At 41.5% G+C, this 144,179-nt stretch overlaps 2 protein-coding genes and 1 long non-coding RNA gene across 3 annotated transcripts in view; 2 read left to right on the forward strand and 1 right to left on the reverse strand.

Moving 5' to 3' along the window:
* Positions 1-38,475: 38,475 nt before the first annotated feature.
* On the forward strand, positions 38,476-93,825 carry LOC117531458 (disintegrin and metalloproteinase domain-containing protein 9-like). Its single transcript, XM_034194565.1, is given in 23 exon segments — positions 38,476-38,588; positions 38,783-38,880; positions 39,129-39,174; positions 39,177-39,207; positions 42,754-42,811; positions 42,897-42,973; positions 48,457-48,649; positions 49,163-49,225; positions 51,035-51,106; positions 55,321-55,490; positions 56,962-57,049; positions 65,279-65,406; positions 70,032-70,197; positions 71,572-71,661; positions 71,815-72,010; positions 73,138-73,246; positions 73,811-73,991; positions 76,307-76,393; positions 89,365-89,470; positions 91,707-91,839; positions 91,941-92,028; positions 93,437-93,474; positions 93,565-93,825. Coding segments are annotated over 23 exon segments (2,427 nt in total). The 5' UTR covers positions 38,476-38,512; the 3' UTR covers positions 93,698-93,825.
* A 40,467-nt stretch (positions 93,826-134,292) lies between these two features.
* The window catches only part of LOC117531083, a 15,235-nt gene continuing 5,348 nt past the window's right edge, over positions 134,293-144,179 (forward strand). Inside the window, exons 1-2 of the long non-coding RNA XR_004566516.1 lie at positions 134,293-134,305; positions 143,024-143,030. This is a non-coding gene — a long non-coding RNA (uncharacterized LOC117531083). The remainder of the gene's footprint in view (positions 134,306-143,023; positions 143,031-144,179) is intronic.
* LOC117531082 (disintegrin and metalloproteinase domain-containing protein 9-like) overlaps positions 143,232-144,179 on the reverse strand; it is a 48,987-nt gene continuing 48,039 nt past the window's right edge. Inside the window, 2 exon segments of the mRNA XM_034194120.1 lie at positions 143,232-143,524; positions 143,603-143,640. Of these exon segments, the coding sequence (XP_034050011.1) occupies positions 143,371-143,524; positions 143,603-143,640 (192 nt within the window). The 3' untranslated portion in view covers positions 143,232-143,370.

Consider the following 144,179-nt stretch of genomic DNA (forward strand, 5'->3'; position numbering starts at 1 on the left):
GATTATTAAGAGAAGCTGAAATAAAACAGGAAGGTTACATATATTTTTGAGACATTTGAGAGACATTTGAAGTGTATGCTGCGAAAAAAACTGAAGACTGAATGTAATATCCAGAGCTTGTAAAGGGTTTCTGTTGGTTGGTGTTTGTGGTGTGTATTTACCGGAGGCTGCTGGGATGTTTGAGTGACAGCTGGTTTTTCTGGGGCTCGCTCTGCTCCGTCTGAAATTCAAACATGAGAACAGCGTCAAGTCAACTTTACAGTCATAGAAACTTTTACAACCAATGAAAAGAGGAACTGATCAAAGAATCATCGCATGGTGAGAAGTCGACATAAAACCCAGAATAAAACAATAAAAAGTTATACTGACCAAACCAAAGCTTCCTGGAACTGCTTCACAGTAAAAGCCCTTCATTAAAAGCACAGTGCAGTTTTTAACCCAAACAATCCCGCAAAATTCCCTCTATTGCAGCTCAGCAATGAATTCAATGTGCAGAGTGCAGATCAGGGCCGCCCTCCAGGACAGGTGACGTTATTATAATTAAGCGCAAACGCAGCGATCAGTGTTACAAATTATGAGAAGGATAAACCCACTGACCACGACAGGCTATGAGATACAAACTGACACAACCTGACAGCTGTTGCTGCACATGTGATCACAAACACTCAGGAGCACCTGTCACTGACACCACTGTTCAATTTAATAACTGTTACTCATATTATTAATATGCACATGTCGCAGATATGAATGAGCGAACCTCGTCAGCATCTCATCATGTCATTTAGGTCCTTCAGACTTTATTTTTGAGTAAATGCTTCAGGAGAGCATTAGCATAGCAAAAATCTTTCAGCTTCCCCCTGAGACCCCACCTTTTTAAAGTAGACCTGCATTGAAATAAATGTGGTCAGATCTCAGAAAGAAAAAGCTGATATGTATTTATAAGACCCTTATGAATGCAGTAAAGTAAATCTGCAAGCCCAAATTTGTAATTCAGCGGAGAAATCTTAGTTTAAAAAAGACAAATTTGCAGCTAAAATTTGGCCCTCAGTGAAAACTGTTTGTACATCCGGGTCATTGCAGTGGCGTTTGGCAGAAGACGGAGCGCTCCCGCCTTCAGTCTGATCCCGCATTGAAATTGATTTTATCTGTTAGTAATGTTACTTTTATACACGTCCTGGTTTCAGCATCCAAAAGTAAGCTGCAATGAATGTGAGATACAGCTCTGCATGCTCAGATCAGCGGCGAGTGACATCGACAGCGGGCGCCGTTCTTCCCCGACGCCTCACTCTCACTGCCTCCTCTGCGCTTACCGAGTCGTGCTCGGTAACCGCCGAAGCGGGCCACTCACACCACCCCCGTGTCTGCTTTGCAGCCGGCATCACCTCTCTGTGTACTGAATGGAGGTGCAGCCAACTTGGCACAAGTCCAGAGACTACGCTCGCTGTTTTGATGCGGAGCGGCCGGTAACACCTGTTGCTGCAAGGACAGACTTTCCACAGCGCCGCACATCTCGGTAATCGGAGCCGCAGTGCTCCGTGGCTGCTGAGAGAGGTTTATATCTTTTTAATGACTTGAATTCTTTGCGGGTCCCACCTCCATACTCCGCGACGGTACCGGAGGTGAAAGACAGTAGATTTTCAATGCGACACCACTCAATCAAACAGGTGTATAAAAGAGTCCCCCAAAATAATTTTCAAGAAATGTGTACTCACCAAAACGTGCCGCAAGACAGTATGAAGTTTTAAAAAAAAGTAGATCCTTCCGTATAAGACAAGAAAAAGGTGCAGATGCAAACTGATGTAAATCCACAAATTACAGTTGGCATGCACAATGCATGCTGGGAGAGGGTCTTTTCCCTGACGTCTCAGCAGCGTCCCGGATGTGATGACAGTTTTGCAGAGGGCTAAATTTTAGCTGTAAATTTGTCATTTTTAAATGAAGATTTCTCTGTTGAATGACAGATCTGGGCTTGCAGATTTACTTTACTACATTCAGAAGGATCTTATGTGCAAATATAAGTCATTTGTTGGTCCAAAGATCTGACTGCATTTATTTCAGTGCAGGTCTACTTTAAGTATTTTTCTTTTTTCTTTTCAGCTGACCCCCCTAATTACAGCACTCTTAACCCCCTGCCACTTTAAGCATTTTTTTTTAATGTAGATGTAAATTAATATTATCAAAGTTCATATATCAAAGTTTTCAGCTGGTTGACAGTAGGGCTGTAAAATATGGCCAAATTATTGTATTTCAATATTGTCATATAAATTGTCATGTAAATGTCACTTATATACATGCTGTCCATATTCTTGAGCCGCTTAGGTGGGTAGGGAGAGTTCCCATGGGATAAAAAAGCTTTTCAACCTACCATCCCTGGTTCTCAAGACCAGACACCTAAGTGGCTCTACTCTTTATCTTTTTTTTCTTTTTTTAAAGATATTTCAGTGTACCTTAGTAAACACTAGTGGAGTTCCACCTTAGATTTTTAGTGTATAATAGAAGATATACCTTACTGAATTTTCACATCAATATGATATATGATAAGATGTGACACAAAGTAATAATGATGTGACACAAAGTAATAATGATGTGACACAAAGTGTAGCAACAGTGAAAATGAAACATTCTTAAACAAAACAGTAATAATATCACACTCATTTTGCACTCATGATAAGGTTAGGACACTGTGCCCTCCAAAAGTATTGGAACACTTCGAATTTCATACATTTTAATTTGTTTATGCCATTTTAAATACAAGTAATACAAAAAAATAAAGAATAAAATTTTCTAAAATTATCTGCCTTAAACTCAAACTGAAAGCAAATCTCTAAAACTTGATAAAAACCTGTCAATAATAATCAGTTTTATTGCCAGTTTTCTTAGACAAGTCAGGGGATGGAAACACGAACATTTCCAAGTCATTGAATATGTCTTGGACTTATTTACATGATTTATGAAGAAATACAAAAGTTTCTTTCACCAAAACAACAAATCTAGGCTTTCATCTCAGATGTACTTTCTGTCAAATTGTAGCTGAACTTTCAGGTGTTCTTTTTAAGAAAACCCTCCTCTACACCACTTCCCCAAGAAGCTGGATTTTATATTTTTAATTAATTTATATCAAATTGTAGAGGTTTGCTTTCAGTTTGAGTTAAGAAAGATAAAAACCTGGACCTCATTTCTGGCATAAAATACGGTTGTTTACTCACCGATATAAGTTTGGTGTGATTAGAATTCCATAGTTCAAACAACATGTTCAGTTCAAATCTGGAGCAAACATTTTTCTTTTTCTTCTAAGGTGGATTAGAACTTTTTGTGGTCCACAGCACAAACTACTGGACAGGAGGAACCTAGCAGTCAATGTGACACTGATTTGAAAATGCAGCTCTTTCAACCAGACGTGTGTTGCCGTGACATGTCAATCATCTGTCTCCAATCAGATTTCAGGGTGTCCAGTGAAACCCCGGCCTCTGCTCTAGCTCCAACGATGCCAGGAAGTGTTCAACAATGGATATTTTCTGTTTCACTGTGACTGAGAATTCAGCGCTTCTGTTTGAGTGTGAGCTTGCCACTGAGTTGCGCGAGATTCCATGGGATCTCATCTGTCAATCCAGGAAGTGTTTGACATTTGAACATTTCCTATTTTACTGTGGATTAGAATTTTGGCACTTCCTGTTTAGGACGCCCTGTACCATGAGTGAGCTTTGCGCCGCTGCGTGACGCTTCGCTCATAATATTATTTGGATAATCCAGTCTTCAAATCATTCAGCAATTTTAAAAACAGGTCTGGTTTCTCACCTGGTTTCTGGCACAAAATTAATGCAGACCAGAAATTTTGAACATATCAAAATTTTGCGCACTGGCACGCAGTCACACAAAATTTACAACAGTTTACGACAAGTTTACTCATTGACACGCCAGATTGTGTGCCAGTGCAGGGATCAAATTTGTGCAAGTGTCAAGATGCCTTTAGTCTTGATTACTGACCTTCACAAACCCAGACACTCTGATTCCTCATTCAGCTTCTAAAGTGCTGCAATCCACTGATTCCACAAATTACTGTTCCAGATGTTGTGTTAAACATTAGACAGGCTGAGAGACACAGTGTGTTTTTGAGTGTAAAACTGAAAAAGCTGGCTCACCTGTGGGCCTGTGATGGGCCTCATGCTGAACCAGTGAGCGCTGCAGAAACAAATCAACACAACCACTTTAAGTTCCATGATTCTGCACGTGTGAATTTTCCTGCATCACCCTCTGAAAGAGTTTCCTGCCCATTCTTTAGTGTGTTGCAGGTGAGGAACCTTTAACCCACAGCTGCTCCATTTGGGGTCCACAGACCGTACGTGACCCACAATCCTGTTGTTTTGGCAAAACACAGAAACTGACAAATTCTATGCAAATTAATAAATTATTGTTCAACACATTAAAATAGTCGTCTTTTATTATTGTCAAACTTTGTTTTATATTTATAATGTGAAATTTCTTTATCAATTATAATGAATAAAGAGTAATTAATGGGCTCACAGACGACCTCAGTCTGTGTCTGTGATCATCACAGACTCACAGCTGCACTGAAATGATCACTGAGCTCCAAATTAATGGATATTTGCTGTTATTTTCACTGGTGTCATTAAAACAATATTTCTGTCCTGACAGGAGTTCTGTAATATTATCAGGGGAAAACTGATTCATCACGATGTTACACAATCCACATCACGGTGCACAATCACACCGGTGATGACTATGACACTGGTGCCCCGCCCACCACATCACAGCTGGATGGAAAGTGTTTTTCTGAGTCATTTTCTGAGGCTGATTTCTGTGTTTGTGTCAAAAGTCTGAAACAGAATTCATCACACATCTGGAAAAACAAACAACGAATCATGAAGTGACGTCAGCCACACTTACGATTGATTGACAGGAACAAAGAGGAAGTCTTTGCTGAAAATGTCAATATTTCGGGTCCACGTCTTCACCCCCTGATGTCTCATATGAGGATCACTGCAAAACAAACAAACAAGTAAACAAATGAATAAAATAAAAGTCAGTGAGGTTGAGCTGCGATGACTTTCAGAAAAAACCTCTTTCCTGAAACAAATTTTAAAGTCTTTATCCAACTAAATTTGGTGTTTTAAATGATGAGCAGAAAGTAAACGAATGCTTGTTTTACTAAATTATAGAAATCAGTGTAGAAATGAAAATTTATTTTTCAAGAAAAATGTATGAATATCCAACAAAAAGTTTTAAATAAAAACAATAAAAAAACAAGGAATCAGGCCATGTAAGCTATATTTTATTCTTTATCTAAGATTAGAGCATACTCATAAACAAAAATAGCTCAGCATGTCATACTGTATTTCCATTAAAGGCAGACAAGCTGATTTGGATGAGGCACTAGAGGACTATGTTGTGCAAGATGCACAACCGTTTAGTATAGTGGAGAGCAAAGCCTTCAGGGCTTTACTACAAAGGTTTGACCCAACATATGCCTTGCCTTCTCGACAAACTTTAAAATGTATGGTGGAGAAGAAATACTAAGAGGACAAAAAGAAGGCCATGGCTGAGCTGGAAAAGGCAGAGTCAGTAAGTCTGACTGCTGATATGTGGACATCAATGAACATGGATGCCTATCTTGGGGTCACCTGCCACTACATAAAAGAAAACAACACTGAGCTAGCAAGTGTTCTGCTAGGGGTGGGACATTTCATCCTGTCACACACTGCAGAGCATTTAAGGGATGCCATGGAGCTGCAACTTGAACAATGGGGCTTGAGACAGAAAGTCCACTGTATAATCACAGACAATGCTGCAAATATGATTTGATGTGCTCAATTGCTAAACGTGTGCAATGTGCCATGCTTTGCACACAGTTTCAACCTTGTTGTCAAGAAAGCTCTGGATTCAACTTCAGTTCTTGCAGACATAAGACTAAAAGCTCGTCGAATTGTGACATATTTTAAAACCAGTGTCAAAGCAAAAGAGAAACTCTGTGACACTCAAAAACAGCTACAGATGCCACAACACAAACTAATACAAGAAGTGGACACACGCTGGAATTCAACATTTTCCATGCTCCAGAGGTTGTATGAGCAGCGTGAACCAGTCGGAGCAGCCCTTGCATCCCTCACCACAGATATACCTCCCCTCTCATTCAATGAGTATGACACCATAAGTGATTGCCTGGATGTACTGGCACCATTTAATATGGCCACAACCGAGCTGTCGGCGGAAAAAACTGTATCAGCTTCAAAGGTTATCCCTCTCATCCGAATGGTTCAACATAAACTGGCAACAAAGGCTGCAGGACTGGTTAACTGCACCGCTACTGAACTCACTCATCACTTGCAACATCTCTTGGCTGCCAGATGCAATGTGGAAACAGTGAGGGTCCTTGCATTTTCAACAATTCTCGATCCGCGTTTCAAAACGTTGGCATTTGGAAACCAATCACATGCCCAGGATGCAGTAAACAGACTAACAGCTGAATGTGTTTCTGCAGTTCGACATGACAGGATGCCATCTACATCACAGGTAGACTGTCATTTGATAAACTCTATTATTTGTTATGTATACTTCCATCTAACATATGATCAACTTTATCAGGCTGCACCATACGAGGAGCAAAGGCAGGAGAGCGGAGACAGCCTGTGGGAACTACTGGACAGCAGAGTTGGTTTGTATCATTCAATGATAGAAACATGTCAAGAAATGTTCAAAGGATAATTTATTGTTCCTTTTTATTGTAGGCGCAACCCAAAGAACACAGAGCGCGACCGCAGATGCCACAGTGGAGGTTCAACGCTTCTTGTCGGAGCCCTACCTCTCCAGAGGAGAGGACCCGCTCAAGTACTGGGCGACACGAGCCACGGTCTATCCCAATTTACATAGAATGGCAAAAAAATATTTGTCGATGCCAGCAACATCACTGCCTTGTGAGCGGGTCTTCTCCAAAGGTGGAGAGGTGGTGAGGCAGAAGAGGAGCTGATTAAAGCCCAGCACTGTTGAAATGATTCTTTTTTTGAATAAAAATTGTTGATAGTTGCACAATCACTGTCTCCTATCCCCTCTATTCTAATTTACAAATTACAGTATCATAAGCACAAGTTGCAGAAGCACATGCCTTTCTCACTTTTCCCGTCACATTCCATCCAAATATTGTTTGAGGACTGATGAATCTACATATAGTCTACAATAAAGGCTTTCATAACCAGTATGTGTGCATCTGTAGGGACTATTTATTACATTAAGAAAGACACAATAATGAAGATGACATTTTTTATTAGTATTTTTCAAGGACAAACCACATCAGTCATGAATTACTGCAAACATTTGTCACAGCACTCGCTCGGGGTAATTCTCAAAACAATCCAGCAGATGTCACCCTTCAAACTGTATCAAACGCCTCAAAGCAGTGTGTTGATTTTCAGCCAGTTGTGTTAAAGTGGCTCATTAGGCCTCGAAATTGCTATCACTATTTCAGAGGCAAAGACAAGTTCAAAGTCAAGGGGAAAACAAGGTAAAACACTAGCTGGCAAAACAAGACGAGGAACGGCTAGAAAGTGAATAACATTCAACAATCGGGCTATAAGACTGTGAGGGCTTAAATAACTGGTGGTGTAATTAGTGGAACAAGATGCAGGTGTCACTGAAAGTTCTGGAAGGGGGTGTGACTAGTGAACAAAGATTAAGCATGGGCAAGATAATGGGGAAGGGAGTGCACAAAGTGCAGTGATGTCAGATACAAAGATGCGTGAGCAGGTGCAAGAGCGGGAGTGAATGAAAATGCAAAACAGACAAAGTGTGGGAGACAGACGAGGCGGGTGCAGGATATGGAGTGAAACAGAAATAAGCACAAAGCTACAACTGAATATAATATTACTGTGAACAGGAACCAACATGAACATGAGAACTAAACTAAACATGAACTGGCAACACAGACTTGAACAGGAGACATGGAGCAAAATACTAATATGACATTAAACACAAACTGACTTAAGAAAACAAGGCAGTAAGACAAACCATAAGAAAAAGCAGTGACCAAACAATAACCAAAACAAATCCTGACATAACAGTACAACAAATATTATAACCAAGACGAACAAGTGATAACTTAATAAACAATGACTGAAAACTACTAGAACAGAACGAAAGGCCAAAGAAAAAATTGACAAAGAAAACAAAGTGACAAATCAAAACAGAACAGAGAATAACCATATGATGAAAATGAAATAACTAGTGAATCATAACAAAAAGAACAAAGTGACAAGAAAAACATGACAGAATAAATCCTGATGAAAATAAATATTAATAAATCAAAGCTGAAGCAGACAGGAAACAACAAAAAGGGGGAAAACACGGGCTCAGCGCCCTGACCTGGCCAAATCCCTGACAGGTACAAATGTTGGGGCTCGAACCAGAGTTGAACAAGGTCAGTGATCAGGATCCAAGTTGAAGGATCTGCATTAAAGTTCGGGGGGGGTCCTCCTCTTAACTTAGTGGTTTTGGACGTGGGCCCAAGCGTTCAGTGAGGAGGATCAATGATCAGTGATAAGGTCAAAGGTCAGGGTAAACAGCAAAGATATATCTTTATAAAAAGTAGGGAAGCACCGGTACCACTTTTTTCCAGACTGAGTACAAGTACGAGTACATACATTTGGGTACTCGTCGATACAGAGTACCAATACAAATACTTACCATTACAGTTTTATGATGACTTTGAAAACATGTTTTATTCATCAGCTGTTCCTTAGTTTTTGAATGTAACTGCTACCAATATCATTAGTTTTGTTTTTATTTACAAAGATTTTACTTAAATCATGTAACTTCACTTTTTGACTACAACAAAATGTCCTTTAACATTAACTGTGTGTTTCTTAAACATGACATTTCACTTAAATGTAACCTGTAGACTTCACCATGACAAAATATGCAACACCAGGAACAGAAGTGAAACTGGCCATCACTAACTTTATGTCTGTGAAGATGAAAAGCCTTTTTTGAAAATGTAAGGGCAGATTCTTTTTGATGAAAAGAAGCTTCTCTGCGTTATTTCTGTTTCTGTTTTTATCTACAGTGTGTGACATTGAGCTAAAAAGCCTTTTACTCTCTACAATATTTTTTAAAAACTTTCATTAAAGTGCGGGGCGTGGGGAGGAGAGGAGGCTCTGCTCGCAGCGCCACAGACACCCAACAAACGGATTACACCTGTGGCAGACTGAACAGGTCTCACATCAGTCTTGGACAGCCACACCAGGTGCTGCAACTCAGCCACCTGATGGACAAACTCCTCCGCTGAAACCATGATCTGATGGAGGAACTGTGGTGCAACGTGCAATGTCACAGAAGAACTTTTTTCAGCCAAGACAAGGAATTAAAATATTTTCAGAAATTGTTTTCCAAAATCAGGAGGCTTTATGGGCTCATTTTTCTTCAGGAATCCCACTGAATCCCACTGAAACGAACAGGTAAGACTTCATATTTACTCTGTGTGAATTTACTCCACATGAGGACTGCAGCTTTGAGATTATCACGGCAGTATTACGGGTGTATTATGAATGCATCGCGCACGTGTTGCGCGTGCACGGCATCTGCATTGCGGTCATAAAAGAAGCTCACTCGGGTCGTCGGCATCACTATTCACACCAACAATACAGCCTCTGGAGCATTTGCTGGACTTGGACAAGTTGATCACAGAGTCAATGTTCATTTTGTCATGCGAGGGTTAACTGTTCGTGAGTCTGGGGAGCAGGAGGGGGGAAGCCGCTTGGGGTGTGAGACAGTGTTTTTTTTTGTTTTTTTTGAGAGTGTCACAGAAAACGGACTTCAGCGTGAGTTGTGGCTAAACAGCAACTCTTCCTTTTGTTGGTGTTAAATAAAAGTCCTGGATTGCAGCAGCTATTACTTCTTTGTGGATTTACACAACCGGACCGGCACTGACTGGCAGCTATGTCGCTTTCTGCCACATATAATACTTTGGGTTTACGTGACGTGTTTGTTATGCATTCACAGATTGTCCGCAAATCAGCTGCAAAGCAGATGTAATAAAAACGCTTTATTCGTGGCCAATTTATATGCATTCGCTACAACATATTTTAGTTTGTGATGTGGACATGATGGGCATGATATATATCTGTTTTACACACTGTCCCGGTCCACTGCCAAGCCGCAAATCCCCGTCAGTTGTGGATATCAGCGGTTAACGGCAGATATGCAGCACATAGAGTGAGTATGTGTTGTGTATGAATTGAATATACAACCCCTGGCAAAAATTATGGAATCACCGGCCTCAGAGGATGTTCATTCAGTTGTTTAATTTTGTAGAAAAAAAGCAGATCACAGACATGACACAAAACTAAAGTCATTTCAAATGGCAACTTTCTGGCTTAAGAAACACTATAAGAAATCAAGAAAAAAGATTGTGGCAGTCAGTAACGGTTACTTTTTAGACCAAGCAGAGGAAAAAAATATGGAATCACTCAATTCTGAGGAAAAAATTATGGAATCACCCTGTAAATTTTCATCCCCAAAACTAACACCTGCATCATATCAGATCTGCTCGTTAGTCTGCATCTAAAAAGGAGTGATCACACCTTGGAGAGCTGTTGCACCAAGTGGACTGACATGAATCATGGCTCCAACACGAGAGATGTCAACTGAAACAAAGGAAAGGATTATCAAACTCTTAAAAGAGAGTAAATCATCACGCAATGTTGCAAAAGATGTTGGTTGTTCACAGTCAGCTGTGTCTAAACTCTGGACCAAATACAAACAACATGGGAAGGTTGTTAAAGGCAAACATACTGGTAGACCAAGGAAGACATCAAAGCGTCAAGACAGAAAACTTAAAGCAATATGTCTCAAAAATCGAAAAATGTACAACAAAACAAATGAGGAACGAATGGGAGGAAACTGGAGTCAACGTCTGTGACCGAACTGTAAGAAACTGCCTAAAGGAAATGGGATTTACATACAGAAAAGCTAAACGAAAGGCATCATTAACACCTAAACAGAAAAAAACAAGGTTACAATGGGTTAAGGAAAAGCAATTGTGGACTGTGGATGACTGGATGAAAGTCATATTCAGTGATGAATCTCGAATCTGCATTGGGCAAGGTGATGATGCTGGAACTTTTGTTTGGTGCCGTTCCAATGAGATTTATAAAGATGACTGCCTGAAGAGAACATGTAAATTTCCACAGTCATTGATGATATGGGGCTGCATGTCAGGTAAAGGCACTGGGGAGATGGCTGTCATTACATCATCAATAAATGCACAAGTTTATGTTGATATTTTGGACAATTGAAAGGATGTTTGGGGATGATGAAATCATTTTTCAAGAGGATAATGCATCTTGCCATAGAGCAAAAACTGCAAAAACATTCCTTGCAAAAAGACACATAGGGTCAATGTCAATGAGCAGGTCTGATTTGATGCAGGTGTTAATTTGGGGGATGAAAATTTACAGGGTGATTCCATAATTTTTTCCTCAGAATTGAGTGATTCCATATTTTTTTCCTCTGCTTGGTCTAAAAAAGTAACCGTTACTGACTGCCACAATCTTTTTTTCTTGATTTCTTATAGTGTTTCTTAAAGCCAGAAAGTTGCCATTTGAAATGACTTTAGTTTTGTGTCATGTCTGTGATCTGCTTTTTTTCTACAAAATTAAACAACTGAATGAACATCCTCTGAGGCCGGTGATTTCATAATTTTTGCCAGGGGTTGTATATGGAGTATGTAAGGCGGATATTATCCGCACCCAGATTTTTGAACAGCTCAAAAATCCTGGCTGCGGACATGCGTGTCTCTGTAGATGATCACAGGCGTGTTCGGATGACGGCCAACTCATACAGGCATGTTACACGGATATTGCGGATGTTTGGCGAATATGGGCCAATTTTGAGTGCAATCCATAGGCAAATCCTCCTAAACGCCAGTGGGACAGGGCTCTAAAGGAGAAATGCTGCTTTTAACAACCTGGACCTAATTTCTGTCATAAAATACAGTCGTTACCCACCAATATAAGTTTGGTGTGATTAGAATTCCACAGTTCAAACGATGTGTTCAGTTCAAAGCTGGAGCAAACATTTTTCTTCTTCTAAGGTAGATTAGAACTTTTTGTGGTCCACAGCACAGACTACAGGAGGAACCTCACAGTCAATGTGACTCACTGATCTGAAAATGCAGCTCTTTCAACCAGACATGCGGTGCTGTGACATGTCAATCATCTGTGTCCAATCAGATTTCAGGAAAGCCCAGTGAAACCCCGGCCTCTGCTCGAGCTCCACCCATGCCAGGAAGTGCTTGACATTTGAACATTTCCTGTTTCACTGTGAATGAGAATTCGGCACTTCCTGTTTGGATGGATGGATGAGATTTATTGTCATTGTCATTACAAGTGCAACAACAACACGATTACTTCTACACTCACATTTTCACAGACAAACAGCAATTAATCCACAATTATTACTTGTTTACCGTAATAATGGCACACATCAGAATTAAGACAACACGTATACATTTGACATTGTTTATGTGCACTAAAATTGAACAGTCCATTTTCCAAATTGAGGTGATGTGAGTGTGTGGTAGCCGCTGCAACTGGAGCATTCCCCGTTCCCCCCAAGCCGCTAGCTTGGGAGGAACGGGGACCTGCTGCAGCTAAAGCCGCGCAGCCCCCCAGAGGGTAAAGGGGTGGCTTGAGCGGTGACCGGGATGGGGTGTGTGATGGGGGACAGGAGGTGAGGTAGAAGGGAAAGTGGGGCATGCTTCTGTCTTTGTCCATGTGTGAGTCTGTCTGTCCTTATGTACTGGAGTAAGAAAGTTAAGGAGGCAGCCAATCTTCCCAAGGCCATAGACATTCTTCTGGAGGATAAACAATGGGAATTTTATCCTTGAGAGGCTGATAAGCCTGCCATGTTTGTGGTTGAGCAGTGAAAAACACTTTTCTAGCTTCACATGAACAAACCAAAACCCAGTTATGAAAAATTCCCCGGCCTCTGAAATCTTCTCCTGCAAGGCACGCATTTGCTCCAAGATGTTGTCCAATTTGCGTCTGAGTTCAAGGGTTAACACAGTCTGAGAATGCATCACCTTGCCCCATTCATTAATCATGACGGACAAGCGAGGGGTCGTGGTTCTTGATGCCGTTGTCTTGCCAATCTTCCGGTAGGTCAGGGCAGCACATAAGTACCAGCCCTCCTACTATGAATCCAAATATGAATAAATCTTCGACGTCCTCCACAGAGAAAGGCGGAAAGCATGCAACCCGCCAAGTCTCCCAAGTGTCGAGGACATAGCCCGCAGGGTAAGATCCATCCGGGCACGCAGGGTCCCCCGGCCCTGATCTTCTTGTAAAAAAAATGGTGTCAGTAGCGTTCAGAGACCAGCTGATTAATTCCATGGTTAATCCAATATAGTTTGAAGAATTCACAGCTTGGTGAAGTAGGGACTTTGAAGGTTGGAGCAGAGATAGAGGAGAGAGGAGGAGATGCGACCGCCCTCGTCGGAGTCCCAAGCTGATATAAGTTTTGAGTGTGAGCTCGCCAGTCAGTTCCTGCGAGATTCCATGGGATCTCATCTGTTAATCCAGGAAGTGTTTGACATTTGAACATTTCCTGTTTTACTGTGGATTTGAAAATTGGCACTTCCTGTTTAGGACGCCCCGTACCATGAGCGAGCTTCATGCCGCTGCGTGGCGCTTCGCTCATAATATAATGCAGCTCCACTTGAGTCAAGACTCCAGGAACACGAGTGTTGCTATTGGCTAAGATTATTACCGGACTCATGAGATCATCAGCATTTGTAAATCAGGTCAGTCTGAGTTTACAAGTAGGAACCTGTCATCAAATTCTGCCTTTTCTGATGAAACAGGAAATAAAAAAAAAATAGCTTGTGTTCTGTGTGGAAATTAAGGTCATACTCCCCGCAGGCCCGGCTGCTTTGGATCGTGCCCGACTTTCTTGCGCTCACACTGCACTCCACATTCAGGCTGAGCACATCTACATCAACACAACATGACCTTTGTTCTGAGAAAGAGCACTCTCCCACACATCACAATAATGGAGTTCAACCCCAACATCAGAAAACATTGAGGTAAGATGGAATATGACCCCCCCCCCCTCCCCCCCATAAAAAAAATGCTGGAAGGAGACTCCAAGACAGCGCTGAAGGTGTTATAAGCTTCTGTTTTAGGGTTGTACATACCTGAGTATAGTATTATAACAACATGAGACTACGTTCATGCAAAGCTTCACTCAAATCATCACGACCCCCCCCCCCACAATAACAGACTCTCAGTATACAGTCATTTGGCGCTTGAGCAGACAATGAATTAAACGATACCTGCTCATTACCATTAAGGGTTACCGGGGTGCTGGAGCCTGTCCCACCAGTCTCTGGGTGGGAGGCGGTGCACAACCTGAACAGAAAGCAGAGCTCCTGTGTAGTGATTACATGAGGCTGTTCAGATCTGGTCAACACGATGAGTCATTAACGTTCACAAGAAATTTAGCAACTCATATTTGGTCATGCTTGGTTAATTCTAACAACAGAGCCAAATATATGAAGTCATCTCAAATGGCCGTGGGTGGATGACTTTCCGGTGACAGCAATACATATGTACAGCAATACACCAATTCTAAAATTAATTACTGACTATTTTTACAATCAAGTAATTGTTTAGAGCAGAAAGGGCCGAGAGGGTGCAAGTTTTCTTTGCAGCCACAAACTCCAACAGGTGATTTTACTGATGAATTCATCCGACCTGCTCAAAGTGATATTAATCAGTGAAATCACTTGCTGGAGTCAGTGGCTGCAAAGAAAACCTGCACCCTCTCAGCTGTTTTTGGAATAGTTTGGACACTGGTTTAGAGCTTTTTATTGTTTGTTTTTTGTTCTTTTAACAAATGTCCAGATTGTCTGATTTCAGCTTCTTCACACAGCAAAACAAAAACAAAAAAAGTTTTTGTTTTGTTTAAAAAAGGAGCTTATATGAAGTTCATTGTTGAGTTTCCAAATTAACAATTCAGAAGGCTTCTCTTTGATTACCTTGATGTGTTCAATCCCTATGAACCTTTATTTATTTGCAGAATAGGTGCAGTTCAAGCCAAGGGCGTAGGTTTGGTCTCAGCTTTGGTAGGGACAATACCACCCCCCCCCCCCGGCCCCCCTGCTCACCACCATCACCCCCTAACCCACTCATACCATTAGACGCACAAGTACAGCATAATACATAACATATGACGACATAATGCTGAATAATTTAACACTTTATTTACAATATTAAGTGTGTAGGCAAACAAACAAAAGCTTAAATAACAAAATTGCACCCAAAATCACAAATCTATTCTATAGGCCTACACCTGAGAGAACTAGCGTTTGGGAACTAAGGCAACTAATTGTTGAAGCTTTGTAGGTGGAATTCTTTCCCATTCTTGCTTGATGTACGACTTCAGTTGCTCAACAGTCCAGGGTCTCCGTTGTCATATTTTGCGCTTCATAATGTGCCACACATTTTCAATGGGCAACAGGTCTGGACTGCAGGCAGGCCAGTCTAGTACCTGCACACTTTTACTACGAAGCCACGCTGTTGTAACACGTGCAGAATGTGGCTTGGCATTGTCTTGCTGAAATAAGCAGGGACGTCCCTGACAAAGACATTGCATAGATGGCAGCATGTGTTGCTCCAAAACCTGGATGTACGAGGTCTATTAGATAATAAACCGACACTTTTATTTTTTTTTTTAACTATATGGATTTGAATGACGAGCGATTACACCAATCATGTTTGAACCCTCGTGCGCATGCGTGAGTTTTTTCACGCGTCGGTGACGTCATTTCCCTGTGGGCAGGCCTTGAGTGAGATGTGGTCCCGCCCTCTCGGCTGAATTCCTTTGTTTCACACGCTGCTTGAGACGGCGCGCATTGCTTTATCAAAATTTTTTCTGGACCTGTGATTAATATCCGATTGGACACTATTCGAGAAATTAAGATGGTTTTCGGTGAAAAGTTTAACAGCTGATGAGAGAGTATGGGGTGTTTTTTTGGGTGTAAGGACTTCCCATGGAGCGGGACGTCACGCAGCGCTTCCAGGCACCGTCATCGGCCTGTTTCGACCTGAAAACATCCTAATTTAAGGCTTAATTCACCCAGGATGTCGTGAGAGAACAGAGAAGATTCAGAAGAGGCCGGCATGAGGAGTAATCCAAATGTACATACATTTGGATTACTTGTAATCTGATTACTTTTGGATTATTACATACATGTAATCCACATGTATTCTTTCAAAGTAATCCTACCCAACCTTGTGTATATATATATATATATATATATATATATATATATATATATATATATATATATATATATATATATATATATATATATAAATGTATGTATGTATGTATGTATGTGCGTGTGTGTTTATGTATTTAGCTCGCAGCCAGTGGTAACACTGCTGTTTTCTTTTTTGAACTGCTTCAGAGTTTCCATGGAGGTGAAACTGTTTCATATGCACTGACTATAAACAACAGAAAACACATCCTTCATCTCAAAAGGAACAGGTGAGCCCACTGCTATCTTATTTACATGTTATTTCTTTAGCTTGAGGTGTCTGGTTTACGTTTTTCCATGTATGAGTCTGTACAACATGAGTCAAGCGTCACTCATTTAACCAGAAGTGTGAAATCTTGCGTAATCTTCCTTGAAAATATTACAAATTTCAAATGCAACTAAAAGGAGAACATGTTTCAGCAAGAACCGTCAAGCCACATCTACATTCCAAAGAATCAGATATGAAGAAAAAAGTAGTATTGGCTTTTAAACTGTCAGTTTCATAAACACATCAACACTGTATGTTATCATGACCATAACCTCAGACCATAATGGACTAATCCTAACCAGTTTCTTCTCATCCAAAAGGCCCAATGTACCTGCAAAGATCGATCAAAATCAGATTATGTTTTCGGAAGATGTCTGATTAAAATTTGTACATGTATACAAGCAGTGTTGCTTGTATTTACATTACAGTTTACAGTTACAGTTTACATTCTTCAATATTCTTTGGACACAAAAGAAATATTCAATAAAGATGGTTTGAGTTGAAGGTTTTAATTTTTCATTACTTTTCCCAGAATTGAAAAGTAAATTGAATTCTTAAAAATTATGAAATTAAATGTCTTTACAAATGTTTTTCATTGTCATTCATTCAAATGAATACATAATACACATTTAAATCTAGTAAACCTGAGGTCCACTCTGTTAAACTGTGGTCTGCTGACAAGATAGAGGAGCTGAAAGGATGTTTCTTGTGTACAGATTGGGACATTTTTTTCCAAAACGCGGATATCAATAATGCCACAGAGGCAATTACTGGTTACATCTCTTTCTGTGTGGACTCAATCATTCCCCAAAAGATTATTAAGAAATACCCAAATAATAAATCGTATGTCACACGGGAACTACGGGAATGTATTAATAGCAAGAAAGCAGCTTTTAAATCAAGGGACTTTGCTGGGGTTAGGGTCGCACAAAAAGACCTGAACCAGAAGATGAGAGATGCTCGACGGCAGCATAAGGAGCGCACAGAACGGGACCTTTCCAGAGCGAACAATAAGAGACTGTGGGATTCTATTCGGGGCATGACAAACATGGACACAAAAAGGAAACCTGTAATTGACAATAATGAATTTGCAAAAGCCAATGAGCTAAATGATTTTTATTTGCGTTTTGAGAGTGATAATCAGGAAGAGTGCAAGGAAATTTTAAAAGAGATTAGGTGTAATTTGCATGAGGACAGAATTTTAATTGACTCACAATCAGTTACTCAAGTTTTTAAATCAATGTACACTAATAAAGCTACAGGGCCAGACAATATGTCTGCTTTTCTTTTAAAAACATTTGCAGAGGAGCTCACTCCAGCTTGGCATCAACTCTTCCAGCTCTCTATTGATACTTATTCAGTACCTGAGCTTTGGAAGAGATCAGTTATTATTCCAGTTTCCAAGAAATCATGCCCCCAAGTGAATAATGATTTTCGGCCAGTGGCCCTAACCTCTAATGTAATGAAAGCATTGGAGAAACTGTTAATTCAGGAGCTTACTGTAGAGGTGGAGCCACACTTGGATCAGTATCAGTTTGCATACAAAAGGAAGCGGAGTACGAGTGATGCCATTTTAACTATAATGAACTTGGTTTTAAAGCATCTTGAGAGTTCCTCTGCATATGCCAAATTAGTTTTTATTGATTTTAGTTCTGCTTTTAACTGTATCCGGTCACATATCCTTCTTCAAAAAATGACTCCGTTGAATGTGAACCCTTTTTTAATTAAGTGGTATCATTCTTTTTTGACAAACAGGTCACAGCAGGTGAAGGTCAATTCTGTCTGCTCTGATATTGCATTAAGTAGCACTGGTGCCCCTCAGGACTGTGTTAGTTCACCTTTTTTATTTACACTGTATACAAATGACTGTATCAGCTATCAGCCAAACCAGTATGTTGTTAAATTTTCAGATGACACTGTAATACTCAGTCTGCTGAACACTAGTACTAATTCAAGTTGTCACAAATCTGGAGTGGACAGGTTTGTGAACTGGTGTGATGTCCATCAATTGCAGATTAATGTTAATAAAACAGTGGAGATGTTGGTGGACCCTCGAGCTGTTGGAGACCGTAGTGTGGTCACCATACATGGACGTAACATTGAACAGGTGGATTCATATAAATATCTGGGGGTTTATATCGATAATAACTTAAGCTGGCACATGCAAGTGTCAAGTGTTTGTGCCCGAATCCACCAGCATTTGCACTTTCTCCATAGACTCCGACTGTTTGGTGTATGTAGGAATATTATGCTGATTTTCTACAGAGCAACGATTGAGTCCGTGTTACGGTATGGTATTATTAGCTGGTTTTGTAATTTAACGGTTAAATCAAAAACTCAGATATTAAATCTGATTAAGATAGCTGGCAAAATCATGGGTATGGTGGTACCTGTAACTCCCCAAGAGTTGTTTGAACAGGCAGTTCTCAGATGTGCTGACAATATTTTAACAGATGAGTCTCATGTTCTGCACTCTGAATATACTTTACTTAACTCAGGGAGGTGGTACAGGGTTCCTCTTTGTAAATATAATCGATATAAATATTCATTTATTCCATTATCAGTGAAGCTCATAAATCAGCAGATAGTTCAGGGAAGATAGCTTAAGGGTATGAATTGCGGAATTTGCACAAAGATGTTAATAATGTTGTGTATTTATATTTTATCCTTTGACTTACTGTGTTGTTTTTAATGTATGGGTGCTATGTACTGGATGTGTTGTTGTGTAGCAGACTCTGTCCAAGGCAAATTTCTCCTTAGGGAGACAAATAAAGACACTTTGACTTTGACGTATATAGACCTGTGATGTTTCCATGTAAAATATGATTTTTTTCATTCCATTTACTCATATTCTCAGTCACATTAATTTGCTTAAATTGTTCAAATGTTTATTATTACAATAATATCATGGCAGTACATTGTGCAGCATAGTCTTTTTCCTGCAAGAAAAAAAAACTTTCTGATATTTTTTCAATGGATTGAGTCACTTCCCTGTATGAAGCAAGATTGAGCAATGAAGCAATGAAACAAGAGTTCATTTAAACATTTCTTGTAACAGTAATGACCAGATTAAAGACATTATTTCATTTATCAAACAGATCTTCCTCCTATAATGCTATTACCAGCAAAGACATTATTCAACACTAACTGAAGAACTGAAAAATGTATGCATGAGTGCACAATAACAAACAACTTCAAAAATTTGTTCAAAGTTGCTACTTTTCATCGTATTATGAAGCAGCCCATTGGCTGTTCCGGTACTATCTGACTGGGCTGTGACTGTCGGAGAGTAGTTGGATCCGACTGAAGTGCTCCATGACACACTGAAACTTGTTTTTTTCCCCTCAGGGTCACCACAGCAGATTCGAGGTAGATCTGCATGTTGATTTGGTACAGATAGTGCATGACATCCTCTTCCGCTGTCCTCCTGCGTTCATGGTGGGGTGGAACCAGGAAGCAGCATCTAACTTCCGTTGTGCTCCTTAATTAATAGAAGTTTAAATACATAAGTCCAGATCTGCGTGCACGGACAGGCCGGCAACAAAGTTCCTCAGCCATTTCCAGAAGCACTGTTCCTCTCCGGTCATCTCAGCTATTTTGGTGTGGCTCCTACATGTCTGGCACTCGGAATGTCAGATCTTTATTTTTTCTTAATTCACTCCCATTGTGGGTTCATGGCTCGCCCACCGCTTTCACAGTTCTCTTACGAATCTCACATGTTAGGAGTTGCAGGGTCACACAACCACAGAGACAGCTCTGGGAGCATATTGGGAGGACTCTTGTCACCTCGCCAACTTTCAAACTTTTTGGAATATGTGATCTCTAAAGTACTATTCAAGTGAGGGAACTGCGACATCCAATGAATGTCGAATGATGAAATCGGGCGAATTCCCTCACAATTGCCGTTCGCACACTGTTACAGCCCACTGAGATACTACATTTACTGGAGGAGACCAAAATAAGTACAATCAATCCATGAAGTCTTCTCCAAATTTAAAAAAAAAAGCTGTTAACGAACATCATCAAAGTACATGCCTCTCATTAACATATGGGTAAGGAAATACAGGAATAAACAAATGTGGGAATAAAAGAAAATAAAAAAAATAAACGTTGAAGGAAATAAATTTTTGCAAAAAAAATAATAAGGAAACTAATAAATAAGGCAAGGAATAAAGGAGGAAAAATAATAGAAATTAATGTTAACAGAAAAGAATAATTTAATTTGCTTGATCTATTTTTCACTTCCTGTGCATATTTCTTAACTTTCAAATGAACTTGCAGATTTAGTTGATAAATGATGGTTTAATTCTGGCATGTATCTTTACTACGACATTCACTCATTCATTCATTCATTTCCATTAATGGCAGGTTGTATCAAATAAATTAATTCTCATATTTATCTATTTTTCAATTCCTGTGCATATTTAGTTATTTTCAAATAAACAAACAAATTTATTTGATAATTGAGGATTTAATTCCTGCATTTAATTATTTATTAATTCATTTATAAATTTACCATTTTGCAGGTTTGGGTTTTCATGTCTGTGTCTGTCTTTGTCCTCTGCTTCCCTCTTGAGTCCATCCTGGGTTTGGTTTTATTATTTATTGCAGTTTTGTTCCCTTATGTGTGTAATTTATAAATTATTTCCCTTGTGCCCACTCAACTACTTGTTTGCTTTGCCTTTACGTATTTTATTACTCCCAGTGCTTTCTTCCTGTGTCTCTTCCCCAGCTGTTTCCAATTAATGTTTCCCCTCACCTGTTTTCCATTCGTGTGATTACTTCAGTGTCTATTTACACCCCTGTGTTCCTCCTGTGCATTGCTTGAATGTTTGTACTTTGTTGCCTTCTTCCTGCCACCCCCCGCCCCCACACCCAGTGTTTTCCAGTGATTGTCTTCTTGATTCTGACATTGATTTGCATCTTGTGAATGTTTGACCTTGCTTGCTCTTTGGACACTTTTTTCTGTAAATTGCCTCTTGTGTTTTTGGATCTTTTATTGTCTTTCTGACCACCCTCCTGCTTATCCCCCCACGGATATTGTTGCCAATTGTGGACTGCTGTCCTGTGTACTGACCTTTGACCCTTTCCACGCGAGTCATTAAAGGCTCTGTTTTTTAAGTTACTGGTGTTCTCGCTACATTGGGGTGTGAACCATCCTTCCACTCATGACACTTGTGAAGAATGTGTTTTGATTTTTTTCCTGGTCACACAACGGTGTGATCAGGGTCAAAGGTCAGGGTAAACAGCAAAGATATATCTTTATAAAAAGGTCAGTTCAATGTATCAATTAAACTAAAAAGTTAAGTCAGACTAATTTGATATAGGTGACTCTCAATATTCTGCAATAAAGATCCAAGTTTAACAAACAGGATTAACAAAATCATGGTCTTGAAAGAGACTCTTGTTGTGTCCAGTTTGAACCCTGCCTCACACCCTGTGACTGCTGGGTTAGGCTCCAGCCCCCCTGTTACCACTGACTGGAGTAAGTGTGTTATGAAAATGAATGAATGAATGAATGAAGATTAACAACACTGGGATAAAGTTCAAAGAACTGTTATCAGGATGAAAATTAAAAACGATCAGTGATCAGGATGAAATATCAAAGAGAATAAATGATGAGTGACCAATGTCAAAGGTCACAAATTATGATCAAAGATGAGTGATTAGGAAACAAGTACAAATGTCAAAGGGTGAGTGATCAGGTGAAACTTCAGGAACAGGAACAAAGCTCAGCAATCAGGATCAAACATGAGTATTGAACTCTCTCAGAGATTAAGAATTATAACTTCAGCTCTCAGGAACAAAGTGCAGGAACAGCATCAAAGAAGAGTGATCAGGATCAAAGTTCAGTAATCAGGATAATCAGAGCAATGATCAATATCAAAGATAAATGATCGACTTTAAATATGAACAATTAAGTTCAGAGGTCAGTGTTCAGGATCAAAGGACAGCTCTGGAGGCTTTTATTTCCTCTCCCCCTCTGACTTTGGATAATGTTCCAAAATTCTCTGGAAACATGCTGTCTAAGCAAAGTTTCTAATTGCAGCCCTTCAAAATGCCATCAGGGGTTCGGGTTCTGAACTCTGTGGTGTGCTTGCTGTGGGCTCAAGAGTCCAACTCTGACCTTGTGCCATAAAACAAAAACCACAAGACTGAACGTTTTCACCAATTGTTGTCTTTGTAATTCAAATGATATCAGGATGAAGCACTCAGAGGTCACAAAAATGGACATAGAGAGGACTTGTGACCTTGCCAGAAAGATGTGTCGGCATCGATTAATAGTCTCTGGTCCCCTCCCGGGGTACTGATGAGGCGTTTAGCAGGCTGACATCATTAAATATGTGGCTGGCACAGTTTTGTAGACAGCAAGGCTTTAGCTTTATTGATAACTGGCCTTTGTTCTGGGGCCGCCGTGGCCTGCTGATGCCAGATGGCCTCCACCCTACTGGGGAAGGCTCCGCCATCTTGTGTGCAAACATAGATAGAGCTCTACAGGGAGGGTAACATTAGGAATCTACAGCAGGGCATGGAGCAGGTGATTAGAGACCGTGCAAGGCTTATGACAAATGTGGGTGTGGAATCCATTAGCTTAGCAGGGAAATTAGTGTAGAAAATCCACTATGGTGATAGTGCAGTTTATCTGCCAGGGAGGGAATTTCAACAAGTTGAGACTGTGGCCTGCTTCCGTAGACATATCCATAAAAATCTTAGAGGGATATGCTTTGTAAACCTAATACCCATTACTATATTGGATGATGCTGAAATTGTGGATGGCCCAGTGACTGTTCCAGCAATAGCAAAGATTTTGTGTCTGCTACCTACAACACGTGTGGAATGTCTCAAACATAAACCTACTTCGAGGCAGCTTATATGTGCTACTCTGGAACCACCCCTAAACCCAAACAGTTCAACTGTCAACCCCACTGAGGTCTTAGACTGGGTCTCATTAACATAAGATCACTGTCCTCAAAATCATTTTTGATTAATGATTTAATTATTGATCATAACTTAGATATGATTGGGTTATGTGAAACCTGGCTTAAACCTACAGCTGTCCTCCCCTTAAATGAAGCCTGCCCACCAGCATATACATTTAGTCAAGTCCCTCGTGATGCAAAGCAAGGCGGGGGTGTTGCTCTTATTTATAAATCTAGGTTTAGCTTATTAGCTGTTAGGGGTCACAAATATAACTTGTTTGAGCATCTGATTCTCCGCTCTGCTCAGGATATTACGCATTGCCAAGGTCAGAAGAATAAAAATTAGCCGTATTACTTTGTCACTGTATACAGGCCTCCTGGCCCATATTCTGAATTCTTAGATGAATTTGGTGAGTTCATCTCTAACTTGTCAACTAGTGCAGATAACATTCCGATCATTGGTGACTTTAATGTTCATATAAATAAGCCTTCTGATCCCCTCTGCAAATCATTTATGGAAATTGTGGATGCATTAGGATTTCGGCAATGGGATTTCAACGCACATTAGTGGAAATACCCTGGATCTGGTTCTCGCACGTGGTATTGCTGTCACGAATATTGACATCATGCCACTTACATCAGTGGTCTCTGATCACTCACTTATTAAGTTTTCAGTTTCGCTGCCGTGTTTAGTGGAACAACAACCTTATTTATCACTGCAGCGATGCATCAACTCCTCAACTAAGACTGAACTAAAAGCTAGCCTGCCCGATGTCTTAGCCTCACTTTTGACAAATACCCAGTCAGTAGACAGACTTGTGGATAGTTTAAACTCAGTGCTCAAAACTACACTCGACATTATTGCACCACCTGTGTTGAAACCGCACCCCCCAAATCACAGTCACCTTGGTTCAATGATTACCTGCGTGACCTCAAGCATAAAGCAAGAGGTCTAGAACGGAAATGGCGTCATTCAAAATTAGAAGTATTCCACCTTGCATGGCGTGATGCTATCTTAAACTATAAGCATGCATTATTGGCTACAAACCGGACCTACTACTCTGATTTGATCAACAAAAACAAGCATAACTCAAAGTTCTTGTTCGACACGGTGGCAACACTTATTCATGGACAACCACCTGTAGCTCGCTCTCCTTTTACATCACAAGATTTCCTGGATTACTTTGAGAAGAAAATAGATGACATTAGTTTGAACATATCCCAGCATACCTTAACCCAGCCACTACACCCTGCTATTGAGGTGGGCGCCACTACTGAGGTATTACCTAGATTTACAGAATTTGATAGTATCTCTCTAGGCATGCTGACAAAACTCGTAACAGCAACAAAAAGCACAACCTGTTTATTTGATGCTATACCAACAAAACTGTTTAAGGACCTGTGGCCCACTCTTGGGCCGATTGTGCTCGAAATTATTACTCTTTCTTTAACTTCTGGATCTGTTCCTAAATGTTTCAAATCTGCAGTGATTAAACCATTACTTAAGAAACCTAATCTTGACCCTAGTGTATTGAAAAACTATACTCGTAAAGTGGTGAATGATCTTCTGCTTACAATGGATTCGGACACTACTACGGTTCTGTTAGATCTCAGTGCTGCATTTGATACAGTGGATCATCATATTCTACTTGATAGGCTGGAAAATCATTTTGGGATTACTGGGAGTGCCCTTGCATGGCTGACATCATACTTGACCAGTTGTTCTGACTGTGTTTTGTACAGTAACACTACCTCTAACCTTAGTGACATGAAATTTGGGGTTCCACAGGGGTCTGTCTTAGGCCCCCTGCTTTTCTCCCTTTATATAGCACCCCTTGGGTACATATTGCGGCGTTTTGGGATTATCTTTCGCTGCTATGCAGATGATACTCGTATATGCTGATAACTGCTGGTAATCTAGTTCACATAAAATCCTTGGAAGATTGCCTTGCAGCAGTGAGAAGATGGATGTCTAGAAACTTCCTACTTTTAAACTCTGATAAGACTGAAATGATGGTTCTTGGTCCACTGAGACATCGGCATCAATTTGGCCAGTTAACACTCAGCCTAGGCTTGTGTGTCATACATCACACTGACAAAGTGAGGAACCTTGGGGTAATTTTTGATCCTTCGTTGTCCTTTGGCCTCCATATTAGAAATATTAAGAGGACTGCTTTCTTCCACCTGCGAAATATAGCGAAGATTCATCCCATCCTGTCTATGGCTGATGCTGAGACCCTGATCCATGCGTTCATCTCTTATAGATTGGACTACTGCAATGTTCTATTTTCTGGTTTACCGCAGTCTAGCATTAGGGCTCTCCAACTGGTTCAAAATGCTGCAGCTAGACTTTTGACACAAAGCAGAAAGTTTGACCACATTACACTGACTTCCTGTCCCAGTGAGATCAGATTTTAAGGTTCTGCTACTAACCTATAAAATTATTCATAGACTGGCACCTCCCTACCTAGCTGACCTAATTAAACCTTACGTACCAGCCCGGGCTTTACGTTCTCAGGGTACAGGACTACTTTGTGTCCCTAGGGTGAATAAGAAGTCTGTGGGTCACAGAGCTTTCTCTTATCGTGCCCCTGTTCTGTGGAATGATCTCCCTGCGTCAATAAAACAATCAGATTCTGTGGAGACTTTCAAGTGCAGACTTAAGACGCACTTCTTTTCCTTTTCATATGGCTAGCATACTGGCGCAGTTTTGTTTTACGCTTTTTACTCTTTTAATTCATGTTATTAGTAATTGGAGCGGGCTGCGGCCTCAACTTTACCTAAATTCTGGGTCTTTTAGTGAAGCTTAGGGCTAGCGGCCGGCGATCACCTTAGTACTTCTTCTGTTTTTCTTGTTGATTAATGCTGGCAAATTATACAGTATTTTTTGTCTTTCTGATGCCTGATTCTGTTTTTTCTCTGTTTAAGGTGCAGCTCCATCCAGAGATGGGAGTTGTATTTGTGTTGGCGAATTTATTTAGTTTATATAGCGCCAAATCGCATCAAAACTGCCTCAGTTGTTGGGGAAAGTGTAGTGACACGGACCCACAACAGGGGGCGCAAATGAACGGTCAATAGATGAGCCAAAAAGTAACAATTTAATGTTGTGAATGTGCACAACGAATATACAGACAATCTCAGAATCTGATAACAGTCAATCCACAAAGGTGACGTGTGGGCAGGCTCAAGGATAGAAGACGTCTGTCCTGAGAAGAGCCGGAACCACGCGATTTTCACCGCCACAGAACCCGGTGAATACTGGAGCCGCCAAGTCCCGAATTCCCAGGTGATCACCATCCCCGACTGTCGGATCTGGTACTGCTGGTGAGGAGCACAAACAGTGAGACGTGGGTGTGTGCACACCCAGTAACAAAAACAGTCAGATGGTGGAAAGTCACCTCCACCTCTAATCACACACTCATGCAGCTCCTGTTAAATCGCTTATCTGGAAGGAGTGAGAGGCGAAGACGTCGGCACTCTCACAAACCGCCAATCCAGCTGACAAGGTACCACAGGACAACGGCTGCTAACAGAACACACGTAAGTCACAATTACTTAATACAGCAGAGAATATTACCTTCACAGGTAGATGTTATCTCAGCAACGAGGTGGAGATGACGTCCGGTCTTTATGGAGTGAGATGATGTAGTGTAGATGGGTGACAGCTGTCAAGAGATAATGAGTGACAGCTGTCACCCCTGGCTGTGTCTGTGGTGGCAGCGTCCTCTCCTGCCTGAAGCACGCACTTCAGGCAGGGCGCCCTCTGGTGGTGGGCCAGCAGTACCTCCTCTTCTGGCGGCCCACACAACAGGACCCCCCCCTCAACGGGCGCCTCCTGGCGCCCGACCAGGCTTGTCCGGGTGACGGCGGTAGAAATCGGCCAGGAGGGCCGGATCCAGGATGAAGCTCCTCTTCACCCAGGAGCGTTCTTCGGGTCCATACCCCTCCCAGTCCACCAAATACTGGAACCCTCGGCCCATCCGACGGACGTCCAGGAGCCTGCGTACCGTCCAAGCCGGCTCCCCGTCGATGATCCGGGCAGGAGGCGGCGCCGGTCCGGGAGCACAGAGGGGTGAGGTGTGGTGTGGTTTGATCCATGACACATGAAAGACCGGGTGGATCCGCAGTGAAGCCGGGAGTTGGAGCTTCACTGCGGCAGGACTGAGGATTTTGAGGATCTTGTATGGCCCAATATACCTGTCCATGAGTTTCGAGGAGTCCACCTGGAGGGGGATGTCCTTCGTGGATAGCCACACCTTCTGCCCGGGCTGGTAAGCAGGGGCCGGGGATTGCCGGCGGTCTGCATGGGTCTTCGCCCTCGTCCGGGCCTTCAACAAGACAGAACGGGCGGAGCGCCACACTCGACGGCACTTCCGCAGGTGGGCCTGGACCGAGGGCACACCGCCCTCTCCCTCCACCACGGGAAACAATGGGGGCTGATACCCCAAACACACCTCAAATGGGGAGAGGCCGGTGGCAGAGGACACCTGGCTGTTATGCGCATACTCGATCCAGGCCAGATGTTCACTCCAGGCCGTCGGGTGTGCGGACGTCACACAGCGCAGGGCTTGCTCCAATTCCTGATTGGCCCGTTCTGCCTGTCCATTGGTCTGCGGGTGATACCCGGATGTGAGGCTCACAGTGGCCCCCAGTTCCCTGCAGAAGCTCCTCCAGATGTGTGAGGAGAACTGGGGACCACAATCAGAGACGATGTCGGTCAGTATCCCATGCAGCCGGACGACGTGGTGGACCAGGAGGTCTGCAGTCTCCTGGGCCGTGGGGAGCTTTGGGAGGGCCACGAAGTGGGCCGCCTTGGAGAACCGGTCCACTATCGTGAAGAGGGTCATCATGCCCTGGGACGGCGGGAGGCCCATGACAAAATCCAGACCAATGTGGGACTAGGGGTGATGAGGCACAGGAAGTGGCTGAAGAAGTCCCTGTGCCTTCTGATGGTCTGCCTTGCCCCTGGCACAGGTAGTGCAGGCCTGGATATACTCCCGGACGTCAGCCTCCAGGGACGCCCACCAGAAGCGCTGCCGGACCACTGCCACGGTCCTTCGCACCCCCGGATGACAGGAGAGCTTAGAACCGTGACAGAAATCCAAGACAGCAGCTCTTGCCTCCGGTGGGACGTAGAGTCTGTTCTTCAGCCCTGTTCCGGGGTCCGGGCTCTGTGCCAGGGCCTCCCAGACGGTCTTCTCCACGTCCCAGGTGAGGGTGGTCATGATAGTGGACTCCGGAATGATGGGCTCCGGTGGATCCGACAGGTCAGTCTTGACTTCATCTTCATGCACCTGGGACAATGCATCCGATCTCTGGTTCTTGGTCCCGGGGCGGTAGGTGATTCGGAAGTCAAAACGCCCGAAGAACAGTGACCAGCGGGCTTGCCTGGGGTTCAGCCGCTTGGCGGTCCTGATATACTCCAGGTTCCGATGGTCAGTGAAAACCATGAAAGGCACAGACGCTCCCTCCAACAGGTGTCTCCACTCCTCAAGAGCCTCTTTCACCGCAAGGAGTTCTCGATTGCTAACATCATAGTTCCGTTCAGCTGGGGTCAACCTGCGAGAAAAGTAGGCACACGGGTGAAGAAGCTTATCGGTCTCTCCGCTCTGGGATAGCACGGCTCCTATCCCTGAGTCAGAGGCGTCCACTTCAACCACAAACTGGCGGCTAGGGTCAGGCTGCACCAGAACTGGTGCAGACGAGAACCGGCGTTTCAACTCCTTGAACGCGGCTTCGCACCGATCCGACCAGGTGAAGGGGACTTTTGGAGAGGTCAGGGCTGTCAGGGGGCTAACTACCTGACTGTAGCCCTTAATGAACATCCTGTAGAAATTTGCAAAGCTGAGGAACTGTTGCAGCTTCCTACGGCTTGTTGGTTGGGGCCAATCTCTCACCTCCGCAACCTTGGCCGGATCAGGGGCGACGGAGTTGGAGGAGATGATGAACCCCAGGAAGGACAAAGAGGTGCGGTGAAACTCACACTTCTCGCCCTTCACAAACAGCCGGTTCTCCAACAACCGCTGCAGGACCTGACGTACATGCTGGACATGAGTCTCAGGGTCCGGGGAAAAGATGAGTATGTCATCCAGATATATGAAGACGAATCGGTGCAGGAAGTCCCGCAAGATGTCATTTACCAATGCTTGGAACATCGCGGGGGCGTTAGTGAGGCCGAACGGCATGACCAGGTACTCAAAATGACCTAATGGGGTGTTGAATGCCGTCTTCCATTCGTCTCCCTCCCGGATCCGAACCAGGTGGTACGCATTCCTAAGGTCCAGTTTGGTGAAAATTTGGGCTCCATGCAGAGGCGTGAACACTGAATCCAACAGGGGTAAAGGGTATCGATTACGAACCGTTATGTCGTTCAGCCCCCTGTAATCAATGCATGGACGGAGTCCGCCATCTTTCTTGCCCACAAAAAAGAAACCTGCACCCATTGGGGAGGTGGAATTCCGGATCAACCCGGCAGCTAATGAGTCCCGGATGTAGGTCTCCATTGATTCGCGCTCGGGACGTGAGAGATTGTACAGCCTGCTGGACGGGAACTCAACGCCCGGGACCAAATCAATGGCACAATCGTACGGACGGTGTGGGGGAAGGGTGAGCGCCAGATCCTTGCTGAAGACGTCAGCAAGATCGTGGTACTCAACCGGCACCGCCGTCAGATTGGGAGGGACTTTAAACTCCTCCTTAGCGTTTACACCGGGAGGAACCGAGAATCCTAAACAATTCTGGTGGCAGGTTTCGCTCCACTGAGCCACAACCCCAGACGGCCAATCAATCCGGGGATTGTGTTTAATCATCCATGGGAAGCCCAAAATCACACGGGAGGTAGAAGGAGTTACAAAAAACTCAATCTCCTCCCGGTGAGTCCCAGACACTACCAGGGTTACAGGTAGTGTCTTGTGTGTGATAAAAGGGAGAAGAGTGCCATCTAGTGCTCGCACCTTCACTAGGGAAGAAAGCGCCACTAGAGGGAGCCCTACCTCCCTTGACCATCTGCTATCCAGCAGATTCCCTTCTGACCCCGTGTCCACCAGTGCTGGGGCTTGAAGGGTTAAATCCCCACTCAGGATTGTAACTGGGAGTCGTGTTGAAAGATGAGTATGACCCACGTGAATGTTTTGACCCCCCCTCAGCCCAGTCTCTAAGGGCGGGCGTTTGTGTTTTGGCCGTTTGGGGCAGTCTCTCTGCTGATGCTCACTCGAGCCGCAGAGAAAGCACTCCCCGCGGACCAGCCTCCTTTGTCTGAATGTGGCCCTGCTTGTGTCCCTAGCATCGTCAGCAGGGGGAGCTGTAGCCACACGGAGCACTGTGGCTGTGGAGCGTGGGGAAGACGGCTTCCTTTCGGACCCGGGAGGAAGAGGGACGGCTTGTGCCTGACCGCGCCCTTCGCCTCGCTCCCGTCGGCGTTCTTCTAACCGATTGTCCAATCGTATAACCAAATCAATAAGCTCAGCCAAATCCCGCGGTTCCTCCTTAGCCACCAGGTGCTCCTTCAGGACCGACGACAGTCCGTTTATGAAGGCGGCGCGGAGCGCAGTCATATTCCAGCCGGATCTCGCAGCCGTGATGCGGAAGTCGACTGCATATTCGGCTGCGCTTCGGCGCCCCTGTCTCATTGACAGCAGCACGGTAGACGCGGTTTCGCCTCTGTTAGGGTGATCAAAAACAGTTCTGAGCTCCCTCACAAACCCAGTATAAGAGGCAAGGAGCCGTGAACTTTGTTCCCAGAGCTCTGTAGCCCAAGCACGTGCCTCACCTTGAAGCAAATTAATCACGTAAGCCACCTTACTGGCATCAGACGCGTACATCACGGGACGCTGTGCAAAGACGAGCGAACACTGCATAAGAAAGTCCGCGCACGTCTCCACACAACCTCCGTACGGCTCTGGGGGGCTCATGTATGCTTCAGGGGATGGTGGGGAGGGTCGTTGAATGACCAGTGGAATGTCTGTATGCGGCACCGGGTCGGCAGGAGGAGGAGCTGCAGCAGCGTCCTGAGCGCGCGCTTCCACCTGTGCGGTGAGAGCCTCCATCCTGCGATTAAGGATGATGTGTTGCTCGGTCATCAGGTCCATCCGAGCGGTAAAGGCGGTGAGGATGTGCTGCAACCCACCAATCACGCCTCCAGCCGATGCCTGTGCACCCTGCTCTTCCATTGGCTGTCAAACAGATGGTTGACGCCCCTCGGGATCCATGACGTGGGCCGAGATATCCTGTTGGGGAAAGTGTAGTGACACGGACCCACAACAGGGGGCGCAAATGAACGGTCAATAGATGAGCCAAAAAGTAAGATCACCGTCCCCGACTGTCGGATCTGGTACTGCTGGTGAGGAGCACAAACAGTGAGACGTGGGTGTGTGCACACCCAGTAACAAAAACAGTCAGATGGTGGAAAGTCACCTCCACCTCTAATCACACACTCATGCAGCTCCTGTTAAATCGCTTATCTGGAAGGAGTGAGAGGTGAAGACGTCGGCACTCTCACAAACCGCCAATCCAGCTGACAAGGCACCACAGGACAATGGCCGCTAACAGAACACACGTAAGTCACAATTACTTAATACAGCAGAGAATATTACCTTCACAGGTAGATGTTATCTCGGCAACGAGGTGGAGATGACGTCCGGTCTTTATGGAGTGAGATGATGTAGTGTAGATGGGTGACAGCTGTCAAGAGATAATGAGTGACAGCTGTCACCCCCGGCTGTGTCTGTGGCGGCAGCGCCCTCTCGTGCCTGAAGCCCGCACTTCAGGCAGGGCGCCCTCTGGTGGTGGGCCAGCAGTACCTCCTCTTCTGGCGGCCCACACAACATCAGTGTTATGGTAGAGGTCCAGACGGGACTGAACCATTACAGGTGTTGAACTCAAATTCTTTGCACATGGAACAGAACTGGTTGTGAACAAACAGAGATTCCTTTATTTATTGCCCTCATAACAACAAGCAGTTCACTGAAGGCTTAAAACACGAATGTTCACAGTTCTGGAAATAAGGTTCACAGTCTAGGAAATAAGGTTCACTGTTCAGAAATCATTCACAGTTCATGAGTTATCTTCAGAGGTCAGGTGCTGCTCGTCTTGTGATGCTGTTCCAATTAAGCAGGTCTTGACTTTTTAAATGACTTGGAAAGTTCTTAATGGTTCAGTATCAGAGTTCATTCAGTTCTTGGAAATAGTTTTTGAGCATAGTTCTTGGAAACAGTTCTTGGACATGCACAGACACAATCAGAAGCAGCGTGACAATGGGATTTCACCGATACCCCCCCCCCCCCGCCTTGATTAATGCACCTGTTGATTATTAGTCTGTTTATTTAAGCCACTCCCGTTTGTCTTTTCTTTGTGGGTCTATTGTATGTTACATGTTTCCAGTTGTACTGGTTATCTCGTGTAGTTATTGCATTTTTACACACCTTTTTGTCAACTGTTGTCTGAGTTTTCTCCTCACCGTCTCACCTCTCGGAATTCCCCACCCTGAGTTGGGTTTCTCTTCACCAGCTAATCTTGTTTGTTTGTCTGTAAAGGTTAAAGCACCTTGGGTTTTTTGCACCTTACTCTTGTGTCCTGGCTGACCTGCTTTTGGGGTTCGACTCTGCACAGTTCCTGGCTCCGAAATGAAACACCAGCAACCCCCCTTTTTTAAAGCCTCCATATTTCAAGAAAGGAAAAATGATACAAACCAAAAATTTTGTACACTAGCTGGTAGGTACAGTGATGTCAGTTACATGAAGTATGAAGCAAATCCAAGACGGTCAGTAAAGAAAATATTTTAAAATCTGTTGATTTAGCATGGAATTACCCAATAAAATGATGCAGCTCCACATGAGTCAAGACTCCCAGAACATGAGTGTTGCTATTGGCTAAAATTATTGCCGGACTCATAAGATCATCAACATTTGTAAATCAGCTCAATCCGAGTTCACAAGTAGGAACCTGTCATCAAATTCTGCAGTTTCTGACAAAACAGGAAATAAAACAAGAATAGCTTGTCTTCTGTGTGGAAATTAAGGTCATACTCCCCGTAGGCCCGGCTGCCTTGGATCGTGCCCGACTTTCTTGCGCTCACACTACAGTCCACATTCAGGCTGAGCACATCTACGTCAACACAACATGACCTTTGTTCTGAGAAAAAGCGCTCTCCCACACAGGAGCTGTTATCTAAAGTGGTTATGTTTGGTTCATCACACCCGGGGAGCAGTGTCAAACTAACACCATCTTACAGCCAACAAGCAGCATTTTGTTCAAAAACTTTTTTGTTGTTATTAACAGGCTTCCCTTCAAAATGCTTATGAAGTTTGTCTGTTTTCATCCATTGTGGTGTTTTCGCAGTAATTAAAGACGGCGCCATTAAATGTGTCAAACATACGCCGCAATAGAGCCTTAAAAAGTGGTTAAACAAATGTAGTTTAGATGCACAAAACATGTCAAATACATGATCACGGCTGGGCGAATAAGATAAGACATTATATTTATCTGCCCAACGGTTGTGCATGTAACGTTCAATGTATGACTTATCTGCCCAACTGTTGGGCGAATAAGGTAAGACATTATATTTATCTGCCCAACGGTTCGGCGTATAGCCTTTGCCTTATTTCTATTTATGTCCAGAGATCAAGGATCCACCATGTAGAATTTATTATATCCAAAGTTTAAGGATCCAGTGACCACTTTCATATTTATTTACTTTAAGACTCAATAAAATGTTCAATTCAATTTAATCGGCTTATAAAGCGCCAAATCACACCAAAAGCCATCTCAAGGCACCTCACATAGAACTGTTCAACATTATAAAAAATGAAAATAAATATTAAAAAAAACATAATTAAAAACAGAAGTAAAAGAATAAAACAGATACAAATTAAAAACTATTCATAAGAAAGAGAATAAAACAAGGCTTAAAGGGTTGACTTAAAAATGTCCACAGACTCCAACTGCCTCACGGTCGCAGGAAGACCGTTCCACAGAGCGGGTGCACGATAAGAAAAAGCTCTTTGACCTGCTGACATAGAAAACCTGTAAAGCCTACTTTTAGTACACAAAACAATTCACAAGAGGTATCGATAAGGGAATCGATAAGCAATCGGATCGATAAGCGGAATCCATAATGGTATCAATAAAATCTTATCGATACCCATCCCTAATAAACACACGGGGCAAAGTCAAGGATCATCAACATGCCCGTCTGCAACATTGGCACTGGCGAGGCAATTTTCAGTACACTTGAAGTTCTGAGGAATGTTTTATTTTGTTCATTATATTCAATTTATTTTTCATGATTTTATTAATGTATTTCCACTAGTGACACACAGTTCTTCTTTCTGTAAAAAAATAACTAAATTTGACACATTCAGTTCTATAAAATTCAGCTTGACGCATGGATACTAGATCTCTATTGTTTGAAATTCAACTGTGGAGGAAATACTAATGATCCTGACTTTAATGTCATTGTGGCAACTCACAATATGTGGACAAAAACCCAGTTGCGTGATACCACTACGCGGTTGTGTGTAATGTAATAAAACTGATTTTGGTGCGATTTGGAGGTTATAAGGATTTTGTGCTGATTTTATGGATTTTCACACTTGGTTATACAGGTGGACCCTCAAAGGGGTTGACATGTATGCAGATCTGGTCAACACGATGAGTCATTAACGTTCACAAGAAATTTAGCAACTCATATTTGGTCATGCTTGGTTAATTCTAACAATAGAGCCAAATATATGAAGTCATCTCAAATGGCCGTGGGTGGATGACTTTCCGGCCACAGCAATGACAATACACCAATTCTAAAATTAATTACTGACTATTTTTACAATCAAGTAATTGTTTAGAGCAGTGAACTGATTAATATGAATTTGAGCAGGTGGGATGAGTTCATCAGTGAAATCACCTGCTGGAGTCACTGGCTGCAAAGAAAACCTGCACCCTCTTGGCCATTTCTGGAGTAGTTTGGACACTGGTTTAGAGTTTTTTATTGTTTGTTTTTTGTTCTTTTAACAAATGTCCAGATTGTCTGATTTCAGCTTCTTCAGTGTACACAGATACAAAGAAAAACATGTTTTTGTTTTGTTTATAAAAGGAGCTTATATGAAGTTCATTGTTGAGTTTCCAAATTAACAATTCAGAAGGCTTCTCTTTGATTACCTTTGATGTGTTCAATCCCTATGAACCTGTATCAAACAGGATTTCAGTAAGTTGTTATTGTTGCTGCTGTTGTCCATTCGGCTGCTCCTGTTTTTTGGGTCGTCACACCGGATATAGCCAGAACTCCGCATGTGCCATTGTAAAATCATCATTTTGTAAATATAAATTCAATGCAGCACATGCAGCACGTGCTGCCCCGTTGGGATTATAATTAAAGTCCACCCTAGCCAGCCTCTACTATGTAGTAACAAAAATTGTAATGCTTCCTACCTGACCTGAGTACCACATGAACTGCAAAAATAAGAGCTCCAGTGAGTAGGTCGTGATCTATAAATGTAAAAGGCAACCTATGTATGTATGTATGTATTATAAAAGGCAACCTATGTATGTATGTATTATAAAAGGCAATCTATGTATGTATGTATGTATTATAAAATGCAACCTATGTATGTATGTATTATAAAAGGCAATCTATGTATGTATGTATGTATTATAAAAGGCAATCTATGTATGTATGTATGTATTATAAAATGCAACCTATGTATGTATGTATTATAAAAGGCAATCAATGTATGTATGTGGCACAGATTGTGTTTGCTATGCACAGTCACAGTAATTAAGCAATCAACACCAAACTTATTGTGACTTATTGTGGTATTGTGACTGGGGGCAACAAGGAGAAGGTCACTGGGGCCCTTAGGTTGAAAGCACATGTGCGCGAACACACACATGCGCACACACACACACACGCGCACACACACACACACACACACACACACACACACACACACACACACACACACACAGTCAGCCTTTTATATTACAACGCCAGTTCCAGTGAAGTTGGGACGTGGTGTAAAATGTAAATAAAAACAGAATACAATGATTTGCAAATCCTCTTCAACCTGTATTCAGTTGAATATGCCACAAAAACAAGATATTTAATGTTCAAACATAAACATTATTGTTTTTGTGCAAATATTTGAAATGAAATGAAATGAAATGAATGCCTGCAACAAGTTTCAGAAAAGCTGGGACAGTGGTATGTTTACCACTGTGTTACATCACCTTTCCTTCTAACAACACTCAGTAAGAGTTTGGGAACTGAGGACACTAATTCTTGAATCTTTGTAGGTGGAATTTTTTCCCATTCTTGCTTTATGAACGACTTCAGTTGTTCAGCAGTCCGGAGTCTCTTGTCATATTTTGCAATTCATAACGCTCCACTCATTTTCAATGGGCGACAGGTCTGGACTGCAGGCAGGCCAGTCTAGTACTTTTACTAGTCTTTTACTACGAAGCCACGCTGTTATAACACCTGCAGAATGTGGCTTGGCATTGTCTTGCTAAAATAAGCAGAGACATCCGTGAAAAAGACGTTGCTTGGATGGCAGCATGTGTTGCTCCAAAACCTGGATGTACCTTTCAGCATTGATGGTGCCATCACAGTGTAAGTTGTCCATGCCATGAGCACTAACACACCCCCATACCATCACAGATGCTGGCTTTTGAACTTTGCGCTGGTAACAATCTGGATAGTCTTTGTCCTCTTTTGTCCGGAGGACACGACATCCATGATTTCCAAAAACAATTTGAAATGTGGACTCATCAGACCACAGCACACTTTCCCACTTTGCATCTGTCCATTTCAAATGAGCTCAGGCCCAGAGAAGGTGGCAGCATTTCTGGATGTTGTTGATGTATGACTTTCACTTTGCATGGTAGAGTTTTAACTTGCACTTGTAGATGTAGCGACGAACTGTGTTAACTGACAATGGTTTTCTGAAGTGCTCCTGAGCCCATGCGGTAAGATCCTTTACACAATGATGCCGGTTTTTAATGCAGTTGCCGCCTGAGGGATCGAAGGTCACGGGCATTTAGTGTTGGTTTTCGGCCTTGCTGCTTATGTGTAGAAAGTTCTCCAGCTTTCTGAATCTTCTGATTATATTATGGACTGTGGATTTCCTGCAATTGAACATTGAGAAACATTGTTCTTAAACTGTTGTACTATTTTTTCCACGCAGTTGTTCACAAAGTGGTGATCCTCATCCCATCTTTGCTTGTGAATGGCTGAGCCTTTTGGGGATGCTTTTGGGGATGCTGTTTCCAATTACTTGTTCACCTGTGAAATGTTCCAAACAGGTGTTCTTTGAGCATTCATCAACGTTCCCAGTCTTTTGTTGCCCCTCTCCCAGCTTTTGTGAAATGTGTTGCTGACTGTGTGTGTGTGTGTTTGAGGGCTCCAGTGACCTCCCCCTTGGAGCCCTCAGTCACCATAGCAAATTTGGTGTTGATTGCTTAATTACTGTGGCTGTGCATAGCGAACACACATGCGCACGCACACACAGTTAGCTTTATATATTCAATAAATAAATATATATAAACAAACAATACATTTTATTTCATCTGCTGTAAAGAAGGCAAAGAGTGCACGTCAGTTCAGGGAAGCAACCATGAGGAGAAAGGACTGTCCTTCCCTTTATGGATGTTCAGCAGTTCTGTGCTCAGCACTCAGGATCTGAAATGATGCTTCACACATCCTGTTCTCTGAATTTCACTGTGTACCTTCAGTCAGAAGTTAGATGCCTCATACTCTCATTTTTTCCCCACATCGATGTCACAATTTAATAATCCTGTTGATTAAACTGTGCAAACTTACCCAATATCCTTTGTTTGGTATATTTTGCAATATGGGAACAACAAAGTATAGTTGATTTGAAGCTGAAGCAGCAGAGGTCACCTGTTAGTCACACTGTTTGGCCACGCCCACCAAGGATCTGTCCAGCCTTAAAGAAGCGAACTCACGTCTGTCACTATCAGTAACATCACAGCTACTGGGATCTTTTAATGTGTACCATGATTACAAAAATTAGCTTTTTTGCTGGCTTATTGCTGTGTTACATTTCTGAAATTGACACCACAGGTGAGGAAAAAAGTTTTATTATTATTATTATTATTATTATTATTATTATTATTATTAAATGTTTTGAGTAAAATTGGTGTTCCAACAAAATCGAATAGTGCTCCTTTTATCAGCTTGTGCAAACACTGATTATGTGCAGAACCTTTTAACATGAACAATTTTCTGTGTATATTCTACGTATTATTCCCCCGTAGATATTTTAAATGGATTGAAGCTATCGAAGTATTCCATCGTAAATCCCCAGGTGGTTCATAGAATAACAAGAAGCATCAACAGACCAGAGTCAGAGCAGGTCGGTAACATCATGATTTTATGTGTGTGTGTATATATATATATATATATATATATATATATATATATATATATATATATATATATATATATATATATATATATATATATATATATATATATATATATATATATATGTATGTATATATATATATATGTATGTATGTATGTATGTATGTGCGTGTGTGTTTATGTATTTAGCTCGCAGCCAGTGGTAACACTGCTGTTTTCTTTTTTTAACTGCTTCAGAGTTTCCATGGAGGTGAAACTGTTTCATATGCACTGACTATAAACAACAGAAACACATCCTTCATCTCAAAAGGAACAGGTGAGCCCACTGCTATCTTATTTACATGTGTTATTTCTTTAGCTTGAGGTGTCTGGTTTACGTTTTTCCATGTATGAGTCTGTACAACATGAGTCAAGCGTCACTCATTTAACCAGAAGTGTGAAATCTTGCGTAATCTTCCTTGAAAATATTACACATTTCAAATGCAACTAAAAGGAGAACATGTTTCATCAAGAACTGTCAAGCCACGTCTACATTCCAAAGAATCAGATATGAAAAAAAAAAGTAATATTGGCTTTTAAACTGTCAGTTTCATAAACACATCAACACTGTATGTTATCATGACCATAACCTCAGACCATAATGGACTAATCCTAACCAGTTTCTTCTCATCCAAAAGGCCCAATGTACCTGCAAAGATCGATCAAAATCAGATTATGTTTTCGGAAGAATTCTGATTAAAATTTGTACATGTATACAAGCAGTGTTGCTTGTATTTACATTACAGTTTACAGTCTTCAATATTCTTTGGACACGAAAGAAATATTCAAATAAAGATGGTTTGAGTTGAAGGTTTTATTTCTTTCATTACTTTTCCCAGAAGTGAAAAGTAAATTGAATATTTAAAAATTATGAAACCAAATGTCTTTAAAAATATTTTTCATTGTCATTCATTCAAATGAATACATAATACGTATACAGACCTGTGATGTCTCTGTGTAAAATATGATTTTTTTCCTTGCATTGCATTTACTCATATTTTCATATTCTTTGCTTAAATTGTTCAAATGTTTAGTATTACAATAATATTATTGTAGTACATTGTGCAGCATAGTCGTTTTCCTGCAAGAAAAAACGTTCTGATATTTTTTCGATGGATTGAGTCACTTACCTGTATGAAGCAAGAGTTCATTTAAACATTTCTTGTAACAGTAATGACCAGATTAAGGAAATTATTTCATTTTTCAAACAGATCTTCCTTCTACAATGCTATTTACCAGCAAAGACATTATTCAACACTAACTGAAGAACTGAAAAATGTATGCATGAGTGCACAATAACAAACAATTTCAAAAATTCCTTCAAAGCTGCTACCTTTCATCGCGTTATGAAGCAGCCCATTGGCTGTTCCGGTACTATCTGACTGGGCTGTGACTGTCGGAGAGTAGTTGGACCCGACTGAAGTGCTCCTTTCAAATGAACTTGCAGATTTAGTTGATAAATGATGGTTTAATTCTGGCATTTATCTATTTACTACGACATTCATTCATTCATTCATTTCCAATAATGGCAGGTTGTGACAAATAAATTAATTCTCATATTTATCTATTTTTCAATTCCTGTGCATATTTAGTTATTTTCAAATAAACGAGCAAATTTATTTCATAATTGAGGATTTAATTCCTGCATTTAATTATTTATTCATTCATTTATATATTTATCATTATTGCAGGTTTGGTCTTTCATGATACTTTTAAGTTATCCTTTTTAAATCTGCAATGTAGAATTACATTTTTTTTTTTTGGCTAAAAATTTTACAGATGCGGATAAGGCGTGAAGCTTATTGTCATAATCTCTGACGGGTCCCGGTGTTATTTTTTGGAGCTCTCTGTGGGTTTTCATGTCTGTGTCTGTCTTTGTCCTCTGCTTCCCTCTTGAGTCCATCCTGGGATTGGTTTTATTATTTATTGCAGTTTTCTTCCCTTATGTGTATAATTTATAAATTATTTCCCTTGTGCCCACTCAACTACTTGTTTTCTTTGCCTTTATGGATTTTATTACTCCCAGTGTCTTTGGTGCACTTCCTGTCTTATTTTGGTGGTCACAGTTTCCTTGTGCGTTTTGGTTAACTTTCTTCCTGTGTCCCTTCCCCAACTGTTTCCAATTAATGTTTCCCCCTCACCTGTTTTCCATTTGTGTGATTACTTCAGTGTCTATTTACACCCCTGTGTTCCTCCTGTGCATTGCTTGAATGTTTGTACTTTGTTGCCGTCTTCCTGCCATCTTCCCCCCAAGTGTTTCCCAGTGATTGTCTTCTTGTTGCTGATATGGATTTGCATCTTGTGAATGTTTGACCTTGCTTGCTGTTTGGACACTTTTTCTGTAAATTGCCTCTTGTGTTTTTGGATCTTTTATTGTCTCCCTGACCACTCTGCTGCGTATCCCCCTCCCATGGACACTGTTGCCAGTTGTGGACAGCTCTCCTGTGAATTGACCTTTGGCCCTTTCCACACGAGTCATTAAAGACTGTTTTTGAAGTTACTGGTGTTCTCTCTGCGTTGGGGTGTGAACCATCCTTCCACTCATGACACTTGTGAAGAATGTGTTTTGATTTTTCTTGGTATCTGTGTAGGCTCTCAGTTGTCCAGGTGGTTTCCATAGTAGAGAAGGTTGAATCTTCGACTGGACTGGGTTGCTTGATGCGAGGACGTTTTGCTTCAAATTGCAGAAGCTTCCTCAGCTAAAATTCTTGCTCTGGTAGTCTGACTTCTGTCTTGACTCTTGTAGAGAATAAACAGAAGCCACAAAAGCTGGAGTTTTAAACTTAACCAGACCCCTCCTACCGAGAGGCAGACTGCTATAGGCTAGTGACTAAACAATAGCTCTAATTAGCATTTATTGTGCTCTAGTTAGCACCCTCCTAATGACAGGGCAGCTGTCCCTCCTAATGATAGGACGGACGCCTCTCCTGATGGCTCCCTTGACAACGCTCCTGATGACGTGAATGACTCATTACCATGAACAAAAGACTGAAACTGCTTTGACCTGAGTACCCCATTGTAAACAAGGGACAAAGTGTGTCTCAGACCCCCTCCCCGGTTAAGGCTGGGTTTCAACTGTTTCACATAGAATGCCTCCTTGACACCTCTCTCAAACCATTTCTTCTCTCTGGCTAAGATTTTAACTTCCTTGTCCTCAAACGTGTGGTTAGTGTCTTTAAGGTGGAGATGAACTGCAGACTGAGGTCCACTGGCGCCCTCTCTGCGGTGCTGGTATAGCCTTTTGTGTACCACCTTAACTTGCCAGGTGCATATTTGTGTCTATAACTGGCTGAATTATCTTATTGATCTTGTGCGTCCTACATTTTAATCAGTTTATCCTTGTTATATGTGCCCTTAATTTGGAGCCATAGAAATTGGTAGCATTTTGCAGGGGTTCATTTCGTCTTTCACAACACTACTGCACTTGTTTCCAGTGCAGAAGGTTCCCGGTTCGAACCCCACCACTGCCCATTCTACATGTAATGTGGAGTTGTGTCAGGAAGGGCATCCGGCATAAAGCTTGTGCCAATTTATCATGCAAACCCACCTCAGATTTGCTGTGGTGACCACGAGTGAAAACAAGGGAGAAGCCGACGGGACTTTCTAGAAGTTGGTAGCACTTGTTGTTTTTGAGACATTGTGTCAACAAACTTAAGATGATGGACTAATCTGATTATCGATCTGCACACTAACTGCATTTACTGGCTGAGACTTTTGCCAATGCCTCGGAAATATTTAGAAAATAGATTATTTTAAAATGAAACATAATGATTTTGTGTTAATGGTTAGTGTGCAGTTTCAGATTTCTCTTTTTTCATCACAGGGACTTCTTATCTCCAGACTTTGTCCAACATCTTCACAAAAGAACACATCCAAAACATGTAAGTTGATGCATTTTATTGTCTTGTATTAAAGATATTTTTTAAAACTTTAATAAAGCTTTAACATGGAGCTGTTTGACCTCAGAATCACTGCTATTACCATGGAGAGGTGGAAGGTTACCAGGACTCTGTGGTAGCACTCAGCACCTGCTCTGGACTCAGGTTTGTCCACCTGTATGGTGTCTTTTTCTTCTCAATTTTCAGACAATCAGATCTTGAGTGGAGCGTGATTAAAATGAAAATTAATTTTGGTCTGTCATATCACTGGAAAACAATTCAAGCAAAAGTTAAACTTGTATATTTTTACTCAAGATGAATTCAATGTATTATACAAAACAAATTCAGGTTAAAAAAAAAATAAAATTTTTTTTAAAAAATTATTAGTGCAACGTAATTTATATATATATATAAAAAAAAAAAAAAAATCCTACCACCAATTGAATGGCCATGAGTGGGTCCTCGATGTCCTTTTGTTGGTCTTTGTAATTTGTAAATGAAAGTTTACCTGCTGTCTTGGAAACACAAATTAACTCAACTTGAAGAATACTGTTGGGAAGGTGTAGTGACACGGACCCACAACAGGGGGCGTTAATGAACGGACAATGGATGAGCCAAAAAGTAACAATTTAATGTTGTGAATTGCACAACGGAATACAGACAATTACAATAGAGGGGGACAGTCAATCGTATACAAGGTGACGTGTGGGCAGGCTCAAGGATAGAAGACGTCTGTCCAGAGAAGAGCCGGATCCCACACAGCTTCCACCGCCAGCGGATCTGAAGAACACCGGAGCCGCCAAGTTCCCGAGTCCCAGGTGGCCACCGTCTCCAGCTGTCAGACTAGGTACTGCTGGCAGAAACAGAAACAGTTAATGGTGGGTGTGTGAAGACACACCCAGTAATCGTCCCTTGATTAGTTCCTGGAGGGAGAACCTCCACCTCCAGAAACAGTTTCACCCGTGCTGCTCCTGTCAGTCTCTTCCCTGGAAGGAGTGAGAGGTGAAAAACGTTGCACTCCCACTATCTGCCAATCCAGCTTCAGACTGAGTCCACAGGAACACGGCTGCACACAGAACAATGTTTAGTTACAACAATAATTACCACAGCGAAGGTTACCTCGAGTGGTAGCTGATTTCTCTGCGAGGAGGTGGAGTTGCAGTCCGGCCTTTATAGTGATGGTGATGAGTGACAGCTGGTGCTGATAAGTGACAGCTGTCACTCCCAGCGGCTCCGACGCCCTCTCGTGCTTGAAGCCCGCACTCCAAGCAGGGCGCCATTTGGTGGTGGTGGGCCAGCAGTACCTCCTCTTCAGTGGTCCACACAACAAATACCTCTGTTTCAAATCAAAAATGAAACATGATAAAGTTGATTTAAGTATGATGGTGCTATAGTTTCTGCATTGCTTTATTTTTTAGTTATTAAAGTTGATTTGAACTGTTAATTCCATGTTATGTAAACCAAATAGAGTTAAAACAAAATTATTATACTTTAAGTTAAGAAAACAGCTGACCCAGTTGAACAAACACATTTCTGCATCACTGCAACTCAACGTAGGGCCCTGTCGCACCTTGATGATTAAGCCAATGTATGCTGACGTACTATGAAAAAGGCAGCAAATACGCTGGATACGTCAAATAAGTTAGGCAGCTGTCGCAACATGATGATTTAGCCAGTGTATGCTGACAGCCCTGTTTCCACCGGGTGGTCCGGGTCGGTATGGTACGGGTCTGGCTTGGTTTGCATTTCGACCACTGGCAGAACCCTTTTTTTGGCAGGCAGAGGACGTATATATTGAGCACGGATACGTTGTCACACTCTTCTCCACATGGAGGCAAAATAGATTAAGTAAACATTTGTTAAACTTTATTTTATTTTTGTCTTGGTGGATCATGGGATTTATTTTCATTGTGTGCAGAATGCTGAAAAACACTGACGGAAATGAATGAGGCACTGTGACTCTTTCAACTTTTAATATGTTAATTTTCTTGTTATGGCACAAAGCACTGAAGTTCTCTGGTTCAGGCTGAGAGAAAAAACACAGATGGGCTTCTTTAAAAATGCTATGTTTCTTCAGCCATGACAAGGAACTAAAGTATTTTCAGATGTCATTTTTCAAAATCAGGATGCTTTATGTGGAAAAGTTTTTGTCAGGCTGTGATGATGATTCCAACTGAAATGAACAGGTAAGATTAAGACTTTATATTTACTCCGTGTGTGAATGGTTTTAATATTTGTAACAGTCTGAACTGTTCGCATGAGGACTGTAGCTTTCAGCCAATCAATGGACAGAATCAATGGACATAGTTCGACTTATGAATAACTTACAAAAAACATGTCAACAATTGCACAACTTACAACTTATGGCCTGCAATGCCTCACCGTATTACAAGATATACAGTGAGGAAAATAAGTATTTGAACACCCTGCAGTTTTGCAAGTTCTCCTACTTAGAAATCATGGAGAGGTCTGAAATTTTCATCTTAGGTGCATGTCCACTGTGAGAGACATAATCTAAAAAAAAAATCTGGAAATCACAATGTATGATTTTTTTTAATAATTTATTTGTATGTTACTGCTGCAAATAAGTATTTGAACACCTATGAAAATCAATGTTAATATTTGGTACAGTAGCCTTTGTTTGCAATTACAGAGGTCGGACGTTTCCTGTAGTTTTTCACCAGGTTTGCACACACAGCAGCAGAATTTTGGTCCACTCCTCCATACAGATCTTCTCTAGATCTTTCAGGTTTAGAGTTTCAGCTCCCTCCAAAGATGTTCTATTGAGTTCAGGTCTGGAGACTGGCCAGGCCACTCCAGGACCTTGAAATGCTTCTTACGGAGGCCCTCTTTAGTTGCCCTGGCTGTATGTTTTGGGTCATTGTCATGCTGTAAGACCCAGCCATGACCCATATTCAATGCTCTTACTGAGGGAACGAGGTTGTTTGCCAAAATCTCGCAATACATGACCTCATCCATCCTCCCTTCAATACGGTGCAGTCGTCCTGTCCCCTTTGCAGAAGAGCCCTCCCAGAGTATGATGTTTCCACCCCCATGCTTCATGGTTGGGATGGTTTTCTTGGGGTTGTTCTCATACTCTAAACATGGTAAGTGGAGTTGATTCCAAAAAGCTCTATTTTGGTCTCATCTGACCACATGACCTTCTCCCATGCCTCCTCTGGATCATCCAGATGGTCACTGGTGAACTTCAATTGGGCCTGGACATGTGCTGGCTTGAGCAGGGGGACCTTGCTGCCTTGCAGGATTTTAAACCATGACAGCATCATGTGTTACTAATGTAATCTTTGTGACTGTGGTCCCAGCTCTCTTCAGGTCATTGACCAGGTCCTCCTGTGTAGTTCTGAGCTTTCTCAGAATCATCCTTACCCCACAAAGTGAGATCTTGCATGGAATCCCAGACCAAGGGAGATTGACAGTCATCTTGTGTTTCTTCCACTTTCTAATAAATAATCATAACAGCTGTTGTCTTCTACCAAGCTGCTTTCCTGTTGTCTTGTAGTCCATCCCAGCCTTGTGCAGGTCTACAGTTTTGTCCCTGGTGTCCTTAGACAGCTCTTTGGTCTTGGCTATGGTGGACAGGCTGGAGTGTGATTGATTGAGTGTGTGAACAGGTGTCTTTTATACAGGTAACAAGTTCAAACAGGTGAAATTAATACAGGTAAAGAGTGCAGAATAAGAGGGCTTCTTAAAGAAAAATTAACAGGTCTATGAGAACCAGAATTCTTGCTGGTTGGTAGGTGTTCAAATACATATTTGCAGCAGTAACATACAAATAAATTATTAAAAAATCATACATTGTGATTTCCGATTTCTTTTTTTTTTTTTAGATTATGTCTCTCACAGTGGACATGCACCTAAGATGAAAATTTCAGACCCCTCCATGATTTCTAAGTGGGAGAACTTGCAAAATCGCAGGGTGTTCAAATACTTATTTTCCTCACTGTATCAATGTGCTTCAATGTGCTCTTAACCATAGCGTATTAGATGTATGCCACTTTTTAATACGGTTTGCATACTCTGGCAAAATCATCAGTGACTGGGTTGTTAAGTTTGTCTATACCATTAACCATTACAAGTAAATAGGATTTAAGTTGACACAGTTAGCTTATTTAAATATGTGCATTAGTTGCACATGATCAGATTGTGTCCAAATAACATTTTCTTGTGGTTCTACATTTCAACCATAACAAAATTATGTTGTTTGGACCATCATGTGGATCACATTAAAGAATCCCAAAGTTTTTTATCTTTTGTTTTTTGTGACACTTTCCTTCAGCAACACAGCTGTCTGGTAAGTAAGTAAGTAAGTAAGTAAGTAAGTAAGTAAATTTTATTTATATAGCACCTTTCACAGACAAGAGCCACAAGGTGCTTCACAACATAAAAGCAGAGTACACCACACAAAACATCAGACAACGGCCGAGACATAAAAACATAAAACATAACATAGGATCACAGAGCAGCCTAAAAGCTAAGCAAACGCTTGAGTAAAAAAGAAAGTTTTAAGTTGGCTTTTAAAAGTATCGACAGAGTCCAGTGAGCGCAGAGAGAGCGGGAGACCATTCCAAAGCCTGGGAGCAACAGCCTGGAAGGATCGCTCTCCTCTGGTTGCAAAATGGGTGCGAGGAACCATCAACAGATTTTGGTCCACAGACCTCAAAGCCCTGGCAGGGGCATAAGGCTGGATGAGGTCACAGATATAGGGAGGCGCCTGGCCATGTAGAGCTCTAAAAGTTAAACCCAAAATTTTAAAATTGGTCCTGAAGGACACTGGCAGCCAATGAAGTTCCTTTAAAATTGGGGAAATATGAGTCCTTCTGTTAGCTTGTGTCAGAATTCTTGCTGCAGAGTTCTGTACCAACTGCAGTCAACGCAACTCCTTCTTGTTTAGACATGAAAACAAACTGTTACAATAGTCTAAACGTGTTGACACAAAAGCATGAATAATAAGCTCTAAATCATTTCGAGACACCACTTTCCTGAGCTTAGAGATGTTTCTTAATTGAAAGAAGCAATTCCTCGTCAGCTGTTTACAATGCTGTACCAACGACACGTCTTTGTCAAAAATGACACCCAGGTTTCGAAGACAACTGGTGTGAAAAGATACCTTATATCCCAAAAATGAGGGAGCGTTTCATGAAAAAGCTGCCTGCAGCACAAAATATATTCCAGGAGGGAGGACCTGGGGAGGCACACCGGAGGTCATAAGACCAGAGGATTCACAGAGAATCATTAACAGCCCTTAGGGAAGGTCTAAGTTGCTTTGGAGGTGTAGCTGAGTGACTTGCATTGCAGTACGCTGACATTTTTGGGCGAATGTGAGGCACCTTGAGTGCTATTTAAATACAGTTCACTGACCATCTATAGCTGGTTATTGACTAACAGAGTAGAAATGCTGCGTCACTTGCTGCATGATTATAATGTGAACAGTCATTCAGTGAGGACACATTTGAATCAGATATGCAATAATTAAAAAAAAAAAAAGCATGAAAACACGCTTCCCACCTATAGCCATTGGTAACAGGCAAACGTTACCTTATCAGTCTGTTAGTCGGTATTTGGATTATGTCAGAAGATGCCCTGACTTCATCACATTCATTTCTGTGGCGTTCACTGGTTCTCTGCAGGGGTGTGATCCTTCTCGGCACTGACACCTACGGGCTTGAGCCAGTGCCATATTCGGCAACCAGCGACCACATTTTGTACCTGCTGAAGGATGTTCAGTCAGAGCCAACCACCTGTGGGGTCGTGGATGAGGCCACATCAACGCCCAGACCGTCACACTTTGAACCTGTCCTGTCAATGACATCACTGCTGCGGGTCAGCTTCACCTGATTTCACTCAACATACACAGTCATACACAAAAAATTCTAAACATCTGCATGGCAATTTTTCATATAGTAAAATGTAAAAATACATTATTTCATTTTGTTAAAATGCTTTTGATTTTTAAGAATATCACATTGGATTTAATGTGGATTTATAATAATTTTATCACTGAGTGATAATCGGTAACTGTCTGTGTTGTCGTGTTTTGGGCAGCACATCTACAGGGAATTCAAACTGTTTTTGCAAGTGAGATTTGAAACACAATAATTGGTGAATATCTGAAATATAATTTAAATTCTCTTCGGATTTCTATACCAAAAAAAAAAAAAAAAAAAAGTAATCAAAGATTTCCTGTAAATCAAATGAGGAAAAACAAATACACTTGCATCAAAACTGTAAGGTGTCCAGAACTTTTGCACAGTGTTGTCTTTGCAGTGTGAATGGATTTAAAAAAAGAGAAAATTGTTTTAACACCCCGACCTTCACCGTTTCTCATTTCAACAGAAAAAGCGCACTTTACCTGAAACCAGTTATGTGGAGTTGGTGCTTGTTGTCGATAATCTCAGGGTGAGTGTGTATGTCTGTTTGTTGGTGTCATTTTTTTAATTAAACAGCTGCTGTATTATTATGACACAGTATAGAGTGCATCCAGAAAGTATTCAGTGCTTCACTTTTTCCACATTTTGTTGTTACAGCCTTATTCAAGATGAAATAAATTTTTTCCCTCAAAATTCTGCACACAATACCCCATAATGACAATGTAAAAAGGTTTTTTCTTTGAGATTTTTTGCAAATTTATTAACAAAAAAGAAATGTACATACATATTCACAGCCTTTGCCATGAAGCTGAAATTTGAGTTTGGGTGCATCCTGTTTCCACCGATCATCCTTGAGATGTTTCTACAGCTTTATTGGAGTCCACCTGGGGTAAATGTAGTTGATTGGACATGATTTGTGAAGGCACATACCTGTCTACATATAAGGTCCAACAGTTGACAGTGCATGTCAAAGCACAAACCAAGCATGAAGTCAAAGGAATTGTCTGTAGACCTCTGAGACAAGATTGTCTCAAGGCACAAATCTGGGGAATGGTACAGAAACATTTCTCCTGCTTTGAAGGTCCCAATGAGCTCAGTGGCCTCATCATCTGTAAATGTAAGATGTTCAGACCCACTAGGACTCTTCCCAGAGCTGGCCACCCATCTAAACTGAGCGATTGTGGGAGAAGGGCCTTAGTCAGGGAGGTGACCAAGAACCCAATGGTCACTGTCAGAGCTCCAGCATTCCTCTGTGAAGAGAGGAGAACCTTCCAGAAGGATCGACCATCTCTGCAGCAATCCACCAATCGGTCTGTATGGTTGAGTGGTCAGACAGAAGCCACTCCTTAGTAAAAGGCACATGGCAGCCTGCCTGGAGTTTGTCAAAAGGCACCTGAAGGACTTCTCTGGTCTGATGAGACAAAGATTTGGTGCAAATGCCAGACATCATGTTTGAAAGAATCCAGACACCATCCCTACAGTGAAGCATGGTGATGGTAGCATCATGCTGTGGGGATGTTTTTCAGCAGCAGGAACTGGGAGACTAGTCAGGATTGAGGGAAAGATGAATGCATCAATGTACAGAGACATCCTGGATGAAAACCTGCTCCAGAGCGCTCTTGACCTCAGACTGGGGCGACGGTTCATCTTTCTGCAGACAATGATCCTAAGCACACAGCCAAGATATCAAAGGAGCGCTTTCAGGACAACTCTGTAAATGCCCTTGAGTGACAAAGCCAGAGCCCAGAACTGAATCCGATTGTTCATCTCTGGAGAGATCTGAAAATGGCACAGACGCTCCCCATTCAACCTAATGGAACATGAGAGGTGCTGCAAAGAGGAATGGACAAAACTGCCTAAAGATAGATGCACCAAGCATGTGGCATCATATTTAAGAAGACTTGAGTATGTAATTGCTGTCAAAGGTGCATCAACAAAGTATTGAGCAAAGGGTGTGAATACTTATGTACACTTTTTATTATCATTATTTTTAATAATCTTACAAAACATTCAAAATCTTTTTTCATGGTGTCATTATGGGGTGTTGTGAGTCGAATTTTGAGGGGCGGAAAATGAATTTATTCAATATTGGAATAAGGCTGTAACATAAAATGTGGAAAAAGTGAAGCACTGTGAATACTTTCCGGATGCACCGTAACTGGAGACGTGTTACACTGTTCTTTGAGTCACCTGCACTACAGTAACATGTTGAATCTTGTTCTATATTTTCCACAGATATGGTACTGTTTATCTTCTGTGTTATGATGGATAACACAAGAATTTGAGACAATAACTGATTGTAAGTGATAATTTGTCTGTGATGTTCTTCTGATTCCAGTATAACTTCAAGAAACAAAATGAAACAGCGGTACGAGAGGAAATGGTTGAGTTGGCTAATATACTGGATGGGGTGAGTTGGTTAAGGTGTTGGCTGATTATATGTATATATATTACAATAGCTAAGTGGCTTCTGCGTGCGTGTGTATGGCTTTAATCAAGCAAAAACCGGGGAGAGCCACTTTTTCCGGTTGGGCCTCCATATGTATTTTGGGTCAAGGATGAACGCTGCAAGAACGGAAAGTTGATAGGACAAATATTTAAAGTTGTAGTCTGTTTGATGTCTTCCGCAACCATCTGTGTTTCTGCCTCTCTAAAATTAGAAGCACCTGTTTGCCGCAGATGGCAGAAAAGGCCGTACGTGAGCGTTTGCGTTTGTCTGTGGAGAGCTAGAATTTCCCATTGGTATTTTGAGATAAGGATGAACGCTGTCAAAAATGGAAAGCTGATAGAAGGACTAATATTTTTGAACATGCTATGGACATTATCTAACAACACTAAAAGCGTGAGTGCAGTGAGTGATTTTATGAAGTAAGTTCAATGTACATATGTAATATAATTGTAAATATGTTAAATACATGGATGACACAAGATGTGGTCCATTTAAAAATTAAACGACGAAACAGAAGTCAAAATAATAATAATAGAGTATATATGATAGTATGATGTATATGATAACAAGAACTGAAACAATTTTTAAATACATTAAGACTGTTATGGTACAAAAACACCCAAAAGCAGAAGTTAGGACTCAGATACAGAAAACAGACTTTAAGTTCCAAAAATATAACAGTTCATTATGTTATTAGTTGAAATGAGTAAGCAGAATGATCGGATGAACCAAACACTAGAGGAGGGAGAGACGAGCCAGAGCGGTGTTGCCAAAAGCGGATTCCCAGACCAGGTAGCAGCAGCAGCATTGACTGAGTCCAAAGGCTGAAACATGGAGACAAACGTCAGTAGAGCAAAAAACAGAGACAAGAGACAAAGGCGCTGAGGCAGATACACCAAAGGCAAACTGAGTTTCCGGTGTCTGAGTGGGTGAAGAGCCGAGGTATAAACACAGGTGAGGCTGATTGCAGGCAGGTGTGACCAATCAGCTCCGTGAAGCAACCCAAAGAAAGGGGATTGTAGGGAGAGTGAGGCAGACAGCTGAAGCACAACAAAGACAGTAAATTAACAGGAAATAAAAGGGTGGAGTTTTCTTCTAAAAATTGCTGAGGTCTAACCCCTCGTTCACACTGCCTCCGGTGTTACCATTGCGGGGTACGGATGCGGGACAGGCAGAGAATCCAAGTTATTAAAAAGATACAAACCTCTCTCAGTGGCCACGGAGCTCTGCGGCTGCGGTTACCAAGACCCTGTGGCGCTGCGGATTTTTCCGCAAGAAGTCTATCCTTGCAGGCTGCCGGAGCGCTCCGCAACAAAACAGCGAGCGTAGTCTCTGGACCTGTTGGCTGCAGCTCCACACAGCAGACAGTGGGCCACTCACACTGCTGGTAAACATACCACTGTCCCAGCTTTTTTGAAACATATTGCAGGCATCCATTTCAAAATGAGCAAATATTTGCACAAAAACAATAAAGTTTATCAGTTTTAACATTATATATCTTGTCTTTGTGGTGTATTCAATTGAATATAGGTTGAAGAGGATTTGCAAATCATTGTATTCTGTTTCTATTTACATTTCACACAACGTTCCAACTTGATTGGAATTGGGGTTGTTTGTATTACTTGATTTGCTGTAGATCAGTGGCCTCCTTTTTCTGATACCTTTCTTTTTGATTGTATGTATGTATGTATGTACGAGGTCTGGTATAAAAGTATCCGACCTTTTTATTCTTTCCAAAAACCATATGGATTTGAATCACGTGTGATTGCATCAGCCAAGCTTGAACCTTCGTGCGCATGCGTGAGTTTTTTCACGCCTGTCGGTTGCGTCATTCGCCTGTGAGCAGGCTTTGAGTGAGGAGTGGTCCACCCCTGTCGTCTTTTTTTTTATTGTTTAGGAATGGCTCCGAGACTGGACATGCCAGAACATGTCCCGTGAGGCTTCATCACGGCATTGCTTTGCACCATGCGGCACCGCCGCGACGTGCTGAATTCCTCCGCACGTCTGTCTCAATGTGCCGAAAAAGTGCTTATGTCCCACGTCTTTTCACAATTCCTGTGGTAGTCAGACAACATCCCGGATAAAACACAGCACCCAGTTTGGAAATGAACGGCACATTCCACTGTTACAGGAGTTTTTGTCATGGAAAGAGGAGCAGAGGCTTTGCGCGTCGCGGCGGTGCCGCATGGCGCAAAGCAACGCCGTGATGAAGCCTCACAGGACATGTTCTGGCATGTCCAGGCTCATCCACAATTTCTCAGATAATCACATGACTGAAAAACCGCCATCTCAAAGCCGTCCTGTGAGACCAAAACGGAGGTGGTTTTGTCTCACTCCATCAGCGAATCCGTCATGACGCGCGAAGCCTCCGTGCGGCTTTACATGACAAATTCTCTTGTTAAAAGTGAAATCTGCCCGAAAATGGTTGATGTCCAGCTCTTGTGATAACCAGAGAAATTGCACATGATGGTCACGGATCCATACAGCGATCCGTTTAGAAATGAAATGGTCGTTCAGCCTGTTGATCGCGGCTCGGAGCGCGGCGCGACATCAGCCGCTGTGGGCCATCCTTAAAGCGATAGTAACACTCCTTAATCTCTCTGAAGCCCATAAAATTTTCACCAAAAACCATCTGAATTTCTCGAATGTGTCCACCTGGATGTGCCTCACAGTTTCTGAAAAAATTTTGATCAAGCAAAGCGGCAGTCTCTGAGCCATTCCTAAACAATGAAAAAAAAGACGAGAGGGGTGGACCACTCCTCACTCCAAGCCTGCTCACAGGCGAATGACGCAACCGACAGGTGTGAAAAAACTCATGCATGCGCACGAAGGTTCAAGCTTGGCTGATGCAATCACACATGATTCAAATCCATATGGTTTTTGAAAAAAATAAAAAGGTCGGATACTTTTCTAACAGACCTCGTATAATGAAAACCACTTACCACTTGGTAACTACTCTTCACCTGGGTTTAGTCTTCACCTCTGTTAGTTTGTCTAATTTGTCTTTTTATGTTTTGTTTTTTTTATCTAGTATGTGATGCACTTTGTGCCATGTTTTTGAAACGTGTTATATTAATAGATTACTTACTTACTTCCTGTCTTAGAAGGTCAGCACTCGGGAACAAAATAGATTTTGTTGTTATTGTTATGTGTCGGACGCAGCCCGGAGAACCGACCAGCGTTTGAAGGACCCAGTATAAAATAAGCAGAGCACGGTACAAAGGATAACAGAGTTTAATGAACATAACAGTGCTGTGAAAAAATACAAACAAATAAGTGCGCGGTCTGGCGTGGCGGATTTGCGGTGTGCTCCCAGCAGCACAAAACGGTCCGGAGCCAGAACCAGTTCGGACCCAAGGACCCCGCCGACACCCCCCAGGTGGCCGCGACAAACCGAGTCTGTGAAAGAAGGAATCCTTATGTGAGTCCACACTCAACACACAGAGAGACCACTCAAAGGTGTACAAACAGCAAACACTTCCTGGCTTAATTGCAAATCAGCTTCCCACCCTGCAGGCATAGAACACCCTGTTCACAAAACTCCACTGCAGTGGAAGCTGATTTAAACGACCAGCATGCAGCTCAATATAATAAAGGTGTGAGGGACACCACATTTACTGACTGTGTAAATGTTAGTCACAAAATCTAACGTACCTCAGGAAGTGTGCTGACGAGCGTGAGACCTCACCCCCTCCTCTTTCACAGACCATGCATCAAACCTGGACGTTCTCTGCATCCACTGATGATGAGATGGCTCTTGAGACGACGATCTCACCCGTCTGGTCACAAGGTCGAGTCTCTGGCAAATACACACTGTGTACTCCAGTCTTAAATGCCACCATGTTCCAATCCATGTAGATGCACCACAGCTGTGAGTCCTGACGAGCCGCAGGTGATCAGCCTCAGGTGATCAGGGTGAGGTCCTGATAAACTCAGCTACACAGCCACTCAGTCCCAAATGCAAGCCACCTGGAAGGAAAAACAAAAGACAGAAACAAAAAGGCAGCCAGGCCCCCCCAGCCATACAACAGTTATTTTGGTTTTTAACATTACATTTATAGTTGAAAATGTGTATCAGGGCTACAAATTTAAAAATGCATAATTTTTTAACATTGCACGGGTTGTTTCTGATCTTGTCTGAGTGTGGATGAGTTATTTATTTTGTGTGTTGCCAGTATTTCAAGCCGCTGAATATCCGTGTGGTGCTTGTGGGTGTGGAGATTTTTAAAACGGAGAACCCCTTTAATGTGGAAGGATCTGCTGGAGATGCGTTAGGGGGCTTTGTGAAGTGGAGACAGGACACACTGTTACCAAATATCAGGAATGACAACGCTCAGCTGGTTATGTAAGTACTTTTCTTACTGTGTACCATTTTTATGGAAACATCTGCAGGTTGAGATGAAGCCATCTGATTCTGTTGAGTCTTTTAAATGCAGACTGAAGGTTCATCTCTCCTCTTTGACATATGAGTTGGGCATCTTTTGTTTTTTGTATGTATTTGACCGGCGCTGTACTGTGCTGTAGTTTTTTTGTTGTTATGAATTGACATTTTTTTAAGTTTTACTGTTTTCTACTGTTTGTCTAATTTAGATTGTTTTAAATTATTGTAAATATATATGTTAAAGGGGCAGCACGGTGGCTTAGTGGTTAGCACTGTTGCCTCACAGCAGTGTTGTCAAAGTAACTTGAAAAGTTACTTTTTTAGTTGCTTTATACAGTTACTTTATGCAGTTACTTCATTAGCATCCTTATGCAATTACTTTATTAGAAGCTGCCGAAAACGTGCAACTAATAAGTAATGTAACTAATAAGGTAACTTGTAATCTAACTTTGTTACTCTTAAGATTGAGTACTAAATCTTAAAAATAACCAAGTTAGATGAGTTACTTTATTAATTACATCCAGCAACTGCTGACAAGTTGTAGCAAGCTGCTAATGAATTAACTGTATAAAGTAACTAATGAAGTAACTTTGAAAAGTTACTTTTTTAGTTGCTTTATACAATTACTTTATGCAGTTACTTCATTAGAAACTTTATGCAATTACTTTATTAGAAGCTGCTGAAAACTTGCAACTAATAAGTAATGTAACTAATAAGGTAACTAGTAATCTAACTTTGTTACTCTTAAGATTGAGCACTATTAAGATTGAACACTAAATCTTAAAAATAACCAAGTTAGATTATGAGTTACTTTATTAATTACATTCAGTAACTGCCGACAAGTTGTCTGCAGCTGCTAATTAATTAACTGTATAAAGTAACAGTAAAATATAACTGTATAAAGTAACTAATGAAGTAACTTTTCAAAATTACTTTGGCGATACTGCCTCACAGCAAGAAGGTCATGGGATTGATGCCCACCTGTGGCCCTCCTGTATGGAGTTTGCATCTTCTCCTGTGGTTGTGTGGGTTTCCTCCAGGTGCTCCGGCTTCCTCCCACATCCAAAGACATGCAGGTTAGGTGGACTGGAAACTCTAAATTGTCCGTAGGTGTGCATATGTTTGTTTGTCTATATGTGGCCCTGTGACACACTGGCGTCGTGTCCAGGGTGTACCCCACCTCACGCCCCATGACTGCTGAGTTAGGCTCCAGCCCCCCGTGACCCCTAATTAAAGTAAGCAGCTGAAGATTAGTGAGTGTAGGTTAAAGCACTTTGAACTGCAACTTGGTCCTAAAAAGTGCAATATAAATAGTTGTTGTTGTTGTTGTTGTTGTATTATATGTTAACAACTGTGTTTAATTACCTGAGCAACATAACGTGTTGTGGTATGAAATTTGACATAATTGTCTTTTTGGTTGTCCTTGTTTTGTCAGCGGTCGGCCGCACCCTTATGGAGCTGTGGTGGGTTTGGCTTTTGTGAGCACCATCTGTTCTGCGGCCCATTCAGGGGCAATCAACGTGGTGAGTTCAAGTTCCTTTTAACATTTAGTGATCCCTGACACCCCTGGTGCTTTTGTTTATCCGATACCATGATGTGCGTCATTCACGATTTTGTAACTGCCATGAGAGACAAAAAGGTCAGACAAAGTAGGGAGAGGAGTGGGAGAAGGGGATTTATATATTTTATTCTGGAGCTGTGTTCAGTTCCGCAGAAAGTGATCAATCGGTATGATTCACACAAAGCAGTCCAGGGACAGCGGCTGTGTGAGCCTGTCGGTGCCACATTGGTGCTGGTTCACTGAAGTATCAATTGAGTAGTAAATCAGTACACTTCTTAATACGTCCTACATTATGATCATAGACTGGACAAAGAATGTGTGACATCATCAAAACCCCATAAAAATATGTCAGGTAGGTAGGGCTTGGGTTTGTTTGTTTCTTTTTTTTGTTGGGGGGCGTTTAATGTGTAGGTGGGAGTGCTGCCCACGCTGAATCTCAGACTTTATTTCAGTTGATTTCTGTTTACATATTTTGAGATTGATCTAGTGCACATCAATATACTTTACAGAAATGGTTATTAAACTTACCAGTTAAATTCACATCTTTCTAGTGACAAAACGTATGGTGATGGCAGTTCTTGATAGCTTGCTACATCCTTGAACTGGGTTGACTTGCCTAGTCTGGGTCACATTGCCCTGTAAAGAGAGAAATGTTCTTGACAAACCTCTCATTTCACCTCTTGAATAAAAATTTTATCTGACTAAAACTGGAAGCCAGCTGGCTCGGGGTTAATTGAAGCATTACATGACTTGGAAATAGTCTTATGTTTTCAGAGTTCTTCCTCGTGGTGAAATTTCAGTGGTGAAAAAATGAAAGCATCCCATGGGTCAGTATGGTTTGTTTGTTTGTTTGGTTTGAGATAATAAAAAAATCTTGTGATTGAACATGTTAATGAACAAGGGTGAATTGGCCATTGGGGTACCAGAATTTTCCCGACGGGGCGATCAAAATGGGCCGATGGCTGCGTTTTTTTTTTTGGGGGGGGGGGGGGGGGGGGGGGGTTGCTGCACCTTACCATGGTAACTCGCCCAACCCAGGGAGAGAGACATGCACCAGCCCACAGAGCTCAGCTGCAGCCTGCAGACACAAAACATAGGCTCAGTGGCTTGTCTGTCAAAAGAATACCTGACCCAATTGTGGCCCTTTGATAGGCTACAGAGGCCCAGGAATCCCACGCACGTATGTTCTAGACCTCTCTTGTCCAATCAACTTTTCATGATGAGAGAGAGAGGAAAACAACACAGCAGAACATGAAAATCAAAGCAAGTCACAAAATGGAGAAAAAAGAGAAAAGCACTGCAGAAAAACTGAGGGGGAAAAAGCTCTTATGACTGATGCTCCTAAGAGCAGAAAAATTTCACAGATGTTTGATACGGGGGCCAGTCTGGCAGGGGTGCCTGCAGTTCCCTCTCAGCAGCAGCAGATGGAGTCTGAGTCAGACAGTGAGTTTAGATAACTCAATCTAATTATCTAAAGCATTGGGAAAAATATCATATTCATATGCTGGTTTACTGATTAGTTGCATTTATTAATAACCACTGAACCACTATTTTATACTTTCATCAAAGAATGCCACACATAATTGCAGAGCTGCAAGCTTATAACTCACAGTGTGATGTGTTTTGAGCATATAGATCTGCTATTTTCACAATTTTTATAATTTATGTTGTTCTAGGCCAGAATATTAAATGATAATTAACGAACTGCAAGGTCTGTACGGGGAAATATCAGGCCGATGCGTTGTCAGTACGGATCAAGCATTAGCGAGGCCATTGCGAAAAACACGGAGGTCTGACATCCCCGTACAGACCAAGCAAGTGAGGTTAGTAATTCATTCATCATATGGCTATTTTATTTATATGTAAGTCCCTTCGGCTGCTCCCTTGTTTGCACTCGGGGTCGCCACAGCAAATCCAAGGTGGATCTGCATGTTGAATTGGCACAGGTTTTACGTTGGATGCCCTTCCTGACGCAACTCCATATTACATGCAGAAATGTGGCAGGGGTGGGACTTGAACCCAGAGCCTTCTAGAATGAAACCAAGTGCATTAACCACTTGGCCACCACCCCTGCTATTGGCCACCACCCCTGCTTATTTAATTTATATACAGTGAGGAAAATAAGTATTTGAGCACCCTGCGATTTTGCAAGTTCTCCCATTTAGAAATCATGGAGGGGTCTGAAATTTTCATCTTAGGTGCATGTCCACTGTGAGAGACATAATCTAAAAAAAAATCCTGAAATCACAATGTATAATTTTTTAAATAATTTGTTTGTATGTTACTGCTACAAAATGTTACTGTTACAAAATAAGTATTTGAACACCTGTGAACACAAGTGGGAGAACTTGCAAAACCGCAGGGTGTTCAAATACTTATTTTCCTCACTGTATTTATGTGTATATATATATATATATATATATCAACACACAAACCTACAGTATCACCTGGCTGTGAAAGCTGCTGACAGCTCGTAGTCCGACTTGTTCGCTTCACCTCCATGAAGAACTTAACAGATGGTCCTGACGTTAGCTGCTAAACTTTCAATCCGTGTGTTTTTTCAGATGCTGTTTAGACATTTATGGAGTATCTTTGTCTGACTTCATTTTTCTAATCGTGTTTTTAGCTTCCTGGTTTGTAATGAAAACACGCGTTGCAGACCGATTGTCATGATAACCAGTCCAGATATGGGAAATGTCTAACCAGTAACCAGCCAATCAGAGTGCGCGTAGCATCGCAGCCATTTAATAAAAAGGGATATTGTTCAGTATAGTAGTGTTATTAAGATGTGTGTTTGTGGTATTACATGTACTTAAACTGGGGGTTAGTTGGCACAGTATCTGCACACAGATTATAGTGGTGGGCCAATCTGGACCAAAACCGAATCTGGACCAAAGGCCAAATTTTTGTCCTCGTCCAGCCCTGTTAATGACATCGAGGAAAAAAGCGACATTCAGTTTAAAGTATAAAACAACAAGACTAATTAAATTCCTTTACTTGTTTCATTTGTATTTTTGGTGTCTGTCTTTCACTGCCTGCCACTTGGAAAGGCCTTGGCGCGTTTCTATACTGACCACAAAGTACATTTTAGTTGTGACTGAGGGACTCTACGCTCCGGGTAAAGCATGTCCACATTAAAGGAAGCCGGACCAAACGTGGCCAACAGGACGGTGCATCAGGCGCTGCACGGAGTTGTTGCTGCTGCTTTCTGAGAAACATCGCTCAGATCATCATGTTTTATTTATAAATTTATTATTTAAAAATATATTAAATGGCTGTGGATTTCACAGCACAGATGTATGATATGAAGAGAATTTACTCAGAGGTTTTCCACAGTTAAACAACACCCCCCACTGGCAAATGCTGCTTTGGTACAAATGCTTGTTACAGTAGTGTTCAGAATAATAGTAGTGCTATGTGACTGAAAAGATTAATCCAGGTTTTGAGTATATTTCTTACTGTTACATGGGAAACAAGGTACCAGTAAATTCTCAAAAATCCAACAAGACCAAGCATTCATGATATGCACACTCTTAAGGCTATGAAATTGGGCTATTAGTATAAAAAAAGTAGAAAAGGGGGTGTTCACAATAACAGTAGCATCTGCTGTTGACGCTACAAACTCAAAACTATTATGTTCAAACTTCAAAGTTAGCTTTTTTAGCAAACTTGTGAATCACTAAACTCGTATTTAGTTGTATAACCACAGTTTTTCATGATTTCTTCACATCTGCGAGGCATGGAGTCAGCCAACTTGTGGCACCTTTCAGCTGTTATTCCACTCCAAGATTCTTTAACAACATTCCACAATTCACTCACATTTCTTGGTTTTGCTTCAGAAACAGCTTTTTTGATGTCACCCCACAAGTTCTCAATAGTATTTAGGTCCGGGATTGGGCAGGCCACTCCAAAACATTAATTTTGTTGGTTTGGAACCAAGATTTTGCTTGTTTACTAGGGTGCTTGGGGTCATTGTCTTGTTGAAACACCCATTTCAAGGGCATGTCCTCTTCAGCATAAGGCAACATGACCTCTTCAAGTATTTTGACATATCCAAACTGATCCATGATACCTGGTATGTGATATATAGGCCCAACACCATAGTAGGAGAAACATGCCCATATCATGATGCTTGCACCACCATGCTTCACTGTCTTCACTGTGAACTGTGGCTTGAATTCATAGTTTGGGGGTCGTCTCACAAACTGTCTGCGGCCCTTGGACCCAAAAATTTTACTCTCCTCAGTCCACAAAATATTCCTCCATTTCTCTTTAGGCCAGTTGATGTGTTCTTTGGCAAATTGTAACCTCTTCTGCACATGTCTTTTATTTAACAGAGGGACTTTGCGGGGGATTCTTGCAAATAAATTAGCTTCACACAGGCGTCTTCTAACTGTCACAGCACTTACAGGTAACTCCAGACTGTCTGTGATCATCCTGGAGCTGATCAATGGGTGAGCCTTTGCCATTCTGGTTATTCTTCTATCCATTTTGATGGTTGTTTTCTGTTTTCTTCCTCGCGTCTCTGTTTTTTTTGTTTTGTTTTTTTTTTGTCCTGTTTAAAGCATTGGAGATCATTGTAGATGAACAGCCTATAATTTTTTGCACCTGCGTATAGGTTTTCCCCTCTCCAATCAACTTTTTAATCAAACTATGCTGTTCTTCTGAACAATGTCTTGAACGTGCCATTTTCCTCAGGCTTTCAAAGAGAAAAGCATGTTCAACAGGTGCTGGCTTCATCCTTAAATAGGGGACACCTGATTCACACCCGTTTGTTCCACAAAACTGACAAACTCACTGACTGAATGCCACACTACTATTATTGTGAACACCCCTTTTTATGCTTTTTTTTACTAATAGCCCAATTTCATAGCCTTAATAGTGTGCATATCATGAATGCTTGGTCTTGTTGGATTTGTGAGAATCTACTGAATCTACTGGTACCTTGTTTCCCATGTAACAATAAGAAATATACTCAAAACCTGGATAAGTCTTTTTAGTCACATAGCACTACTATTATTCTGAACACTACTGTACATTCTGATAATATTTCAAGGTCATGAAACTGACAGAGTCTAGATTTGTGAATCACAAGCCATACGTCTGGTAAAATGGGCCCAACTCAAACAATATGATAATATGCATATTACCAACCTATAACAAGAACTTGTACCAAGTTTCACAAAATTCCTCCTAAAAATGTGAGAGGAGCTGATTTCTGAATGCTTATACCCTTTATGGAACAGACGGGCAGACAGATGGAAATCACCACAACATAATCTCCGTTCGGGCATACAGCCACCGGGGGTAAAATGTGAATCAAGTATTAACACCACCTCCAGGTCCCTCAAACAGAAAGTGTTTTATGAACATCTGTAGATGCAGACAGCAGCAGGAGTTTGAGTGACGTCACTGACTTCATAGCCCTGTCACACCTTGACAATTTAGCCAGCGTATGTCGTCTTGTGAAGAATTTGGCAAATACGCTGGCTGTGTCGAAAGAGAAATGGCAAGACATTTAATTTAATGCGCTTGGTGTGGACAAAGTGAAGCAAATATACTTTATTTATTTATTTATTGGTGGCAAAATAGCTTGGGTCACGCATGTGGAATAGTCAGTCGGGTAACAGAAATAAGAATTTTTTTTCAAATTTGCCGAAGTGGTATTCTGCAATATTTAATGTCAAAGCCTATTTTTGCACATATTTTGATAAAAGTTACACTGTCGGTATGCATGTGACCTGTATATTTGTTTTTTTGACTGATTTGACTGTCAATCTATGTGAACAGTATATATACATTTGGCAAGAAAAAAAAAAGCTAAAAAGTGTCAGTTTGGAATAATGACCATTCAGCTGTGAATTTTGTCCTGCCAGTTTTTTTTTTAAATCTCATATCAACTTTACAGGTGACATGTCCTTTTTCGAGGTGCAGATATGTGTAAAATATCACTGATTGTGATTGTGTTTTATGGCGAAAGCACCAAATTTGGCAGACATTTTTAATTATATATATATATATATATATATGGTGCGGTGCGGCGGCACAGGAAAAACACCTCCGTGTTGATAACCATTTGTAAAATCCAGGCGGCTTTTGATGGCTTTCAGTGGAGTGAGTATATGAGAAATTGTTTAACAGCTGGACATGTTCCAACTTGTCCTTAAGGCTTCCAACAGAGGTGTTTTTCCTGTGGCGGAGCATCGCAGCAGCTGCGAGCCGACGCTGCAATCCGTCCGCACGTCTTTCATTAAAAAAATCTCCTTTAACAGTGGAATATCCAGATAAAATGCTGAAACCGACTTCTTCTGAAACTTCTCTGTTCTCTCACGACGTCCTGGATCAATAGAGCCTGAAATGTGGAGGTTTTCAGCTTGAAACAGGCTGACGACGGCGCCTGAGAGTGCTGCACGACGTCTCGCACCGTGGGAAGTCCTTAAAGCGACAGTATCACCTCAAAATCTCTCATCAGCCGTTAAAATTTTCACCGAAAACCAGCTTAATTTTTCGAACCGTGTCCACTTCGATGTGTCTCACAGGTTTAGAAAACATTTTGATCAAACAAAGCGCCAGTCTCTCAGCAACTTCTCAGACAAAGGAATTCCGACGAGGGGCTGGACGACTCCTCCCACAAGGAGTGCTCACAGGCGAATGACGTCACCGACAGGCGTGGAAAAACTCACGCATGCGCACGAGGGTTCAAGTATGTCTGACGTAAAAACATATGATTGAAATCCATATAGGTTTTTGAAAAAAAATAAAAAGGACCTATACTTTATGGACAGCCCTCGTATGTATATATATATATATATATATACACACGAGATCTGTCAATAAAGTAACGGTCCGTTTTATTTTTTTCAAAAACTTATCTGGCTTTGTCTATCTCGGCTTTCAATGCTTACCAGTCCAGTAAGTATCAGTGAAATTGTGGAGAGCTGGACATGTCCAAACGTATCCTCTGACATGCCGAAACGGAGGTGTTTGTCTCACTTCCAAAGCGAATCGTATAGATATATATATATATATATATAATATATATATATATATATATATATATATATATATATATATATATATATATATATATATATATATAATTTAAAAAAAGAAAAGAAATTCGATATCAAGATTTTTTTTAATCAATGTAATTGTGGTTGGAATGGATTCAGTGTGGAACAAAACAGAATTCAAGCTGTTTTCTGTGTTTTTATCAGTGGTGGGCACAGTTCCGCTAATCCACTAACAGCAAATTATCAAAGCTAATGTAAGGGTCTGAGCGTCTGAGTGCCAGTAGATGGCAGTGTTCTATGCATTCTGACCCAGTTACATCAGACGGTTTTCAAATCACAACTTGACTTAGTTATGGCTTTAACAAATCGCTTTTTTTTACATATAATTAAAATGGCATATTTTACAAAAGCACATTTAAATACCAATGCACATCATGTCACATTAACGTGTTGGTTTTTACATAGAATGAATGAGTCAACCAATCAGTGTTACTGGAGGCTCATTTTCCCATAATCCCTTTGGCATCTGTCTGTTTGTTACAAAACTTCGGAGACAATACTGAAAGTTATTGATTATCTGTAGCTTCCGATAAATTTTTGTGTGGTTTATCTGTTTAGCTTTATAAAAGATAACTTTTCAGTTAGCTGATCATCTGTTATCAAAGATAACTTTTTGGCTAGCTGTGTCCACCCCTGGTTTTCATAAGGTGTGATGATAAACATGGACGTACAACCAACATGCAAAACATCTTCCACACTCAGTTCATTCCAACCACAGTTATTGTACTGACTGAAAAAATGAGCTCAGCTTGATGCTGAAATTTTCTCAGTATATTCAATATTTGTGAAAATGTGGTGCTTTTACTATAAAACACACACAGTTGTTTCTATCTGCTCTGCTTTTTAATGTAATTTGATGCATTGTTTCATGTCCTGAGTCCATAAAATTAAGATTTGTTTAAACGTATGTATGTATTTCAGTCACTAACATGTTTCTGTGAATAGACAACACAGGATATTACCTGTGTGTGTGTGTGTGTGTGTGTGTGTGTGTGTGTGTGTGTGTGTGTGTGTGTGTGTGTGTGTGTGTGTGTGTGTGTGTGTGTGTGTGTGTGTGTGTGTGTGTGTGTGTGTGTGTGTGTGTGTGTGTGTGTGTGTGTGTGTGTCACTCTCCATAGTTCAGTGGCAACAATCTGGTCTATTTCTCCACTGTGGTGGCCCATGAGATGGGTCATAACCTGGGTATGAAACACGACGGTTCAAACTGTGTCTGTGGAACATCAAAAGGCTGCATCATGTCACACGGGTAAAGAAACTCACCCAATTCTTCTCGACTTAAATCTGTTTCTATGACTCTTTCAATGAATGCTTTTGTAAATTTACATTTTCACTTGCATGTGAAAATGGGGGGGGGTGTTTGATTTTTTTTTTTTTTTAACTGGGTTTGAGTTTTATTCACAGTTTTGTAGTTGTTAAAGGAAATTTGAATGTAAGATTTTCTTTACTTGTATTTTTAAGTCTCACCACTATTTACAATGCACTAGTATGCAGGATATGGTTCGGTTTCATTGTTGATGCCATAACTCAATAATAGCACATGATGGGCACTTGATACTTACACCACAGGTACCACCTGGAGTGTGGATACGTTGATCAAATTTTCAAGTTGTTTAGTAGATATATTTGCATATTAATGATGGTGAAGTGATTTTTCTTTCAATCAATCAATCAATCAACTTTTTTCTTATATAGCGCCAAATCACAACAAACAGTTGCCCCAAGGTGCTCCATATTGTAAGGCAAGGCCATACAATAATTATGAAAAACCCCAACGGTCAAAACGACCCCCTATGAGCAAGCACTTGGCAACAGTGGGAAGGAAAAACTCCCTTTTAACAGGAAGAAACCTCCAGCAGAACCAGGCTCAGGGAGGGGCAGTCTTCTGCTGAGACTGGTTGGGGCTGAGGGAAAAAAACAGGAAAAAGACATGCCGTGAAGGGGGGCAGAGATCGATCACTAATGATTAAATGCAGAGTGATGCATACGGAGCAAAAGAGAAAGAAACAGTGCATCATGGGAAGCCCCCCACAATCTACGTCTAAAGCAGCATAACTAAGGGATGGTCCAGGGTCACCCGATCCAGCCCTAACTATAAGCCTTAGCGAAAAGGAAAGTTTTAAGCCTAATCTTAAAAGTAGAGAGGGTATCTGTCTCCCTGATCTGAATTGGGAGCTGGTTCCACAGGAGAGGAGCCTGAAAGCTGAAGGCTCTGCCTCCCATTCTACTCTTACAAATCCTAGGAACTACAAGTAAGCCCGCAGTCTGAGAGCGAAGCGCTCTAATGAGGTAATATGGTACTACGAGGTCCCTAAGATAAGATGGGACCTGATTATTCAAAACCTTATAAGTAAGAAGAAGAATTTTAAATTCTATTCTAGAATTAACAGGAAGCCAATGAAGAGAGGCCAACACGGGTGAGATATGCTCTCTCCTGCTAGTCCCCGTCAGTACTCTAGCTGCAGCATTCTGAACCAACTGAAGGCTTTTTAGGGAACTTTTAGGACAACCTGATAATAATGAATTACAATAGTCCAGCCTAGAGGAAATAAATGCATGAATTAGTTTTTCAGCATCACTCTGAGACAAGACCTTTCTGATTTTAGAGATATTGCGTAAATGCAAAAAGGCAGTCCTACATATTTGTTTAATATGCGCTTTGAATGACATATCCTGATCAAAAATGACTCCAAGATTTCTCACAGTATTACCAGAGATCAGGGAAATGCCATCCAGAGTAACGATCTGGTTAGACACCATGCCAATCCTTTACTTGAGAAAACTATAAGATGGTCTCCATATCCACAATGTGTGCATATTATGAAGAGATTATCCCAGCAGTCATAGGGCATGAGGCGGGGTGCAGCCTGGACAGGACGCCAGTCTGTCGTGGGGCCTCATATAGACACGCAAACACAGTCACACCCGCACGCACACCTACGGACAATTTTAAGTTTCCATCAACCTAACCTGCATGTCTTTGGATGTGGGAGGAAGCCGGAGCACCTGGAGGAAACCCACGCTAACACAGGGAGAACATGCAAACTCCCACACAGAAAGGCCACGGGTGGGAATCGATCACATGGTCTTCTCGCTGTGAGTAAACAGTGCTAACCACTAAGCCAACGTGCTGCTCCATTTAAATGTATTCTAAGATATAATTTTCCCAGCTGATTACCTGCCCCAGGGTGGGTTGAATTCAGACTGAAATTAACCAACAAAGCTGTCCCCTACAATTATCCCAGATTCCAGAGAACTGTTAGGGCGTGACTAAAGCTGCTACAACTACCGCTACTTACAAAAATGAAGGGGTATAAAGTTCAAAGGAAAAAGAAGAGAATAGAAAAATATGACACCAACCTTTTTGCGATGATGATGCAGCAGCACAAAAATATCTCTCCCATTAACTACTACTATTCTAAGGCACCCTCAGTGCAAGAAGGAATGATACCACAGGTTCCTCCCTGCTGCTGTCAGACTGTACAATAACACTGTGAAATAACCAGGGTTGGGTAGGATTACTTTGAAATGTAATCCAAAAGTAATCAGATTACAAGTAATCCAAATGTATGTACGTACATACATGTAAACCACATGTATTCTTTCAAAGTAATCCTACCCAACCGTGGAAATAACCACATGCAATAATATGTCCACAAATCACGTGCAGTATTAATATGTCCACAAATCATGTGCAGTATTAATATGTCCACAAATCATGTGCAATAACAACTCGTTTACAAATCCCTGCACTAATGTCACCTTATCACATCTAAATTCCACTAAGATGCTCCTGTCTTTTTCAGTCATGTTTATGTATGCATATGTACTTGTGCATGTACATATATAGATTCTATTTCTACCTCATTTTCTTATTTTATTGTATTGTTACAAGTATTATTATTATTGCTTATCCTTGCACACGCTGTTTAATGCACATCTTCCTCTACTCGCACCCGTCTTGTGTGTTTTTTTAAGAGCTGACATAACGTGAATTTCTCAACTGTGAGATCAATAAAGTCTTATCTTATCTTATCTATTACTACTGCTACTGCTAAAGTGATCAATAGCCTATGCCACTCCCCCTATGTCAAAGTATATGTGTGCCAAGTTTGGCTCAATTCTGAGGTGCCATTTGGACCAGAGAACTACTACAACCCCAATTCCAAAGAAGTTGGGACATTGTATGAAATGTAAATAAAAACAGAATACAATGATTTACAAATCCTCTTTAACCTATATTCAATTGAATACACCACAAAGACAAGATACGTAATGTTCAAACTGATAAACGTTATTGTTTTTGTGCAAATATTTGCTCATTTCAAAATGGATGCCTGCAACACGTCTCAAAAAACCTGGGACAGTGGTATGTTTACCACTGTGTTACATCACCTTTCCTTTTAACAACACTCAGTAAGCATTTGGGAACTGAGGACACTAACTGTGATAGTCATGACTGGGTATAAAAGGAGCATCCCCAAAAGGCTCAGCCGTTCACAAGCAAAGATGGGGCGAGGATCACCACTTTGTGAACAACTGCATGAAAATAGTCCAACAGTTTAAGAACAATGTTTCTCAGTGTTCAGTTGCAAGGAATTTAGGGATTCCATCATCTACAGTCCATAGTATAACCAGAAGATTCAGGGCATCTGGAGAACTTTCTACACATAAGCGGCAAGGCTGAAAACCAACATTGAATGCCCGTGACCTTTGATCCCTCAGGTGGCACTGCATTAAAAACCGACATCATTGTGTAAATGATCTTACTGGGTGGGCTCAGGAACACTTCAGAAAACCATTGTCAGTTAACACAGTTCATCGCTACATCTACAAGTGCAAGTTAAAACTCTACCATGCAAAGCGAAAGCCATACATCCAACAACATCCAGAAACACCGCCGCCTTCTCTGGACCCAAGCTCATTTGAAATGGACAGACACAAAGTGGAAAAGTGTGCTGTGGTCTGATGAGTCCACATTTCAAATTGTTTTTGGAAATCATGGATGTTGTGTCCTCTGGACATAAGAGGATAAAGACCATCCAGATTGTTGCCAGCATCTGTGATGGTATGGGGGTGTGTTAGTGCCCATGACATGGACAAATTACACATCTGTGATGGCACCATCAATGATGAAAGGTTACATCCAAGTTTTGGAGCAGCACATGCTGCCATCCAAGCAACGTCTTTTTCAGGGACGTCCCTGCTTATTTAAACAAGACAATGCCAAGCCACATTCTGCACATGTTACAACAGCATGGCTTCCTCGTAAAAGAGTGTGGGTACTAGACTGGCCTGCCTGCAGTCCAGACCTGTCGCCCATTGAAAATGTGTGGTGCATTATGAAATGAAAAATACGGCAATGGAGACCCCGTACTGTTGAACAACTGAAGTCATACATCAATCAAGAATGTGAAAGAATTCCACCAACAAAACTTCAACAATTAGTGTCCTCAGTTCCCAAACACTTATTGAGTGTTGTTAGAAGGAAAGGTGATGTAACACAGTGGTAAACATACCACTGTCCCAGCTTTTATGAAACATGTTGCAGGCATTCATTTCAAAAATATTTGTACAAAACAATAAAGTTTATCAGTTTGAACATTAAATATCTTGTCTTTGTGGTGTATTCAACTGAATATAGGCTGAAGAGGATTTGCAAATCATTGTATTTTGTTTTTATTTACATTTTACACAACATCCCAACTTCATTGGAATTGGGGTGGTACCCCCACTACAACTATTAAAGTGAAAACCCACACACACGCGCGCGCACACACACACACACACACAGTAATTTCTATATACCTTGTAGATGTGACTTAAGTTACGAATGTGAGTTTTCATTTTAGATTTATTGTTGAACCTCTGCAGCACAAGTTTCAGCGACTGCAGTGAAAGAGACTTTGAGAACCTGATCCTCCGTGGAGGAGGCCTGTGCCTGAAAAACCAGCCCTCCCTGTCGGATGTGGTCAGTATTCCTAAATGTGGCAATGGGCTCCTGGAGAAAGGAGAAGAGTGTGACTGTGGCACTCCAGAGGTAAAGTCTTACCTACCAGACAGAGTTTAAGTGCACGCTTGTTCACATGTCTAAGATTTTATTTATTAAAGTGGTCTTTCAAATGGAATGGAACCCAGTGGTTCACAATATGGGGGTTGAGACCCTCCCAGTGAGTCACAAGACGGCAGCACAAGAAGAACAATTGGTGGCATCTTTTGTCGGCACTCTAACATTAGAATAAATTGACCCTAATTTTTGGTATACACAAAGGTAACGACCCAACAGCCATGGAGTTATCTAAAATGTGTGTGTGTGTGTGTGTGTGTGTGTGTGTGTGTGTGTGTGTGTGTGTGTGTGTGTGTGTGTGTGTGTGTGTGTGTGTGTGTGTGTGTGTGTGTGTGTGTGTGTGTGTGTGTGTGTGTGTGTGTGTGTGTGTGTGCGCACATCCATCTGGGTCACTGGCAACAGTCAACCTTTGAGGGTAAAAATCAACAACAAGGTAAAAAGTTAAGGTTGTGTTTACAATAAAACTCGGTTTCCTCATGCTGTGAAATTTAATTTAATTTAATTTAGACCCGAGAACAAGTCACAAGTTACTGAAATCCTTGGTTAAACTGGTCACAACCTGCTTAAGTTCATTCTAACCATATTTCAAAAGTCACCAAAATGATGCCAAGTTGCCGTTATTCACTCAGTAACACAGTCATTGTAAAAACCCCAACAACTAAAACCAAAAGTTGTCACCTCAAAATGTAAATGTAAGTAAAATGTGTAAATATTAGATACTTTGCAGTTTTTATTCATTTTCAAAAGTTTTAGCACCAGAACAATTATAAGAACAGAAATGTGGATGGTGAGGTTTAGAGCAGGGATTCCACGTTTTTTCACTTGGAACCCCCCTACTGGTATCAAAGAGACACTAAGCACACACATCTCCCCATGCCCTAAGAAAAGTAACATGATTAACTCCAATTTAGGGTGTAAAACTCAACACATAAATAAATTTCATTATTTTGGCACCCCTCTAAGGGGGAGCTCGGAGCCAAGGTTGGGAATTTAGAAATGAACTGAATTCCATCAAAAGCTATGTGATACAGTGTGAAAAGCTGTAGTTTGGTTTAAATTAAACAATGCGTTTAATTTTGGTGATAAACTATATAGATACAGAAACACATTTTTCCTCAGTGTTGTAACAAAACTGTTATATTTGTCAAAAGTATGCACAAAACTGTTCAGAAATGTCATTTTCAGTTTTGAAGACGATACTGCACATACGACATGTTGCGTCCTCAGTCTGGATATATAACGTTTTATATCCAGACTGAGGATGCAACATGTCCTATGTGCACTGAATTCCTGTACTTTGCCATAACTGATGGAACATGTGTCTCTTTTTTAATCTCTTTCATACAGGAATGCAAAAACGACTGCTGTGATGCTGCCACCTGTAAATTAACCAATGGCGCCACCTGTGCTCACGGAAGCTGCTGCAGCAACTGTCGGGTCAGCTTTGTGCCTGACTTCAGGCATTAATCTTGAGCTTTACCACTGCAAACTGAAAAATGTTCACACATATTAAAATAAACAGTCATATGTTAGAAATGGAGATAATACTGTAAGTTCTGGTGGTTTAAAGTGAAGGGTCTTTACGTTTAGATCAAAGTTCCTGGAACACCATGCAGAAGCTCTTTCAACACCTGTGACCTCCCTGAATTCTGTGACGGTATGAGCTCGTTCTGTCCCGACGACTTCTACATGATGGACGGCCTGAGTTGTGAGAACAACGCTGCGTACTGCTACGAGGGCCGATGTCAGACCTACGACTACCAGTGTAGACATCTGTTTGCACCAGGTACAGTTCATATCATGTCTGCAGTCAATTAAACTTGACAAACAATTGTTTTAGGGGCAGGACTCAAAATATTTACTTGTGTTATTTAGAAGCAAGCTTACGATGACTATTGATTCCACTGAAGTTGATCAGACATCATATGGATGACTGATTCACTGTGAGGTATTATTCATGTCATCAGTAATGCTGAAGAGCAGGGGTGGCCAAGTTCGCTCCTTGAGAGCCACTCTCCTGACACTCTTCGTTGTCTCCCTGCTCCAACACAAGTCTGCTAACAAGTCTTTCATTGGATTCAGGTGTGTTGGAGCAGGGAGACAACGAAGAGTGTCAGGAGAGTGGCTCTCGAGGACCGAACTTGGCCACCCCTGCTGTACAGTGAGGTTTCTGATTGAAATCTGTCTTGAAATTTTAAAAAACTTGATTTGTTAAAATTATTTTAAAAAATATTTTTGCCCAAAAAAAAAAGTTGCTCGACAAAATTTTTGTATTGCAACACTGTATTAATAAGTTGCTTCAGAGGATTCAGAGGAAACACTACGATGGTGACAAAGAGACTCATAAAGGCCACTTTGACGAAGCATGTCATCATTTTTGCTAAATTTCACCAAAAGTCATCAAAGGCCCCCTACAGACTTTGTGTAAACATGCCCGTCTGTGTCCCACCAGCACTTAGCCGTGCTAGCCAACAAAAGTCTATCAGACTTAATTTAACTTTGGTCCTGTGGATGATTGTTTTTCACAATGTCACTTTTCTTCAACGATATGTTGCTGTAATTAAAATCATAATTAGAACTGATCATTAAAATATCTGCTGAGGAAGCTAACGTGCATGTGCTAGCAACCATGCTAAATGCTGGACAAAATACTAGCTGGCGTTTAAATGATGTCTGTGAGAGACCGCGTGATTGACAGTCTTTGTGAATGATGCAACATTCTTCCAAGGTATCCTTTTGTACAACTTCTGTTGATATCTTGAGGGTCAGCAACCGAGCAACCCCGAAATAAACTTGTGCTTCATGCACCATCCCAGCTACGGCTAATCTAGTCAGTCATTCAACAGCAAGAATTTATATGAAATGATCCTGTCAGTAATACTTTAGCTTTCACATTATTTCTGTCTTGGGCAGATCCAGCAATAAAGGCAGCAGATATTTGTTTTAAGACTGCAAACGTTCGAGGAAATAGATTTGGAAACTGTGGACGTAGTGGGGGAACATTCCACGCATGTAGTCCAGAGTAAGTTTTCATTCTGCACATTCTGATTTATGGTATGAATTAAAGAGAACTCTTCATTTTCAGACATGTGCAGCCTGATAGTATGACTGAGATCCATCAAAGACAAAGTGATTGAGTCTTTAGAAAATGTATCAGTCAAGGTCAGAATTTGGGCTGAAATATTTAGACTGATCTTTCTATGAAACTGGTTAAATGAATGGCTAATTTGGGGCAGAACTGATCAAATGTCAAGTCTACAATGAATCACAAACAATGAATTTGCATGACTGTGTCAAACATGTCAGGTGTGGGTTTAGGGTTAGGTCATGCTGGGTAGGTCAGGGGGAATACATGTGGACAAATATCATATCAGTGTCCTCTTTGCAGAAACATTTGGGCAAATTCACAGACAAAACTGACATTCAAGATTATGTTTGGGCTAAAAAGATTTATCACAAATTATGATCATGTATTTTATTGACTTATGTAAACCAAATTGTCAAGTAGAAAGAGTACCACAGAAAAGATGAGTTCAGTACTTTGTTGTTATGACTGTGGCACTGACAGAGTGTTCTTTCACCACAGTAAAGCTATGTGTGGAAAGTTGCAGTGTACTAATGTGGACGCCAACAACCCCCCGAGCGGTGCTCAAGTCACCACTGAAATAATACAGGGGTCAACTTGTGTGAATGCAGACTTCCACTTGGGTACAGATGTGCTGGATCCTGCCTACGTTAACCCTGGGAGCCCGTGTGCTGAGGGAAAGGCAAGTAGAGAAACGCAGAAGTGCACAAGCCAGAGAGAAGCAGTGTAACTGGGAGCTAATGTGACAACTCGTTTGTGTGTGTGTGTGTATGTGTGTGTGTGTATATATATATATATATATATATATATATATATATATATATATATATATATATATATATATATATATATATATATATATATATATATAAAAGGATTATTAACTGACTTTGAGGTTTGTACAGGGAAATATCAGACCGATGTGTACGGACCAAGTGAAGTGAGGTCTGTGCAAAACACACAGGGATCTGATATTCCCGTACAGACCGAGCAAGTGAGGTTAATAATTCATTTATTACATGGCTATTATATATATATATATATATAAACACTCAAACTTACAGTATCACCCGAATATCAAAGCTGCTGATGGCTCATAGTCCAACTTGTTTGTTTCACCATGAAGAACTTGCTAACAGATGCTCTGGTCGTTAGCTGGCGAACTTTCAATCTGTGTGTTTTTTCAGGTGCTGTTTAGATATTTATGGAGTACGTTCATGTCTGACTTGCCTTCTGGTTTGTAAAGAAAATATGCGTTTTGGACTGATTGTCATGGAAACTGGTCCGAAATGGGAAACTATCCAACCGGTAACCAGCCGATCAGAGCGCGCATAGCGTCGTAGCCATATAATAAATATATATATATATATATATATATATATATATGATAATAGCCAAGTGGTGTGTGTGCGTGTGTGTGTGTGTGTGTGTGTGCGTGTGTGTGTGTGTGTGTGTGTGTGTGTGTGTGTGTGTGTGTGTGTTTGCACAAACACCAGGGAGAGCTGACATTTGCCATTTGGTATGCTTATGTATTTTGGGTAAAGTAATATATATATATATATAAAATTTATTTAAATGGCTGTTTCTGCAAAGTTTTGTGGTCGCTTGGAGGGGGTCTTGCCCGGGAGAAATTCAGTGTAGAACCACCACTGCCCAGGGCTTATTACACCAGCCCTTTGTACACCATTCTCCAACATTTTCTGACTCAAACAATGACAGACATACTTACCACATTTCATATCAAACAAAAATATCATAAACATAAAAAATATATCTAAATATAAAAAAAATCATATCAAACAAAAATATTTTCCTGCTTTATATGTTCATCTATCGTCAGTTTCAAAAATATTCTTAAACTGAAAAATATTCCTGAAAAATATTCCTGCGAATCAATTCACATGTCCTGATACACACATCTGTTTTCAAGCTGTTTGGGTATATTTAAGTTTAAAATTACCTTGTCATCTATGAGCCATATATTCTGACGATATTTCAAACCATTTCTGTATATTTGGGACACTGTTGTCTGTCTTGCTCTTTGCATAACCCATAAATGTTTCATTTCATCAAAATCATATTATTTATTCATGTTGATTTAATATAAAGTAGAAAGCCACTTTGTGATTTTTTTTTTTTTTTTTTTACTTTTTTGCAACATATATAAAGGTTTTATGTCACTCGTATATGTGTTTCGTATATTTCCACACAATAACTTAAAGTGGCCTCATTATTAATCTCTTCAAGAACTAATTATGTGCATCATTTACGTTACACTTTGTACATGTTTTCCAAATTTTTCATTTGGTTAACTCTTTCCTAAAATTATTTATTGTTTATTCACTTTGTCATCTTCATACCCAATCTGACTTGTTTTCTTCTACACCTTCATATGACACCTGTGTGTTGCAGATATTGGGAAATAATCAGCTGTGTCACTCACCAATATCCCACAGTTTTATTTCCCATCATATTTGTGAATTTGTTACCAATTAATGGAATGCATTTAGAAGTTGTTCTAGTAGGTTTCGTGATCAAAGGATATAAACCTTTTCCATTTATCATATCCATAAAATCAAATATAGTCATATGATTAGATATAGTAATTTAAGATCAATGTTGAAATCCCCACCAACAATAACAAACATTTTCTTTCTTTTAGCTGCTCCCACAATTCCTCCAGTCTTTCTGAAAATATTTTATTGTTTGCTCCAAGAGTGGCCCTGTAACAGAGTGGAGGCCTGTCCAGAGCGACAGGCTCCAGCCCCCCCCCACATGACCCTTACTCAGAATGAGTGGGTATAGAAAATGTAGATATAGAATGAATGAATGATCGATCCAAGGAGTCTATATGTACATGTAACAATAACAGGTTTTTTTCTATTTCGATCCATATTCCATGAGATCATCAATCACCCTAAGTGTGAAAGTAATCAAAAATGGCACTAAACTTTAATGTGTAATTTTAATTATTAGTAATGACTCTTCATCTTTCAGACCTGCCTGGACTTTGCATGTGTGAACGCCTCTGCTCTGCTGCGAAATCTGAACTGTAACGCTCAGACCACCTGCCACGGTCGGGGGGTAAGATGGTATCTTCTTTGCTAATACAGAGTTGGTTATCAGACAACAGTGCTAAATTTGAGCCCACATCCACACTGAAACCTGCTAAACATAGAAACATCTGCATGTAATAATGTGTTTAAACCTAATTTTCGTAAAAAATAAAAAAAAAATTCAATAATAAAACAATTATCTGGAATACTCACGCTGAAGTAATTCAAAGAATTTGAATACAATGCAGTGAAAACATTTTACAGAATCCATGCTTGAGAATTCCCTGCAGATTTGCAGATATTGGAGTTTCCTCCAGTGACAGATACTTGAGAATCATGTATTACGTAAATGTATTGTTTGTATTACATAAATTTGTTGTGTGGGCCGCCAGAAGAGGAGGTACTGCTGGCCCACCACCAGAGGGCGCTCTGCCTGAAGTGCGGGCTTCAGGCACGAGAGGGCGCTGCCGCCTCCAGGATCAGCCGAGGTGACAGCTGTCACCCATCAACCATGACAGCTGTCACTGATCATCTACTTCACACCAGGAATAAAAGCAGGAAGACACCTCCACCACATCGCCGAGATATCAACTTCATTGAGAGGTAATATCCTCAGCCGTTTGTGTATAATCTGTATATTGCAAGTGTTTGCAGGAGTACCGGTCCCTCTGACGGTGGAAGCTGAGTGAGTGCTGAACGACACTTTTTTCCCCTGAGAAATCACTGCATACTCTGCAAGATATTGAGTGAGAGGCGGAGGTGGAATTCCCACCATAATTGTTACTGGTGTACACACACCCCACACTTGACTATCTTTGTGTTCCGCCAGCAGTATCAGATCCGACACGCCGAGACGGTGGCCACCTGGGGACTTCGGGATTTGGTGGCTCCAGTATCCCTCGGGTTCGGTGGCGGTGGAAATCGTGTCGTTCCGGTTCGTCTCCAGACGGGCGTCTCCTATCGCCGAGCCTGCCCACACGACACCTTTATTGATTGACTTGTACTCATTCTGTAATCTGCTGTGTTTGGTTGTGGCATTCACAACAGTAAAGTGTTCTAATTTAACTCCTTCTATTGTCCGTTCATTTACGCCCCCTGTTGTGGGTCCGTGTCACTACACTTTCCCAACAAAATTCACATTTTATTGGTCTCTGTGTCCTTGCCCGTTGAGACTGAGACACACTATTGAGTCATGAGGTCACTGGACAGAAGTGTTTGATGACACTGATATCTTTGCATGAGAACGAAGATCCAAATCTTTATGGTCCTAACCCTTCCTGTCCTTCTGTGTCCTTGTGGAACTTAGATGATGTCCAGTGACCTTAAATGAGACAACTAGGTGTCTTTGGTATTAGGTCTCTTTGAAGGATGCTTGGGTACCACTGGAGTGACTTTGTGTGACTCCTGTCACACAAGAGGCTGAATGAGCCCAAATGCCATCCCAATGAAAATTTGACCTCCATTCGAGCAAAGTTGAGGCGTATTTGAAAACCTTAGACAGTATTCTGAGTGCACACCGCACAGTTTTGCGGCCAGCCTGAATGTAGAGCACATCCTCTCAACTTTTGATGTATGTATGTTTGTGGTGGTAAAATATGGAAAGACAGTCGAGGTGGCCTCTGACTGCATTCTGACTGCATTCCAAATAACCTCACAGTGTCAAAACAGAGACATTCACCATGGTCATCCCATTCGGGGTGCGCAAAGGAAACGTGATGTGCAAAGTCTGTGGTACGCATTAATTTTGTGAAGTAGACATGAACATTGCGCAATGATACCGTGATATCATGAGGTGGGCTTCATAGATAATTGGCAAAGCTTCTGGGGAAAACCTGGTCTTGTTAGGAGAGACGGCATCCATCCCACTTTGGATGGAGCAGCTCTCATTTCTAGAAATCTGGCCACTTTTTTTAAATCCTCCAAACCGTGACTATCCAGGGTTGGGACCAGGAAGCAAGGTTTAGTCTTACACACCTCTCTGCAGCTTCTCTCCCCCTGCCATCCCCTCATTACCCCATCTCCGTAGAGACGGTGCCTGCTCCCAGACCACCAACAACCAGTAAAAATCTATTTAAGCATAAAAATTCAAAAAGAAAAAATAATATAGCACCTTCAACTGCACCACAGACTAAAACAGTTAAATGTGGTCTATTAAACATTAGATCTCTCTCTTCTACGGTGGATGCTGGGAAATCCACCGTGTTGGTTCTTTTGGATTTGTCCTCTGCCTTTGATACTGTTGACCACCAGGTCCTGCTGAATAGACTGAGGGATCATGTCGGACTGTCGGGGTCAGTTCTTCTGTGGTTTTTTTCATATCTGTCTGGGCGCAGCTTTAGCGTTTTTGCTAACCAGATAAGGTCAGAGTCTGCGGACCTGTTATGTGGAGTCCCTCAGGGTTCTGTATTGGGCCCCATTTTGTTTTTATTGTACTTGATCCCTTTAGGTAGGATCATTCAAAGATTTACTGATGTCTCTTACCACTTATTTGCGGATGACATCCAGCTTTACTGCTCCTTTAAGCCATCTGAGATTAAGAGGCTTGATTCCCTCCTCCATTGTTTGGCGGAAATTAAACAATGGCTAATGAATAACTTTCTTCAGCTTAACGCAGACAAAACAGAGACATTGGTTATTGCCCCTGATGCCCATATTCCAGGTATTCAGCAGTACTTGGGAGACCTGGGCCAGTCTGCTAAATCATGTCTTCGAAACCTGGGTGTCATTTTTGACAAAGACATGTCGTTGGTACAGCATTGTAAACAGCTGACGAGGAATTGCTTCTTTAAATTAAGAAATATCTCTAAGCTCAGGAAAATGGTGTCTCGAAATGATTTAGAGCTTATTATTCATGCTTTTGTGTCAACACGTTTAGACTATTGTAACAGGTTTTTTTTCATGTCTAAACAAGAAGGAGTTGCGTCGACTGCAGTTGGTACAGAACTCTGCAGCAAGAATTCTGACACAAGCTAACAGAAGGACTCATATTTCCCCAATTTTAAAGGAACTTCATTGGCTGCCAGTGTCCTTCAGGATCAATTTTAAAATTTTGGTTTTAACTTTTAGAGCTCTACATGGCCAGGCGCCTCCCTATATCTGTGACCTCATCCAGCCTTATGCCCCTGCCAGGGCTTTGAGGTCTGTGGACCAAAATCTGTTGATGGTTCCTCGCACCCATTTTGCAACCAGAGGAGAGCGATCCTTCCAGGCTGTTGCTCCCAGGCTTTGGAATGGTCTCCCGCTCTCTCTGCGCTCACTGGACTCTGTCGATACTTTTAAAAGCCAACTTAAGACTTTCTTTTTTACTCAAGCATTTGCTTAGCTTTTAGGCTGCTCTGTGATCCTATGCTATGTTTTATGTTTTTATGTCTCGGCCATTGTCTGATGTTTTGTGTGGTGTACTCTGCTTTATGTTGTGAAGCACCTTGTGGCTCTTGTCTGTGAAAGGTGCTATATAATAAAATTTACTTACTTACTTACTTACTTACTTACTTACTTCTAAGTCCCTGTTAGTAAATGATATAATAATTGATCAACATATTGATTTATTCTGCCTTACAGAAACCTGGTTACAGCAGGATGAATATGTTAGTTTAAGTGAGTCAACACCCCCGAGTCACACTAACTGCCAGAATGCTTGTAGCATGGGCCGAGGCGGAGGATTAGCAGCAATCTTCCACTCCAGCTTATTAATTAATCAAAAACCCAGACAGAGCTTTAATTCATTTGAAAGCTTCTCTCTTAGTCTTGTCCATCCAAATTGGAAGTCCCAAAAACCAGTTTTATTTGTTGTTATCTATCGTCCTCCTGGTCCTTACTGTGAGTTTCTCTGTGAATTTCGGACCTTTTGTCTGACTTAGTGCTTAGCTCAGATAAGATAATTATAGTGGGCGATTTTAACATCCACACAGATGCTGAGAATGACAGCTTCAATACTGCATTTAATCTATTGTTAGACTCGATTGGCTTTGCTCAAAATGTAAATGAGTCCACCCACCACTTTAATCATACCTTAGATCTTGTTCTGACTTATGGTATGGAAATTGAAGACTTAACAGTATTCCCTGAAACCCCCTTCTGTCTGATCATTTCTTAATAACATTTACATTTACTCTGATGGACTACCCAGCAGTGGGGAATAAGTTTCATTACAGTAGAAGTCTTTTAGAAAGCGCTGTAACTAGGTTTAAGGATATGATTCCTTCTTTATGTTCTCCAATGCCATATACCAACACAGGGCAGAGTAGCGCCCTAAACTCTGTGAGTGAGATAGATTATCTCGTCAATAGTTTTATATCCTCATTGAGGACAACTTTGGATGCTGTAGCTCCTCTGAAAAAGAGAGCCTTAAATCAGAAGTGCCTGACTCCGTGGTATAACTCACAAACTCGCAGCTTAAAGCAGATAACCCGTAAGTTGGAGAGGAAATGGCGTCTCACTAATTTAGAAGATCTTCACTTAGCCTGGAAAAAGAGTCTGTTGCTCTATAAAAAAGCCCTCCGTAAAGCTAGGACATCTTACTACTCATCACTAATTGAAGAAAATAAGAACAACCCCAGGTTTCTTTTCAGCACTGTAGCCAGGCTGACAAAGAGTCAGAGCTCTATTGAGCCGAGTATTCCTTTAACTTTAACTAGTAATGACTTCATGACTTTCTTTGCTAATAAAATTTTAACTATTAGAGAAAAAATTACTCATAACCATCCCAAAGACATATCGTTAGACTCTTTCTTTCCGATTGTTCTGTCTGAGTTATTTTCATTAGTTACTTCCTCCAAACCATCAACATGTCTATTAGACCCCATTCCTACCAGGCTGCTCAAGGAAGCCCTACCATTAATTAATGCTTCGATCTTAAATATGATCAATCTGTCTTTATTAGTTGGCTATGTACCACAGGCTTTTAAGGTGGCAGTAATTAAACCATTATTTAAAAAGCCATCACTTGACCCAGCTATCTTAGCTAATTATAGGCCAATCTCCAACCTTCCTTTTCTCTCAAAAAGTCTTGAAAGGGTAGTTGTAAAACAGCTAACTGATCATCTGCAGAGGAATGGTCTATTTGAAGAGTTTCAGTCAGGGTTTAGAATTCATGATAGTACAGAAACAGCATTAGTGAAGGTTACAAATGATCTTCTTATGGCCTCAGACAGTGGACTCATCTCTGTGCTTGTTCTGTTAGACCTCAGTGCTGCTTTTGATACTGTTGACCATAAAATTTTATTACAGAGATTAAAGCATGCCATAGGTATTAAAGGCACTGCGCTGCGGTGGTTTGAATCATATTTATCTAATAGATTACAATTTGTTCATGTAAATGGGGAATCTTCTTCACAGACTAAGGTTAATTATGGAGTTCCACAAGGTTCTGTGCTAGGACCAATTTTATTCACTTTATACATGCTTCCCTTAGGCAGTATTATTAGACAGCATTGCTTAAATTTTCATTGTTACGCAGATGATACTCAGCTTTATCTATCCATGAAGCCAGAGGACACACACCAATTAGTTAAACTGCAGGATTGTCTTACAGACATAAAGACAAGGATGACCTCTAATTTCTTGCTTTTAAACTCAGATAAAACTGAAGTTATTGTACTTGGCCCCCACAAATCTTAGAAACATGGTGTCTAACCAGATCCTTACTCTGGATGGCATTACCCTGACCTCTAGTAATACTGTGAGAAATCTTGGAGTCATTTTTGATCAGGACATGTCATTCAATGCGCATATTAAACAAATATGTAGGACTGCGTTTTTGCATTTGCGCAAGATCTCTAAAATTAGAAAGGTATTGTTATATGGCTGGGGGGGCCTGGCTGCCTTTTTGTTTCTGTCCTTTGCTTCTCCTTCCAGGTGGTTTGCATTTGGAACTGAGTGGCTGTGTTGCTGAGTTTATCAGGACCTCACCCTGATCACCTGAGGCTGATCACCTGCTGCTCATCAGGACTCACAGCTGTGGTGCATCTGCATGGATTGGAACATGGTGGCATTTAAGACTGGAGTGCACAGTGTGTATTGGCCAGAGACTCGACCTTGTGACCAGACGGGTGAGATCGTCGTCTCGGGAGCCATCTCATCATCAATGGATGCAGAGAACGTCCAGGTTTGATGCACGGTCTGTGAAAGAGGAGGGGGTGAGGTCTCATGCTCGTCAGCACACTTCCTGAGGTACATTTTGTGACTAACATTTATACAGTCAGTAAATGTGGTGTCCCTCACACCTTTATTATATTGAGCTGTATGTTAGTCATGTATCGACTTCCACTGCAGTGGAGTTTTGTGAACTGGATGTTCCATGCCTGCAGGTTGGGAAGTTGATTAGTAATCAAGCCAGGAAGTGTTTGCTGTTTGTACACCTTTAAGTGTTCTCTCTGTGTGTAGAGTGTGGACTCACATAATGGTTCCTTCTTTCACAGACTCGGTTTGTTGCGGCCACCTGGGGGGTGTCGGCGGGGTCCTTGAGTCCCAACAGCTTCTGGCTCCGGACCGTTAGCGCTGCTGGGAGCGCACCACGCCAGACCGCACTTTGTTTTTTATGTATCACTGTTATGTATTAAATTCAGTTAGCCTTTGTACCGTGCTCTGCTTATTTCATACTGGGTCTTTCAAACGCTGGTCGGTTCTCCGAGCTGCGTCCGACACATAACAGTAGTCTCTGGCCAAACATCACGGACCCAGCGGTAGCAGAGACGGTAATGCGCCGGGAAGGCGGCAGCAGACGTTCAGTAGTTATCCGGATCAGTTGCGGGTGCTCTCCGCCCGGATGGTGCGTGTTTGAGTCCCATTACTGAATACTGATTTGTGCTCTCTTGCAGCCGTGTTCCTGTGTTGTGCCTTATCCGTGGGTCGTGGTGGAGTGTGACTGGCGACGGCTTCGCGTCGCACTTCGACCGGATAAGAGGTTTAGACGGGAGCTGCAAGAGTGTGTCTGTAATGGGTGAACGCGCGCGGCGGAGCTCTGTCACACGGGAAGCACCGTGACAGTTGTAGCCCCGTTTCCCCGGATGAAGATAACTACTGCGTCTGTTGTCAGCTCCGGTGTTATTTAGTTGAATCACATTTTTGGTTGTGTGTTGCTCACAGCTGCGCACAAGTGAGCGGCTCGTTTGTTTTCTCTGTCACCAAAGAGGGTTTTTTATTTTTAGCACTCTGGCTCCCTCTTGTGGTGACTGAGTCACATTACCGTCAAGCTCTTAAGTTGGAACAGGTGTGTTCCATTTGTTTGAGCTTGACGGTATAAAACACTTATTTGTTTTGTGTTAGTTCATTTTGTGTGGGTGTTTTTTGAGTTGTTTTTTGTGTGGGATTTTTTTTTTTTTTACACTATTAGTGTCTGGGGTTGTGACCCTGCAGTTCTGTTCGAAGATAAAAAAAAAAAAAAAAAAACAGAACGGGGACGCAAGCAACTGTATGTTACTCTGGTACTTTCTTTTTATTTCTTTCAGTTTCGCCTCCCAGGGTTTGATGGGACGGTCTCCTGGGGGGTCATGGGGGGGTAATTGGGTTGTTTTTTTTGTTTTGTTTTTTGTTGTGCCCTCTCTTCTCCTCTGACTCCAGCCGTGTGAGCCGTAGTGTCGGCGTTGCTGGAGTGGTGCAGTTTGGTTATGCTGGGCGTTTCCCAGGTAACCTCTGCACCTGGGGGGGGGGTGTTTTTTCTCCTTTTGTTTTTCCCCCCAGTTTCCGCCCTCAGGGTTTGACTGTGGTGTCCTCTGGGGGGGAAAGGGCTGTGGGTCCATCTAGCCATAGACGGCCGGGGCTGGGTCCGTTGGTCCTGAGGGGAGGCGTCTCCTGGGGTTGACGAGTGGTCCTCTGGGAGGCGCTGGGAGTCCCCGTGGGTGACGTTGGATCCCAGAGGGACCTCGGCTGTGGTTATTACCCCTGGAGCTGGCGGGAAGTCCTCTGGGGGGTGTTGGTCCCTACATGTCGTTTGGGGGTGTTAGCATTTTTATTTGCAAGCTTCAGTTTGGGTTTTTCTTTTCTCCCCTTCCCGGGGTTTGATGGAATGGGCCTCTGGGGAGGGGGGGGGGGGGTGTTTTGGTTGTTTGTGTTTGTCTTTTTGGTTTTATGACTAACCAGACTGTGAACACAGTTGGACAAAAACTGACAGCACAGGTTTAAGAACTCCTGGCCACACCTGTGCTAAGTGACTGACGGAAACAAAGGCAAAGATGCAGCCAGAGGAGAGGACATCCATCATTCTGTTGGTCGACGAATGCAGATGCGGTCTCCAACCATGGTCCCTGGAGGGGGGTGTTTCTCCTGGGCCAGGTTTGTGTGGTCGCCGGGAGGCTTCCCGTGAGGGTGGGGTACTGTTATATGGCTGGGGGGGCCTGGCTGCCTTTTTGTTTCTGTCCTTTGCTTCTCCTTCCAGGTGGTTTGCATTTGGAACTGAGTGGCTGTGTTGCTGAGTTTATCAGGACCTCACCCTGATCACCTGAGGCTGATCACCTGCGGCTCATCAGGACTCACAGCTGTGGTGCATCTGCATGGATTGGAACATGGTGGCATTTAAGACTGGAGTGCACAGTGTGTATTGGCCAGAGACTCGACCTTGTGACCAGACGGGTGAGATCGTCGTCTCGGGAGCCATCTCATCATCAATGGATGCAGAGAATGTCCAGGTTTGATGCACGGTCTGTGAAAGAGGAGGGGGTGAGGTCTCATGCTCGTCAGCACACTTCCTGAGGTACGTTAGATTTTGTGACTAACATTTATACAGTCAGTAAATGTGGTGTCCCTCACACCTTTATTATATTGAGCTGTATGTTAGTCATGTATCGACTTCCACTGCAGTGGAGTTTTGTGAACTGGATGTTCCATGCCTGCAGGTTGGGAAGTTGATTAGTAATCAAGCCAGGAAGTGTTTGCTGTTTGTACACCTTTAAGTGTTCTCTCTGTGTGTAGAGTGTGGACTCACATAATGGTTCCTTCTTTCACAGTGTGGAACCAGCTCCCAATTCGGATCAGGGAGATAGACATCCTCTCTACTTTTAAGATTAGGCTTAAAACTTTCCTTTTTGCTAAAGCTTATAGTTAGGGCTGGATCAGGTGACCCTGAACCATCCCTTAGTTATGCTGCTATAGACTTAGACTGCTGCGGATTTCCCATGATGCACTGAGTGTTTCTGTCTCTTTTTGCTGTGTATGCACCACTCTGCATTTAATCATTAGTGATTGATCTCTGCTCCCCTCCACAGCATGTCTTTTTCCTCGTTCTCTCCCTCAGCCCCAACCAGTCCCAGCAGAAGGCTGCCCCTCCCTGAGCCTGGTTCTGCTGGAGGTTTCTTCCTGTTAAAAGAGTCTTTCTGTTATGTGTCGGACGCAGCTCGGAGAACCGACCAGCGTTTGAAGGACCCAGTATGAAATAAGCAGAGCACGGTACAAAGGCTAACTGAATTTAATACATAACAGTGAAAATATAATAACAGAAAGGTGCGGCCTGGCGTGGTGCGCTCCCAGCAGCGCTAACGGTCCGGAGCCAGAAGCTGTTTCGGACCCAAGGACCCCGCCGACACCCCCCAGGTGGCCGCAACAACCGAGTCTGTGAAAGAAGGAACCATTATGTGAGTCCACACTCTACACACAGAACACTTAAAGGTGTACAAACAGCAAACACTTCCTGGCTTGATTACTGATCAGCTTCCCAACCTGCAGGCATGGAACATCCCGTTCACAAAACTCCACCGCAGTGGAAGCTGATACATGACTAACATACAGCTCAATACAATAAGGTGTGAGGGACACCACATTTACTGACTGTATAACTGTTAGTCACAAAATCCAACGTACCTCAGGAAGTGTGCTGACGAGCGTGAGACCTCACCCCCTCCTCTTTCACAGACCGTGCATCAAACCTGGACATTCTCAGCGTCCGCTGCTGATGAGATGGCTCCCAAGACGACGATCTCACCCGTCTGGTCACAAGGTCGAGTCTCTGGCAAATACACACTGTGCACTCCAGTCTTAAATGCCAACATGCTCCAATCCATCCAGATGCACCTCAGCTGTGAGTCCTGACGAGTCGCAGGTGATCAGGGTGAGGTCCTGACAGCCTCAGCAACACAGCCACTCAGTCCCAAATGCACGCCACCTGGGAGGAAAACAAAAAGACAAACAAACCGGCAGCCAGGCCCCCCCAGCCATATAACACTTTCCTTCCCACTGTCGCCAAGTGCTTGCTCACAGGGGGTCGTTTTGACAGTTGGAGTTTTTCTGTAATTATTGTATGGCTTTGCCTTACAATATAAAGTGCCTTTGGGCAACTGTTTGTTGTGATTTGGCGCTATATAAATGAAATTGATTTGATTTGATACCAAAAACACCGTGTGTTGCTGTGAGTCAGTGTGTCTCAGAACCGCAGGGCAGAGCGCATATCTAGATGGGGTGTTACATCCATAATAATCATATTATCACAGATACACTGTCAGTATTTTTCATGGGTCAGATAATGTATTTGTAATATTATGGTCATCATAGCTATAACACCACGTGCAGCTTAGCTGCCCCTGCCACTGTGCCACAGCGAGTCGATGCATTTCAGTGGCACGACGCAGCACTGCACAGTGCATTTGTATGGGGTGTCACAGCGGTAATAATATCTGTCAATATTATGACAGATACACCATCTAACACGTTAGGAGTGCAACTGTTTCACCAAACCATTACAGTATGAATAAAATAAATAATCACCATTGTAACAGCTCCAGATGTGGCTCCCACTGCTCGGCACACACTCGTCACCCTGCAGCCTGTGTTATAATCCATGTGATCCTGGGGGCGATGTGGGAAGGTGACACTGGCCAAGTACAGGGGGCAAATGCACCATCCACTACAATATAAATATGATGTGGCGTCCAGCAGTGCAACACGCGGCATCCAGCCAGCCAGCAGGTCATCCCGCTGTGCGTCAGGGTGCATAACACCTGTTCACAAGGTTCAGGGAGTCCATTATGTGTAGTGCTAAGTTATTGCCAGGACACACATGCAAACCATGGAGTGATCATTTCATGGAGGTAAGGTGCTAGAGAGAGGAAGGTTGTGGTGGGAGGGAGGGGGCACGCGAAAGTGGGAGAGAGCAGGCGCGAGTGAGGGAGGAGAAGGATAGCCGCTGTGTAATGCTCTAATATCAATACCTGCCTTGGCACTTTTCAGGTTACGTATGATATCCAATATATGGTCTGATACATGTAATCCAGCTTTTCCTGCATATGGGTCTTCTATGATACATCATGGGCGCACCCGTAATAATAAGTGTGCACGTCAGTGACATGCACTACAGCAATGCGATCGTCAGTGGTTCAGAGGTTGGATATCATTCAAAATCAAGCAGGGAGACACAGCAGGTTTCCAAAAGATAGCAGACCGCAGCCCTTGTTCTGCATGCCCCTCCCCTTTCCTGTCTTCGACCCAGACCTTGAATTGGAAAAAGGCTGTAACATAACAAAATGTGGAAAAAGTGAAGTGCTGTGAATACTTTCCAGATGTACCGTATGCCTGCCTGACAATGTTGGGGCATGCTCCTAATGAGACAATGGATGGTGTCCTGCGGGATCTTCTCCAAGATTTGGACCAGGGCATCACTTAGCTACTGGACAGTCTGAGGTGCAACCTGGCTGCGTCAGATGGACCAAAACATAACGTCCCAGAGTTGTTCTATTGGAGTTAGGTCAGGCAAGCGTGGGGACCAGTTGATGGTATCAATTCCTTCATCTTCCAGGAACTGCCTGCATACCTTTCTCACATGAGCCTGGGCATTATTGTGCACCAAGAGGAACCCAGGTCTCACTGCACCAGGGTCGACTCTGAGAATGAGTCCAAGGATTTCCTCTCCATACCTAATACCAGTGTGACCCACCACCAAACCATCATGTTGAATGATGTTGCAGGCAACATGCCATTCTCCACGGCATCTCCAGACCCCTTCACATCTGTCACATGAGCTCTCATTTGTGAAAATCACAGAGTGCCAGTAGCAGACCTGCCAATTCTGGTGTTCTATAGCAAATGCCAGTGGAGCTCCATGGTGCTGGCCAGTGAGCACAGAGCTCACTACAGGACGCTGGGCCCTCAGGCTACGCTCATGAAGTCTGTTTCTGATTGTTTGATCACCGACATTCACACCAGTGTTTTGCTATAGGTCATTTTGTAGGGCTCTGGCAGAGCTCATCCTGTTCCTCTTCGCAGAAAGGAGCAGATACTGGTCCTGTTGATGTGTTAAGGACCTTTTATGGCCTTGTCCAGCTCTCCTGTCTCCTGGGATCTCCTCCATGCTCTTGAGACTGTGCTGGAAGACACAGCAAACCTGGCAATGGCAGTGTATTAATGTGCCATCCTAGAGGAGTTGGATTACTTGTGCAACCTTTGCAGGGCCTATGTACCGCACAATACTACCAGTAGTGACACTGACCCAAGCCAAATGCAAAACGAGTGAAAAGTCAGCCAGATAAGATAAGAAGGGACAAAAATGTCAGTGGTTTCCATCTATTAAACAATTCCTCTTTTGGGTGTCGTTTTATTGTTGCCTCTCCAGTACACCTGTTGTTGTTGTTGTTGTTAATTTCATTTAAGATGAAATTCAATTTAGACATAAATAAAACTCAAAATGATCACTCATTTGCCAAAATAGTTGGTAATTATTGTAATAAATTGATTCATTTTTGTTGTTCTTAGTGCAACATCATCCACCGGCAGCCATTTAGATCAAGTCATGTATTTGACTCAGCGGTTAGAATTCATGGTCAGACATCAGTTGCTGAACTCCTTGTGAACTGTATGACTCGTCCTGTTGACCATCTGAACAGCATGATGTCATCACTGGACAGAAGCTCACTTCCTTCTCTTTGTCCACAACACAAAGCAGACGTTTGCTTTGTTATCTTCTACTTAAGGGCGAAATGACTGTGTACTGAGAGACCATAACAGAGAAGGCTAATGATGAGTTGAGTGAAGATGGCTTTGTGTGAATGTACTGTAATATTGCTGTGATATTATCCTCAGGTATGTAATAACAAAGGCCACTGCCACTGTCAGAACGGGTGGGGCCCCCCGTTCTGTAACACGCCGGGGTTTGGAGGGAGCATCGACAGCGGTCCAGCTCAGACTGGTAAGTGCATCTTCTGTTCATTTATGGTGCGTTCACACACAGGCAGGATGCGTTACAAATGTCATATTTATGTCATTCTTGGCACATTCCTGACATTCTTAACATGACTTAACGCATGTGAATAGGTTTCTTAATAGTGCGTGATATTCGTGATTTTCGTGGAGCATGTTTTTGGCTGTCAAAAAATCAAAAAATCTTCCACGAATATCACACACCACCCTCATTTCGCCTCATGTCGTGGAGGTCACAACTGAGCATGTTGATCCCTCTTGATTAGTGGTGATCCTTATTAGAGTGTGACAGCATTCTTCTCCGACGTGCGCACAATTAAACCCTGCTCCACCACATTCAGTTTCATTGCTGCAGTATGCTGAAGGACAGTGACGCCAAGTTGGCTAAATGTTTTGTTCCAATGCTCTTCAGCACGCTCCTGCAGGTGTTTCACCTGCTGCTGTGCCTGATGTTTGGGAAAACGCGTGAGACGAGAGCCGCGTGGAGCCACACATCTGGTTTGCTCCATCTCTTCCTCCTTTCTGCGCCACTCTATGACACAGAGCCCAACTAAGCACGCAGTCACAAAGTTCTTCAGCTATGGATTTTGAGGAGCAAACTGGAGCGATCTGAATTGTTCAGCAGGTGATGGATGAATATGGATGTGTGTGAAGACAATTCGCCTCACTCACAACCTAACGTAACAATGTGCTGTTACACGCAATAGCGCGGAACAGCACGGAACATTAATTCTTGACCATGCGTTATGGTTCCTGATAATTCTCCAACAGGTTGCAGCAGTTCCTGAGGACACCTGATGCCTGTGCCTCAAATCATCACATTCGTGATCAGCGGCCAAGAATGTATACTTTGTGGCATTTGTGACTTGTCGTCGTTATGTGTAAATGCAGCATTAGGGTTATGTACTCTGGACCCCACCCAACCTACTTACACCCCCAAAGGTCAGTTGGCAAGTGTGCCTGCTCTGTGCCATGGCTGTCCGTTATCATGGATCTGGCCCTACTTGCAGAGTCTTGGATCATCTACAGCTGTGAAACATGTCCTCCCAAACACTGTGGCTGCTGGATTTAGTTTCCTGGCATCATGGAAGCATTTTTAGGAAAAATAATAATGGAGCTCTGTAATACAGCGAAACGTATGGGAGAAAAATGCACGCTAAATTAGGAAAAAAAATGCACGCAAGTGACGTCACCCATACAATGGGACAAATAATGACTGTCTCATGATATAAAATCCAATCAAATTGGCAAGAATGTATTTAGGTGTCATAATTTAAAGTATTTACGGTGATACTACACACAGGTTGTGTTAACAATAGGATAAGTCTTCATGATGGGACGATGAGGCATAAAGTGTGAATATCTGGAAGCAGACTGTAACAAATGTTCCACTGTCTCAAGCTGAGCTTTTTTGTGTGGAGTTTGCACATCTTGCACATGCACAGTAGGTTCTTCCTACCTGTAGATCTGGAATTTGTTCCAGAGGGACATTCTGTTAAGTTAACATGATCCATGTCAACTCAAACTTAAAATGGATAACGTATAATTCTTACAAATTCAAAACATCAAAATCAATGGAAAATATTAACTACTGCTGCCCCATTTCCACTTGACATTAAAAAGTCTCTTATCCTGATTGTATGTAGATAATATTTTAACCTGATTGGATTTACACCTTGTATTGATGTTTCATGTGATCAGCTCTCAGTGACGCTGCCATGAAGCAGTTTGTTTTTTCCTTCTTTGAGCTGTCCTATGTCTTGTGAGTTTTAGGTCGTGTATACATGATCTCGCTTTTTAAGGAATAATGGAACCCTTATTGTCTACTTTCTAAGCAGACAGACGTCATGGGGCTTAATTTTTTATGTGCTTGTGCCTGCTTTTTAAAAGAAAATATTTCAAGAACCAATGCACGGATTTCAACCAAACTTTGCATCCAAGCTGGCTCCCACCCACGGATGACTTCAATGTCAAAGATCAAGGATAAAATTTTGGCCCAATGCAAACTGAGAGAAAAAGGCCTGAATCAGAGGTGACAGACCCATAGTTACTGCCAGGCAAGAAAAGGAAGTTATATGTGGTTTTTAAAATATTCCACCTATTTTGACATTGAGCGACCTTGAAAGGTGAATTTTACTGAAGTGTTGCACTGTCTCTGAAAGTGAATTCTTGATGTAATGTTCTAATATTGAATATACTGCATATTCTGTCTTTTTGTACCTCAGATGACTCCCTTAAGAATGGTTTGTTGATCTTTTTTCTCTTGGTGGTTCCAATTTTGGTTCTTGTCACTTTGGTGCTGCTCTACTTCTTCAAGAGGGAAGCCCTGGACCCCTGCCTTAAAATGAGAGATTTCAAGTAAACTCTTAACTTGCATTCAGATTTATACATTTATATGTTTTAAGCTACTTCTCATATCGTTTTGATGAAGAGATGAAGGTTCAGCTTTTCTTTTTCAGATTGCGTCAACCTCAAAATGAGCAACCAAACAGCAATGTTCAGGCCAAGATCAGAATCTACCAACAACCACAAGCTTCTCCTCCCAGGGTAAATTTCTGATACTAATCACAAGAAATCAGAAAAGCTTGAAATGGTATGGAAAATGCAAATAATAATAATAATAATAATAATAATAATAATAATAATAATAATAATAATAATAATAATAATATGAGCGAAGCTCGCTCAAGGGTAGACGATGCCACATACCGGAAATGGCACAAACGTCTTTCTTTACATTATTACAATATTGTCGTAAAAAAAAAAAAGAATCTTAACGACAATTGTGAACTAGCCTATCATTACTTTAAGGTTTTGCAACAATTATTCAATTTTAAATTATTGTTTGATGATATATACACAGATAGTGAAAAGCTTTGCTTATTAATGTCAGCAACATTGAACATATTAATAATAATAATAATGTTGATGATACTGATGAAAACCCTGTAGTGATTGTTTTTATTTACAGTACTTTGATTTTTATTTCATTGCTGACAGAATGAACCCAACATATTTCATGTTTTGCGTGGTCAATTTCATTTCATTTGGAAATATACATCCATTCCTGCATTTAGGGCCTGTAACACATTCCAAAACAAACAAACAAACAAACAAAAAAATGCAACACTAAAGCATTTTACCACATGGTGGCATTCTCTTTTCAATTTCAATTCAATTTAATCAGCTTATAAAGCACCAAATCACAACAAAAGCCACCTCAAGACCCCTCACACAGAACAGTTAAACAAAAAAAATAAAATAAATCAAATTAAATAAAAATCAAATACATAAGTAAAAACAGAAGTAAAAGAATAAAACGGATACAAAAATAAAAACTATTCATAAGAAAAAGAATAAAAATAAGATTTTCACAACACTTGAAAGAAATTTTGTCATTGAGGATATGAAGCGATGAAGCATTTCAGGTGTTATTTTGTCTCATTCTTCCTGCAAACACACCTTCAGGTGTGCAACAGTTCGGGGTCGTCATTGGTGCATTTTTACAGACATACAAGCTCATTTTAAACTAAGTGTAACTTCAACTACACTTGTTAGTTAAAACCTAGACATCCAGCAGATAGCAGACAGGTACATAATATATTACAGGAGTCATCCATCCGGGTCCTGGACATGTTTTCCAGTACTTCCTGCTTCATCCACTGCTAATTATCTAAGTTAACTAACCAATAAAGAGGTAGACAGAAGTGACTAATGAGCTGGAGTTGCAGCAGGTAGTTAGAAAACGTGCACCCTGTCACTTGTGGTTTTTGTATTAATGTTGTACAGTCATGTTGGCCCAGAAAAAGAACAGGTTAAATGAATCATTAAAAGCGTGATGTTCATGGCCATGATGAGTGTATGTCAATTTCTTGCCACAGTTCTAATTATGCATGTTTAATTTAGACAGGTTTGTTTTCAATATATGCCTTTTTTTTTTCTTTTGTAATTCCAGCCTCCACTTCCATCAGAGACCAAACCTCCATTATCTGGGTAAGATCTGACTAAACCTTCTCTTTTACATTGAGCTATACTGTCCTCTTTAACTGCTCATTCACTGGATACATTTTCATTCAAACTCAGTTTCAGGTACGCAGTAATGAATTTCAGGAATGAAGACCCAAGTGCGGCCACTTCAAACCCTCGAGTTCCCAAGAAAGGTCCTGTCGTGCCCAAACCAAAACCTCCCAAAAAAACTACCACAGTGAACTTTTAAGAAGTATATTGAATTGTATTATTTGTATTTTAAACACTGTACTTGCCAGTACATCAAGTCTGATAATATAGCTGCAGATGATGCTGGTAGAGTTTGAGGGGTTTTTTTTTTCTGAAATGTATTTTCATGTTGTTTTATTCTGTAACATTAAAAAAGCTTTTGAGAAAGTGGATGAGCAGCATGATGGATTAGTGGTCAGCACTGTTGTCTCACAGCGAGAAGGTCATGGGATCGATTCCCACCTGTTGCCTTTCTGTGTGGAGTTTGCATGTTCTCCCCATGTTTACATGGGTTCCCTCTGGGTGCTCTGGCTTCATTTCAGGAAAAATCCCAACACTGTGAGTAAATAAGCAGGCTGGGGACAAAATTTTCTGTTTTTCCTAAATAGCTTTTCGAACTTTAATCCTAACTGAATCAGAATCAGAATTGAATTTATTATAAGTTCTCACATATAAGGAATTTGATCTGGTGTCATTGGTGCATAAACAACAATAACAAGACAAGGAAAAAAAATACTTCTGTAAGAAGTAAAGGAATCAAATAGACAAATGGGCAAAGTTAAGTTTACTGTCAACCCAGTCTCACAGCAAGTCATGATTCAGCAGCACGAAATATACATTAATCTATTGGTTCATGATATTGTGACGAAAAACACCTCATTTTCGTCGCAGCGGCACAAATTCATTGTAATACATTCCGTTATGGCTGCACATAATTAAAAGTGAAGCGGGGGGGGTCGTGATGCTTATGGTTAGGGTTGGGGGAAGGAGTAGGGTTAGGTTATGGTTAAGGTTAGGATTGAGGGTAGGAGTACGGTTAGTAATCGTAATTTTAAAAAAGTCACGAAAATTTGAATCGTGTCGTGACAGGAACACGGAAAAAAAAAACGTGAGACTGGGCTGTTACTGTCAAATAGATATTTGAATGGTGGAATGGGGCTGTGCAGGCATGCAGATGAACAGTACAAGGATGATCAGTCTGTACTTTGTGGGAGTGGGGGGTAGGGTAAATGGGGTATCTGGCATTATTTATAAGTCTAGCTGGAGATGGACAGAAGCTGTTTTTGTGTCTTGAGGTTTTAGCCATCTGCCAGTGGGGAGGGTAACATAAAGTTTGTGTCCTGGGTGGGAGGGATCGGCCACTATCTTCCTTGCTCACCTCAGGGCCCTGGAGGTGTACAGGTCCTGCAGGGATGGTAGATTGCAGTCAATCACCTGCTCTGCTGCGTAGATGATACACTGCTGTCTTCTCCTGTCCTTAACAGTGGCAGCAGTGTACCAGACGGTGATGGAGGAGGAGATGATGGACTCATTGATGGCAATGTAGAAGTTCACCATCATTGTTTTTGGCAGGTTGAACTTCCTTAGCTGCCTCAGAAAGTACAACACTAGGGAAAGAGCATTATTTAATCTTCAGCCATGTTTTAACCATTCAAAACCTTTATATTTGAGTAAAAAATATGCAACACGGGCAAATATGTAGCCTGACCCTGACTTTTTCTTTCTTTTTTTTTCTTTTTTTTGAATAGCTTTTCCAATTCTAGAGGCTTGTGTGAACGTCTATTTCTTTCACATGGTTCTGATATTTAGGCAGTGAGTACATATGCACCGTTTAATTTGTTAAAACCACAAGTGCAGTTATATTCTTGCAGATGTATTATTGTCAAGGTGACCTGCTTTGTGTGATAAACAGACCATCACAGACAGTGTATTTGGAAGTGGTGAGGAAGTGACTCTCCCTGTAAGAACAAGTGATGCTATGCACTAAGAATGACACACCAACAATTAATCACTTTTTGTAAGATGAAATTGTTTTCTTTATTACTTTGGAAAAGCGCTGATAACAATTTATCACACAGGATAAAAACACAGAAAATAAATTAAAAGGACAAACTGAAATATTAGACTGGTTTAAAAAAAAAAATCAGAAAATGTGCTTCTCTACAATTCAAGAAGCATTTTTGGGGAAAAGCAGGTAAGCCACTTTTTCTGGGCTAGTTTTTCATGCGGAACACTAATCTGTTGTTTTCTGAGCCCAAAAATGCCTAATAAGGTCACTAATTAAGGGTCAAAGGTCACGGAGTGCAAAATTCAAATTTTTTTCAAAGTGTTTTATTTGACATCTTCTATCAAGATATGTAACTTCCATCCATCCATACATCCATTTTCTTCCGCTTTAACCAGAGTCGGGTCGCGGGGCAGCAGCTCAAGCAAAGCCGCCCAGACCTCCCGATCCACACACACCTCCCCCAGCTCCTCCAGGGGAACCCCAAGGCGTTCCCAAGCCAGCCAAGAGATGTAGTCCCTCCAGCATGTCCTGGGTCTTCCCCGGGGCCTCCTCCCAATGGGACGTGCCCGGAACACCTCTCCAGCGAGGCGTCCAGGGGGCATCCGGAAAAGATGCCTGAGCCACCTCAACTGACTCCTTTTGACGTGGAGGAGCAGCGGCTCGACTCCGAGCTCCTCCCGAGTGACCGAGCTCCTCACCCTATCTCTAAGGGAGCGCCCAGCCACCCTGCGGAGGAAACTCATCTCGGCTGCTTGTACTCGTGATCTCGTTCTTTCAATCATGAGCCAAATCTCATGACCATAGGTGAGGATCGGAACGTAGATCGATCGGTAAATCGAGAGCTTTGCCCCCCTACTCAGCTCTCTCTTCACCACGACGGTCCGATACAGCAACCGCATCACTGCAGATGCTGTACCGATCCGTCTATCGATCTCACGCTCCATCCATCCCTCACTCGTGAACAAGACCCTGAGATACTTAACTCCTCCACTTGAGGCAGACACCTCCACTGACCTGAAGAGGGCAAAGCACCTTTTCCGGTCGAGAACCATGGCCTCGGATTTGGAGGTGCTGATTTTCATCCCGGACGCTTCACACTCGGCTGCGAACCGCCCCAGTGCACGCTGAAGGTCCTGATTTGACGAAGCCAACAGAACCACATCGTCCGCAAACAGCAGAGACGAGATTCTGTGGTTCCCAAACCAGACTCCCTCTACACCCTGGCTGCGCCTAGAAATTCTGTCCATAAAAATAATGAACAGAACCGGTGACAAAGAGCAGCCCTGGCGGAGGCCAACGTGCACTGGAAACAGGTTTGACTTACTACCGGCAATGCGAACCAAGCTCCTGCTGCAGTCGTACAGGGACCGGATAACCCTTAGCAAAGGACCCCGGACCCCGTACTCCCGGATCACCCCCCACAGGGTGCCCCGAGGGACACGGTTGATATGTAACTTATTTACAATATTTTGTATAGTAAGGTTCATGCAGGCTTTCAACATGTGAGGAAAAAATGGAAAATGTGAAATAAAAATAATGTTATTTTAGTTTTTAACATACCGTTTCCTTTCATTTTCACTGTTGTGATTACATGCCACAGGTGAAATGGTCTGACTGACTCATATCCATAAGTAATGGACAATTTTCAAGTTGCACTGCAGAGACTTCTGGTTAGTGAGCCTCTCGTTCACGTGTTTGGTGTCATTACAAACAACAGCTCAGCTGTCAGATTTCCAGTGAGTGAAATGGCCACTGGAGGCAAATTCCACGCCGTATTGAAAAGTAATTGTTGTTATTGTTGTTGATAACCCACAAGGAATGAGAAGGAGTGCTGTAGTAGTGTGACTATTGATGTAAAGCCCTGGTCAAGAAACAAGAAACCTGGACTTATGCTGACTTTCGGAGACAACATTTAACCGTCGTCCAGCTTCGTTTCTGTAGCTGGCACTTCGTCAGAATTTTCAAACTGTTGAAAAATGTGAACTAATCCCGATGACAACCTCAATTCATCCGTATTCCGTTTACTTTCTGTCTTGACGGTTCCTCATCATTTGCGTAATTCTAGGACCGTCAGCGTTCCATTTGATTGTTGTCCAACACATGGTGATACAAGCACCAAAGTCGGCACAAATACTGCATAGACATTACTCTTTTGAATAAACCGAATAGCCACTTGAATTTTCAATAGACGGCCAGGTTGGGGTCAATTGAAGAATTACACAGGGGTCAAAACTAAAAATGATCCAATCAAATTGAAAACTACACTACATTATTTGTCTGATCATAGCAATTCTAAAAAGGTATAGTTTGGACTATCTATGACTGAATGTTCAGGAGTTATGGAGTAAAAACAGTATAAATGGTGACAAAGGTCAGTTTCAGTTTGTACAGGGGTCAAAAGTTACAGTTCCTTAAATTTTGGTAAAAAGTAATGCAAATTATTGGTTGAGCTAATAGGATAAATAAATGGAATAGTTTTGACTGTGTTGAATGTTTGGTCTCCAAAGTAAAGGTCAAACAAGGTCAATGTCCACTGAATTCTATGACATGTGACATACAATATGTTACCCTGATAACTAAGCATGATACATAGTCCAAACTATTCCTTTTTAAAATCCCTGTTAACTCAACTAATTAGCTGTCAGTTTCCACTGTGTGGAACATAGTGAGGAAATGGAAGACCGCAGGCACAGTACTAGTTAAGGCCCAAAGTGGCAGGCCAAGAAAAATCTCAGCTGAAGTGAAGGATGGTGAGAACAGTCATAGTCAACCCACAGACCTGCTCCAAAGATCTACAACATGATCTTGGTGCAGATAGTGTCTCTGTGCATCGTTCAACTATACAGTGCACTTTGCACAAAGATGCTATATGATGCTGTAATGCAGAGAAAGCCTTTTCTGGGTACACACCACAAACATAGTGGCTTGAGGTATGCTAAAGCACATTTGGACAAGCCAGCTTAATTTTGGAATAAGGTGCTATGGACTGATGAAACTAAAATTGCGTTATTTGAACATAACAAGGGGCGGTATGCATGGCTGAAAAAGAACACAGCATTCCAAGAAAAAACTTGCTCCATACAGTAAAATTTGGAGGTTGTTCCATCATGCTGTGGGACTGTGTGGCCAGTGCAGGTACTGGGAATCTTGTTAATGTTGAGGGTCACATGGATTCCAGTCAATATCAGCAGATTCTTGAGACCAATGTTCATGAATCATTGACAAAGCTGAAGTTGTGCCGGGGCTGGATCTTTCAACAAAACAACAACCCGAAACACTGCTCAAAATCTACTAAGGCATTCATGCAGACAAACAAGTACAACGTTCTGGAATGGCCATCTTGGTGGCCAGACCTGAATATTATTGAAAATCTGTGTTGTGATTTTAAGTGGAGTGTCCGTGATCAGAAACCAACAAAGCTGACTGAACTGGAGATGTTTTGTAAAGACAAATGGTCCAAAATACCTTCAACCAGAATCCAGACTCTCAGTGGAAGCTATAGGAAGCGTTTAGAGGCTGTTATTTCTGCAAAAGGAGGATCAACTAAATATTGATGTATTTTTTTCTGTTGGGGTGCCCAAATTTATGCACCTGCCTAATTTTGTTTAAAGAATTATTGCACACTTTCTGTAAATCCTATAAACTTCATTTCACTTCTCAAATATCACTGTGTTTCTCTGCTATATGATATATTTAACTGAAATTGCTTATCCAGGCAACCAATGATTTATAAAGGAAAATCATGGAAATCAGCATGGGTGCCCAAACTTTTACATACACCTGTCTGTGTGTGTGTGTGTGTGTGTGTGTGTGTGTGTGTGTGTGTGTGTGTGTGTGTGTGTGTGTGTGTGTGTGTGTGTGTGTGTGTGTGTGTGTGTGTGTAATATATATATATATATATATATATATATATATATATATATATATAGAGTCAGTCAGAGCAGATCTGCAACATCACGATTATGTGTGTGTGTATATATATATATATATATATATATATATATATATATATGCGTCGGGACGCAGCCGGCGCGGTGCGGCAGGACAGGAAAAACACCTCCGTGTTGATAACCATTTGTAAAATCCAGGCGGCTTTTGATGGCTTTCAGTGGAGTGAGTATATGAGAAATTGTTTAACAGCTGGACATGTTCCAACTTGTCCTTAAGGCTTCCAACAGAGGTGTTTTTCCTGTGGCGGAGCGTCGCAGCAGCGCTGCAATCCGTCCGCACGTCTTTCATTAAAAAATCTCCTTTAACAGTGGAATATCCAGATAAAATGCTGAAACCGACTTCAAACATAAAACTATTTTTATATTGTGCCTAAACTCTCGTGAATATATTCTCTGGGTTTATAGACGTTGTTATTGCGTTTGTTTTATGTAAACATGCGAGAATCACAGGCTGTCTCTCTGTTATTTTCAATGGGAGCTGCTGTGAGCTACACTCACTTCCTGTTCATGTCGTTCTGGGAGAAAGTGAAGTTTGCTCTTTAACGTCTTGATTATTGTTCTTTACAACACTGCTTGTCCTCTTTGTTCCAGAGTAATATATATAATATGTCTGAAATTCGGTTTGCGTTTATTAAATTCCACGCAGATTAAACGTAGCAGACACATTATTTGTTATAATTGTTTTAGCAAGTTTTCAGGGTATCATGCAGCAGTCTCTTATTAACGTAACGAAAAGCATAAAAAAAAATTACATTTTTGTAGTATAATATTCATTTACAATTGTCATCATGTGGATTCTCTATGTTGTTTTGACTGCAGCGACTCTCTGGCACACAAGGGATTATGGGATACGTGAAAACCCCGAATATAATCAGTGTGTGCACAAGCTGATAAAAGGCGCTGTATTCGATCTCGCTGGGCCACCAATTTTCAGAACATCTAATAATAATAATAAACTTTGTTCCTCACCTGTGGTGTCAATTTCAGAAATGTAACACAGCAGTAAGCCAGCAAAAAGCTAATTTTTGTAATCATGGTACTCATTAAAAGATCCCAGTAGCTGTGATGTTACAGTGACAGACGTGAGTTCGCTTCTTTAAGGCTGGACAGATCCTTGGTGGGCGTGGCCAAACAGTGTGACTAACAAATCAAATCAAATCAATTTTATTTATATAGCGCCAAATCACAACAAACAGTTGCCCCAAGGCGCTTTATATTGTAAGGCAAAGCCATACAATAATTACGGAAAAACCCCAACGGTCAAAACGACCCCCTGTGAGCAAGCACTTGGCAACAGTGGGAAGGAAAAACTCCCTTTTAACAGGAAGAAACCTCCAGCAGAACCAGGCTCAGGGAGGGCAGTCTTCTGCTGGGACTGGTTGGGGCTGAGGGAGGAGAACGAGGAAAAAGACATGCTGTGGAGGGGAGCAGAGATCAATCACTAATGATTAAATGCAGAGTGGTGCATACAGAGCAAAAAGAGAAAGAAACACTCAGTGCATCATGGGAACCCCCCAGCAGTCTAAGTCTATAGCAGCATAACTAAGGGATGGTTCAGGGTCACCTGATCCAGCCCTAACTATAAGCTTTAGCAAAAAGGGAAGTTTTAAGCCTAATCTTAAAAGTAGAGAGGGTGTCTGTCTCCCTGATCCGAATTGGGAGCTGGATCCACAGGAGAGGAGCCTGACAGCTGAAGGCTCTGCCTCCCATTCTACTCTTAAAAACCCTAGGAACTACAAGTAAGCCTGCAGTCTGAGAGCGAAGCGCTCTATTGGGGTGATATGGTACTATGAGGTCCCTAAGATAAGATGGGACCTGATTATTCAAACCTTATAAGTAAGAAGAAGAATTTTAAATTCTATTCTAGAATTAACAGGAAGCCAATGAAGAGAGGCCAATATGGGTGAAATATGCTCTCTCCTTCTAGTCCCCGTCAGTACTCTAGCTGCAGCATTTTGAATTAACTGAAGGCTTTTCAGGGAACATTTAGGACAACCTGATAATAATATAATTACAATAGTCCAGCCTAGAGGAAATAAATGCATGAATTAGTTTTTCAGCATCACTCTGAGACAAGACCTTTCTAATTTTAGAGATATTGCGCAAATGCAAAAAAGCAGTCCTACATATTTGCTTAATATGCGCACTGAAGGACATATCCTGATCAAAAATGACTCCAAGATTTCTCACAGTATTACTAGAGGTCAGGGTAATGCCATCCAGAGTAAGGATCTGGTTAGACACCATGTTTCTAAGATTTGTGGGGCCAAGTACAATAACTTCAGTTTTATCTGAGTTTAAAAGCAGGAAATTAGAGGTCATCCATGTCTTTATGTCTGTAAGACAATCCTGCAGTTTAGCTAATTGGTGTGTGCCCTCTGGCTTCATGGATAGATAAAGCTGAGTATCATCTGCGTAACAATGAAAATTTAAGCAATGCCGTCTAATAATACTGCCTAAGGGAAGCATGTTGTTGTGTGGGCCGCCAGAAGAGGAGGTACTGCTGGCCCACCACCAAAGGGCGCCCTGCCTGAAGTGCGGGCTTCAGGCACGAGAGAGCGCTGCCGCCACGGACACAGCCGGGAGTGACAGCTGTCACACATTCTACATCATCGCACTCCATAAAACCCAGACGTCATCTCCACCTCATCGCCGAGATATCATACTTCATTAGAGGTAATATCCTCAGCCTTTTTGTGGTATTTTGTAAATCAGTTTATTGTGAGTGTTTGCAGGAGTACCGGTCCTTTTTGTGGAGGCTGTGCAAGACGGCACTCTTTTTCCTCTGAGGGATCGCTGCAACGTATTGAGTGAGAGGTGGAGGTGGCATTCCCACCGTTGTTGTTACTGGGTGTACACACACCCACACCTTGACTGTCCTTTGTTCTCGCCAGCAGTACCAGATCCGACCAGTCGGGGGACGGTGATCACCTGGGAATTCGGGACTTGGCGGCTCCAGTATTCACAGGTTCTGTAGCGGCGGAAATCATGTGGTTCTGGCTCTTCTCAGGACAGACGTCTTCTATCCTCGAGCCTGCCCACACGTCACCTTTGTGGATTGACTGTAATTATATTCTGAGATTGTCTGTATGTTCGTTGTGCACATTTCACAACATTAAATTGTTACTTTTTGGCTCATCTATTGGCCGTTCATTTGCGCCCCCTGTTGTGGGTCCGTGTCACTACACTTTCACAACACGTATAAAGTGAATAAAATTGGTCCTAGCACAGAACCTTCTGGAACTCCATAATTAACCTTAGTCTGTGAAGAAGATTCCCCATTTTACATGAACAAATTGTAATCTATTAGATAAATATGATTCAAACCACCGCAGCGCAGTGCCTTTAATACCTATGGCATGCTCTAATCTCTGTAATAAAATTTTATGGTCAACAGTATCAAAAGCACCACTGAGGTCTAACAGGACAAGCACAGAGATGAGTCCACTGTCTGAGGCCAAAAGAAGATCATTTGTAACCTTCACTAATGCTGTTTCTGTACTGTCATGAATTCTAAAACCTGACTGAAACTCTTCAAATAGATCATTCCTCTGCAGATGATCAGTTAGCTGTTTTACAACTACTCTTTCAAGAATTTTTGAGAGAAAAGGAAGGTTGGAGATTGGCCTATAATTAGCTAAGATAGCTGGGTCAAGTGATAGCTTTTTAAGTAATGGTTTAATTACTGCCACCTTAAAAGCCTGTGGTACATAGCCAACTAATAAAGATAGATTGATCATATTTAAGATCGAAGCATTAATTAATGGTAGGGCTTCCTTGAGCAGCCTGGTAGGAATGGGGTCTAATAGACATGTTGATGGTTTTGGAGGAAGTAACTAATGAAATAACTCAGACAGAACAATCGGAGAGAAATAGTCTAACCAAATACCGGCATCACTGAAAGCAGCCAAAGATAACGATATGTCTTTGGGATGGTTATGAGTAATTTTTGTCTGTAATAGTTAAAATTTTATTAGCAAAGAAAGTCATGAAGTCATTACTAGTTAAAGTTAAAGGAATACTCGGCTAAATAGAGCTCTGACTCTTTGTCAGCCTGGCTACAGTGCTGAAAAGAAACCTGGGGTTGTTCTTATTTTCTTCAATAAGTGATGAGTAGTAAGATGTCCTAGCTTTACGGAGGGCTTTTTTATAGAGCAACAGACTCTTTTTCCAGGCTAAGTGAAGATCTTCTAAATTAGTGAGACGCCATTTCCTCTCCAACTTACAGGTTATCTGCTTTAAGCTGCGAGTTTGTGAGTTATACCACGGAGTCAGGCATTTCTGATTTAAGGCTCTCTTTTTCAGAGGAGCTACAGCATCCAAAGTTGTCCTCAATGAGGATGTAAAACTATTGACGGGATAATCTATCTCACAGAGTTTAGGTAGCTACTCTGCCCTGTGTTGGTATATGGCATTGGGGAACATAAAGAAGGAATCATATCCTTAAACCTAGTTACAGCGCTTTCTGAAAGACTTCTACTGTAATGAAACTTATTCCCCACTGCTGGGTAGTCCATCAGAGTAAATGTAAATGTTATTAAGAAATGATCAGACAGAAGGGGGTTTTCAGGGAATACTGTTAAGTCTTCAATTTCCATACCATAAGTCAGAACAAGATCTAAGGTATGATTAAAGTGGTGGGTGGACTCATTTACATTTTGAGCAAAGCCAACCGAGTCTAACAATAGATTAAATGCAATGTTGAGATTGTCATTCTCAGCATCTGTGTGGATGTTAAAATCGCCCACTATAATTATCTTATCTGAGCTAAGCACTAAGTCAGACAACAAATAAAACTGATTTTTGGGACTTCCAATTTGGATGGACAAGACTAAGAGTCAAGCTTTCAAATGAATTAAAGCTCTGTCTGGGTTTTTGATTAATTAATAAGCTGGAGTGGAAGATTGCTGCTAATCCTCCGTCTCGGCCCGTGCTACGAGCGTTCTGGCAGTTAGTGTGACTCGGGGGTGTTGACTCATTTAAACTAACATATTCATCCTGCTGTAACCAGGTTTCTGTAAGGCAGAATAAATCAATATGTTGATCAATTTTTATATCATTTACTAACAGGGACTTAGAAGAGAGAGACCTAATGTTTAATAAACCACATTTAACTGTTTTAGTCTGTGGTGCAGTTGAAGGTGCTATATTATTTTTTCTTTTTGAATTTTTATGCTTAAATAGATTTTTACTGGTTATTGGTGGTCTGGGAGCAGGCACCGTCTCAGACAACTCTGCTTCCTGGTCCCAACCCTGGGTAGTCACGGTTTGGAGGATTTAATAAAATTGGCCAGATTTCTAGAAATGAGAGCTGCTCCATCCAAAGTGGGATGGATGCCGTCTCTCCTAACAAGACCAGGTTTTCCCCAGAAGCTTTGCCAATTATCTATGAAACCCACCTCATTTTTTGGACACCACTCAGACAGCCAGCAATTCAAGGGGAACATGCGGCTAAACATGTCACTCCCGGTCCGATTGGGGAGGGGCCCAGAGAAAACTACAGAGTCCGACATTGTTTTTGCAAAGTTACACACCGATTCAATGTTAATTTTAGTGACCTCCGATTGGCGTAACCGGGTGTCATTACTGCCGAAGTGAATTACAATCTTACCAAATTTACGCTTAGCCTTAGCCAGCAGTTTCAAATTTCTTTCGATGTCGCCTGCTCAGGCCCCCGGAAGACAATTGACTATGGTCGCTGGTGTTGCTAACTTCACATTTCTCAAAACAGAGTCGCCAATAACCAGAGTTTGTTCCTCGGCGGGTGTGTCGCCGAGTGGGGAAAAACGGTTAGAAATGTGAATGGGTTGGTGGTGTACAGAGGGCTTCTGTTTAGAACTACGCTTCCTCCTCACAGTCACCCAGTCGGCCTGCTTTCCCGGCTGCTCGGGATCTGCTGGAGGGGAACTAACGGCGGCTAAGCTACCTTGGTCCGCACCGACTACAGGGGTCTGGCTAGCTGTAGGATTTTCCAAGGTGCGGAGCTGAGTCTCCAATTCGCCCAGCCTGGCCTCCAAAGCTACGAATAAGCTACACTTATTACAAGTACCATTACTGCTAAAGGAGGCCGAGGAATAACTAAACATTTCACACCCAGAGCAGAAAAGTGCGGGAGAGACAGGAGAAGCCACCATGCTAAACCGGCTAAGAGCTAGTAGCTGCGCTAAGCTAGTGGATTCCTAAAAACACACAAAGTGAATAATGTGTAAATAATTTAGAGGTGATTCAGCAGAGGGAGTGCTTTAGTAAATGCACATGAAGATTTCACTGTGAAACAAATCGTTATCTAGTTAACTAGATCAATCTAACTGCACAGATTAAATAGCTAACAGATACAGCAAAACACCGCTGTGTTCCGGAACAGGAAGTGATATAATACCGCAGTGAGAGCCAACCACCAGTAGAGGCAGTCAAGCACAGGTGACCTCTGCTGCTTCAGCTTCAAATCAACTATACTTTGTTGTTCCCATATTGCAAAATATACCAAACAAAGGATATTGGGTAAGTTTGCACAGTTTAATCAACAGGATTATTAAATTGTGACGTCGATGTGGGGAAAAAATGAGAGCATGAGGCATCTAACTTCTGACTGAAGGTACCCAGTGAAATTCATAGAACAGGATGTGTGAAGCATCATTTCGGATCCTGAGTGCTGAGCACAGAACTGCTGAACATCCATAAAGGGAAGGACAGTTCTATCTCCTCATGGTTGCTTCCCTGAACTGACGTGCACTCTTTGCCTTCTTCACAGCAGATGAAATAAAATGTATTGTTTGTTTATATACGTATATTTATTTATCTAGTATATAAAGCTAGCCGCGTGAACGTCTGTGTGTTTGTCATCCACAGCCACAGTAATTAAATAATCACAACACCAAACTTGGTATGGTGACTGGGGGCTCCAAAAGGGAGGTCACTGAGGCCCTCAGGTTGAAAGCATACATGCGCAAACACTTACAGACACAGACACAAGGTCAGCCTTATATATTAGATCACGAGCACGTGTGTGTGTGTGTGTGTGTGTATATATATATATATATATATATATATATATATATGGCAATGGTATATATATATATACAATGGCAATTACTCAACATCCTGCTTGAACAGCACCTATTCTGCAAATAAATACAGGTTCATAGGGATTGAAGACATCAAATGTAATCAAAGAGAAGCCTTCTGAATTGTCAATTTGGAAACTCATATAAGACCCTTTTTTAAACAAAACAAAACATGTTTTTTGTGCCTGTGTACATTGAAGAAGCTGAAATCAGACAATCTGGACATTTGCTAAAAGAACAAAAGAAAACTCAAAACAATTACTCATATTCTCATATTTTGGAAAGTCATGAACCCACATTTCAGACGACTTCTTGTATTTGGCTCTTTTGTTAGAATCAATAACAAAATTTCTTGTGAATGTTAATCACTTTGTTAACGCTTCGTGCCCAGAGACTGGTGGGACAGGCTCCAGCCCTGTTAACCCTGAATGGGAATACGTGGGTATCAAAATCCTTAAAACAAAATGGTTGTTTGCTTCATTATCTGCAAACGACTGTGTACTGAAAGTCAGTAATGGAGAGGGCTTGTGATGATTTGAGTGAAGCTGGCTTAGTGTGAATGTACACTATCCTCAGGTATGTACAACCCTAAAATAGAAGATGATAGATGCCACCAAGACAGCTCTGAAGGCTGCCTTGGAGTCTTGGTGGCTTCCCTCATCTCCTCCAGCATGCATGAAAAAAATTAAATTAAACTGATCACACGAAACATGAAAAATCTTGGGTTCATGCTGTCTGCAATGAAATAGAAGTCAAAGTAAATGTAAGAATTACTGCGATTCTATTTACTTGTTTTGGTGGGGGGGTGGGGTCATATTCCATATTAATCAATCAATCAATCAATTTTATTTATATAGCGCCAAATCACAACAAACAGCTGCCCCAAGGCGCTTTATATTGTAAGGCAAGGCCATACAATAATTACGTAAAAACCCCAATGGTCAAAACGACCCCCTGTGAGCAAGCACTTGGCGACAGTGGGAAGGAAAAACTCCCTTTTAACAGGAAGAAACCTCCAGCAGAACCAGGCTCAGGGAGGGGCAGTCTTCTGCTGGGACTGGTTGGGGCTGAGGGAGAGAACCAGGAAAAAGACATGCTGTGGAGGGGAGCAGAGATCAATCACTAATGATTAAATGCAGAGTGGTGCATACAGAGCAAAAACAGAAAGAAACACTCAGTGCATTATGGGAACCCCCAGCAGTCTAAGTCTATAGCAGCATAACTAAGGGATGGTTCAGGGTCACCTGATCCAGCCCTAACTATAAGCTTTAGCAAAAAGGAAAGTTTTAAGCCTAATCTTAAAAGCAGAGAGGGTGTCTGTCTCCCTGATCCGAATTGGGAGCTGGTTCCACAGGAGAGGAGCCTGAAAGCTGAAGGCTCTGCCTCCCATTCTACTCTTACAAACCCTAGGAACTACAAGTAACCCTGCAGTCTGAGAGCGAAGCGCTCTATTGGGGTGATACGGTACTATGAGGTCCCTAAGATAAGAAGGGACCTGATTATTCAAAACCTTATAAGTAAGAAGAAGAATTTTAAATTCTATTCTAGAATTAACAGGAAGCCAATGAAGAGAGGCCAATATGGGTGAGATATGCTCTCTCCTTCTAGTCCCTGTCAGTACTCTAGCTGCAGCATTTGAATTAACTGAAGGCTTTTCAGGGAACTTTTAGGACAACCTGATAATAATGAATTACAATAGTCCAGCCTAGAGGAAATAAATGCATGAATTAGTGTTTCAGCATCACTCTGAGACAAGACCTTTCTAATTTTAGAGATATTGCGTAAATGCAAAAAAGCAGTCTTACATATTTGTTTAATATGCGCTTTGAATGACATATCCTGATCAAAAATGACTCCAAGATTTCTCACAGTATTACTAGAGGTCAGGGTAATGCCATCCAGAGTAAGGATCTGGTTAGATACCATGTTTCTAAGATTTGTGGGGCCAAGTACAATAACTTCAGTTTTATCTGAGTTTAAAAGCAGGAAATTAGAGGTCATCCATGTCTTTATGTCTGTAAGACAATCCTGCAGTTTAGCTAATTGGTGTGTGTCCTCTGGCTTCATGGATAGATAAAGCTGGGTATCATCTGCGTAACAATGAAAATTTAAGCAATGCCGTCTAATAATACTGCCTAAGGGAAGCATGTATAAAGTGAATAAAATTGGTCCTAGCACAGAACCTTGTGGAACTCCATAATTAACCTTAGTCTGTGAAGAAGATTCCCCATTTACATGAACAAATTGTAATCTATTAGATAAATATGATTCAAACCACCGCAGCGCAGTGCCTTTATTACCTATGGCATGCTCTAATCTGTGTAATAAAATTTTATGGTCAACAGTATCAAAAGCAGCACTGAGGTCTAACAGAACAAGCACAGAGATGAGTCCACTGTCCGAGGCCATAAGAAGATCATTTGTAACCTTCACTAATGCTGTTTCTGTACTATGATGAATTCTAAAACCTGACTGAAACTCTTCAAACAGACCATTCCTCTGCAGATGATCAGTTAGCTGTTTTACAACTACCCTTTCAAGAATTTTTGAGAGAAAAGGAAGGTTGGAGATTGGCCTATAATTAGCTAAGATAGCTGGGTCAAGTGATGGCTTTTTAAGTAATGGTTTAATTATTGCCACCTTAAAAGCCTGTGGTACATAGCCAACTAATAAAGATAGATTGATCATATTTAAGATCGAAGCATTAAATAATGGTAGGGCTTCCTTGAGCAGCCTGGTAGGAATGGGGTCTAATAAACAATAAACACAAATGCACATTTTGAACAATACAACAAAATGGTCTATGCAGTTTGTTGTCCATTGATATGGTAAACAGTGCTTTACGCAGAGAAAGCAACAGAGTTATCCAGTAACATTCACATGCAAACTAGTGGAGCAATCCTGATAGTTACACACTCTTTGTTTGAGCACGTGAGATTGTCATCAGAGGTTCTCCGTGTGCTTCACTGATCGCTGTGCGTAATGGTGCAGGGCGCACTGAGTATGTACTAAAAGTATATACTCGGGGCGCTGGCGAGCATCCAATGGAGTAGGTCGCGTTTTGGGGAGCTCCACTGAATCTTCTTATTAAAATCCTTTTTGGTGCTGACTTAACTTCAAACAGGTGCAAGTTCGATGTTTTAATCACCTGTGCATGTTTTTTTTTTAGACTGATGGCGACCGACCTGCGAAACTTTGCTTACAAACCTAAAGGAAAGTTAACCCAAGCAGCGGCTAAAGCTAACTCCGAGGCAGCGCAGACTAACAAAGAAGATGAAACAGAAACCATGGCTGACGTTAAGGCAGAAATCCTCGCAGCAATAAGAGGAGATATTTCGGAGCTACTCAGTTTGGAGTTGAAAGATATGCTGACTACCCAATTTGAGGAAATAAAAAGTGAGATAAAAGCTGTGAAAACTGAAGTCGTTGGTAATATCGCACTGCTGCACTCGGACCTGGACTCTGTGAGAGGAAAAGTTACAGACATGGAGCAAAGCCTGACGATGTGTTCCGACGATGTAGCGAACCTGCAATCCACGGTCAGCACTCTCAAGGCTGAGGTGAAACATTTACAAGAGAAGTGCCCTGACATGGAAGGAAGGATGAGACGCTCAAATATCCGTATACTGAATGTCCCGGAGGAGAACGACTCGACCCCGTCCTCTGTCACGCGGCTCCTGAAAGAAGCTTTCAACATGGACCCGGAGGTTCTGATTGACCGATCACACCGTACCCCACAGTTTCAACGAGCAATGGGGAAGCCGCGTCCAATTATTGCTAAACTTCATTACTACCAGGACTGCGTCGATATACTCCGCCGCGCTCGTCAGACAGGCGGCGCTCTCAAGTATCACCAGGCATCCATCTCCATCTTCCCGGATTACCCTCCCAGCGTGGCTCTGACAAGATCTGCTTTCAACGACGTGAAGCAGCTGCTGAAGGGACGAACGGGAGTGCGTTATGGAGTTCTCCATCCTGCGAAGTTTCGCATCTCATACAACGGGACCGAAAAAGTCTTTTTAGATCCAAAGACTGCGATGGCCTTTGTTCAGAAGAACATTATTACCGAAGAGTGTTTTTTGATTTGGGGTTGTACTCCATTATTGTGATGTGTGGGAGAGCACTCTTTCTCAGAACAAAGGTCATGTTGTGTTGACGTAGATGTGCTCAGCTTAAATGTGGACTGCAGTTTGAGCAAAGCAAAGTTGGCCACGATCAAAGGCAGCCAGGCCTAGGACAAGTATGCCCTTAATTTCCACACAGAAGACAAGCTATTTTTGTTTTATTTCCTGTTTCGTCAGAAAAGGCAGAATTTGATGACAGGTTCCTACTTATGAACTCAGACTGAGCTGATTTACAAATGCTGATGATCTCATGAGTCCGGCAATAATTTTAGCCAATAGCAACACTCGTGTTCTGGGAGTCTTGACTCATGTGGAGCTGCATTATATTACTGAGTAATTTCATGCTAAATCAACAGATTTTAAAATATTTTCCTGACTGACCATCTTGGATTTGCTTCATACTTCATGTAACTGACGTCATTGTACCTAACAGCTAGTGTACAGAATTTTTGGTTTGTATCATTTTTACTTTCTTGAAATATGGAGGCTTTAAAAAAAGTGGGGTTACTGGTGTCTCGTTTCGGAGCCAGGAACTAAGCAGAGTTGAACCCCAAAAGCAGGTCAGCCAGGACACAAGAGTGAGGTGCAAACACCAAGGTGCTTTAATCTTTACAGGCAAACAAACAAGACTAGCTGGTGAAGAGAAGTTACAACAAAAATACTTTCAACCCAACTCAGGGTGGGGGATTCCGAGAGGTGAGACAGTGAGGAGAAAACTCAGACAACAGTTGACAAAAAGGTGTGCAAAAACACAATGGGATAGTTATAACTACACGAGATCCAGTACAACTGGAAACACGTAACATACAATAATGGACCCACAAAGCAAAGACAAACGGAAGTCGCTTAAATAAACAGACTAATAATCAACAGGCGCATTAATCAAGGCAGACAGGAACATGTGAATAACTAAAAGAACACAAGGTGGCAGCAAAGTAAGACATGCACAGGTGACTGAAAATAAAGCACAACAATGTCAAATAACCCAATACAAATACATAAAAAAAAAAAAAATCAAAATTCAAAAACAACTGTGGTGTGAAAGTGTAACCATGATGACACTGAGAAGAATGTTGTGTGTTGGGGGGTGTGGCTGGACATTTTGGTGTTCTTTTCTTTTCTTTGCTCTCCAGGTGGCATGAAAGCTGATTTGTCTGTGGAGAAGGTGCTGGCTGAAGAGTCCTTCACCCTCATCAACATCATGTGCAGCACCTGTGAATGGTGCTCACGTGCAGCCTTAAGGACTTTCAGCTGAAGCAGATAATTGGATGGCGTTCTGCATTAAGTCATGTGTGATTCAAGCAGAATTGCCGGGAACTCGACCTTGTGATGTTCGTTTGTGAGACGCTGAGGACCGCGCCTGGGTTTGACACATCGTGCCTCTGAAGGAAGAAGGGTGAGGGACACATGCTGTCAGCACACATCAGAGGTGATTAATTGTTTGACTAATTGTTGATAGTAACTTGGTATTTTGTTACGCAGTATATTTGAATTGTGATGAGAGTTGTGCAGCTCGCTTCTCACTGCCGTGGCGTGCGGACCGGTGATCCTCCACCTGTTGTGAGAAGCTGCTCATTTGCATAAAGTTTAAAATACAGACCTGAATGTGTTGCTGATGGTGTGTGTCTTTTGAGGGATATTGGTTGTAACTGCTGACTTACCTCACCTCTTCTATCCTTCGCAGAGAGTCGGTTTGTCGTGTCCACCTGGGGGCTGTTTGGCGGAACAGTGAGTCCAGAAGCGCCGGGCTTCGATCCTTTTGGGCGCTGGAGAGCGTGCCAGCCTTCACTCCACCAAACTGACGCTATTTTCGTTTTTACACTTTATTATGCACCAGCGGGTGAAACAAATAAATTGTTTTTGTTATTGGAACCGCTTTCTGGTTATTTTTAGCGCTGGGTTCCGTCTGACGCAGGTCCGCTCCTCAACCCACGTCGACACATAACAAAGAAGTCTCAAATAAGAAGGTGATCAAAAACTAAGAGAGCCACACGAAATAACCACTCATAAAAAGTCAACACAAAGACTCAAAAAGGGAGACGGAGCACACAACATGAAAACCTAACACACAAAGAAACTACACGGACAGAAAATACAAGACGCGATGAACATGAGACTAGAGGAACGTCAGGACCATACGGACAGATCACATACACATGTAGGAGTGGCCACAATGGGGCTCACGGCTGCACACACACACATAATGTATGGAGAATAAATGGGGCAACAAGAGCATAAGATGTAATACACACAGAGCTTGGACACGCAGCAGGGAGGCAGACCCACACTCATACAGACATAGGACAACTCAGGAGGGGCACACCCACGCACAGACCGGAGACAGGAGGAAGCGCACACAGGGGACAGACATGATCAACACACATGACAGAAGGCACAGGGCAGCAGGTGCTAAGGACTGGACGCATGTGGGGCTCACACACCAAGACCAAGCCCGGACATCATACAGGATTCAGGAGGCAGATAACACACAAAAACCAATAAAACTTCATGACCAGAGGACTGCACAAGACTTGGCTTAGGGTCCCTTCACACATAACACGGAAGATGCAGAAACCGGAAGAAAATCTGCAAACCACACACAAATTGGGGAACCATGAAACATTCCACGTGCTGTCGTGAGGGATGCACGGTCGCATAGGCGTGCACAACACACCGGCGACGGTTTTGTGCATTCTCATGCGCATGCATGAACACAGTGCGAGCAGCTGGAAGGAGAAAAAAAAACAGCTGGAATGTATCGTACCTCTGCTCTGGAGGAAAAAAAACACCACACACCATAAAAAACACGCATTTTATTGAATCCCTCTTATCAAGCTGACATTACAAGTATGACCCATCTGTTCCTCTGTAGATGACCCATGGTCATAGATGTACAGACATGACATGAATGAAGCAATGTGCTCTGATCATGTCCACATCTGCTCGCCCAGCATGTGCAGTCGGCCCCGCGTGTGTGTATGGCCCGACACACATGTCCTCTGGGCCGCGTGCCGCAGGACAGTTACCGCATCATGTGGAACAGAGCTCATGTGGGTGACGACATTCAGATCATCCGCTGCGTATTCACATGATCTGACGGTCCATTTCACCTGGGACAGCCTGTCAATGTGCACGCTCTGTGCTTGCTCGCTGCAGCCCGTCACAACAGCGATATATGTTTTTATGTATTTCCATGTGAGGACAGCAAGCAGACACACACACGCGTGTTGCAGTGGACAGTTGTAAGACCATGTCTGTCAAAACACAGTACGTGTTCCCCAGCCGTGACATCCAGAACCAGAGATCTCAACAGCTGCTGCTGTCGGCGGCCATGCCCCTGTCTGTTCAGAGCACACACCAACATGTCACTCTGTGTTTCTGTGTTACGTGATCATTTTTTTAGTTATTTGTTTTGTAACTGTATATGTAGTTATTGTAGTACTTATTAATATACCTGTTTTGGCTGTGGTCTCTGTGTTTTAAAGTGACACGTCGTGTGCACTGAGTCATCATTTACAGCTGTCAGTAATTCTCTGGCTGGCGATCAGCTGGGCGATGGCTCGGTATACTGTGTGTGCTCTGATGTGGCTGGCCGGTCCCCATCTGTACATACATATCAGCATTCCATGCAAGTCCCCCCCCCCCGGCACGCCACATGTGTTGCAGGGGGATACAACACGTGCGATACACACGTACAGCACATGTGTTGTGAAGGGGGAGCAGGGGACGTAACACACGCGTGATACACACGCACGGCACATGTGTTAAGGGGGAGCCAACGCTCTGGCATGTCACATGTGTGTTGCTTTGTGCAACTCCACAGTCGTGGGGCACTTAGACAAATTTCACATCCAGCTCAAAAGTGATCATCTGCTGACTGTTTTCATGCTAACAGCGCGAATGGCCACACATTTTCTAAGTGCCAAGCAAGCAGTGTTAGATGTTCATGTGTGTCAGCTGGAATTTGGCCGACACCTGCTGCGAGAGGGTTCGATGGGTTCTCACAGTGCACACTCTGTCTTTCAGCCACTGGTGTGTGCAAATAGCTGGAGCAACAGGTGTACGAGGCATTGGAGTTGTACTCTTGAGCCTACAGCAAACGTACCACAGAGTTCAGAACTTGAACCCCTGACACCATTTTTTAGGGCTGCAAAAACATAATAAACTTTGCCTGGATGACGTGTTTCCAGAGAATTTTGGACCATTATCCAGAGTCAGAGGGGGAGACGAAATAAAAGCCTCCAGAGCTGTCCTTTGATCCTGAACACTGACCTCTGAACTTAATTGTTCATATTGAAAGTCGATCATTTATCTTTGATATTGATCATTGCTCTGATTATCGTGATTACTGAACTTTGATCCTGATCACTCTCCTTTGATGCTGTTTCTGAGAGCTGAAGTTATCATTCTTAATCTCTGAGAGGGTTCAATACTCATGTTTGATCCTGATTACTGAACTTTGTTCCAGTTCCTGAACTTTCACCTGATCACTGACCCTTTGACCTTTGTGCTTGTGTCCTAATCACTCATCATTGATCATAATTTGTGACCTTTGACATTGGTCACTCACCATTTATCTTCTTTCATCTTTTGTCCTGATCACTGATTGTTTTGTTGTGATTGCTTTATTTTGATCCTGATAACAGATCATTGAACTTTATCCCAATGCTGTTAATCTTCATTCATTCATTAATTTTCATAACACACTTTCTCCAGTCAGTGGTCACAGGGGGCTGGAGCCTATCCCAGCACTCACAGGGTGGTAGGCAGAGTTCAAACTAGACAGGACAAGAGGCTCTTTCAGGGCCATGATTTTGTTTATCCTCTTTGTTAAACTTGGATCTTGATTGCTGAATATAGAGTGTCATCTTTAACAAATGTTTCTGATTTAACTTTTTAGTTTAATTGATACATTGACCTTTTCATAAAGATATATCTTTGCTGTTTTTCCTGACCTTTGACCCTGATCACTGATCATTCATCCTTCTCACTGAAATGTCATAAAAATGACCCAAAATTGATACCTTTTATGGTAATCGCTCACATTTTAAGATTGTAAATTTTGTAAATGTAAATTTTCCAAACATAAGAATTTCTCAAACATTTAGTTTTTTCTGGTTCTTGCACACAGTTGACATCGAACCCTTGGACCCACGTCCAAAACACTGAGTCACTCCAATGAGAAGGCTGAGTCGACACTCGACAGTCACCTGTTGTTGCCTCATTGTATTCCTGTGATATGGTATTGCATTAGCACTGAGTGACAATTAATAAATTTTGTCAAAAAAATCTGGTTCATCTTCTGTGATTTTTATTAATTCATTTTCAGAGTACAGTGGTCCCTCGCTATAACGCGGTTCACCTTTCGCGGCCTCGCAGTTTCGCTGATTTTTTTAGACCAATTTTGCATGCTTTTTTTTTAAACGGCGCATTGTGTTCTGTGTCCTTATCAGGCGGGCCAGTCGCGGCACCAGTCGGCATCACCGCGATTGCTCTCACCGCCTCCGATGCGCTTTCAAAGGATGATGCTGCGTTTACCGAGCCCGTTTACCAGTGTGAGTGGTGCACCGCCCTCTTGTCTGCTGTGCGGAGCTGCACCAAATCTGGCAACAGGTCCAGAGACTACGCTCGCTGTTTTGATGCGGATGTTGACCGCAGCCGCAGAGCTCCGTGGCCACCGATAGAGGACTTGGATTCTTTGCAGGTCCCGCATCCGTACCTCCGGAGGCAGTGAGCGAAGGGAGAGCATGCGCATTGTGTTCTGCGTGTGTCTGTTTATAATCTTCTCGCACAGAAGAAAAAAGAGAGTGTTTACACAAGAGAGAAAAGTGAGAAAATGTTAATGCCTGTTTGAGAAAAGTGTATAAAGTGTGTAGTGATGGGTTTTACAGCCTTAAAACAACTATAATAATTGCAAAAAATACGCTGACTACTTCGCGGATTTCACTTATCGCCGGTTATTTTTTGAATGTAACTCCCGCGATAAATGAAGGACCACATTTTTCCTCAAATAAATAGTCTTCTGCGGGTCCTCATCACAATGCCAATAACAACATGAACAGTCGAACGGCTGTTTTCTACTGTTAATCAGATAAAAACGTCCACCAGAACATCCATGTTGACTCACAGACTGAATGCACTCTCCGTGCTTTCCCTTGAAAGAGAACTGACTCATTGGACTATGATGACGTGATAAGAGAGTTCAACAAAAAACCCGTCGTCTCCTGCTGTAGCATTAAAAGGATTCATCAAATGTAAGTGTGAGACCATTAATTACTTTTTTGCGTTGCTGCTTGCATTGTCCATGGGGTGCTTGTGTCTGACACTTTGCGTCTGTGTAACTGTGCACACAGCGTCTGTTCAGTTGGCTGAGATGTGTTTATCATTAAACTTGGAATTCATTTTTGAAACAATGCCTTATTTAAATACCTATTGACGTTTTGGGTTTAGGCCGAGCCAAGTAGGCTACCAGACTTGCACTGTATGTGTGTGTGTGTGTGTGTGTGTGTGTGTGTGTGTGTGTGTGTGTGTGTGTGTGTGTGTGTGTGTGTGTGTGTGTGTGTGTGTGTGTGTGGCACTGCACTGCAGCTTGCATTATCCATGAGTACTTGTGTCTGACGTGTCGCGTCTGTATGCTCACTTTGCCAGTGCTGTAGGCTAAATGATAACGTTGCTTGCGATGTCCAAACGAGGCATACTTTTTCAAACGGTGTATTATAATACCTACACCTTACCTACATCCCCAAAGGTTGGGCCCGTCTGATTTTTTCTGGGCCCACCCGTTTTATGATTTCTGCCTACGCCCCTGGTCACTGAGTCAAAAAAACTAGAATGCAGATCATTTAACTTTGATCCTGATCACTGATCTTGTTGTCCTGTCTGCAGAGCTGTTTGTATCTAGTTGTTATAAAGTCTTCGAGTCTTTCACAACACAATGATTTGATTCAACATGACTCAGTGCTGCATCAACATAATGCAGGAGCATCTTGAAGAACAGCTGCAGAAAGCAACGTTCACATTACGGGGTGCAAAGGAAGACTGGGAGCTGTGCACTGCAGGAACCTCTGGACACGTTGTCCCAGAGCTCCAGAGGGCCACTAAATAAATATGTTCAAGTCACCCAGACAAACAGGTAGAGGGTCAAATCCAATTGTCAGAACACATCAGTCAATATACGAAGCAAATATTTCTAATAATGGCAGAGGAAACATGGAGAACATCAACAACAGGAACTTAAAACATGGAAAGGAAACCTGAGAAGATGTTCTGGTACTGAATGAGGGGCTGTGAATGATGAAATGGGCCCTGTCCCAATGTCCTCCTGAAGCTCTGACCCCTGAACCCTCACAGTTTGAAATTAAAGTGGCTACAAGGGTTCAAAATGATATAAATAATTATGGGACAGAAACCTCTTTAACACTGTTATGTTGCTTATTATTATGCACTTAAACAAATATTTAGGTTTACTTACAGATTGACACATTTTAATTGCATATCAGATTTTCATCCTTTTGGTTTGCAGTTTGAACAGATAAAGCATGTTTTGCAGTATTTTCACAGCCAGACAGTGAGAGTTTTATTCACAGACTGTTTGTACACAGTTTTACTTGACACCAGTGAGTTAGCAGCTAAGCTAAGGTAAGCTAAACGAAGCTAATGGGCTATTACTGTTTTTAACTGTGGACAAATTTCAATATAAACCTTCCTCAACTGTCTGTAAACACACTGAAGTTAGGTATTTTATTAACAAGTGTAAATAAGACCTGCTGTAGAGGAGTTTTGTTATTTTTAGCTTTAATTAAAGTGATTTATTTTTGTTCATTTTGTTCGAACCACAGGTCTAAATGCAGTTAAATTCAGATTTAAGATATCTGTAATTACATTTTAACTACTGGTACTAATGATCTGTTGAGGAATACTGTTGAGGCATAAGATTTTCATCCTTCTGGGTTGCAGTTTTAACCTAAATGAAGAAATTTGATTTTGGCCATATTCATTAGTTAACCTGGTTTGTATTAATGTACTTCAAATAGGATTTATTCATGACAAATTTATTGTTCAAAAAATATGTTTTCAAATTCACTGTTTATTAGCAGCCTCCATCAGTCTCATTTTACCTGTTTCATGTACACTTGACTGAAAGAGTAGCATCAGATTAAATATTATATTAAAATATAATCTAATATCTGGAATTTTAGATCTACTTAAAATGCATAAACATTTGTAATTGGCCAACATCATGATTATTATTATTATTATTATTATTATTATTATTATTATTATTTTCTGGTGAATTCTAGTGTAACTGTTGTATCATTAATGTTCGTTCACGTGGTTCTGTTTGTAAGCAAACACCCTCAGGGTCTTTGAATGTCTCGGTGATGAAAATGCAACATTAGAATTTCTTAACACAAAATTAGCTACTATGATCAAAATCATTAAAAAAAAGAAAAAAAAGAAAAAAAAAGGGATCTGTGCCCCTAGTGGCGGGAGGACATTACAAGCATCTTGGTGGGTGGGGCCCCTAAGGCTCCGCCCATAGCGACGGGTGTGGTTCTGTTTGTAAACAAACACTGTGGAGAAGCAGATGATGATGTTTGAGGCTTGAAGCTGATCAGTTTCAGTTAGAAGTTCAGCTTCATCTGGTTGGAGTTGCTTTTGTCTGATTTAGTAAGAACAGATAAAGGACATTTTGCAGTATTTTCACAGCCAGACAGTGAGAGTTTTAGTCACAGACGGTTTATACACAGTTTTAGTCCACACCAGTGAGTTAGCAGCTAAGCTAAGGTAGCTAACGAAGATAATGGGCTATTACTGTTTTTAATTGTGGACAAATTTCAATATAAACCTTCCTTGACTCTCCGTAAACACGCTGAAATTAGGTATTTTATTCACAAGTGTAAATAAGACCTGCTGTAGAGGAGTTTTGTTATTTTTAGCTTTCATTAAAGTCATTTATTTTCGTTCTTAGAACCACAGGTCTAAATGCAGTTAAATTCAGATTTAAGATATCTCTAATTACATTTTAACTACTGCTACTAATGATCTGTTGAGGTATATAGAGATAATTTAAATAAAAAATAATCTAAACCCAACTGAAAAATATCTGATGTGTGGTAATAATTAAAAAAAACCTCATTTTCAAGTCAACACAAACTGATTATTGATATGTATTATTGTACAATTTGAGTTTGGATCAGTCCGCACAAAAGTATTTCAGCTGTTTGTTATTCCTTTTAGCATATCTGCTGTCTTTGTCTAGTAATTAATTACTTTGGATTTACATTTGTCAGTCTGTTCGATGTTGATTGATCATTTGGAAATTTAAAAATACACCTGTGCAAAAAAATATATCATTAGTTTTCCTTTGCTTGAGATTTTAGTCCCTCAGCACATTCAGGTCATGATATGTTCATAGATATTAAACAGATTTCATGAGCACCTGTTTTATTCAACATCTATTTTTTTTCCATGTTAGACAAATTGCTCTGTCCAAATTAAGCAGAAGTCATCATGAACATTACATCAGTCACAACCCACAGGTTTGATTGACAAGAAATCTGATTCACATATCAGAAAATATAATAAATTCTAATAAAACAGACTGACAGATATCACAGACATTCATTTTGTGCTTTCATTCAGTGACATCAAAAGACAATCTGAGATTTGACATGAACATTTTCCAGAGTTAATCAGTTTTTATTATTTTTATGTGACTTTACATGTCTGTGGATGCCAAAGAGAGTTTAGTGATTAAGCTGCACAGTGCCGTCATTTTGTTGCTTGTCAGAACTTCAAGGCATTTAAAAGTTGTCTGATTGGACAGTGTCCTTGAATGAATCAAAGCAGACTTTGTTTGTTGATATGACGTGTTTGTCCTCAGCATCATGCAGACATCCTGGACCTGCAAGAGGAAAAGGCCAGCAGGTGATGACTCCGCCCACATGCAGCCACCACTGACCCACCTGATGACCTCAGCTGCAGACCTTCAGGTAGTTTGACTTGTGTTGGCTCCAGAGCAGATGTTCAGTGACATCACTAACACCATCATTCCAGGATGACAACAGTGTGACTTCATTGTCTGCTGTTGTTTTTGTTTTTATTTTCTTGTTGCATTTGTACCAATATGTCAAAGTTGAGTATAAACTGCATAAACTGTATAAACGTCATTTCACTGGTCAGTCAACTGGTTTCTTCAGTCTAAAGTAAACTGTTTTGGTTTGTGAAGCCAGGTTCTAATCCTTCAGAGTGAGAGTGTCTGTAGATAACAAACAGGCCGCTCAGGTGAAAATCAGGTAAAAAAATAAAACATTGTTGTCATTGTTGCGCTGGAGAATTGTGACGGTGACTTTGTCACTACAAGAGTTGTTGGCTGTGGTCCTCTTGGTGGACGAGTGACATGACCTTGACTTTGTTGGGGAGAGACAAAAGTACGATGACGTCTGACTGATTTGTTGTGAAATATTTTCAAAGTGGAGTTTTATTAACATCTGTCATGTGGTCGCTAAAACCTGATGGTTGAAAAAGTACTACTGATCACTCCCAGAGAATAATAACCATGGAAATGAAAAACGTACAAGATGAAAATTATTAGTGAGATCGAAAACGTTTTCCTGATTCATCACACAAATTTAAGTTATTTAGAAAAATCACTTACTGATTTATTTAGAAAATAAATCAGACAATAAATCAGACAACTACAATAAAATGACAACCTTGACTTGTTCCAGCTTTTACTGCATGAAGATTGGCCTTTTCTTATTTTGAGTGGTTCTGCACTAATTTAAAGCTGGATTGTATTAAAACTGCTGGAAGTGATTTAAACCAGTTCATCTTATATTTAAACCGGGTTTAATCAGCTCTGAACCACTGGTCAAATGTCTTAAATTGGTGTTAGAAAGTCTGCTATGAACTGATTTTAAAGTTTTGTTCACCTAAGATGGGCGGCTCATAGCGTTTTCAAGTTGTTTACTGTATTTTAAACTGTTTCTGATCTGGTTTTAAACAGGTCTAAAGTAGAACTTGTTTCAATTCGCTAAAATTGCTCTGTAGAGAAGCGTGTTGTGTTCATGTTATTCTGATAGAAACTGAAATAAATGTACCAAACTTTATTTCAGCATTTCTCTTTTGTTTGTTTTCATGTTGTTTGCAGCTGAATTTCTTTGATCGGAGTTCCTGGGGTCACTCCAGCACAGCTGACATGATGCATGCTGGGAGCTTGTTTGGCTCTTCAGTCCACATGCAGAGGTTTGTATCAGCACAGACATTTGAACAGCTGAAATGATGTCTTTAAAATTCCAGAGAAACAACACAAAATAATATTTTTCTTTTCATTTTTTTACTTTTCTCTTACTTTTACTTTTCTCTTTTCCACTAGATGGCGACCAGTGACGGCATCAGAGTGTCTGCTGGAGTTCAGAAGTACTTCAGAACATTTCTGTCCATTAAAGAAGAAGAAAATTGGTGAGATGTTTATTTATTCAGAATATTTAGGAAAGAATGAAACTATCTGAATTCACCAGTTCATTTCTTTCCTCCTCACATGATTCATATGTGTTCATTTGACAAACATATTTATGAGAATATTGACTGAAAATGTGTCAAGTTTGTTGATTCAGAAATAGCAATTGTCACTTTAAATCAGCTGTTCCACTGTGAGGATAGTTTAGGGTTTGTGGAGTTTGAATCAGACGACCGTATTTTCCAGACTATAAGTCGCACCGGAGTATAAGTCACACCAGCCACTTTATCCATTATAAAGAAAAATAAACCATAAATAAGTCGCACTGGACTATAAGTCGCATGGACATACAGGTATGTTAACTTACATGAAAAGTTCAGATGATAATATTGTGACGGCTACCGTTTTTGGATGCATATTTCACCAGTCGCAACTTGTAATCTGCAGAGTATGATTTTCTTTTTGGTGGCATTTTTTCGGGCCTTCTCAGTTGTCTTGTTATCAGTAATGTTGAAACTTTTATTTTTCTATGGTAATCAGAAGTCGCAGGAACAGTCACACAAGCCTTGAGTGCCCTCTCGTGAGCTGCATTTTACCTACGGATATGTTTGTATTTTGCAGACCACATTGCAAGCCGAACCATAACCCGCACCATCGCTGAACGGTTCTTTTCTAACATATTACCCGCTGTGGATCATAGTACACACCAGGTGTCAGCTGCCGATATTCGTACATCACCTACCTGCGCAGCTCATGACCTCCCCGTGGTGTCTACGCCAGCTCCTTCCAAGTGCGGACACTAATCCTCTGCCGTCACTCACCCAGTGCTCCCACGCAGCTCTTAGCGTCAACTTAAAGTAGACCTGCATTGAAATAAATGCAGTCAGATCTTTGGACCAAAAAATGACTTTTATTTACGCATAAGATCCTTCTGAATGTAGTAAAGTAAATCTGCAATCCCAGATCTGTCATTCAACGGAGAAATTTTCATTTAAAAGTGACAAATTTACAGCTAAAATTTAGCCCTCCGCAAAACTGTCATCACATCCGGGACGCTGCTGAGACGTCAGGGAGAAGACCCTATCCCCGCATGCATTGCGCGCGCCAACTGTAATTTGTGGATTTACGTCAGTTTGCATCTGCACCTTTTTCTTGTCTTATACGGAAGGATCTACTTTTTAAAACTTCATATAAACTTCATGTCTTGCAGTACGCTTGGTGAGTACACATTTCTTTTATTTGTGCTTGAAAATTATTTTTGGGGACTTTTTCATACGCCCGTTTGATTGAGTGGTGTCGCATTGAAAATCTAATGTCTTTCGCCTCCGGTGTTACCGTCGCACGGTATGGAGGTGGGACCCGCAAAGAATCCAAGTCATTAAAAAGATATAAACCTCTCTCAGCAGCCACGGAGCTCTGCGGCTCTGATTACCGAGACGTGCGGCGCTGCGGATTTTGCCGCAAGAAGTCTGTCCTTGCAAGCAACAGGTGTCACCGGCCTCTCCGCATCAAAACGGCGAGCGTAGTCTCTGGACTTGTGCCAAGTTGGCTGCACCTCCATTCAGTAGACAGAGCCGTGTCTGTGGCTGCACAGCAGACACGGGGGTGTGAGTGGCCGGCGGCATTTAACGAGCGCATGCACTCGTTAAGCGCATCGGAGGCAGTGAGAGCGGCGTCGGGGAAGAACGTCGCCCGCTGTCGATGTCGCCGCTGATCTGAGCATGCAGAGCTGTATCTCGCATTCATTGCAGCTTACTTTTGGATGTTGAAACCAGGATGTGTATAACAGTAACATTACTAAAATCAATTTCAGTGCGGGATCGGACTGAAGGCGCGAGCGAGTCGTCTTGTCCCCGACATCATGGAAATGATCCGGATGTACAAACTGTTTTCGCGGAGGGCTAAATTTTAGCTGCAAATTTGTCATTTTTAAATGAAGATTTCTCTGCTGAATTACAAATTTGGGATTGCAGATTTACTTTACTGCATTTATAAGGGTCTTATAAATACATATCAGCAATTTCTTTCTGAAATCTGACCACATTTATTTCAATGCAGGTCTACTTTAAACACTCTGCTCACACTGATATCCAGTGTTGAAGCTGTTTTGTTACCCCTCCCGGAATAACAGCAAGCACCGTGTTCATCTGCTTCACACGCTGTTTCACAATCATTGTCTGGGTGAGGTGAGGAATACGCGTCCAATGTTCTGTTCTCTGATTGGTTATCGCGACCAGCGTGACCTATAGGGCAGCCGCCATACTACAGTGCCCATGATGCATTGCATTTCCATTTCCAGTGGCCATTTTAAAACATATAGTGACTCTGTCACGTAAAATTGTTTTATTACGGTAAATTAATTGAGAATCTACCTGTATATTTTTCATTTATAAGTCGCTCTGGAGTATAGGTCGCACCCCCGGCCAAAACATGTAAAAAAGTGCGACTTATAGTCCGAAAAATACGGTAAATAAAAATTGTTTTTGTGATTGTTGATTATTACTAGAGGAAAGTTGGTGGATCTCTAAAATGTCCCACTGTCCTTCACCAACAACCACAGATAATGGAAGTGCGTGCGTGCGTGTGTGTGTATTTTCTTTTTTCCATCTGTTGTGTTTTTGTGTTTGTGAAAGTCTTGTTAAAGAGGATCGAGATTAATTCTGAGTTTCTGTGAATATTTTAATCTCCAGATTACAGCGTCTGTGTTGATGCCGTTGACTTTCCTTCAGAGTTTCAGGTCGATGAGCATCATGGGAGTTGGACAAACAACACACAGAGTTTGGTGGAGTCCAGCAAGAAGAAGCAGGACAGTGCTGAGGTAAGAAGTCAAAGGTCATGACCAGAATTAAATGTGACAACTGTTTGAAATGTTTTTGTTGTTTTATGTTTTTTGTTTTCCAGCTCATTTTGCTGGATTATATCTTCAGATTTTTTTTATGTCTCAATACGTTTTTTTTTATTGGCAAACCTAATTAAAAAAAAAAATAGAAAAATCATTAAACAGAGTCACATGTGTAATATTCTGGTGAAATTTCACATTGAACTACTTTAATTCTAATTTTCTGAATTAATTTTCTGTGGAGGCAAGTCAACATGTGATCCAAAGAAATATATATATATATATTGCTTAAATTTGTTCAGTTTGCCTGTTCTATTGTTTTATAGGTTTAAATCAACATAAAAAAAATCTGTTTTTACAAAAAAAAATAAATCAAATATGCTAATTTCAAAGTGACTACAAAACTTTCACAGCATTATTTAAGGTAAATTGAAGTGCAGTGTCCAACTCACTGAATGTTTCTTTGAGAACCTTAGTTTCACTTTGAGTTAAAATGGATCATTTTTTTTAATATTATAAATAAAACTGTTCTTTTATGATGTCATGAAACAAACCATAAATGTTTCAGGGGTTGAGTTGTTTTTGTAGATCTTGTATATGGCCACAATATATATGAATAAATTAAAGGAAACAATATCTGGTGTGAATCCTGCACCAAATTATCACGTGGATTCATATTGGATTGGTTGTGGTGACCACGAGCAAACGAGAAAAGACAAAAGAAATGAGTTATCCTGATAGTGATCAGCTTTGTGAAAAGCTTTCTGTTAATTTGAGTGGATGTTTTTTATGTTATTGTTTCAGATAGAATTTCTTTCATGTTTGTGTTCTTCTTTGCTGCCTCTTGTTCCGATCAGATCTGGATCGATTACTTTGCTTCTGAAACGAGAACGCAAACCTCAGCAGACAACAACCCTCACTGTGCTGACAGCAGACCTTCGTCTTCTGTTCCCTCTTTGCTGCACAAAAGACCCAAACTGACCCAAACAGCAACACCATCAGAGCCCAGTGAGTACTGGTCCAGAATCTGAGGCCAACTTTAGAACCTGAGCATGTTAACAATAAGAAATCAGATTCATAATCCTCCCATTAAATGTCACCAATATCACAATGTTTGAAAAAGTGGCAGAAAAAAAACCCCAATGATTTCTTTTTTCCCCGATTTCAGTTGTATTGTCAAGTGACGATGAACAGGATTCAGTTCCCTCTTCAACGCATCAAACACCCAAAGTGACCCAAAAATCAGCACCATCAGAGCCCAGTGAGTACTGGTCCAGAATCTGAGCCCAACTCTAGAACCTGAGCATGTTAACAATAAGAAATCAGATTCATAATCCTCCCATTAAATGTCACCAATATCACAATGTTTGAAAAAGTGGCAGAAAAAAAACCAATGATTTCTTTTTTCCCGATTTCAGTTGTATTGTCAAGTGACGATGAAGAGGATTCAGTTCCCTCTTCAACGCATCAAACACCCAAAGTGACCCAAAAATCAGCACCATCAGAGCCCAGTGAGTACTGGTCCAGAATCTGAGCCCAACTCCAGAACGTCAACATGTTAACAATAAGAAATCAGCTTCATAATCCTCCCATTAAGTGTCATCAGTTTGACAATGTTTGAAAAAGTGTCAGAAAAGAACAATGTTTTTTTTTTCCATTTCAGTTGAATTGTCAAGTGAGGAGGAAGAGGATGATGAGGAGAAAGGAGGACAAGAAACATTACAAGTGAATGATTCTCTTCTGGAAGAGAAGATGAAGGTAACAAACACACCACAGTCAGCAGGAGTCAAAACAGCACCAGTTCTCCAAACACCAAAAGAAATACACCTTAGATTTGTAGTTTCATTTAAGAGTATTTGTAAATGTTTCTGGTCTTGTTATCTAATATTTTTTTTCATTGACTTTTTAGGAGAGTTCCAAACATGATGAAACCTGCAGCAGAACTGAAGGGACCAAAGTCAGGTCGTTTGATCTGCAGCAGCTTCCCCACAGGTTAAGTTATCCACAATCTTCACCTGAGTCCATCAGATCCTCTGCTTCATAAATAAACGTGCTCATAGCATAAAAATGAACATAAATTCGTGAATTCATTGACATTTGTGTGTTGATCAGGTTGATCCAGTATCCAGCGGTGCCATGTAAGGGGCGCATCACGGTGACCAAAGACGATCTGGCCCGTCTGGATGCGCGCATCTACCTCAATGACGTCATCATTGACTTCTACCTCAAGTCAGTCCATCAGACAACAGGATCAAAACTCGATGATTTCTGAAACGAGAAGCAATGCACATTGTTGTTTCTACTCAGTCACCAGTAGGGGGCGACAGAGAAGGACTGTGTTTAAACACCTCCTTTTTCTCCTGCAGGTACCTTGTGGAAGGAGTAGGTGGCGCTGTGGCCAAGCGGAGTCATGTCTTCAGCAGTTTCTTTTACAATCAGCTGAGCAGACAACAAGCCGCAGGAGAAAACAACGCCCCCTCTGTTTCGTAAGAACACAACAACTAAAAATATTCATATGTTCTTTTCTGTTCAGAACAAACTGATCGAGTTTTCATTTTGAAAAAATAAATCTGAATTCAGAAATAAGTGGAATCACTGATGCAGTTAGATTATTTAAAATAGTTTCATAGTTTTTATCAGCATGTTAATGTGCTATTATTATTATTAATAATAATTCAACATAATTTTAGAATTTATACATCTTAAAACTTATACATTTAGAATTTCTTTTTAAAATAGTTTAATTGTTTTTATTATCATTTTTTATTTAAATCTTTTTGTTGGATATTCATACATTTTGCTTTAAAAATAAAATTTCATTTCTGCACTGATTTCTATAATTTCGGAAAATAAATGTTTGTTTGCTTTCTGCTCGTCATTTAAAGCACCGAATTTAATTGGATAAAGACTTTAAAATTTGTTTCAGGAAAGGTTTTTTTTTCTGAAAGTCATCACAACTCAACCTCTCTAACTTTATTTTATTATTTGTTTACTTATTTGTTTGTTTTGTAGTGATCGTCATATGAGACATCAGAGGGTGAAGACGTGGACCCGAAATATTGATATTTTCAGCAAAGACTTCCTCTTTGTTCCTGTCAATCAATCGTAAGTGTGGCTGACGTCACTTCATGATTCGTTGTTTGTTTTTCCAGATATGTGATGAATTCTGTTTCAGACTTTTGACACAAACACAGAAATCAGCCTCAGAAAATGACTCAGAAAAACACTTTCCATCCAGCTGTGATGTGGTGGGCGGGGCACCAATGTCGTCGTCATCACCGGTGTGATTGTGCACCGTGATGTGGATTGTGTAACATCGTGATGAATCAGTTTTTCCCCTGATAATATTACAGAGCTCCTGTCAGGACAAAAATATTGTTTAATGACACCAGTGAAAAATAACAGCAAATATCCTTAATTTGGAGCTCATTGATCATTTCAGTGCAGCTGTGAGTCTGTGCTGATCACAGACACAGACGCGGGGTCTGTGTCTGGGCTCACAGACGACCTCAGACCCATTAATTACTCTTTATTCATTATAATTGACAAAGAAAATTCACATTATAAATATAAAACAAAGTTTGACAATAATAAAAGACGACTATTTTAATGTGCTGAACAGTAATTTATTCATTTGCATAGAGTTTGTCAGTTTCTGTGTTTTGGCCAAAACAAGGCATTGTGGGTCAAGTGCGGTCTGTGGACCCCAAATGGAGCAGCTGTGGGTTAAAGGTTCATCACCTGCAACACACTAAAGAATGAGCAGTAAACTCTTTCCGAGGGTGATGCAGGAAAATTCACATGTGCAGAATCATGGAACTTAAAGTGGTTGTGTTGATTTGTTTCTGCAGCGCTCACTGGTACCTGGTGGTCATTTGCTTCCCGGGACTGGAGGAGGTTCAGCATGAGGCCCATGACAGGCCCACAGGTGAGCCAGAGTTTTTAGTTTTACACTCAAAAACACACTGTGTCTCTCAGCCTGTGTAACATTTAACACAACATCTGGAACAGTAATTTGTGGAATCAGTGGACACTCTGATTGCAGCACTTTAGAAGCTGAGTGAGGAACCGGAGTGTCTGGGTTTGTGACGGTCAGGAATCAAGACTAAAGGCATGTTGACCCTTGCACAAATTTGATCCCTGCACTGGCACACAATCTGGCACCAGTGCGCCAAATTTTGAATGTTCAAAATTTCTGGCCAGAAACCAGATGAGAAACCAGACCTGTTTTTAAAGTTGCTGAATGATTTGAAGACTGGATTATCCAAATAATATTAATAATATGTGTAACAGTTGTTAAATTGAACAGTGGTGTCAGTGACAGGTGCTCCTGAGTGTTTGTGATCACATGTGCAGCAAAAGCTGTCACGTTGTGTCAGTTTGTGTCTCACCGCCTGTCGTGGTCGGTGGGTTCATCTTTTTCATAATTAATAAAAGTGAACGCTGCGGTTTGCGCTTAATTACAACCCCAATTCCAGTGAAGTTGGGACATTGTACAAAATGTAAATAAAAACAGAATACAATGATTTGCAAATCCTCTTCAACCTATATTCAATTGAATTCACCACAAAGACAAGATATTTAATGTTCAAACTGATAAAGTTTATTGTTTTTGTGCAAATATTTGCTAATTTTGAAATGGATGCCTGCAACATGTTTCAAAAAAGTTGGGACGGGGCAACAAAAGACTGGGAATGAATGATGAATGCTCAAAGAACACCTATTGGAAATAGGTGATTGTCATGAAATAATCACCAGTGGTAATGTAATGTGTAATGTAATACAGTGTAATGCAGTGGCTTCTCAACATTCAGTTGCAAGGAATTTAGGGATTCCATCATCTACAGTCCATAATATAATCAGAAGATTCAGAGAATCTGGAGAACTTTCTGGAGAAGCGACAAGGCCGAAAACCAACACTGAATGCCCGTGACCTTTGATCCCTCAGGTGGCACTGCATTAAAAACCAAGATCATTGGGTTAAGGATCTTACCGTGTGGGCTCAGGAACACTTCAGAAAACCATTGTCAGTTAACACAGTTCGTCGCTACATCTACAGGTGCAAGATAAAACTCTACCATGCAAAGCAAAAGCCATACATCAACAACATCCAGAAACGCCACCGCCTTCTCTGGGCCTGAGCTCATTTGAAATGGACAGACGCTAAGTGGAAAGTGTGCTGTGGTCTGATGAGTCCACATTTCAGATTGTTTTTGGAAATCATGGGTGTCGTGTCCTCCGGACAAAACAGGCAGAAGACCATCCAGATTGTTACCCAGCGCAAAGTTCAAAAGCCAGCATCTGTGATGGTATGGGGGTAGTGTTAGTGCCCATGGCATGTGATGGCACCATCAATGCTGAAAGGTACATCCAGATTTGGAGCAACACGTGCTGCCATCCAAGCAACGTCTTTTTCAGGGACGTCCCTGCTTATTTCAGCAAGACAATACCAAGCCACATTCTGCACGTGTTACAACAGTGTGGCTTCATAGTAAAGAGTGCGGGTACTAGACTGGCCTGCCTGCAGTTCAGACCTGTCGTCCATTGAAAATGTGTGGTGTATTATGAAGTGCAAAATATGACAACGGAGACCCCGGACTGTTGAACAACTGAAGTTGTACATCAAGCAAGAATGGGAAAGAATTTCACCTACAAAGCTTCAACAGTTAGTGTCCTCAGTTCCCAAATGCTTATTGAGTGTTGTTAGAAGGAAAGGTGATGTAATGCAGTGGTAAACATACCACTGTCCCAGCTTTTCTGAAACGTGTTGCAGGCATCCATTTCAAAATGAGCTAATATTTGCACAAAAACAATAAAGTTTATCAGTTTGAACATTAAATATCTGTCTTTGTGGTGTATTCAATTGAATATAGGTTGATGAGGATTTGCAAATCATTGTATTCTGTTTTTAATTACATTTCACACAACGTCCCAACTTCATGGAAATTGGGGTTGTATAATAACGTCACCTATCCTGGAGGGCTGCGCTGATCTGCACTCTGCACATTGGATTCGTTGCCAAGCTGCAGCGGGACTGTTTGGGTTAAAAACCACACTGTGCTTTTAATGAAGGGCTTTTATTGTGAAGCAGCTCTAGGAAGCTTTGGTTTGGTCAGAATAACTTTTTGTTGTTATTTTCTATCGGGTTTTACGTCAAATTTTCACTACACGATGATTGTTTGATCACTTTGTCTTTTCATTGGTTGTAAAAGTTTCTGTGATGGTGAAGTTGAGTTTGTGACTTGATGCGTTGTTATGTTTGAATTTCAGATGGAGCAGAGCGAGACGCAAAAAAACCAGCTGTCACTCAGACATCCCAGCAGCCTCCAGTAAATACACACCACAAACACCAACCAACACAAACCCTTTACATGCTCTGGATATTACATTCAGTCCAGTTCTCTGGATAATCTCAATTTAGATATTTCTCTTTCTGTTGTTAAATTGTCAGATATAAATAGATTTTTTTTGCAGCATAAACTTCAAATGTTTCTTCTGGTCAAACATTTTTTCTGCCTTCATGTGGAGGTGAAATTAATCAAACCCGTGAACTTGTCTGTCACTTAAACGGGAACTGAAATGAAACTTCTGCTCATATTCCACAACTGAAAACCTGCTGGTTTTCCTGTTAAAACTGATCCCAGGTTTTCCTAATCCATGCTGGGGGAAAAAAAAAAAAGCCAAAATCCAAAAGCAAATTATTTTCTTCAGATTTCAAATTAAATGCAATAGATGCTATAGCTCAGACTGATACATATCCGCATGTATGCTCAAGATTTATACCCAGTACTTTTCCTGATGCAACTCCACGTTATATGGACAGTGCGCACAGAAAGTCTTGGAACGTTCACTGTGATTTGGTTCACGTCATATATTTTTAAATATCTAATTTAATTTCTTGTAATTTTCTGCTGCAGTGTTTTTCTACTTTTTCTGTTTTGAATGATGCTGTGTTCACTAAGTCAACCTTTCAAGAGAGGAAAAGAGACTTTGTGCCCAAGTAGACTACCCACTTAAAGTTTCAATTAAAAAAACACTCAACAGTGGCCTCTAGTGGCACCAGGACCCTGTGATTAGCAACAAGGTTTCATACAGAACAAACCCCCAAATCCCCACTGTGTCAACATTCAAATGTAAACTAATATATTAAATAGCAGCAAATTATGTTCAAGGATGCCAACATGGCCCAAAATAAGATCATTGGTCCTCTCCTGTGTCTCTCAGAACCCAAAATTTCAGGTCTGAACATGCAGCAATTTTTACAAAGTTAATGACAATTTTTTTTCTCATTGACTGATTCCATTAATTCTGTGCATGTCCTGAAAATCATATGCAAAAAAAAAAAAAAAGATCATCATTTGCTTATCTCTTAGACAATCGCTAATACTTGTAGCTTTAAAATGTCCTGTTAATATGACGTTCAGGCTCTTGAACAACACTGATGAAAAATGTTTGTCATAACATACAAACTAAATAATAACCTTAGGATAGAAATTTAAAAAAACAGAACTAAAAAAAATGTATAACCCTGTGTAATTTCCTCCCGGTTCTTTATGTAATTTACTGCCCCTTACAAAGAACCAAAGTAATATTCCTCATTTGAATTTATGAAAGTCACGTTGAAAACCAGGCCTGGGTCTTCACAGACGGTGTCCATCTTGTGAAAGACGGTTCGCACAACACCTTTATACAATGTGGGGTTACAGTGTGTGTGGTTTATTCTCACAGTTCTAAACTTACTGGTTCCCCACCGACTGAGGGGAAGCTCCGCCCCTTGTCTTCAACCAAGTTACTTGATATATGGTAAAATGTAATTCCTTGTTTGTGATGAGTTCAGACCAGTTGACATACATACTGAAACAGATGACCAAAGCTCACCAAAAAACACCATTTAAGCAAATACTTGATAACTAACATGAAACAATAGAATTAACACAGATATTATCAAACACCTGCCTGTTTTATTTCAGTCTCTCTTAATAATCGTGTTTGTCTTTGTTAGCTTGTCGGGTAAAGTAGCTTGTGTGGTGATGTCATGTGGGAGGCGGGTACAACAAGAGTGTGGGAGAAGTCTGTGAAAAGTGGGCGGGAGCCAGATCTTAAATCACGGCGGTTACTAAGAGGACAAATTCATACCTTCTATGTGCTATAAATCAGTTTGATTTTAATTTGCAGTTTAATGTGGTTTTTTTGTTTTTCTTGAAGGAGTGGCACTAAGCGAGGCTGTCAGAAGGACACAGTGATGAAGAAGTGAGTTCTCACAGACAGCTCCATGTACCAGAGCCGTCCAAATCTGATCCTGGAGGACACCTGCCCTGCGTGATTTTTTTCCCCACTCTCCCTGCTCTGCCACTGTAATTAACTCTGACAGGTGTGCTCAGCCAATGAGGAGCTGGGAAACACCAGGATTAAATAATCAGGTGTGAGTCAAGCAGGCAGACATGAAAACATGCAGGACAGGGTCCTCCAGGAGGAGATTTGGAGAGCTCTGGTCTCCACCTTCATCCTCATCTGTCTTTAAGCTGACCTGTGTTGTCGCCCCATGCAGGCCGTGCTTCTGGTGATGGATTCACTCAATCTGTCGAGCCACGAGGATGTCTGTCAGCACCTCAGAGAGTGAGTCTCAGCTTTTTACCAGTTTACTAGAATAACAAGTGAGCGCCACCATCAGTCAGTTAGTTCCAGAGCTCATCAACACCTATGATGCTAACGAGTGAACTGTTTATGAGCCCAAAATTCAATGATAACTTGAATAACATCAGAGAGTCAGACGAGCAGACAGATGTATAAAATGTAAAGTATCGAATGAAATGCTTGTAGATTTAACATCGTGATGGCAAAATGTTTTTTAAGATCATGATGTCCTGCAGAAAGATGGTTTGTAAGGTTTTATTTGTTTTTCGTCTTGTTAGCTACTGCAGGTGGAGTGGGAGGTCCAAAAAGGCACGCCCCACCTCTTCACACAGGCCTCTATGGAGACCATCAGCTGCAGGGTCCTCCAACAGGACAACAAAACCGACTGTGGGCTGTACCTGCTGCAAAATGTGGAGAGCTTCCTGCAGGTGGACATCACTGGATTTCAAACAAACATGATCACACTGTGCTTAAAGTTTGTACGTAAACTAAACTTTCGGATTGGCTCCTCAGGACCCTGTGGTGCATTTTGATATCCCCATGTGCCTGGAGAGCTGGTTTCCCACTTCAACAAATGAGACAGAAGAGGGAGGAGATCAGAACTCTGATTTTAAGATGCATCAGGATCAGAAGCTGGAAGACAACCCACAGCCACCGTGAACCAGACATTAAATTTATTTATTTCTATTTTCATAATGCAGGGGTAGTGGCCAAGTGGTTAGTGCGCTTGGTTTCAGTGCAGAAGGTTCCAGGTTCAAATCCCACCCCTGCCACATTTCTCCATGTAAAGTGGAGTTACGTCAGGAAGGGCATCCGGCGTAAAACCTGTGCCAATTCAACATGCAGATCCACCTTGGATTTGCTGTGGCGACCCCGAGTGCAAACAAGGGAGCAGCCGAAGGGACTTACTATGTTTCGTATTGATGGATTACGCAAAAGTTGCTCATTCACTCATAGGTTTAATGCCACTAATCATGCACAAACGCGCTTCAAAGCATCATTTTTAAGCCAGGTTCGCGAAATGTGAACAAGAGTCGTAATATTGTTTATTGCGCCGAAGACATGTGCAAGACTGTAGATTTTGCTTCAGTGCTTGATACGAGAAATATGTCAGCCAAAGGGACTTACATTTCTATTTTTATAATGTTATGATGAATGCTTAAATTTCACTAAATGTTTAATACAATTTTTTACACAAATATTTTTGTGCTGTTTCTTTTTTGTCCTGTTACTGCATCAGAATTCAAATCACTGGTCAAACTTTTATTGCCGCGTTGGGCGCGATCAGACGCTACAAATTCGCAGGGGTCGCGTGGCGATGGATGCGCCTCCTTCACCCGGTGTGTTGCTCTGCGTTTGCTGTGAAAATTCGCCCCGGTGCGTCAAATAGGAGGAGCTTCCATTCTGCTCGCCGGCTCCAGTTGTCAGTCAAGTTAACATGACGGACCTTGATCACACGGAGCGAGCTGTTGTGGAAAGCTTACAAATGTCATGAGACGTTCCCAATTCAGGGAGTATCATTTGCTGCAGGAGCTGCGTCTGGATGACGGCCGCTTTCAGCGGTCCTTCCGCCTCTTTGAGGACCTCCTGTCCCGCTCACGCATGCACATGTAAACAATTTAAAAAAAAAAAGAAACTCTGCTGCCTGCTGCGGGGCTGGAGCTTGCGCTTCCCCCCCAAAAAACTCTGTCATAATTGTGTTAAGAAACCAGTCACCATTTCTTTATTATACAACCCCTGGCAATAATTATGGAAATCACCGGTCTCGGAGGATGTTCATTCAGTTGTTTAATTTTGTAGAAAAAAAGCAGATCACAGACATGACAAAACTTAAGTCGTTTCAAATGGCAACTTTCTGGCTTTAAGAAACACTATAAGAAATCAAGAAAAAAAAATTGTGGCAGTCAGTAACGGTTACTTTTTTAGACCAAGCAGAGGGGAAAAAAATATGGACTCACTCAATTCTGAGGAAAAAATTATGGAATCACCCTGTAAATTTTCATCCCCAAAACTAACACCTGCATCAAATCAGATCTGCTTGTTAGTCTACATCTAAAAAGGAGTGATCACACCTTGGAGAGCTGTTGCACCAAGTGGACTGACATGAATCATGGCTCCAACATGAGAGATGTCAATTGAAACAAAGGAGAGGATTATCAAACTTAAGAGGGAAAATCATCACGCAATGTTGCAAAAGATGTTGGTTGTTTACAGTCAGCTGTGTCTAAACTCTGGACCAAATACAAACAACATGGGAAGGTTGTTAAAGGCAAACATACTGGTAGACCAAGGAAGACATCAAAGCATCAAGACAGAAAACTTAAAGCAATATGTCTCAAAAATCGAAAATGCACAACAAAACAAATAAGGAACGAATGAGGAGGAAACGAGTCAACGTCTGTGACCGAACTGTAAGAAACCGCCTAAAGGAAATGGGATTTACATACAGAAAAGCTAAACGAAAGCCATCATTAACACCTAAACAGAAAAAACAAGGTTACAATGGGCTAAGGAAAAGCAATCGTGGACTGTGGATGACTGGATGAAAGTCATATTCAGTGATGAATCTCGAATCTGCAATGGGCAAGGCGATGATGCTGGAACTTTTGTTTGGTGCCGTTTCCAATGAGATTTATAAAGATGACTGCCTGAAGAGAACATGTAAATTTCCACAGTCATTGATGATACGGGGCTGCATGTCAGGTAAAGGCACTGGGGAGATGGCTGTCATTACATCATCAATAAATGCACAAGTTTACATTGATATTTTGGACACTTTTCTTATCCCATCAATTGAAAGGATGTTTGGGGATGATGAAATCATTTTTTCCAAGATGATAATGCATCTTGCCATAGAGCAAAAACTGTGAAAACATTCCTTGCAAAAAGGCACATAGGGTCAATGTCGTGGCCTGCAAATAGTCCAGATCTTAATCCAATTGAAAATCTTTGGTGGAAGTTGAAGAAAATGGTCCATGACAAGGCTCCAACCTGCAAAGCTGATCTGGCAACAGCAATCAGAGAAAGATGGAGCCAGATTGATGAAGAGTACTGTTTGTCACTCATTAAGTCCATGCCTCAGAGACTGCAAGCTGTTATAAAAGCCAGAGGTGGTGCAACAAAATACTAGTGATGTGTTGGAGCGTTCTTTTGTTTTCATGATTCCATAATTCTTTCCTCAGAATTGAGTGATTACATATTTTTTTTCCCACTGCTTGGTCTAAAAAAAGTAACCGTTACTGACTGCCACAATTTTTTTTCCTGATTTAAGTCAGAAAGTAGCCATTTGAAATGACTGTAGTTTTGTGTCATCTCTGTGATCTGCTTTTTTTTCTACAAATTAAACAACTGAATGAACATCCTGAGTGACCACTCGGGAGAAGCTCGGAGTCGAGCCGCTGCTCCTCCACGTCGAAAGGAGTCAGTTGAGGTGGCTTGGGCATCTTTTCCGGATGCCCCCTGGACGCCTCGCTGGAGAGGTGTTCCGGGCACGTTCCATTGGGAGGAGGCCCCAGGGAAGACCCAGGACACACTGGAGGGACTACATCTCTCGGCTGGCTTGGGAACGCCTTGGGGTTCCCCCGGAGGAGGTGTGTGTGGATTGGGAGGTTTGAGCGGCTTTGCTTGAGCTGCTGCCCCCGTGACCCGACTCCGGATAAAGCGGAAGAAAATGGATGGATGGAATGAACATCCTCCGAGGCCGGTGATTCCATAATTTTTGCCAGGGGTTGTACATCTGTGTAGTTAATAAGTAAAATAATCTCCACGGATGAATCGCTCACGCGCCGCATGTAAAAAAAAAAAAAAAAAAAGAAACTCCGCTGCTTGCTGTGGTGTTGCTCCTCGCTCTTTCCCAAAAAAACTGTCATAATTGTTTTTATAAACCAGTCACCATTTGCTTTATTATACATCTGTGTAGTTAGTAAGTAAAATAATCTCCATGGATGATTCGCTCGCTCGCGTGTGCACTTAAAGTAAAAAGAAAAAGAAACTCTGCTCCCCGCTGCTGTGGGGCTGCTGCTTGCTCCAAAAACTCTGTCATAATTGTGAAATAAGGGACAAAAGAGACATAAGTCCTGCTCACAGACTGCTACCAGATACAGGACATGTTCACATCTTCAGTCAAACTCCAAACATCTCCACGTCACTACATATTCAGTCCCTGATTGGACATCGCGTCGCGACGAGACGAAAAAGTTCAGATTTTTCAACCTGGGGAGGAGGGCAACGCGACGTGATACGACACAATATTGCGCCACAAACGCGCCAATCACTCAAAATCGCTTCACTCGCGTCCATCGCGTCACGCTGCGTGACTTGGCGCCAAAACGAGTCATTCCATAGGGATTACATGACAACCTGTCGCTGCTGCCGCTCACGTCGCGCCCAGTGTGAACGTGGCATTAGAAGGAAACATCCTGTTTTACATACAATTTGTACATGTTCAATGAAACCCCTCTATTATCAGTCAATCAAAAACAATATTTATGTTTTCACAGCATCTGCAGGAGGCTTTGCCTGTGCATGAGCTTTTGACAAAAGCAGAAGTTATGCAAATCAAGGAATATTTGTAGATCACCCTCTGTGCATTTGTTGGTATTAATGAGACAAATTTAAGTCCATAAGTTAGCTTTGAGGTTAGCGTGCACGCTAAAGCCGCAAAATGTGTATCAGGTTACAAAAAGAGCATTTTCAGTTTTCTAAGTGTTTAGTTCTCGCCTCTCATCTTTTGCATAATATATGACAAAGAGGATATATTACACACAAGCAAAACAAGAGTTTTGCAGCTAGCTACCAGCCTGTGACGTCACCATGCTAACGTCCGCAAAATAAGTTCAGAGGTGTTATTAGGTTCCAAAAACAGCGTTTTCGGTTTTAGAAGTGTTTATTTCTCCTGAGCTTTTACACAATATATGAGCGGCACGCATCCAACTTTTTCTGGTTTCAAATCCTGCAAAACCTTGGAGAGTTCGCCACGCTGCGAGATCTCAGTAATATTGAGAACTGCATTGAGACGCTCTGATCGGGCTTCACTTTAACCGCTGCACACGGACACCACCATTAACATCGCAACATCAAACTTTTTTAATATTGTGCCTAAAACTCTCGTGAATATATTCTCTGGGTTTATAGTCGTTATTGCGTTTGTTTTATGTAAACGTGAGAATCACAGGCTGTCTCTCTCCGTTATTTACGCTCGCTTCCTGATCATTTTGTTCTGGGAGAAAGTGAAGTTTGCTCTTTAACGTCTTTATTATTGTTCTTTACAATACTGTTTGTCCTCTTTGTTCCAGACTAATATATATGGTCTGAAATTCGGTTTCCGTTTATTAAATTCCACGCAGATTAAACGTAACAGACACGGATTATTGTTATAATTGTTTTAGCAAGTTTTCAGGGTATCATGCATGCAGTGTCTTATTAACGTGAGGTAAAGCATAAAAAAATTACATTTTTCATATAATCATTTACAATTGTCATGTGGATTCTCTATGTTGTTTTGACTGCAGCGACTCTGGTGCGCAAGAGATTATGGGATACATGAAAACCCTGGATATAAACACAAAGCAAAGCGGTTTTGAAGAGACCAGCCACTGACGTCACAGTGCAACTCCACTCTGATTGGCTGTCATCCCCCATACTCAAATACAACCCTCGTTCCAATGAGTTGGGACATTGTGTAAAATGTAAATAAAAACAGAATACAATTGTAGCAAGATGAAGTCTGGATTGAAAAGACGTTCCTGCTAGCTTAGTTCCCCTTTGGCTGACCTGGTAGAGGAATGGTCCTTAGTGTGAGCCTCTGAGCCATCCGGTTTTCGATCCCACTGCCGTCCCAGCCACAAAAGGTCCTACGGTCACAATTTTTTTGCAAATCCTCTTCAACCTATATTCAACTGAACACACCACAAAGACAAGATATTTAATGTTCAAATGTTTTACTATGAAGCCACGCTGTTGTAACACGTGCGGAATGTGGCTTGGTGTTGTCTTGCTGAAATAAGCAGGGACGTCCCTGAAAAAGACGTTGCTTGGATGGCAGCATGTGTTGCTCCAAAACCTGGATGTACCTTTCAGCATTGATGGTGCCATCACAGATGTGTAAGTTGCCTATGCCCTGGGCACTGAAACACCCCCCTAACCATCACACATACTGGCTTTTGAACTTGGCGCTGGTAACAATCTGGATGGTCTTTTTTCCTCTTTTGTCTGGAGGACACGGCGTCCATGATTTCCAAAAACAATTTGAAATGTGGACTCAGACCACAGCACACTTTTCCACTTTGCGTCTGTCCATTTCAAATGAGCTCGGGTCCAGAGAAGGCGGCAGAGTTTCTGGATGTTGTTGATGAATGGCTTTCGCTTTGCATGATAGAGTTTTAACTTGCAATTGTAGATGTAGCGACGAACTGTGTTAACTGACAATGGTTTTCTGAAGTGTTCCTTAGTCCACATGGTAAGATCCTTTACACAATGTCGGTTTTTAAATGCAGGGATTGAATGTCAGGGGCATTCAATGTTGGTTTTTGGCCCTGCCGCTTATGTGTAAAAACATCTCCATATTCTCTGAATCTTCTGATTATATTATGAACTGTAAATGATGGAGGTGTTGGCTGACCAAGAGAGGTCCTTGGTGATGTGGAGTCCCATTAAGTTGTCCACCACCTCCAATGTCTCACCATTTATGTGAAGTGGTCGGGGGGTTGTCTTCCTGGTCCTCCTGACAGCCACAATGGCCTTGATTTTGGTGGTGTTCAGAACCAGGTTATTCTCTGAACACCACAGAGTCAGATGTTGTAGGTACAGATCTCATGAGGGGAGGTGCACACTGAGGGCTGTGAATCCAAAGAAAGCTGTAGGACTTGATGGTGTGTCCAGACAGGTGCTTAGAGACTGCACTGGTCAGCTGTACCAAGATCTTAACCAGTCCCTTCACCAGTCTACTTGTCCCATCCTGGCTGAAGTCTTCTATCACCGGACCTCGACCAAAGAAGCCCACCATTTACAGTCTGATCAACAACCGCCTAGTGGCACTTGCACCTCTCATCATGAAATGCTTTGAAACATTGGTTCACACATATTGTTCATCATTCAACTCTCCCAGCCAGATTGGACCTGCACCAGTTCCATACAGAGCAAATGGGTCACAGAAGATGCCACAGCCACAGCTCTCCACACTGACCCACCTGGAGCAGCAGGGGAGCTCTGCAAGGTGAACTTTTGTGGATTTTAGCTCTGCTTTTAACACCATCCTCCCTCACAGACGGGTGTCCAAACTGTCAGACCTGGGACTGTCTCACTGCATCTGTTCTTGAATCAAGGACTTTTTGTCTGATCGCTCCCAGAGGGTGAGAGTCAGTCACAACATCACCTCAGCCCTCAGCACTGGTTCCTCTCGGGGCTGTGTGCTGAGCCCCATGTTTTACACCCTTCACGACTGTACACCTGCTCACTCCAGCAGTATCATCAGGTTTGCTGATGACACTCCTGTGGTGAGTTGGCGGTGGATGAGTCCACATACCAGGACGAGGTGGAACAACTGAGTGGTGCACAGAAAACTACTTGCTTTTGAACACAACCAAGACCAAGGAGCAGATCATCTTATTAAACAAGCTCCAGTCCTTCAAAATCTCATCCAACTGTTGCTGTTTGTTTTTCTATCAAATCACGACCTTTAAATGACCCTTTTGTCGTATCCATTAATGATGAAATAATCCAAGAGGCAATAGAAACAAAATATCTTGGGATCATAATTGATAGCAACTTAAAGTTTCAAAGTCATGTAAAGTACATCTGTAAAAAAAGTAAAACTAAACTTATGTTGCTTTCGCTTCATAAGACGGGAGCTGTCACATCAAGCTGCTCTGCGGTACTTACATGCCATGATCTTCTCCCATCTCTCATACTGTCTCACCTCATGATCACTAACGTCTGCATCCACGCTCAAGCCTGTAATATCTTTGTACAAGCAGGCTGTCAAGGTGTTTGACAGAAAGCCTATGAGGTGGCACCATTGTGATATCCAAAAGCACAAACTTTATACATTTGAGAATTTTGTACATTTTTTGCACATTGAAATTGTTTTTTAAATGTCTACATAATCATGTCTCACCACTGTTCTCTGGTTCGGCTGTGAGACGTCAAGCCTCTCTCAGACCAAACACCAGAGCCTCTGTGAGTGGGGACTGTGTGGTTTCTAAGTACAGAACATCTTTTGGACAGTCCAGCTTCTCCTCTGCTGGAGCCCGACTGTGGAACTCACTCCCCACACATTTAAAACTGCAGACTGATATGACCACCTTTAATAGGTGTGTGAAACTGTGGCTAAAATCAGGACAGAACTGTGCACATGGTGATGTATACAATTGAAATGTATTGTATATAGTAGGTGCAATTGTGTAAATTTTGTATTGTGTTACTTCTAAAAGCCCTCTATGGACAGGTGTTGAAAATTAGTATATTTTGCTATAACACTTAAAACACTGCATCTGGTTTGTCCAATGTGAATGTTATGTCCATATTGAATAAATAAAATCAACTACAGAAAAAAAAAACAAAAAAACATTCAGCCTTTTATCATCAGGGTCTGTGTAAAACAATGCCACGAAGATCCACTAGAGGGAGACCTTGGAAGCCCTTTGCTCACTGTACAAATAATAGTTTTTCAGAATTTTGTTTTTAATTATGATAATGACAGGATTGTCAGTATGTTCAGCTGAACACCAAATTGACCTTTAAAAAGGCTACAGCTTTTGTAACAATTTTAGTGGAATAAATATCCTAACCGTTACCACAATTGAGACACTCATCACATGATGCATTTTATTATAATTAACTTGTTTAAAAAGTTATTTTTTAAATGTTACTGCATAAACATATTTGGTTTTTCACTGCATTCCACATGAAAATACATTAAAAAACAAACAAACAAACATAGAGCAGACCATAAATATATCTAGCAGCATCATCTGCTACTATATTACAACAGACCTGATGTACTGGCCAGTAATAACAGAGTATTTATAGTCACATTTTTACCTCCGCCAAGGAGGCTGTGTTTTCAGTCGCGTTTGTTTGTTTGTCTGTTTGTCAGCAGGATAACTCAAAACGTTTTGAACGGATTGTGATTACATTTTGTTGAGTGGTTGGAAATGACAAGAGGAACAAGGGATTCAATTTTAGTGGTGATCCAGATCATCACTAAAATTTAATCACTAAACATGTGATTAAACACAAAAACAAGGCAGAAAAGCTTGAAAAAAAATTAGGGTGTAACAGTCAAATGTTTTCTCAAACAACAAAGTTTGGTGATGATCGGATCCGGATTCCCGATCTGGTGATCCAGAATATGCAAAAATATAGGGAAAATAGAAAATGTCAGTGTAAGGTGACAAATGAAGCTAGAGATGCACAACTAACACCAAATTGTAGCTGAATCTGGACTGATTCAGTAAGGTGTCAGATTTGATGTAGCTTCAAATGTTATGGAGCTAGATCCAGAAGAAAACCGCCATTACCGAAAAATCGTTTTTATACAATAACTTTTCAACTGATAAAGACATAAAAGTGATTCCAAGTTCTAGTGGTATGTTTTCATGGTCAAGGATGTCAAATATACAGGAAAGAAAAGTGTATGTATCTTAGTTTTGGTTGTAACACTGAACTGTTGAATAGATCACTGTGCCAAGGAGGGAATCTCTTTAGGGTCAGTGACCCTATGGACTTGGCAGAGGTTTGCAATCTCTGAGTGCTTCTAGTTTAAAAATACCTCTTTGCAAACAATAAAATTCAAAAATAAGGCATAAAAGTTCACAGTGGACGTGCTTTGGGAGGTATTGGTTTGGGCACTCCAGGACCCTGTTTGGGAGCTTGAGGGTTTGGGGTGGTAGCACGCGAGTCAACAGCAATCGGGTCAGTAGCACTCGGACTGTCGTTCCAGTAGTCCAGTTCTCCATACTGGAAACTGAAAATGAAACCAGTGAAGGAGGAGTTAATGCAGAAAGCATTGCTCAGCTATAAAGAGTGTTTAGTTAGGGCATACCCGGGTATTGGAGGTTTGGTCTCTGCTGGAGGAGGCGGCTGGAATGGCAAAAGAAAAAAAAAAAAAGACAGGATTTACTAAAACAAACCTGTTAAATATCATAATGGTATACAACTTTTATCTGAGATTTCATGTATATTTAGACAACCATTTTTGAAATCTGGTATATGTAGTCTTTGATACAGACAAAGCACTCCCTAAAAATTTAGCTGAGCAAAAGCTTAATTTAAAAAGGTCATACTAAAAACTACTAAAAAAAAAAAGACATGTATCACAAATAGAACAAGGAATTCCCAGACAGGCCCTGAGCTTGTTGGTCCCTATCCACAGATTCAATAACAGCCCAACAGCCCATGACTCACCTTTGATGGGATGTCACTCAATATCAGATAATTAGTATTGGTAAATTTGACCCCTGCTCAAAAGTACTCTGACTTCTCCACATTTCCAGTCATAATGACTTAATGGAGGGTCAGAGGAGGGGAAAACTATACGGTGCATCCAGAAAGTATTCACAGTGCATCACTCTTTCCACATTTTGCTTTATGACAGCCTTATTCCAGAATGGAGTAAATGA

This window comes from Thalassophryne amazonica, chromosome 18, assembly GCF_902500255.1.
Source record: "Thalassophryne amazonica chromosome 18, fThaAma1.1, whole genome shotgun sequence".
Taxonomy (NCBI): domain Eukaryota; kingdom Metazoa; phylum Chordata; class Actinopteri; order Batrachoidiformes; family Batrachoididae; genus Thalassophryne; species Thalassophryne amazonica.